Genomic DNA, 112,409 nt, shown 5'->3' with positions numbered 1-112,409 from the left:
ATTAGAATTTTAATTTGATTTGTTTTCATTGCAATTAGAACTTTAATTTTAATTTAATGTAATTAGAATTTTAATGATTTCAATGCAATTACAACTTTAATTTAATTTTTATTTAACATAATTAGAATTTTAATTTGATTTGATTTCAATGCAATTAAACTTTAATTTTAGTTTAATTAGAATTTTAATTTGATTTCAATGCCATTAGAAATTTAATTTAATTTTAACTTAACGTAATTAGAATTCTAGTTTCCATGTAATTCGATTTTAATCTAATTAAACGTCGTGAAACCTTTGTATTTATTTCATTTTGGCCTCAACGTGAATTTAAAAATTAAAAAAAAACCGTTTTAATCTGCGTTCGGCGAGATGAATTTATTTAAATTTAATTAGAAGTTAAAATGGATTTGACGTAATAATTCAATTAAAATGAGTTTTTTAATTTCAAAAAAAGGCACTGATTTTAATTTAGTCGAATTTAATTAAATTATTAAAAATTAAAATGGATTTAACATAATTCAATTAAAATGAGTCTCTTTTAATTTTAACAAAAGGCACTGATTTTAATTTAGTTGAATTTGTTAAATTCGTTTAAGTCATTAAATTCAATTTATTAAATTCATTTAGATTAATTTTAATATAATCATAATTAAATCGTTAAATTTGATTTATTAAATTCATTTAGATTAATTTTAATATAATCATAATTAAATCATTAAATCTAATTTATTAAATTCATTTAAATCATTTTAATATAATCATAGTTAAACCATTTAATTTATTAAATTCATTTAGATTACTTTAATTTTAATATATTCATAATTAAATCATTTAATTTAATTTATTAAATTCATTTAAATCATTTTAATTTTAATATAATCGAATCTTCATTTTATTTCTTTTCAGGGAAAATTAATTAAAATTTCGATTTCATTAAGTTTTGATCAACACGAATGAAGATTTTAATTTAATTTAGATTTTAATTTAATTTCATTTGGTTAAAATAAATTTAGAATTAAGGTTTTAATTTAATAATTTAGATTTTAAATTAATTTGGTTCAAATAAATTTAGAATGAAGATTTTAATTTAATTTAGATTTTAATTTAATTTGGTTCAAATAAATTTAGAATAAAGATTTTAATTTAATTTAGATTTTAATTTAATTTAATTTGGTTCAAATAAATTTAGAATGAAGATTTTAATATTTAATTTAGATTTTAATTTAATTTAATTTGGTTCAAATATTTTACTTTCTATTATTCATTTTATTATTTTTTTTTCTTGGCTGGGTGCTGGGTGACCTCGGTGCTGCGCTCAGTGCTTCTCAGCCTGGGCTACGGGAGACTCGGTGCTCGGTGCTTGGTGCTTGGTGCTCAGTACCCTGGGTGCTTGGTGCTCAGTGCTCAGTGCTTGGTGCTCGGTGCTCAGTGCTCAGTGCTCAGTGCTCAGTGCTCAATGCTCGGTGCTCGGTGCCCCAGGTAATCATGGGAGATGTAGTCCTGTGGGGCAGCCGGCCGGCAGGCAACATGGCAGCCCCGGGGAATCATGGGAGATGTAGTCCCGCCACCCCAGGGAATCATGGGAGACGTAGTCCCGCGTTGCAGTGCAGTTGCTCCCCACACCCCGCCCCAACCCCAGCCACGCCCATTCCTAGCCCCGCCCACCCTAGCAATGCCGCGCCCCTGGCCCCGCCCCCAACCCTAGCCACGCCCACTCCTAGCGCCGCTTATAATTATTAAAGAATTATGAGAATTATAAGAATTAAAAGAATTAAAATAATTATAAGAGTTATAAAAATTAAAATAATTACAAGAGTTAAAAGAATTATAAAAATTATAAGAATTAAAAGAATTATAAGAATTATTAGAATTATAAGAATCAAAAGAATTATAAGAATTTTCAAAATTATAAGAATTATAGGATTATAACAATTAAAATAATTATAAGAATTAAAACAATTCCAAGAATTAAAGGAATTATAAGAATTAAAAGAATTACAAGTATTATAAGAATTACAAAAATTATAAGGCTTCTTTACTTAATCCGCGGTGCCAAAATCATGTAAGAATTCAGTATATAAGCTTAATCGGTGACACCAAAATAATCAATAATAATAATAATAATAATAATAATAATAATAAGGAATTAAGGTTATGCATTCCCTCTATGACTAAATCTGCATGCACTTTGTTCTTTTTTTAATATAATAATAATAATAGTGATAATAATGATAATAATAATAATAATTATAATGATGATAAAGAATTAATTTAAAAAAAGATGTCAGTATTCGTATTTATTCCAACACGGACCCGCGTATATTGAATTCTTTCTTCTTTTTTTTTCTTTGCAAAATTCAGTCAAAAATTTCCCAAAATCAACGGCCGAAGCGTTCATGTTCATTCCCGAGATTCGTTTTTAAATCGGAATTCTTCATTAAAACCCATTTTTTTCGTCGACTTAAATTTCCCAAATTGCCAGGTTTTTCTGTCTCATGGATTCATCGCCTTTTTTAAAATTTGTTTTTATTCAATTTATTTCAGCCATGCTTTTGTATTGTTTTTATTCAATGTATTTATTTTTTATTCAATTTATTTCAGCCCTGCGTTTGTATTGTTTTTATTCAATTTATTTATTTTTTTATTCAATTTATTTCAGCCCTGCATTTGTATTATTTTCTGCTTTTCGGCTCTTTTTCGGGTCCCATCTGATTTTTTTTGGTCGAATTTTTGTAAGTTTTTAATTTATTGATAGTAAATAAAATAATATTTATTTTCTTACCTATGTGCGTGCAGTTGTGTTATGGGCAGAGATGACAAGGAGGTCTCACCTAGAAAGATGGCACTGGATTAATATATATCATATATATTATAATATGATAATTATATTTAATTATAATATATAATAATACAATTATTATAATCATAATTATAATTATATTAAGATATAATATATTTAATATATATAATATATTTGGGCACTGGTATAATATATATATATATAATATATATTATAATATAATTATATTTAATGATAATATTATAGTTATCTTTAACATATAATATATTTAATATATATAATATATTTGGGTCCCTTTCCATATTTTTCCTCGCAGGTGATAATTTCGGGAATTGGAGGGAGAGGTTGGCATACTTTTGTTGGTTCTTTTTCCTTTTAGGAAGGCTGGGTAATGTGAGACGTGGTTTTAAGGTTTTTTTTGTGATTTTTGTGTGATATATATTTTTTTGATATATTTTTTGTGATAAATTATTTTGTGAGGTTAGGGATAGGGTTAGGGTTAGGGTTAGGGTTAGGGGTTAGGGTTAGGGATAGGGTTAGGGTTAGGGTTAGGGGTTAGGGTTAGGGTTAGTGGTTAGGGGTTAGGGTTAGGGTTAGGGGTTAGGGTTAGAGTTAAGGGTTAGGGTTAGGGTTAGGGGTTAGGGTTAGGGTTAGGGTTAGGGTTAGGTGTTAGGGTTAGGGTTAGGGTTAGAGTTATGGTTATGGTTAGGGTTAGGGTTAGGGTTAGGGTTAGGGGTTAGGGGTTAGGGTTAGGGGTTAGGGGTTAGGGTTAGGGGTTAGGGTTAGAGTTAAGGGTTAGGGTTAGTGTTAGGGGTTAGGGTTAGGGTTAGGGTTAAGGGTTAGGGTTAGGGGTTAGGGTTAGGGTTAGGGGTTAGGGTTAGGGTTAGGGTTGGGTTAGGGTTATGGTTAGGGTTAGTGTTAGGGTTGGGTTAGGGTTAGGGTTAGTGGTTAGGCTTAGGGTTAGGGTTAGGGGTTAGGGTTAGGGTTAGGGTTAGGGTCCCAGGGTTAGGGTTAGGGTTAGGGGTTAGGGTTAGGGTTAGGGGTTAGGGGTTAGGGTTAGTGTTAGTGTTAGGGTTAGGGGTTAGGGTTAGGGGTTAGCGTTAGGGTTAGGGTTGGGTTAGGGTTAGGGTTAGGGGTTAGGGGTTAGGGGTTAGGGTTAGGCTTAGGGTTAGGGGTTAGGGTTAGAGTTAGGGTTAGGGTCCCAGGGTTCCATGGCAGCCAATGCTCTTAACCACTTAGCTATCTCTCCAGCTCTTCTTTCTGTAGGGTTAAGGTTAGGGTTAGGGTTAGGGTTAGGGGTTAGGGTTAGGGGTTAGGGTTAGGGTTAGGTGTTAGCGTTAGGGTTAGGGTTAGGGTTAGAGTTAAGTGTTAGGGTTAGGATTAGGGTTAGGGGTTAGGGTTAGAGTTAGGGTTAGGGTCCCAGGGTTCCAGGGTCCCAGGGCAGCCAATGCTCTTAACCACTTAGCTATCTCTCCAGCTCTTCTTTCTGTAGCCAAAAGAGGTTGCCTTGGCCTTGAGGATCAGAGGATAAGGTTTTCACCTGTTGGCCCACTTGACTGTTGGGTGCTAAGCCTCCAGGGTGCTATTGTATAAAGGGCTTCTTACCAGTGAGTAGAGGTGCATATCTCTGTCTCTCTGTCTGTGTGTTTGTGTATTTTAACCTCTAGCCTCTTGCTCCTAGCTCACAAACTGTATGGTAGCACATAGAGTGCAGGCAGGCATTATGTGCTGCTCACCTGGTCTTGATTTAATTTGGGTATTTGGATTTTATCTAAAAACAAGTCCATCTCTTTTACATTTTCCAACTTTGTCACATATAGGCTTTTTAACAAGACCCGATGATTCTCTGAATTTCCTCAGTGTCTGTTGTTATGGCTCCGTTTTCATTTCTGATCTCATTATTTTGTGTGTTCTCTCTCTTCCTTTTAACTAGTTTGGATAGGGGTTTGTCAATTTTGTTGATTTTACTCAAAGAACTAGCACTGTTTCCTTCATTGATTCTTTGGATTGTTTTCCATGTTTCTATTTTGTTGATTTCAACCCTCAATTTGATTTTTCCAGTCTTCTCCTCCTAGGTGAGTCAGCTTCTTCTTCTTCTTCTTCTTCTTCTTCTTCTTCTTCTTCTTCTTCTTCTTCTTCTTCTTCTTCTTTTAGAGCTTTTACCTGTGCTGTTAAGTCTCTAATGTGAGTTTTCTCCATCTTTTTTTAATTTGTGAATTTAGCGCTATGAACTTTTTTCTTAGCACTGCTTTCATAGTGTCCTATAGGATTGGGTATTTTGTATCTTTATTTTCATTGAATTTAAGGAAGACTTTAATTTCTTTCTTTATTTCTTCCCTGACCCAGGGGTGGTTCAGTAGTTGACTGTTCAGTTTCCATGAGTTTGTAGGTTTTCTGGGGGTTGAATTGTTGTTATATTCTAACTTTATTCCATGGTGATTCGATAAGACACAGGTGGTTACTAAACTTTTTTTTTTTTATATCTGTGGAAGTTTGCTTTGTTACCAAGTATGTGATCAATTTTCGAGAAGGTTACGTGAGATACCGAGGAGGTATATTCTTTTCTATTTGGGTGAAATTTTCTATAGATGCCTGCTAAGTCCATTTGATTCATTACCTATGTTAGTGGGGCAATCAGGCAGGAAATAGAAGCAGGGCAACAGGAACATGAGAATTGTGGGAAGAGGAAAAACGGTCTGCATTGTCACAGAGGAAATCAGACATAGAGGAAGCAAAACGAGAATGCCTCACTAATAACAGTACCAAGCCACATGGCTAACATAGACCCTGGGACCCTGGGACTCTGGGACCCTCTCCCTTTAAAAAAGCTGCCACTTCCCTCTCCTCTCTCTCTTCACTTCCTGCTCTGCCGGTGACTAGACTCCCTCCCTGCTTGCGCAGAGGGCTGACGGTGATCTGTAAGGTTTTTCCCCTTTAAATAAATACCACCCTATTAATCATAATTCCAAACTGGTGTGGCATTGTTTATGACTTACGCCTTCAAAACCTAGGGATTTCTTTGACTGCAATTGGTCTCAATGGCACTTATTCAGGATTAAAAATTATTTATGTGTGTAGGAGTGTGCATATGCTACCTCCCAAGTTTAGAAATAAAAGAAAAAACTAGTAGGAGCAATATGGATCACCCAGAGATAGAACACAGGTCATCAGGCTTATCAGCAACCAATTTTAATGAATGAGACAATTAATTGGAATTCAATTATGGTTCTTGAGAAAGTGTTATAAACAAACGTTTAGTCCCCAGAATAAACAAGTTAAAAAGATGTTTGTGCCACGGACTGGCTCAGGGGAGCCACTCAGACCATGGGAGAAGCAGGGTCCTGGTAACAGGAAGGCACAAGTTCGGCAAATGACAGACAGACACAACACACAAGAGAGTGGTTGGAATCTGCTGCAATTTTACTGAATTTATGTTTTCATTATATAGTATTCAAACAAAGAACAAATCAGAAGGTCATGTGTCATTGGTTGGCACAGTATGAAAGCTTCTTTTAGTCACAGCAATATTTAAGAAAAGTACATTATCAGGAACAGGTGTTAGACATAAAGCATCCTTAGAAGAGGAAATCTTGTCCTTGGGACTGTAGACCTCAGACAAGTGGCTTCATCTTATGAATAGAAAGTTTCTGTCTCAATATTGCTATCATGGCCCTTCCTCTTCCTAACCCTTTATTTCATCTAGTGACCAAATATACCTAATCAGTTCTCTGCACCTGTTGAACTATACTTTTTAGTACCTTCTTATGCAGCAGACATCATGGGGGTTGGGATCTAGCAAGCCTATCCATAAAGTTCAAAGTATAATATAACAGTCTTTTTTCCATCAACATTAACCCATTTATTCCCTTGCTCACCATACACCCTGTGTATGACAAAGGTTCTGCTGTAGTCTTATACATTCCCATACTGTGCTTCTTTATCCCAGAGCTGTTTCTGAACAGAATTATCCTTGTCTTGTATATATAAAGACTATCGTTATTATGAAAGGATTCGTGCAAAGTTCATATCCCGCACAGCCAGCTAATCGAGAAACCCGTCTATGCCTCAGCAGTGGCTAATACCAGGCTGTCTTCCATTGACCTCCAGGAAGCCTAGTCCCATAGGATACGTAGCTCCTGTCCGGTATAATGACATATGTCATGTCACACAGACGACTCAGGAGTTGGTGTGGCAGTTTGATCATATAAATATTTTCCTATGCAAAGATGATTTTTTATTCAAATTATACAGTGTTCATCTGTCCTTGTTTACAATCTGAAAAGAGGACAATAGTTTACTATTATAATATTCCTCATAATCTTATTTGAGGACCAGGGAAATGGCTCCAAGGGAAAGGTCTGTGGTGTGCAAGGATGGAAAACTGACCTTGATCATCATATTAAGAGGACCAAAAGTAGAAACTGCAAAGTGGTATTCTGGTCTCCACATATCTGCATTGGTCCTAAAAACCCATAATCACATTGCACACACACCATAAATCTTTGTTACAAAATAAATCTTAGTGCCCTTACATTACCTGACATCTCTGGATAATTTCCTTAGAAGGCAATTCTTCAAGATAAAATGGTTAACTAATCGGGACCAGGGAAGCATGGAACATCAGTATTATGTATATATATTCTAATATATATTTATAACACACATATAAAACATCAAGCTATGGTATGAGATACACAGTTGAATGTTCATTATCCTACTTTATTACATCTCTACCAGATAAATGAAAATACTGTCTTGAATACACACACGAGATCATTAATGTTTCTTATATTCTCTTCTATTAAGCATTTTTAACATTAACATTGTTAAATTGTGTTGACCAAAGAGCAAATGTTGTGAGTACATCATCTACCCTTAGACTTGTACTAAGGAGGTAGACACTTGAGGATCATGAGTTCAAATGTATCCCTGAATCATTACTAACATCTAGGCAAAACTGAATAACAAACAAGAAAATCTCAAGGGAATCTGAGAATTTGTGGAAATACGAAAAACAAAACCAGGAGCAACAACCCATCACCATTTCATAGATACTCTTACTTAAAAAGTATGATCACACACTGCCTGATATTTAGATAAAAAAAAATGAATCAATTAGATGATGGGGTTACCATTCTACACATTATAGTAGAAAAATACCTATCACTAAGTAAAAACACAACAGATTAACAAAAGTCACAGAAGAAATATAAGGACCACAAAATAAACTCCACTAAATGGATCTGTCACACATGGAGCACACTTTAGTATCTACCTCAAATGTTTCAAAGTAGAAACCACAATGCAGTGCTCTCTACCATCAGTCTTCAGTGAGCATGGTAAATAATTTACTTCCTTCAAGGCTATGATGAAAAATAAATGGATCATTATTTTTTTCTTGAAGCTGAAGACAACTGTAATGTCTAAAGCCTTTACAAAATCATTTTCAGAAAGCGTTTTCTTTTATGTGAGTTTATTCCTATTTCTGTCTTTTAATAGATACAAATAGGCTTTAAAATAGTTAGAGCACTAGAAACATGGCTGGGCAGTTAAGAAATGTTTGCTACCTGGACCAAGGTCTGATTTTTTTGACACCCTCCTGTAATTTCTGCAATAAAATCCTAGGATCTAATATATCAGAAACCAGCATGCACATTCACATACCCACACCATAATCACAATCAAAACAACTCTTTAAACATGTTTTCACTCATGAAAATTTTTCTCATGTAAGAATTCATTCCTATAATATAGGTGTTAAGGCACCTAATGGCTTACAGAGTTTTTCTTCACCATGAAGCAATCAGGCAGGCTTGAAGTCTGAGAAATCAATCCTTCTAAGTTGATGGAATCATTTGGGAAGACTTATGAAATGCTGACCTGCTGGAGGAAATAAGTCACTGGGGGTAGGCTTTTCTAGTTTATACTCTCTGATTCATGCTGTAGATCAAGGATTTGAGTTCTCAGCTTCCTGTTTTAGCTGTCATGTTAGACAGTTGTAGCCATAACACTTTCTTTCTTTCTTTTTTGAGAAAGTGTTTCTCTGTAGTTTTGAAGTCTGTCCTAGAACTAGCTTTGTAGACCATGCTGGCCTCAAACTCACAGAGACCCACCTGCCTCTGCCTCCTGAGTGTGGGATCAAAAGTATGCACCACCACTGTCCAGCTGTCATGTCACTTTCATGGTGATGCTGTATCCCGCTGGAGCCAAAGGCCAAATTAATTTTTATAAGTTGACCTAGACATTATATCACAACAACAGAAAAGGAACAAATATAAATCAATAAAGTTTTACACCTGAATCAGTGATTCCATTCAATTGAGGAGAAATATAAAATCTAAAAGGGTTACATTACTGTTAAAATTCATAGTGCAAGTGTAACAGCTCTGGGTGGAAGGAGTTATCCTGACTGTCAGAAGTCAGACTATACCTACAGCTATGAAAGGAAGGTAGTCTGGATATTTACAGCTGTGTGGAGAAAGATACGATGATCTGATGTGGGATTCCCCTCTGTGTGATGTGATTACCATTAATGAATAACGAAATGCCTTTGCTTGTTGATAGGGCAGAACTTAGTTCGACAGGGATAACTGAACTGAATGCTGGGAGAAAGAAGGGCAGAGTAAGTGAGATGCCATGGAGATGCTGAAGACAGATGCTGGGAATTTTACCCAGTAAGTCACAGCCACAAGACCATACACAGATTAATAGAAATGGGTTAAATTTATATGTAAGACTTAGCCAATAAGAAGCCAGAGCTAATGGGCCAAGCAATTGTTTAATTTATACAGTGTTTGTGTGATTATTTCAGATCTAAGCTAGCCAGGTGCCTGGGAACCAAACAAGCAACCTCCCTACAACACTGACTGTCAGAAGTCAGGCTATACCTACAGTTGTGAAGAGAAGGTATCTTGGGATGTGGGATTCCCCTCTGTATGCTGTGAACATGATTTATTACCATTGGTAAATAAAAAAAGTTGCTTTGGCCTACAGCAGAGCAGAATATAGTCAGGCTGGAAGAGAGAGAGAGAGAGAGAGAGAGAGAGAGAGAGAATAGGTGGAGTAAAAGAGATGTAGTTGTTCAAGCAGAAAGATGCCAGAACAGAACATTACTGATAAGCCACAGCCTGTGGTGAGATTAATAGAAATGGGTTAATTTAAGATGTAAGAATTAGTCAATAAGAATCTTGAGCTAACAGACCAAACAGTGTTGTAACTAATATATTTTCTGTGTGACTATTTGGGTCTAGATGGCTCCAGAAACTTCCTGAACAGTCTCAAATTACAATCCTGGATATCTACAGCTGATAGGAAAGCTACCCTGACTGTTATTAAGTCAGGCTATGCCTGAAACTGTGGAGAAAAGGTATTCTGAATAGTTATAGCTCTAAAGAGAAAAGTACCCTCACTGTCCTGTCAGGACATACCTACAGCTGTGAAGGGAAAGTATACTGGATACCTACAGCTATAAGGAGAAAGGAATCCTGACTGTTGAGAAGTCTGGCTATAACTGAAGCTGTGGAGGGAAGGTAGCCTGATACCTAGGGCTCTGAAGAAAATGGTAGCCTGATTGTTAGAAGTCAGGCCATACCTACAGCTGTGAAAGGAAAGTGTACTGGATACCTACAGCTATGACAAGAAAAGGTATCCTTGTAGAGGCCCCAAACCATGAGCCTATTTCCATCTTGTCTGAAGGTCAGAGTTTCAGGGTGGCAAAGTTGTTAACAGGTGTGGCTACACACCCTGACCTAAGGTGTGGTTGTTTTGTGTTTTGGATTTTAAGAGGGCCCAGGCAGATAAATCCACTCCCCCTTGAGCAAAGGTGAGAGAATTCAAACATACTTCTGCCCCTTCTTTTGAATTAAGATGTTTGGCCTAAGGAATGACTGCCTTTAGGATCCTTGGTCTAGGGTCGGTTCACTGCCTGAATAACAGAATGTTTTTCTCAATAATCAAGGACTTGATGGATCAAAGTATTGAAGCAAGTAACTGTTCTAGTTGTCCTCTGCATTGTGTTAAAGCAGTCTTTTGTCTTCTTCCCCCCGTTGTATTGGGGTATAAACATAATGGGAAATTAAATGCAGGCAGATTTACAGTATTCACTGAAACTCCCTGCCAGTACTATCCTATGCTTTTGCTTTATTATTTTCACTTGTGTCTTCATTCTCCTTACTTATTTATCTAATCCCCATACCCCTACCCTGGTAACGGGTATACTTGTCAAAGATGGTCCCTGACAAATACTGGCTATTGGGAAGTCCGGCTATATGTGAGGCTGTGTTCCAGTGGGAGATGTTCTCCATGCAGGATGTAGCAAAACTGCTCCTCTCCAAATGAGCCATCACAGCTGGGCCCTGCTTCATTCTGCTAAGAGAGCTTCAAAGCAGACATGTCCATGGCTGTTCTGTTCCAATTCCCTAAGGGAGTTTCCCAGCAGAGGTGCCCAATGCTTCTCTGTTCCACTCCACTAGGGAGTTTCCTAACAGAGATGCCAATTTTTTTCTCAGCTTCAGCCCAAATTGTTACTTCTCTGCTTCACTGGAGTTCATGGGAAACTTGCAGAAATGTTGCAGTCTCTGGTGAAGAGTTGCTACTTCTGCCCTGCTCCTTTAAGGGAGTTTGCCAGCAGAGGTGACCAAAGCTTCTCTGTTCCAATCCACTACAAAGTTTCTTACCACTACAGTGAAGGTCTTCACCCAAAACTCATTCAAGAAATTTATTTGGAAGGGAAGAATCCAGGAGAGGGGCTGTCTCTGCCAGGGCAGAAGCCAACTGAACAAGTACAGAACTTATATAGGACTTCTTAGTCACAGAGTATTCCCAGGGAGAAGGTTCTCAGGGTGGGAACTGGTTAGATGTCAATCCCTGATCTTGAACAATGCAGAAATTGGCTGGATTTCATGTTCAGGGGTTGGTAGATCTTGAGCTTAAGGATTAGCTGGTTTTGTGCTCAGTTGGTCAAGGGTAAAGTGTGTTTCTTTGGCTTTTGTTTTAGGGTCAAAGTATGTTCTGTCACTTGCCTTTCATAGTCTTTTAAGTCTGGTTTCAGGGTCAGGTGTTTCTTTCATTGGCTCTGGATTCAGAAACAAAGTGTATTTCCTTATCTTGCTTTTAGAGTCAGCATATATTTCTTTGTCTCCAGTTTCAGAGTCAAAATTATGTATTTCACTGGCTCTGATTTCAGAGTCAGGATGTGTTTTTTTGGCTGGCCCATTTACCCTACACATAGGACTTCATAAATTCATTTTACCATGAGTTTGTAAGTACAAACAGTATAAAAATGACATCATAATGCTTGAAAAGATTGTTAACACTGTCAAATTTATTTCTACAGAAGAAATAGCTCTGTGTTGTAGGCAGAAGATCCTTGTTCATTCCTGGCTGCCAAGACCCAAAATAATCACACAGAAACTATATTAATTAAAACACTGCTTGGCCTATTAGCTTAGAATTCTTTTTTGTTGTTGTTGTTGTTGTTGAGATAGGGTTTCTCTGTGGCTTTGGAGCCTATCCTGGAACTAGCTCTTGTAGACCAGGCTGACCTCAAACTCACAGAGATCCGCCTGTCTCTGTCTCCCTAGTGCTGGGATTAAAGGCATGCACCACCACCGCCCAGCTACCTTAGAATTCTTATTAACTACCTCTGACATCTTAAATTAACTCATTCCTATTATTTTCTATTTTACCACAAGACTTGTGATTTACCAGTAAGATTCCAGGGCATCTGTCTCCTTCAGCAGATACATGGAGTCTGACTCCACTTTCTTTTCTCCTTTATCTCTGCTTGGAATTCCTGCCTTGCTCTATTCTGTCCTGCCATAGACCCAAAGCAGCTTTTTTTTTATTAAACAAAGACAACAAAATATATTCACAGTATACAGAGGGGAATAACAAATCACTGTGTAGCTGATTATAAATGTTTTGGCTAAAGATCTGACCAAATACTGTATAATAAGAAGTCCTCTTTTTTATTTCAGGTAGTCAATGTCTACTGTAATATGCAAAGATTTTAAAAGATTGCTGCAAACAAAAATTTTACTCCTATATAAAGCACAAATTTTACCACACTGAATACATTTATAGGGTTTCTCTGCAGTATGATTTTTTCTCATGATTTACATTATTCATACATGCAAATGCTTTATCACACTGATTACATTCATAGAGTTTATCCCCAGTGTGTGATCTTTTATGCATTTGAAGAGTACTGTGACGTACAAAGGCTTTACCACACTCATTACATTCATAGGGTTTGTCTCCAGTATGTGTTAGTTCATGTCTTTGAAGATGACTATGATAAACAAAGCCTTTACCACACTAATTACATACACAATGTTTCTCTCCAATATGGGTTCTTTCATACCTTTGTAGATTACTGTGACATGCAAAGGCTTTACCACACTGGTTACATTCATAGGGTTTCTCTCCAATATGTGTTCTTTTATGCTTTCGAAGGTTACTGTGACATGCAAAGGCTTTACCACACTGGTTACATTCATAGGGTTTCTCTCCAATATGGCTTCTTTCATGTGTTTGAAGAGTACTGTGATGTGCAAAGGTTTTAAAACATTGATTACATTCATAGGGTTTCTCTCCAGTATGAGTTCTTTTATGCTTTCGGAGGTAACTGTGACATGAAAAGGCTTTACCACACTGATTACATTCATGGGGTTTCTCTCCAGTATGGGTTCTTTCATGGCTTTGAAGATCACTATGATGTGCGAAGGCTTTACCACACTGATTACATTCATAGGGCCTCTCTCCAGTATGGCTTCTTTCATGATTTTGTAGATTACTGTGACGTGCAAAAGCTTTACCACACTGGTTACATTCATAGGGTTTCCCTCCAGTATGGGTTCTTTTATGCTTTCTGAGGTAACTGTGACATGCAAAGGCTTTACCACACTGGTTACATTCATAGGGTTTCTCTCCAGTATGGGTTCTTTCATGCCTTTGAAGATCACTGTGACGTGCGAAGGCTTTACCACACTGATTACATTCATAGGGCCTCTCTCCAGTATGGCTTCTTTCATGCCTTTGTAGATGACTGTGACGTGCAAAGGCTTTACCACACTGGTTACATTCATAGGGTTTCTCTCTAGTATGGCTTCTTTCATGTGTTTGAAGAGTACTGTGATGTGCAAAGGTTTTAAAACATTGATTACATTCATAGGGTTTCTCTCCAGTATGAGTTCTTTTATGCTTTCGGAGGTAACTGTGACATGCAAAGGCTTTACCACACTGGTTACATTCATAGGGTTTCTCTTCAGGATGGGTTCTTTCATGCCTTTGAAGATCACTGTGACATGCAAAGGCTTTATCACACTGATTACATTCATAGGGTTTCTCTCCAGTATGGGTTCTCTCATGCCTTTGAAGATCACTGTGACATGTAAAAGCTTTACCACACTGATTACATTCATAGGGTTTCTCTCCAGTATGGGTTCTTTGATGCCTTTGAAGATCACTGTGACATGCAAAGGCTTTACCACACTGATTACATCCATAGAGTTTCTTTCCAGTGTATGTCTTTTTATGCTTTTGAAGATGACTGTGATGTGAAAAGGCTTGACCACACTCATTTCCTTCATAGGGTTTTAATCTAGTATGTGTTTTTTCAGGCATGTGAAGATGACCGTCACATGTAATGGCTTTAATACATTGAGTATATGCAGAAGTTTTCTCTCTAGTTTGACTTTTTTCATGCCTACAATGATAATGATACATATGAAAGTATTACTACATTTAGTACATTGTTGAATTTTTTATCTGTATGAATTAATTTTACAATTTAGTTCTATTTTAAAGAGGAATTATATGTTAACGTTTTATTACCATGTTTACAATTTTGTTTTTCCCCATAATTAAGGCTTGCTTTTCATCTTTAAAGATACATGATTCACATTTACAGAATCTATTTTCTACATGAGAATTTTCGTGTATTTGAAGAGAACTGAAAAAACTCAGAGCTTTACCACTCTTATTGCATTCATAATGTTTCCTCTACTGTGAGTGATACTACATTTGCTAAGTAAACTAGGACAAAGAGAAATATTTATACAGTCCTAGTACTCATGGTGCTTTTTTGAAATGTGAGATTGTTGATATATTAACAATGAGGCTATAAAACTAATTATTTGTATACTTTTACATCAAATTCAACAAGTATACTCAACATGGAGACTGCTACATATCTTCTGTTTGTTCTGAGAGAGATATGCTATATCTTTTCACATCCCTATGCTCATGTGGCTTCTATCCAGAGTAACATATGATATACCTAGTAAAGGAAGAATAACAAATACAAGATTTCCACACTGAGTTCACACTTTATGTCCTCATAGACTTGTGGCATCTGGATTAAGGCCTCTCTACAACAGCTGCCCCTTGATTCATGACTCTAACGGCCCCCTCACTAAACTTAACACAGTCACAAGTATATGGGTTAAACTACCTTTTCTATGGACTATTAGTGTAATAGAGAGTTTTAGAGATATACTTATCATCTTTTCAACATGTATATCTTTTATAATGTGAATGATATGAAATAAACAGACAATTTTACAGTATAGTTCTCATTGTATTATGATTCAAATGGTAATATAAATTAAGACATTGTTTCCTTGACTTCTTTCTTAAAAGAATGACTTGCAAATGCAGTTCACCTATCTGAAATTAAGGTATATGATTTTGTGAGAATTTAACAATTATCAATGCATGTTCTTATATACACTGCTGCTTTTTTTAAACATATAGGATGTATTACAATTCTTCAGAGGTATTACCTTTCATGTCTTCTAGAACTTTGACAATGTTCTTCAACCTCATGGTCTTCCCAACTGTATCCTAAAATACAGTGCCAGACATTTTATATTAAAAATTGTAAAAAAAAAATTTAGCTACCATTTGTAGCAAACCCTACAACCATGACTGATTTATTTACCCCATTCTTCTTTCTCAATCATATTACAAAAGTGCACCATTAACCAATGAACAGTTGTCCCCTTATTTGAAACATGAAAGATAATTCAGCCCTACCTATAGTAGTGAGGTTTCTGTAGGTCTCCACCATCACATCTTTGTAGAGATTCTTCTGGGAAGGATCCAGCAAAGTCCATTCTTCCCAAATGAAGTCGACATGCACATCATCATAGGTCACTGTATTCTAAAATATTCCATACATGTGTACAACCAAAAGCATGATTTTGACAACACTGTAAATGTATACTTCTTTGACAATATAGTCATATAATTCTGGTGCTCCCCATACTTATTCCATGACACAGACATCATAATTTAATCACCAAGTCACTTTAGAAGCAAAATGAATAGGAGGCTCACCTCTGTCATTTCTGAACCCTTTGAATGGAATATCGCCATACAAGAGAAATGCCTACTAACCAACAATGAAAGATATGTAAACAGATCAAGAGTACAGAGTACAGATAAGAGAAACTGTATGAAAGATTAATTCCTACCTACAAAAAGAAAAATAAGATGAAAAAGCCAGATGTATTGAATCATACCTCTAATCCTTGTACTCAGAAGGCAGAGGCATGTTATATCTATCTTCCTCTGAGTTGAATACCAGCCTAGTCTATGCAATCACTTCTAGGACAACAAGAAATACAGATCAAATATCTGTTTCACATGAAAAAAAATCAAAGAAATATAAAAGAAATAACTCATAGGTTTTTGCTGAAGTTTCTACAAAGAGTTATGCATTCACTTGAACTCTTTATTCATCTACTAGAAACCTGAAGTGTCCCAATTTTAACTGCAACATAAATAACATTTTACTAAAAGCACTGTGTGTTTAAAGTTACAAATTGACAAATGAAAACAATAGCAATTAATATGCTGATTATAAATAATCAACACAGAGCAGGAAAGATAGATCAACAGTAAAGAGTCCTCCTGGTCTTGCATACAGGTGGGCTCAAGGACTTACATGGGGGATCATAACTATCCGTTGTTCCCAGCTTAGGGTTTCTAATACCATCTTTTGATCAATGTAAAGACCAGGTACTCAAATGGTGCATATCCATGCATACTTAAATAATTAGAAGTAAGATACTTAGAGGTAGGCAGAGTAGACAGAATTGAATTCTGGAAGGAAGAAGGCAGAGTCATAGAGAACCACCATGGAGGTGCCAATATCAGACATGCTGCATATTTCCCGGTAAGCCACAACCTCATGGTTATATCCAGATTACTAGAAATGGGTTAAATCAATATGTGAGAGTTAGCCAATAAGAGGCTACAGATAACGAACCAGGTAGTGTTTAAATTAATACAGCTTCTGTGTGATTATTTTGGGTGTAAGCTAGCCAGGACGACAAGCAATTCCATGTTCGTCACCAAGAAGGGAACAAAAAGCCACCCTCCTCCTACTACAAAAATATTCTTTTTAAAATAAAAATTCAAAACAAACAAAACAAGAAGGAAGAAGCTTATGCACCTGCAATCCAATGACTCAAAAGTACAGGCAGTATTAATGTCATGAATACATGCCATTCTGGGAAACATAATGAAACCCTCTCACAAATTTTAAAATTCAAGATATGGGTGAAGCTCAGTACAATAGCAGATGCTTAATAGGAAAAAAAACCATCATACAACAATATTAAAACAAAAGCCAGGAATGCTGGCGCACTTTTAATCCCAGCACTTGGGAGTCAGAGTCAAAAGATCTCTGAGTTTGAAGCCAGCCTGGTATAGAGAGCTACTTTCAGGACAGCTAGGGCTACAAAGACAAACCTTGTCTCCAAAAATAAACTAACAAAAATGAAAACAGTGGGCTATTAAACCACCTAGGCACCAAATAGCAACTAATTCTACTGAATCTTGTGTGATTTAATGTTAGAATTTATGATGGTGGGGAAGTTATGACAGCAAAAGAAGAAAGCTGACTGATTAGCTTCAACCACAACATGGTAGGCATAAAGAACAGGAAATGGGTTGAGGCTACAGAAACTCATATTGTGGGATTCCCTTCTGTATGCTGTGATTATCATTGGTTAATACAGGAACTGCTTTGGGCTTAAAGCAGAGCTATGGGAAAGAACTTAGGTAGGTGGGGAAAACTAAACTGAATGCTGGGAGAAAGAAGGCGGAGTCATAGAGAAGTCATGGAGCCCCGCCAGAGACAGATGCTGAGAACTTTACCTGGTTAGCCACAGCCACATAGCAATACACAGATTAATAGAAATTGGTTAAATTAATATGTAAGTGTTACCAGTAAGAAGCTAGAGCTAATGGGCAAAGCAGTGATTTATTAATACAGTTTCCGTGTGATTATTTCAGGGCTGAGCAGCTGGGAACTAACAAGTGGCTTTCCCACAAAAAACTGGTGCTTCTGTGGCCAACTAAAATCCACTTAAAATCTTAGAGAGCTTGGAAAAGAATTCTAGACACTAAAAAAATGACGTTTAGCCACATTTATTTTCCCAAATGGGCTTTGCTTACTGGTGACATGCTGCGGCTCCTCTAAGAGAGTTTTTCTGATTTAGAGATAGCAGGAAAAAAAGCTGCACCATTTTGAAATGCCGGCTTTCTGGGCCATGCTGCCACTGTGAACTCTGACTTTCTGGAGGACTGGCTATGGGATCTGTGAGCAGATTGCTACTGTCAACTTTCATCCCCTATATGCCTGAAAATGGGGCAATGTACATGGCTCTCAGAGGCAGCAAGCATGCCTCTGCCATGTTGGACTGGGTGGAGTGAGCAGGCAGGCCGTATTTGCTCTACCAATGGCACAGCTTAAGTTCCAAAGTGCTTAGCACTTTAAGAAGCGCTCCTAAACAGTAAAGAATTACAGACACACAATAGGACAGATTCATACATAAAAGACCTCTAAATGAGACATAGTGTGTTTAAAAAATGTACATAGGCTTGGGAGAGAGAAGAAAAATATAGAAAGTTATAAAAAGAAGTAAATGGTTTATAAAAATGAAACAAAATCTTTAAGGAGACAGAGTGTAGACAATCATAAATTAAAGGAGTAAAGATAATAAAATATTAAAAAGTAATAGAATAAAAAAATAAGCCACATAAACATGGACTATTTACAGAGTCTCTGGATTATGTATATTATTGTGTTTTCTTTAATTTTTTTTTTTTGGCTGTAAAGGAGCTAAGTAACCAACATATATATTTTAAAGGTATCATGTCTTCAGGAACATGGTCTAAGGATTTGTTGCTTTGCAAAAGAGGTTCTCCTTTTTTTTCCACAGAGGATGAGAACCTGTGGAATCCCTCCAGACTAATGTGGTTTGATGAATCAAGACCACCCAAAAGGTCACTATGAACACACCCAAAAATTACTTCACCAAATAAAGAGCAGGAAGCAGTTTGGAGAGAACTATGCCCATATTCCCAAATACTGTTCATAAATGTTTGTTTACATTTAAAAGGGAATATGCTATAGAGATTTGCATTGGTATGGATCTTGGGTTATTGATACTAATTTAAGGTCAATTTTATTATATGCATTTCTGCTCTTGATTAAGGCATTGTATTTGTCTAGCTCATTTAAAAATGTAATGTATAATTAAAATATAGGTAAATAGAGAGTCATCAATAATAGTAATAGTCAAGTTAGTAGCATGTTAGTTAGATTTTCTAGATGTACAGAAATGTATTTCAGATAGATAAAGATTCTTCGAATATTTCAGAGACTTTCAGAATATGACCTTTAAAATGTTTTAAGAGCTTAAGACTTTTCATGACAATGAGACACATCTGCTCCTGGCAGCACCAATCTACTTCAAGAGGATAATCAGCATCGAAGAGGCTCCTTATGGAGTTTGTTAGCCATTTGGGCAAGAAACTGCTCTAGGCGGGACTGCTTGATGAACTAGACATGCAGGACTCACAGGGTTCCTGATTCATGAAAGAGTCTGCCAGATATTCTGCAGGACACAGAAAAAGGCAACTGATGGACTTTTCCATTGCAAGGCAGAACAGGTCTTCAAATTTCCTACTTTATGGAAAAGTCTACTTGATAGTATGGACCTGTGGGCTGAAGATTGGATGCCCTAACAACACAGAACTTTGGGTGACTGTCCAGACAACAAGATGTCTTTGTCATTTCTAGAGTTTTGGAAGTTGCTTACAATATACTTCCTATTTACCTAGGTAATATTATATCCTTCTGGAGTCTCTGATGGAGTTGAAGAATTGGGAGGTGATACGGAATTCCTCTCTCTATGCTGTGATTATCATTGTTTAATAAGGGAACTGTTTTGGACCTATAGCAGAGCTATAGGGCAGAACTTAGGTGGGGGGGGGGTAACTAAACTGAATGCTGGGAGGAAGAATGTGGAGTCAGAGAGAAGTTATGTAGCCTTGCCAGAGACAGATGCTGGGAACTTTAGCTGGTAAGCCACAGCCACATAGTGCTATACAGATTAATAGAAATGGGTTAAATTAAAATGTAAGAGTTAGCATTAAATAAGAAGCTAGAGCTAAAAGGTCAAGCAGTGATTTATTAATACAGTTTCTGTGTGATTATTTCAGGGCTGAGCAGCTGGGAACAAACAAGTAGCCCTCTTTACTACATCATATCACAGCCCCAATGAGAGATTTCATCCAGAGAGGCTCCTCCTACTAATGATTTCACAAGCAATCAAATGAAAGTTACCAAGAAGAGGCACATGTTAAAATACATCTTCTTATCTGTGAGGTTTTCATTCAATCAATTAAATTCTGACCTGGGTCACTAGAGGTTATGGTCATCCAAGAAGAAAATTAATTTGGTCATTTCAATGATACTCATAGTCTGCAATAGCCCCTACAATTTTCAAATGTTAAAAGTCTCTTCTGAGGCTCAAAACAATCACTTGACAGTGACTTGTGGACAGAGGTTTCTGTCCCACCTGGTCTCAGTCATTCAATCCCAAAGAAACACACAGAGGTCTACATTAATTATAAACTGGTTGGCCTATTAGCTCAGGCTTTTTATTAACTAATTCTCACATCTTACATTAGTACATAATTTTTGTCTGTGTTAGCCACATAGTTTGGTACCTTTTATCAGTGAGGCATTCTCATCTTGTTTCCTCTATGTCTGGGTGATGACTGGAGACTTAGCCTTTCCTCTTCCCAGAGTTGTTGTAATAAGAGTGGCGGGGCTGCGTCCCCAGCACCCTGGCCGCCTGGCTAGCTTATGCTCTGAAATAACAACACACAAACTGTATTCTTTTAAACACTGCTTGGCCCATTTCTATCTAGCCTCTTCTAGGCTAATTCTCGCACCTGGACTAGTTCATTTCTAATTATCTGTGTAGCCCATGAGGTGGCTTACCAGGGAGATTCTAGCCTACGTCCATCCTGGGTTGGAGATTCATCACGTGTGTCTGCCCAGGAGAGAGGAGCATGGCATCTCTGCTCCAGAGAATTCTCCTGTTCTGGTCACCCCACATATCCTTCCTGCCTGGTTACTGGTAATCAGCATTTTATTAAACTAATACAAGTGACAAATCTTTGCAAGGTACAAGACCAGTGTCCCACAGCAAAGAACATCTTGTAAAAATCAGAAAATAAGTTACATCTTTCCAACATACAATGGTATAGAATATAGAATACCATTTACACTCCAAAATAGAGAAATGGAGACATAGTGAGAGAAGATTGAACCAACGCAAGACTGAAGCAGAGCAGGACAAATATCAAATCCTGTAGCTCTGTCTCAGATACACAAGGCTTCAGTTTCAAAGGGCTTAGATGGCCCTATCCCTGCATCTTTCTTTTGGGGGGGCAGGGTTTTCCTGTAGCTTTAGAGCCTGTCCTGGAACTAGCTCTTGTAGACCAGGCTGGCCTCGAACTCGTAGAGATCCGCCTGCCTCTGCCTCCCGAGTGCTGGGATTAAAGGCATGAACCACTACCACCCAGCCCTGCATCTTTTCATATATCTCTGTGGTTAATTTCACTCCCTATATTCAGCTAGTTCTCCACAGAAGATGTTTTATAGTTTAGGCATCTCAATATCTTGTGGTATCAAAATGCAACCTAGGCTGTATCAAAATACAACCCTGGCTGTTGTGGAATATTATTGTAAGATGTGTTATATTTGTTTATGTTGTGAAACAATTGTTTCAATGATACAAATATGTGTTGCATTCTTTTATGTTGCATGTGTATAATTCTGTGAAGCTATGATACTGGGCTGGTCTAAAATACCTATTTGGTCTAATGAACAGTCAGTAGCTTGGTAGGAATGTATAAGAAGGGCTGGCAGGCAGAAAGAATAAACAGGAGGAGAAATCTTGGAGGAAAAAAAGGAAGGATGACCAAGAAAAGGAGAGAAAAGCATGGGCCAGTGACTCAGATGCACAGCAAGCCACAGAATAAGAAGTAAAAAAAAAATCATACAGAATAGAGAAAGATAAAAGCCCAGAGGCAAAAGGTAGATGGGACAATTAGTTTAGAAATGCTGGCTAGAAATAAGACAACCTAAGACCAGAAATTAATAATAATAATAATAATAATAATAATAATAAGCCTCAGTGTATGTCACTTTTTGAGAGCTGGGTGGCAGACCTCCAAAAGAGTAAAAACAACAACAACAGGTTTTATCCTCACAGCTTCATGGCATGAACTCTCACAATCTCTTCACTGGGTTCTGTCTCTGCCAAACATGGATGCCAGTAACAATGCTGAATTGTAACCACAAACTAAAAACCCAGTACCTTAAATTTTGATTCTTGTTTCCAGGACCAGCACATGATGAGTGGTCCTGAAAAGCTTAACTTCTTAATTGACAGACCCTAACACGCTTGGACCACAGGTGTAGCAGATTTTGTATGAAATTGCTTCCTAGGATTAGGAATCACTTTGCTTACTCCTTACATAAATTGAAGGTTTATGTGGATGGATTATTACTCCTGGAGCACCTTGCTAGACTTCCATTCCATGGCAAGCGCCTTGTCTATAATAGTAATAAACTCCTTGAACATCCCTGCTTCTTTCAGTAATTGGTGGCCACCTGAAACTACCTTTTCATTTTCATTTATTTCAGCCCCACTTGTTTTCTTTTTACTGTAGACCTGAATGAATCATCAGTAATAACCATCCAATAGATCCAATATTTCATTTAAGGAATCAGCACATTTCTTTAATTGTGCTTTACTAAATTTCCAGGTAATAGACAGAAAGACGTCGGAGCCAAAATATCACACAAATAACCTCTAACTTAATCTGTTATGGAGTCTATCATTTCCATCTGAAATGCTATGATCTCAATCTCTACTTTCTGACATTCCTCTTAACATTTCCATATTCCTGGTCCTATAAGAACAGCCAATTTAGTTCTGTGTACTACTTTCTATATTTTTTCACCACCTAAAATCTAGATAACTTCTACACTTTTTCAAGAAACATCATTCCCAGGTTCTACCTAGCAACAATATTACTTTTGGTTTTCCATTTTTTTGTCCTAATTTGCATTTATGTTGCTCTGATTAAATCCTCTAACCAAAACCAGTTCAGACAATGAGTGGGGTAATCTGACTTCATCATTTTCAGAGCTTAGGATAGAAAATCAAGTTAATAGTTGAATGCAAAAATCCATGGACAAAGATTTTTTTCCTGACTTTCTCTCTTGCCTAGTCACTCTTTCATTCATGCTAAGATAGCTCCCTTTTGTAGCCCAAGCCCACTTTCTTAGGGATATTGCCATCCTCATTGGAGGAGCCTTCCCACATCAATCATCAACACAATCTCTCCCAGATACAGCAGTCTGTCTTTTATGAACCACGCCACTCTGAACACAGTTGAGCAAATGTCCTTGTGGTAGGATCTTTTGGATATATGTCCAAGAGTGGTATAGCTGGGTCTTGAGGTGAATTGACTTACAACTTCCTGAGAACTGCATGTTGATTTCCACATTGGCTGTACAGGTTTGCACTTGTACAATGAATCCCCTTGCTACATGTCCTTGCCAGCATTAGCTGCCCCTTGATTTATGGAGCTTAACAAATCTAACAGGTGTAAGATAAAATCTCTAAGTAGTTGTGATGTTCATTTTCCTGATGGCTAAAGATGTTAAACATGTCTTCAAGTGTATCTCAGTCACTTTAGATTCTTTTACTGAGAATTCTGTTTAGAGGTGTTCCCCATTATAGTTGGATTATTTGCTTTGTTCTTGTCTAGTTTCCTGAATTCTTTAATGTCCTAGGTGAGGAAGCCGATAATCACATGGAAAAATATGATATTTACTCACTTATAGGTGGATATTAGCAGTTAAGTAAAGTATAATCACAGTAATCACAGTTAATCACAGAACAATCCACAGACACAGACAGGCTAAGTAACAACAGCTCTAGGGGAGATGCATGGATCTCCCTGGTAGGCAGAAATAGAATAGATCTTGTAGGTATACTGGAGGCAGGGGGGAAGAGGAAGGATCAGGTGAGCAAGGAAGGGACAGATGGGGAAAAGACAGGGAAAGATGATGGGAATAGAGGAGCTTTTAACAGGGGATGTGGAAACTGTAGTGAAAACATTCTGGAAACTATAAAGGTGACCCTAGTGACTGTTCCTAGTAATCAAGAATATGGAGGTTGAACTAGCCATCTTCTGTAACCACATAAAGCTCCCAGTGGGACTGGGACACCAAGCCAGCCACAAAATATTCAACCCACTTGTACCACCTGCAAGATATGCTGGGGCACTGGTGACTCTGAGATTTCTTAATGGCCAATAAATGACTGGTCTAACTTGAAGCTCATACTGTGAGAGGAAAGCCATAACTGACACTGCCTAGATGGCCAGGAACCAGAACTTGAATGGCTCAGAGAACAGGGGTAGAACCAAATAACAGCTGACCAAGAAAAGATATCAATAAAATGATTCTTAACTATTTCTTGCTATAATCATAGGTTGATATCTGGCCTACTTGTTATTAAACAGGCTTCTTCCAGGGGCTGATGGAAGCCCATCAGAGATCCTTACCCAAACATAAGCTTGAGCTGTATTGATCTTGTAGAAGGAGGGAGTGAGGATTGTAGCATTCAGTGGTTGAGGAAATCAGGAGAACATGGCCCACACAATCAACTACGTAGGGCATATAGTGACTCAAAGAAAACTGATGTTGCAATCACAGAGTCTTCATGGCTCTGTGCCAGGTCCTCTGCATACATGCTATAGTTTAGCTTGGGGTGTTTGTGAAACTCCTAACTGTAGGAGTCATGGCATCTCTGACTCTTTTGTCTGTTCTTAGGACCCTTTTCCGTCTATTGAATTGGCCTTGTCTAGCCTTGAAATAAGAGTCTGTGCCTAGTCTTATTGCACCTTGGTATGATTTATTTTGTTGATTTCCCTGGGAGGTCTGCTCTTTTTTTTTGAAGGGAAAAGGAAGCAGTGGAGCTGGGACAATGGGATTTGGTGGGGGAGGAACTGGAATGAGTAGAGGAGGGTGAGAACTGAATCAGGATATATAGAATGAGAGAAGAATAAATACAAATAAAAATAAAATGCATTTAATGTAAGTTCAATGATCCCTATAATCTGTAGCAGCCCAAACTTCACAAATGTCCAAAGTCTCTTCTGACATTTTAGACAATCTCTTGACTGTCACATGTTGTAAAATAAAAAAAAATAAAGATTTACAACATATAATGGCACAGGGCATATTCCCATTCATAAAAACAGGAATATGACTGTGTTACACCTCCCATCTTAGGCAGACTCATGTGTATGTCACACCAGTGAGAACAGATAGGCAGACCACAAACCCATGAAATTTCCACACTCCCTACATTCCCACAGACATGATCTTTCAGCAACCCTACAGCTGCTACCCCCAAAACCATGTACCCACCCCTATATCAGATGCATAGCCTCTGCTGAAGTGCAGGCCACATCAGCCAAAAAAACAGGTAGGAAAACAGAGGTAAAGACTCTCTGCTGGACCAGAACCTATGGAAGTCACAAGAAATTCACATGGGTTTATCTGTGCACCTCCTCCATTCTTTTAATAATCCCACAACACTATCCCCAATCCCACTTCCCTCCTCTTCTCTGTGTTGTAGCCTTCAACTTCAACTATCTGCAGGAAGTCTATGTAGGCCACCTTCCAACTGACCTTCCTCAGTCTCTCAGTCCCCATAAACACTATCTCCAAATTCTCTACCCTCTCCTCCTCTTTCATGCCCAAACATTGGGTGAACACCATTTGTAAGATTTCCAGCTCTAACTTGGGATGAGAGCACCTGCTCAACCACAGGCCACAAAAAGCAGAAAATTAGAAAGCAAATGGAAACCAAGCAAAAAAAACACCCATGCAGCAAAGATAAACTGAGAGATGAGTACCTAGATCCACAAATTCCTAAAACCCAGATACTTGGACACCAACATAAAAACACAATCAACAACAGCCAGAGCAATAAGTCACTACCAGATTCCAGGTATCCTACTGCTGCAAGCTCTGAATATTCCAATAGAGTTGAAGCACAATTAAGTTAAGACCAACTTTATGAAGATGACAGAAGTCCTTAAAGAAGTAAATGAATCCCTTTTTTAAAAAAGTAGAGAAAGGATAAATGAAGTATTGGAGAAAATTAATATATTCCTTAAAAAAAAAAACCAAAAAGCAAACGAAGAAACAGTTGACAGAAATGAAGCTGTTCAAGACCTTAAAATAGAAATAGGAGCAACTAAAAAAATATGAACTGAAATAAATATGAAAATGAAAATCTTTCTTTTCTTTCTTTTTTTTTTTTTCGAGACAGGGTTTCTCCGTAGCTTTTTGGTTCCTGTCCTGGAACTAGCTCTGTATACCAGACTGGCCTCGAACTCACAGAGATCCGCCTGCCTCTGCCTCCCGAGTGCTGGGATTAAAGGCGTGCGCCACCACCGCCCGGCGAAAATGAAAATCTAAGTAATCAAATAAGACATACAGAGGCATGCTTCACTAAAAGAATACAAGACATTGAACAGAGAATTTCAGACTTTAAAGGCATGATCAAACAAATGGACATATTGATCAAAGAAAATGTTAAACCAAAAATTTCCTGAAACATAACATCCAGGAAATCTGAAACACTAGAAAAATACCAACCCTAATAATAACAGGAAATGGAGAAGTATCTCACCCCAAAGGCACAGAAAAAAATTTCAAAAAAATTCATAGTAAAAATCTTTTCTAACTAAAATGATCAGGAGAACGCAGGCCACAGAATCAACTAAGTAGGGCTCTTAGGAGCTCACAGAGGCTGAAATAGCAATCATGGAGCCTGTAGGAGTTTGCCCCAATTCCTCTATATGTATGTTATCATTTGTAGCTTGCTATTTTTGTGCAACTCCTAACAGTGGGAGTGGGGAATGTCTCTGACTCTTTTTCCTGCTCTTGGAACCCTTTTTCTCCTACTAGATTGACCCATGCAGTCTTTGATATGTGCCTAGTCTTATTTCAATTTGCTATATATGGCTTTATTGATATCTGTTGTGTGTCTGCTCTATTCTGAAGGGAAATGAAGATTGAGTGGATCTGGTGGAGAACAGAGTAGTGGAGAGGACTGAGAGAAATGGAGAACAGAAAAACTGCAGTTGGGATATATTATAAGAAAAGTGATGTGTGATGTCCTTCTATATAAGTGTTGCTTTTATTGGTTAATGAATAAAGCTGCTTTGGGAAGGCAGAATATAGCCAGGTTGGAAGAGATATATAGAGAGAGTAGGCTGAATGTAAGAGAGGCCATGTAGCTGCCAAAGCAGAAAGATGCCCCAGAACCTTATCAGTAGGCCACAGCCTCGTGGTGACACAGAGATTAATAGACATGGGTTAAGATGAAAGAGCAAGTTAATAAGAAGCCTGAGCTAGTAGGACAAAAAGTGCTGTAATTAATATAGTTTCTGTGTGATTATTCAGGTCTGGGTGCCTGGGAAATGAATAAGCAACCTGTGTTTACAAGAAGAATAAATTTTGAAAAGAGAGAGAGAGAAATCTGGACACAGTGAGGGAAGATTGGTTCATGGTAACACTAAAACTCAGTAGGGCAAACAACAAATCCTTTAGCTGTGCCTCAGAGAGGTAGGGATCCGTTTTCAAAGAGCTTAGATAGTACTATTCATGAAAAATTATATATATATATATAATATATATAATATGAGGATATATATAATATATATATATATATATATATATATCCTCATATATGTACATATCTACCTCCTATATGTAGTTCTCCATGGCAGATATCTCATAGCTTGGGTATCACAACATCCTATCATCTAAAAATACAACTCTGTCTTCATCTTCACAACTTCATGCGATAAAGTTTCACAGTCTCCTCAGTGGGTTTCTGACTCTGCCAAACACAGATGGACAAAACCATGTTCAACTGAAACTAAAGAGGAAGAATTTATGACCTGTAAATTTTGCTTCTTTCTTTTTTCCAGAAACAATACAACATGGGTCCCTCCACAACACACACAATTTGGCTTCTAAGTTGTTATGGATGCTACTATGCTTGGTTCAGGGTTCCAGCAGCTTCTGCATGAAGTTGCTTTATCAGATTAGGAATCAGGTTGCCTATTCCTTTGAGAAATTGAAGACTTAGATAGATGAAATCTTTCCCTAAGTTACCTTCCTAGGCTTCAAATAATAATAATAAGAAGGGCCTTCTCTTTAATGGTTCTAAACTTCTTGAAATTCTGTCCTCTTTTTCACGACAGGACTGCCATTTGAATCTTCCTAGTGTTGTTTTTCTCCACAAAACTGATTTTTTGTTTCTATCCACATCATTCATTTTTTTCCACTGTAGACCTAAATAAATCATCAGTAATAAATACCCAACAGAATCAATGCTTTGTCTAAGAAATCACCCAATTACTTTTTAAGTTTGCCTTACTCAACTTCTCAGGGAATGGAGAAAATTGTAATGATTTTGAAAGAAAATATTATACAAATGACCCATAGGTAAATTTTTCATGAAGTCTATTTCCCACTGAAATCCAATGAACTCAAGCTCCACTGTGTGCATTACTTTCATCACCCCCATGTTCCTAGTCCTACAGGAATAGTTAATTAAACTCTGTATAGTTTTCTATGCCTTTTGCCACCTAAAGTCCTAATATCCTCCACATTCCTCCAAAAGACAACGTTCCCACATTCTACCCAGCAACAAAATCACTTTTGGTGTACCACATTTTGACCTAATTTATTCATTTCTTGCTGTGATTAAATTCTCTATATAAAAGCATGTGAGGTAATAAACAGGTTTCTTTGACAGATATTTCCAGATCACAACCCACAACTGTGGAAGCTTAGGATAGAAATTCAAGTTACAAAATGAAGGCAAGAGACACGAAGGAAAAATGTTTACTAGTTTTCACTCTTGCTTAGTCACTCTCTCTTGTTCAGCTAGCCTTCTTATCCCTCTCAGTCCCACTTTCTTAGGGTATTGAAACCATGAGTGGAAGAGAAGAGCCTTCCCACATGAATCATCAATCAACACAATTTTCCCATAGTTAGTAGCAATTTTGATCTGGGAAAAACCTCAACTGATGTTCTCTCAAGATGACTGTAATCTACATCATGTTGACAGCTGAAGCTAATTAAGGTAGAGATGATAATATAGGAGAAGAAGATTTTTTAAACACAAAATCAATATATTAACCATATCAAACATGAAGAACTGAAAAACACAGACAGGTCAAGAAATGAGAAAAAGTAAGCCTCTAAGATCAAGAGGAGAAAACTAAAACTGTTTCTCCACAGAAACTTACTAAACCAAGAAATGCTGAGGGACCAATGAACACCTGATTTTCAATAAAGGAGTTAAATGTATACAATGGAAAAAAGAAAGCATCTTCAACAAATGGTGCTGGCATAACTGGATGTCAACCTGTAGAAGAATGAAAATAGATCCATATCTATCACTATGCACAAAACTCAAGTGCAAAAGGATCAAAGACCTCAATATCAGGCTGAACACACTGAACCTGATAGAAGAGAAAGTGGGAAGTACTCTACAATATATGGGCATAGGAGACCACTTCCTACATACAACCCCAGCCTCACAGACATTAAGGGCAACATTGAATAAATGGGACCTCCCGAAACTGAGAAGCTTCTGTAAAGCAAAGGACACTGTCAACCCACTGACTGGGAGAAGATCTTCACCAACCCTGCAACAGACAAAGGTCTGATCTCCAAAATATATAAAGAACTCAAGAAACTAGATGTTAAAATGCTACTTAACCCAATTAAAAAATGGGGCACTGAACTGAATAGAGAATTCTCAACAGAAGAAGTTCAAATGGCCAAAAGACACCTAAGGTAGTGCTCAACTACCTTAGCAATCAGGGAAATGCAAATCAAAACAACTTTGAGATATCATCTTACACCTGTCAGAATGGCTAAAGTCAAAAACACCAAGGATAACCTTTGCTGGAGAGGCTGGGAGGAACGGGTACCCTCATCCATTGCTGGTGGGAATGCAATCTTGTGCAACCACTGTGGAAGTCAGTGTTTCGGTTTCTCAGGAAATTCGGGATCAACCTACCCCTGGACCCAGCAATACCACTCCTGGGAATATACCCAAGAGATGCCACCATCGCCCGGCCTACTAAATTCCTTTTATGAAGCTACAGTTACCCTGACACCAAAACGACACAAAGACTCAACCAAGAAATAGAATTACAGGCCAATCTCATGCATGAACATCGATGCGAAAATTCTCAATAAAATACTGGCAAACCGAATCCAAGAACACATTAGAAAAATTATCCATTATGATCAAGTAGGCTTCATCCCAAGGATGCAGGGCTGGTTCAACATATGAAAATCTATCAATGTAATCCATCATATAAATAAAATGAAAGAAAAAACCATATGATCATTTCATTAGACGCTGAAAAAGCATTTGACAAAATTCAACATCCCTTTATTATAAAGGTCTTAGAGAGATTGGGAATAAAAGGGTCATACCTAACTATAATAAAAGCTATTTATAGCAAGCCGACAGCTAACATCAAATTAAATGGAGAGAAACTCAAAGCCATCCCACTAAAATCAGGAACATGACAAGGCTGTCCACTCTCTCCATACCTTTTCAATATAGTGCTTGAAGTTCTAGCAATAGCAATAAGACAACATAAGGGGATCAAAGGGATTCGAATTAGAAAGGAAGAAGTTAAACTTTCATTATTTACAGATGATATGATAGTGTACATGAGCGACCCTAAAAACTCCAGCAAAGAACTCCTACAGCTGATAAACACCTTTAGTAGCATGGCAGGATACAAGATCAATTCCAAAAAAATCAGTTTCCCTCCTATACACAAAGGATAAGGAAGCAGAAAGGGAAATCAGAGTAGCATCACCTTCCAAGATAGCCACAAATAGCATAAAATATCTTGGGGAAACTCTAACCAAGGATGTGAAGGATCTATTTGACAAGAACTTTAAATCCTTGAAGAAAGAAATTGAAGAGGATACCAGAAAGTGGAAAGATCTCCCTTGCTCTTGGATTGGGAGGATCAACATAGTAAAAATGGCAATTCTACCAAGGGCAATTTATAGATTCAATGCAATCTCCATTAAAATCCCATCGAAATTCTTCACAGATCTTGAGAGGACATTAATCAACTTTATATGGAAAAACAAAACACCCAGAATAGCCAAAACAATCTTATACAATAAAGGAACTTCTGGAGGCATCACCATCCCTGACTTCAAACTCTATTACAGAGCTTCAGTATTGAAAACAGCTTGGTATTGGCATAAAAACAGAGAAGTCGATCAATGGAATAGAGAAGAAGACCCAGATTTTATCCCACAAACCTATGAACGCCTGATTTTTGATAAAGGAGCAAAAAGTATTCAATGGAAGAAAGATAACATCTTCAACAAATGGTGCTGGCATAACTGGTTGTCAACCTGTATAAGAATGAAAATAGATCCATATCTATCGCGATGCACAAAAATCAAGTCCAAATGGATTAAAGACCTCAATATCAGGCTGAACACACGGAACCTGATAGAAGAGAAAGTGGGAAGTACTCTACAACATATGGGCACAGGAGATCACTTCCTACACATATCCCCAGCAGCACAGACATTAAGGACAACATTGAATAAATGGGACCTCCCGAAACTGAGAAGCTTCTGTAAAGCAAAGGACACTGTCAACTCACTGACTGGGAGAAGATCTTCACCAACCCTGCAACAGACAAAAGTCTGATCTCCAAAATATATAAAGAACTCAAGAAACTAGACTTTAAAATGCTAATTAACCCAATTAAAAAATGGAGCACTGAACTGAACAGAGAATTCTCAACAGAAGAAGTTCAAATGGCCAAAAGACACTTAAGGTCATGCTTATCCTCCTTGGTGATCAGGGAAATGCAAATCAAAACAACTTTGAGATACCATCTTACACCTGTCAAAAATGGCTAAAATCAAAAACACCAATGACAGCCTTTGCTGGAGAGGTTGTGGAGTAAGGGGCACACTCATCCATTGCTGGTGAGAATGCAATTTTGTGCAACCACTTTGGAAATCAGCGTGGCAATTTCTCAGGAAATTCGGGATCAACCTACCCTAAGATCCAGCAATACCACTCTTGGGAATGTACCCAAGAGATGCCCTATCATATGACAAGAGCATTTGTTCAACTATGTTCATAGCAGCATTGTTTGTAATAGCCAAAACCTGCAAACAACCTAGATGCCTTTCAATGGAAGAATGGATGAAGAAAGTGTGGAATATATACATATTAGAGTACTACTCAGCGGTAAAAAACAATGACTTCGCAAATTTTGCATGGAAATGGATGGAAATAGAAAACATTATCCTGAGTGAGGTATCCCAGACCCAAAAAGATGAACATGGGATGTACTCACTCCTAATTGGTTTCTAGCCATAAATAAAGGACATTGAGCATATAATTTCTGATCCTAGAGAAGTTAAATAATAAGGTGAACCCAAAGAAAACATATAGTCATCCGTCTGGATATGGGAAGTAGACAAGATTGCAGGGAAAAACCTGGGAACTTGGGAGTGAGGTAGAATGGGGCTAAGGGGAAATGGAGTGAGAAACGTGAGAAGGGGAGAATGGGGGAAGCTTGGGGGAATGGGATGGTTGGGATGAAGGAAAAGTGGACATGGGAGCAGAGAATTATATATCCTAATTAAGGGAGCCATCTTAGGGTTGGCAAGAGACTTGACTCTAGAGGGGCTTGCAGGTGTCCAGGGAGATGTCCCCAGCTAGTACCTTGAGCAACTGAGGAGAGGGAACCTGAAATGACCCTATCCTATAGCCATACTGATGAATATCTTGCATATCACCTTAGAACCTTCATCTGGCAATGGATCGAGACAGAGACAGAGACCAAATTGGAGTACTGGACTGAGCTCTTAAGATCCAAATGAGGAGCAGAAGGAGGGAGAACATGAGCAAGGAAGTCAGGACCATGAGGGGTGCACCCACCCACTGTGACAGTGGAACTGATCTATTGGGAGCTCACCAAGGCCAGCGGGACTGGGACTGAATAAACATGAGATGAAACCGGACTTTCTGAACGTGGCGGACAATGAAGGCTGATGAGAAGCCAAGGACAATGGCACTAGGTTTCGATCCTAATACATGAACTGGCTTTGTGGGAGCCTAGTCTGTTTGGATGCTCACCTTCCTGGTCCTGGATAGAAGTGGGAGGACCTTGGACTTCCTGCAGGGCAGGGAATCTGGACTGCTCTTCATTCTCGAGAGGGAGGGGGAATGGAGTGGGGGGCAGGGGGAGAGGGGTAGGGAAGTAGGGGGAGGGGGCGATGTGTGCGAGGAGGGGGAGGGAAATGGGAAACGTGGAGGAGGCGGAAATTTTTTTTGCAACAACTAAAAAAAAATAAAATAAGCAAAAAAATAGTTGCTATATCAAAAGAAAAATATACTTTCTGTAAAAAAACAGCTAATACAACAATTAAAAATTTATGAAATTCAAATACTAATATTAATGATAAACACATTTTCATTTTCAAGTATTTTACCTATCTTTTGAGCATACTGTTTGCTTTTGCTTTTATTTAGATTTTGCTTTGCTTTGAATAATTTCTTATGAACCTTTAGATTTATTCCCTTGTTAGATAGGTGTTTGGTGACATAGTCAGCTATTCTCTCAGTTTTCTTTTCATGTTTAACAAGTTACTTTGTTATGCGGAGTGCTTTTAATTATATGTGGTCTTATTTGTCTATTTTTTCATTCTATTCATTCTACTTCTGAGATTGTAGCTATCAACAATAAAAAGGACATATTCTCAAACCAAGATCATTTGAGATTTGCCCTACATTTTCTTCTAAAAATATAGTTTTGTAATTTCAGGTTTTACATTAAAGTTTTTCATCCATTTTGACCCAACTTTCATGCATACTTTAAAGGAAGAGCCCCAATTCATTATTTACAAATGGATAACCTCTTTCACAATAGTATTTCTGGAAGAGAACATATTTTCCCTATTGAACTTTTGATAGAATGATAAATTACACTTGACTGTAAGTGTTTGGATATAGTTTGGGAGATTTCTCCATTATTCTACTAACCTTTTAGTCTTTTTTTATTCTCTCCTGTGCTGATAATAGATAATGGATTGGGTGAGGAAAGCTGATCTACCGTAATTGGAGAAATTTGCATAAAGCTTTCTGATGTTTTAACTTTATAAAGAGTTTTGATTACTAAAAGGATCCCATTCTCTTATAAAAAGAAAATTATATTGATTAACATCACTTAGGCACCATTTTGTTTCCTATGACTGAAGATTTCCTGTAAGTCTGCATCAGAGTGGGGAAATAAAAACTTTTTCAAACCAAATGCAAGATAACAATTTTTTAAAGAAACAGTGTATAATTTGTACTATATACCTAAAGCAACTTGTTTTGCTCTAATTGTTTTATGAGTCACAAAAATTTTTGAAAAAGAAGTGTATCCCCACATTTTATATATGTTTACTTGTGAGAAAGAATGTATATACAAGTGACATATAAGAAAAGAGGGTGTCAGATCTTCTGAATCTAGAGTAGCAGGTGGTTCTGAGACTCCCAACTCAGATATTGGGATATGAACAGGCCTAATAATTTCAAGTCACCAAAAACTCTTAAAATATAAACTGGTATGAGCTGAGTAGCACTTTAGCTATAACATTCTGGTTATCTATGGGGAAAAAACCTTTACAAACTTATATAGCTACTATGGAAATCACAATGGCAGTTCCTCAAAAAATTTGGAATAGATCTACCTCAGGATTCTGTTGTACCAGTCTTGGGCATATACCCACAGATGATTAATCCTGTAGTTAGTTTTTTACTGTTTGGCTCTTTTGGGAGCCCACCATCCAGCTCCAAATAAATTACATGAAGGATTATTCTTACCTGTGAATGCCCAGCCTTAGCTTGGTTCTAGCCAGCTTTTCTTATTGTAAATTATTCTATCTATCTTTGCCTTTGGGATTTTACCTTTATTCTATATACCTTTCTTTACTTCCTACTCTGTGGTTAACTGTGAAGCTGGGTGGCTGGTCCCTGACATTCTCTTCCTTCTCTTCTTGGTCCTCAATCCTTCTCGCTTTCTCCTTTTATTTATTCTCTGTCTGCCATCCCAACCTACACCTCTCCTGCCTAGCTATTGGCCATTCAGATCTTTGTTAGACCAATCAGTTGTTTTAGGCAGGCAAAGTAACACAGCCTCAAAGTTAAAAAATGTAACATAAAAGAATGCAACACACTCTTGCATCATTAAACAAATATTCCACAGCATAAATAAATGTAACACACCTTCAATTAATGTTGTACAACATTTCCCCTTTTGTCTAAATAAAAAATGAAAGGTTACAACTTTTAACTTTCTCCACAGCTGCCATTTCCTTTTCATTAGCATTAAAAAATTGAAGTTAAAAAACTACTCTGCAATCTATATCTAGGTGTCTTAATTACCCCTTTCTGTTTATTAAGCATATTTTAGTGGGTCAGATGAAACATTAACTAATTAATCTTTATCAATAAAAATTGGGAGTCAGATATCAGGGGTAAAATCCTGAAAGATCAGAGAAATAGTGGAAGTCTATTGATATAAATTTAAGGTCGATTTTGTTAAATGAATCTCTGCTCTTGTTTAAGGTATTATATTTGTTCAGTTCATTTATGATAATGTATAGTTAAGAAATACAAATTAATAGATAGTCATTTATAATAGTTAAACTTGTAGTCATGTTAGTTAGGTTTTCTAGATGTACAGAGATATATTTCATATGGATAGGTATTCTTCAAATCTTTCAAAGACATATAGAATATGGCATTTTAAATGTTTTTAAAATGTATGCCTCTTCATGACAGTGAGACATGTCTCCTTCTGGTAGCACCAATTATTTCAGAGGGGTTGATGGGCATTGAAGGAACTTATTATGGAATTTGCCTTCAATGTGACTAGGCTAGCCATTTGGGCAAGAAACTGCTCTTGACTGGATTGCTTGACGGTATGTTGTATAAACTGAACATACAGGACCTACAAAAAATGACTGATAAAGTTGCCTAAAAAAGGTGAGACAATTCCTGCTTCATGAAAGAGTCTGCTAGACATTCTGCAAGACATAGAAAAAAGGTGACTGAGAAAGTGCCAATATAAGTGGAACTGTGTTTGAAATTTTCTGCTTCATGGAAAAGTCTACCAGACACTATGGGCCTCTAGACTGAAGATGTTACAGAAGAACTTTGGGTGACTGTCCAAGCAGCAAGATGTCTTTGTCAATTCTAGAGTTTTGGAAGTGCTTATAATTAGTTAAGTAATATATATCCTTCTAGAATCTTTGATGGAGTTGAAGAAAGACCATTTCATTATTATAAATGATAGATTAGATATAAAACTTTAGACTCACAAAGATAGAATACAACATAGAGTATGTTTCTTAATTTGCCAAATGTAAATGGACTAAATATTGTAACTATAATTCTTGCTTGATATGGTTTTGTTATATGTAATCTTGCTATATCAAAGTTAAAACCTTCCTTTTTATGTAGACAAAATTCCCCTCTGTTTGCTGTGAATATGTTTTATTCCCATTTGTTAATAAAAAAAACCACTTTGTGCCTATGGTAGCACAGAATAAAAAGAGGTGAGAATTCCAAGCAGAGATAGAGAAGAAAAGAAGGCAGAGTCAGGGAGATGCCATGTAGTCACTGAAGGAGGCAGATGCTGGATGGAACCTTACTGGTAGGCCACAGCTATGTGGCGATACACAGATGAATTGGGTTAATTTAAGATGTAAAAGTTATTTAATAAGAAGCCTAAGCTATTGGATATGCAGTCTTATAATTAATATAAGTTCTGTATAATTATTATGGCTCTGGATAGTGAGGAAATGACTAAACAACCTCTGTCTATACCAGGATATAATGAAGTTTGCACGCTATACAGCATACACACAATTAATGTCTAAGTTCAAATGTCCTGTTCCTTGACTTCTAAGGAATTGTACAAAGAAGCACAAATCAGCCTGAATGCTTCACTGCCTGAGGGAATGCAACAGTCTGTCAGGAACTGGGAGGTATATTGTGACCCAGGAACCATGGGCTTTAACCTGAAAATCCTATGACACATGTCTCTCAAGGCAGTTAGGTCAGGCCAACTCCATGGTTCCCTGAAAAGTCTATTGCCCACTAAAATCCTATGACCTTGACCTCCACTGTCTGCCATTACTCTCAACATTCCCTTCTTCTATGTCCTACAGAAACAGCTGATTAAGCTCTTTGTCCAGTTTTCTGATCTCTTCAGCATTCTTATGAGAGTCAACATTTCCAGGTCCTTTGTAGCAACAAAATTCCCTTTGAATCCCATTTTTGTTCAAATTTCTTCTGTTGCTGTTATTGAATTATGCAATCAAAAGCAACTCAGGTAATGAACATGTTTATTTGGTTGTTAACCCTATTTCACAGTTCCTCCTTATGAGAGCTTAGGATAGATACCCAAGCTGATAACTAAAGGCAAAACATGTGGAATCATTGTTTTCTGACTTTCCCTCTTGTTTTGTCACTGTCTTGTGCTCAGAGCTTTGTCTTCAGAGATATTGCCAACTCAGTGTAAGAGCCTACCTATATCAATCAAAACCAACACAATCTCTCTCAGATACCTCAATCAGACATTCTTATCTAGGCATACTCTTCAATTGGTACTTTCTGAGATCACTCTAAGCAATACCATTCTGATAGCTGAGGCTAATATGCAAGAAGATTTTAAGATCCAAAGGCAATGTACTAATTATATCAATAACTTAAGCAGCAAAAACTCAAACAAAGATAGATATGCCAGGAAATAGAAAGAAGAAAACATTTACGATAAAGAATATAAACCTAAAACTGTCTCTCCACAGAAACTTTCCAAACAAACAAAAACTCAAGGAACTCATAACATGAGAAATCTGAATAAGAAATTGGTGAGACCATTTTTTCCAGAAAATAAACAATATACTTAGATAACAATGAATAAAATCAACAACATAACACTGACAAACAAAGACACAAAGACATATTATGCTCCTTTAAATAAAAACTACAAGATTCTAATCAAAATCAAACTCTAAGAAATCAGTGACTAGCACTCATCCTATACACTTCTGTTATTTATCCTTTACAAAAAATAGAAAATGGCTTGGGTGAGGAGAGCTGTTCCACCAAAACTGGAGAGATTCACTTGACATCTTCTCATGTTTTTCATAGAAAATAGTTTTGACTACTTAAAAAAACTCATTATCTTATAGTAAAGAAAAGGATGTCTGTTAGGATCACTTAGACACCATTTTGCTCCCCCTGATTGATGATTGCCTGTAGGTCTGCAATCAAAGTGAGGAAATGAAAACATTTTAAAACAAAATGCAAGATAACAGATTTTTAAAGAATCAGTGGACACCTAGAGCAACTTGTTTTACTCTAATTGCTTTATAAGTCACAAGCACTTTTGAAAGCAACTTTATTGCTATTTTTTGCATATGTTTAGCAATGAGTGAGAATATCTTTCAAATATATAACTAACATACAAGAAAGGGGTTCAGATGCCCTGGATCTAAAATGCTAGAGTTATGAGCCTCACAACTTGAGTGTAGGTATCTGAACTCAGGTCACCTCCAAAATGAGTATGTGCTGAGCCACCTGCCAACATCCATAATACCTTTTATCCAATAAACCAAAAGTCTCTCACAGATTAAGAACAAGAGCAACAAAACCTAAATAAATAAAGAAGTAAATAAATGATATTTGAAAACATGATGCATCAATATTAAGATGATGTGTATGGTAAGTTTGCACCATAAATGAATATAGTGCAATGACAATTCCCAACGATTTATAACAGGAAAGCTATTACAAAGCTACATTCATATTGGAAGCACAGAGTAATCAATGTGATTATCAAAAAATAGTACACAGATTGACATAATATGACTTCTTTCTGGAAGGAGGTGATACATACCTTTAATCTTAGCGCTCAGGAGGCAGAAACAGCAGGATCTCTGTGAGTTTGAAGCCAGTCTTGTCTACAGCGTGAGTTCCAGGACAGGCTCCAAAGCTACAGAGAATCCCTGTCTCAGGGAAAAAATTACCACAAAGCTGATCAATCAAGAATGTGTATGATATTTGGGAAAGAATAAAGAGGATGGAGAGAAAAAGCCAAGAGCAAAGGCAGGAAAATATAGTCAGCTATTAATCAAAAGACCAAAGGAAACAGTCAGGAAACGTGTAATCCTGACCAATGTTACCCAGCTACCTACGATTCTACGTGTATGAAAATTAAATAAAGTCTTCACAATTTTCACAAAATTACTTCAATGTGACCCTTAAACTGTTGTTTCTGACCTTCCAGCTACTGTTATTTCTTCCAGAGAGGCCTCATGCTCTAGAGCCCTCTGCAAAAAGAGATGATCTACTGCTAGGGTTATGCAGCCCCTTAGACCTCCTTGTGTTTTCAGGTAAACCCAGACACACTGATGCCCAATCCCAAAACAATATAGAATAACTTCTGCTTCCTGTCAAATGGATTATAGCACAAGATATAGATTCTGCTCTATCTACCTGCCCAACACCATAAAAACCTAAGAAACCTCTGTAGCGCAGAAACTCCCTTTGTCCCATGGAACTAAACATCACTGAATTACACCACTGCAGCTGGTGGTAGCAGAAAGTTAGAAGCATTTTAATCATGTATTGCTAAAAGACAATCAACATCACCATAGTTCTACCAGCTTTTAAACCATTTGAGACATTTATCAGACAAACTTGAAAGTAGACTGCAATATTCAGAACTTCTAGAAACCAGATTATCAGTTTTCAAATTTTTCTTTCCACTGTACACCAAAAGCATGGCTCTGTATGTACACTGGACAGTGATATTACAAGCACAATATCCTACCATGCCAGGGCTGCAGAGTCTCCCTCTCCCTGGGAAATCCATACACGGGGAGGCTCAGAAGACAAGGGGCACTGCACAGGTCATTACATAGAGCAACAGAACCACAGCATGGCTCATGGTCCATTCAAATCCCAGCAGAAATTACAGCTCAACAGACCTTCTCTGAACACCCTACATGCACCATGGCATAGCTTGTGGTCCCCCTTACAACTCATAACAACAAAAGTAGAAAAGAATCCTGGAAAGAACCTGCAACCTACCTGCCATTATTATTCCTGCTTGCTAAGATTTCCAGGGTCCCTCATTGGCTAAGGCCACCCTGCTGGGCCCCAGAATATTTTCAGCTCCCCTAATGGGTGATCAGAGATCACCAGACAGCACATTACTTCCTATTCTGCTGTTCCAGCCCAGTAGACAGGGTTCTAGACCAGAAAGTTTGTATTTTAGTAGACATTCATCCACTTTCCTAGCATATATCCTGTTCCTCATCCAAAGCACAGGGTCCTTTGTATACACCTATTACACACTCAATGTGCAGTGCAGACAACCTATCACCTCATACCTGTGAAATCCTGCAACCAAACATGGGTCACATTTACAACTGTTGTTAAAGAAAAATAGGCCATGAATTAGAAGATAAAAAGGGGTCAGGGTAAAGCTTGGGGACAGGAAAGAGAATGCAGATATGATATAGTTATAATCTCAAAAAATATTTTGAAAAGTTGAAACAGGATTCATGGCCATGTGCTTCAGAAACTAAAGATTTATATTAGAGCACATCAAAGATTTCTCAAACCTTTTATGTCAGGATGTATATTTAAAACCAGTAAAATTACAGTCATGTTAGGCAGGCTACATTTTACTCAGATCTATTTTGGTTGAACTACTATAACTATAGCAATTTGGTTTTATGAAAAGGTCAGTTCTTTATTTAGATTCTTGATTGTCCTGGCCTGTGGACAACAAGAAATGGCCACCAGGACATTTATGGAGCATCTAAAAATTGAATACTGAATTCCTAATTAGGTAATTAGTAAATAGCTAAGCATTGCTAATCTCAACTACCGTTGAAGTAGGAAAGTTCTCAACCACTGTCCTGTCTCTCACTTTCTGCACTGTGAATATACCAGCTTCAAGCTTGACCTATGTACTCAGTTCTTGCACAGATCCCTCTTCATTTATAAGCAAGCACTAAAAGACTGAGATACTGGAGGTCACTCACTAGCTGGTCTATTTTTCCTTCTCACAAACCAGTCAAGGCCCTGTCCTGAAGGAGTTTCAGGACTATCTACCCTGCACTGGGAAGCAGAAGCAGGATTGGGTGTTTAAAGAAATTATCAGTTACACAGCATGAGGCAACAATATTATAAGCTCATAGTCTCCCACACCAGTATGGCACAGCCTCCCCCTCCCCCAGGGAATCCACACTCAACAAAGCTCAGAGGCCAAGGGCCACTACCCAGATCACCACACAAACTAACATAACCTGTCTGGATCATGGTCTATTCCTTTCCAAGCAGCTAATAGGTCAGCCAACCTGCTCTTCCTGGTATGGGGAAAGTGGCCCCTACATTTACCATTGCATGGCTTTGTGTTCCTCCTTACAGCTCCATTCAGCAGAAAAAGAGAATCCTGGAAAGAACTTGTAAGCTACCTCCTAAAGTGATACTGACTGTCAAGTAGAGTCCTTCATTAGCTAGAACCACCCAGCTGGGCTTCAAGACATTAGCAGTTAGCCTACTGGGTGAACAGAGATCAAATGTCTCAGAGAGCAAAACCCCCCCAGGTTTCCTTCCACATTATGGTGAGACAAGACCCTAATTTATAGTTTAGTAAAATCTTCCATTTTCCCAGAGCAATTCCTGTTCCTCCTCCAAGGCACATGGTCCTATGTGTACATATTCTATTACACACTCAATGTCCAGTGTAGTCAACCCTTTACTTCATAGCTGGGAGGTCTTGTGGCCAAACCCAGGTCACATCCAAGCAGTAATTGTTAAACAAAAAGAGGCCATGGATTAGAACACAATAAAGGGTACATGAGAACAGTTGGAAGCTAGAGACAGATAGTGAAAATGTAATTACAATATCAAAAGAATACGGTTAAAAAGTTCAAACAAGCTTCATGGTCATGTGCTCCAGAGACTAGGGATCTGTATTAGAGCACACCAAGTACAACTCACATCATTTCTCTCAGGGTATACAGTCATGTTAGGCAGGACCACACCCTTTTACCCAGTTCTTCTAGTTTGCTTGAACTACTGCAACTACAGTGATTTGGTTTAATTATGTTTTTATATAGATTCTTGAATGCATGGTCTGTGGTGTGTCACTACTCATTGCTAATGACAACTACTGCCCCAGAAGGAAATCTTTCACACTCTTTCTTGCCCATCCCTTTTTCCATTGTAACTATGCTTGCTTTACAGTTGGTCAGTGAACTAAATTCTTACACTGGTCCTACTTCACTTGTAAATTCACAATAAAATCTAGAGAAGTTGGAGGGTACTCATTCACTGATCTATTTCTCCTTTCCACAGACCAGTCAAGGTCCATCCTGGTTGGAGTTGCAGGACTGTCTTTCTAGCACTGGGTAGCAGAGGCAGGATTAGGTGTTCAAAGCAATTCTCAATTACATAGTGTGAGGTAAGCCTGAGCTACAGGAGCCACTGATATAAACCAGTTGTTCTCAATCTTCCTAATGTTGTGACCATTTAAAACAGTTCCTCCTGATGTGTTGAACCCCCAACTATAAAATTATTTTCACTGCTACTTCATAAATATATTTTTGCTACTGGTATGAATTATAATATAAAATATCCGTGCTTTCTGATGGTCTTAGGCCAGTCCTGTGATAGGATCATTTAATCCCCCAAAGGAAGCTGTGACCAACAAGGTTAAGAAACACTGCTCTAAACTAATATAAATAAATAAACAGCACTTAAGAAAGAATGGAATGAAATTCTTAAACTAGGAAACATTGAAAATATAGGAGTAATTCATCTAAAGAAAATGAATGTTAAAAATGATACCAATAATTGATGCTTTAAAATGATAAAAAATAGAACATTTATCTATACTAAATTTGAAATGGAGTAGTCCCTTCCCTGAGAGAAAGAGTGCCATTAATAAGAGACTGTATGACTTTGTTCCATGTAAAATGTTAGCCACTGAGTGTTGTGATGTGATGGTGTTACAGTCAAATGCATGTTTCTCAAACCTTTCAGCTAACTTAACAATGTCAACTAAGATTGTACATATCTGCATAGGAGAGTTATCTAATGGGAAACTGAATACTTAGTAGTTCAAACTATCCTCCCTAAATTGTACACCCACCAATTCTGTCTGTCTTCATTCACATGGAAGGAATTCATACCTGCAGAGAAATTACAGAGAAAGTCACTCACCAGGCCCCATCAGTCCTTCTTTATAATGGAGACCCCTGCAGAGCAGCCTGTGACCTAGCCATTATCTAGTCTGTTTCCCCTACAGTGAACACAGAACAATGTTCCTCCTCTGCTGCTCTGAAGGGAGAAGCCATGCTCCACACACAAATCCTTTCCCTATTCTGCAATGGACAGTCCACTATGTGACTCAAACACAATTTTAGAACTGTGTGGTAATTTTAGAGCTGTGTAGTTCAGCAGACATGTAATGCAAGGTTTAGAGTGTTTAGTCAAGAGGAAAACAAGGACAATGCCTTGTGGGGCTACAGACAGGGTTCTAGCACATCTCAATCAAATTAGGAGACCTTGACTCAAAAACACTTTTCAAAAAGACTGGAAATTAATTACAGAATTAATATACGTTTATGGCACAACAGGACTTAATGTTAGTTGTGACCCTGTAATGGTCCCTTGAACAGCATTTAGAAGCCAGTTTTTTAATGGATGGATGGGCATTTGTGCTGGTTGTAAATCAGGCTTGTCTCCTTTGTGATGGGAATGTAGCTGGTTAATCCTGGGGAACAAACTTTTATATTTTATCATACTAATCTCTAACAGGTTAGAATACCATTGCCTTTGGGGCATTTGGGATGCAGCTCTCCCTTACCGAAATTCTATTTTGTGACTTAATGTCTCCTAAGAACTGGTAATTCTATTACCATCAATTCTACTCTTCTACAGTTTAGCAGTGGAGTGCTACTCTATACAAGAAATACTGTTTACAAGCTCCACACAATTAACTCCAGATGGATCCTAAACCTAAATATTAAATGTTCCAAGTGAAGAACTTCTGGAAGATACTAGAGGAAACAGAGCTATCTGTCTTTGGCAAATCTGTGTCCATTGCGACAATACAAGCACTAAGGGAGCCCACATTTCACAGTAAAGTCAACAACAAGGGTATTTCAAAGCACAGTCCCACTCCCAAATCTCTGAGCAGACGCAGTAAGGATAGTAAGTTACTCAGAGGCTTCCAGCCAGCTCAGGAATTTCAAAGATCATGCAGAATCACACAGGATCACACAGACCCTGCTGGGGCACGCAGGACCAGCAGGCCCAGGCAGAAACATGATGAACTCTGCATCTGGTCACCGGCTCTCACCCAGCTGAGAGGAGGATGCACCACACTGTCTCCCATGGCTCAACTAGCCACTTCTCCCGGTCTGAGGATAACCCCAAGCTCACCATGTCATGATTTTCCAGCTTGTCCATGCTCCCTGCTCAGCTCCCTGCACTCACAGTAGAACACACAAAACCACTGACTCCGAATTCTCTTCAAAGTCAAGCTTGAAAGTGGACACCGCCGGAAGGATCCTGTACAACTTCTGACTGGCAGGTCACCTGGAGGGCCTGATTGGCTAGTGAGTCCTGAGTGACAAGAGCACCTCCCATAGAGTTATTCTGTGCTTAAAGACACAGCTCAGCTGGGTGGTCATGGTGGCGGAGCATGCCTTTAATCCCAGCCCTTAGGAAGCAGAGGTACGCGAATCTCCTTGAGTTCTAAACCAGCCTGCCCTTTTTCAGGACAGGCTCCAAAGGTGCAGAGAAACCCTGCCTCGAAAAACTAAAACTAAATTAAAAAAGAAAGAAAGAAAGAGGGAAGGAAGGAAGGAAGAAATCTGCAAAAGCTAGAAAGAAAGAAAGAAAGAATGAATGAAAGAAAGAAAGAAATCTGCAAAAGCTAGTTCCAGGAAAGGCTCCAAAGCTACAGAGGAATCCTATCTCGAAAAACAATAAATTAATTAATTAACTAACGAGATAAAAATTTAAAAAATAAAAATTAAAGACACAGCTCAGTGGTTCCTGTCCCTGCCTTTCATCCCAAAGACCTTTTCTAGATCAGCAGAAATGTGTTTCCATAGCACGGGCCCTTGGCTCCAATAGCAGACCCTGCTATCTTCCAGCTCTCCACAGGCACTGCCCGTTCTTCTCCTTGACACAATGTGGCTAGCTAGCTTGTGCAGGCCATTGTAATATACTATGTTCCTGTCCCACAGGTGGAAGGATGCCCAGAATATTAACAGCTAAAGGGAGATTTAAAGATACAAAAGGAGATATTTGTTATGTGACACTGAGGTTATGTGAACTGAAGATAATTTTTACCTGGATGTCACAGGGACTTCAGATAACCAGAAAAGAAAAGTAAGAACTAGATCACAGATTAAAAACAAATAAGTCTTTCTCCCACCAGACAGCTGCATGATGGTTCCATTCCTTTGGAGTTTCATTCGTGAAATTCAGAACAAACTGTTGGCAAATGGATTAGTCTCCAGGGAAAGTTGAATACTTAGAGCATAATAAGTCAGGAAAAAAGTGTTCATGAGCACTAACGCCATCACATCTTCCTCAATGGGCAGGTGAAAAAACCCACAGCAGCATTATTCAAAGTTGTCTACATGAATAGCACTGGTAGAATGAATCTCTCCATGTATATAGAAAGTAGATTTATTAGAATGTCTTACAAGCTGTGGTCTCGGTAATCCAAAAAATGTCTGCCAAACATAGAAATTTGAAGATTCTAGTAGTTGTTAAGTTCATGAGGCTGGATATCTCAGCTGGTCTTCAGTATATACCAGAATTTCAAGGAAGTAGGCTCTGATGCTGGTAAAGAAATGAGCTTGGTAGCCAGAGCTAGGGCAAGTAGACAAAGAAAGAGCTTCCTTCTTCAGTAATAAAAAGTAAAGGAATAAGTTATAGAAATTAAGGGTCCAGTCCAGAAATGCAGAAACATAAAGTTGTAAGCTAAAACACATTTTGGAAAGAGAGAGAGAGAGAGAGAGAGAGAGACTGAGAAAGAGAGAGAGAGCTGCCAGTCACTGTTAACCTCTAACAAACACTTTCTGCCTTAAGAGCAGACATCCTGGCAGCCACTGTGTACAGAGGTAAACTTTTAACAGTCATTTCCTGCCTCCCAGCTTTCCCGCTAGGCAGGTACAGGCGAAAAAAGTTAGCTTCTAGCTATTGCCTCTATGGGACACTCTGCTTATATTCTAATTTTTAACTATGCCTTATGTAACTCTACTCTCTGCTTACATTCTCTCAGGCACAGTGAAAAGTGGCTGTGCCAGCCACTTACTTTCACAAACACTCTAAGTTAGCATTCTTATGTTCCATAAACAAAAGTTGTAAAACTAACAATGTAAAGTGACTTTAAGCCTGACCTCAAGGTTGTAAAAGCCCTTTGACACACACCTGGTGCTAGATTTTACTGTAGGAAGAGGCTCCAAACCAGCCCTCAGGGCCACAGTTTCAGAAGCCAGCCTCTGGCTGTGATCACAGGTATAGGTGACAAACTTTGTGTGCCCTGTGGTGGGTTTTTTTTTTCTTTTTCTGGAATAAAGCTTACTTCTGGTTTAATAGATTTTGGAGGTCTATCCCACCATTATTGTGTGACCACCAAACACAACAAATATTCCTTATACATGTAGGTGACACCAGAAAGTGTGATCCAGATTTAAGGCAGATCTTATTCTTTGTTTGATTGGGTTTTTTTTCTTTATTCTTTTTTGGTGTTTTTGAGGCAGGGTTTTTCTCTGTAGCCCTGGAATTCATTCTGTAGATAAGGCTGGTCTAAAACCTAGAAAAATCTGACTCCTTTAGCCTCCTGAGTTCTGGGGTTAGAGGTGTGCACAGCAACCAAGCATCTGAACATGGATATCACTTCAAATGATCCAGATTAAAGACAGGCCTTTAATTTTAAAACCTTTAGAAAAATCCCTCATTGGTATACCCATTGGGTTTTAGTTAATTCCAGATGTAGTCAATTTGACTTCCAAGATTAGCATCACAACAGTCAAGACAGAAGAAATAAGAAAAATTGTTACCTCCAGGAGACAGGGAAAGCATGGGAGTTATTTCCAAAACAGTGCTTTTCCAAAACAAAGGAAGCATGTGGATTTTACTAAGGGAGTCTACACATTTATGTAGAGTTCTGTCTATTCCTAAGCAGGTTCGGTTAACAAATTCATTTCTGAATATGATGACAATATAAAAGTGGAGATGTTTAGGGAATTCTCACTTCAAAGTCATGTAGAAACATATAAATTATAATAATGATGGAAAGATATGCCTCTGACATGTTTATCTTGTATCACAAGTGTTAGTATTCAGGCATCTGTACTGGTCTGCCCTTGGGGTTGTGACAAGATATGTCCTCAGCTTCAGTCACTAAGATCACCTCCTGTGCACATTAAAGGTGGGCCTTGCCCACTTCCTCTCTTTCCCTCTCCCTCCATTTCTACCTTTCTCCCCTTTTCTCTTTCTCTTTCTACTTCTTTGCATGTCTCTGTCTTTTACCCCCATCTCTCTGCCTCTATCTTCTCTTCTGCTGCTCCTTTACCTAAAGACTGGTCTCCCCATTTTTTTCACATTCCCTTTACCCTAATAAAAAAATCCCTCCTTGTGAGCTCTCTTTTTGTGACACTTTTTAAATTTACAACAACAAGGTCTTAGCTGAAAATCAGGTAAACCACACAGTGAAAGAAGATTGCTTTGGAACCTATGTGACCTGTCAATCTTGATGTTTAATCTAAAAGATAACTGTACCAATGCCACAATTCTCACAGATACAAAAGATAGAGAACATAAATAGAAAATACTTCAAGAAAAGGCCACTTAACAGCATTGTGTACTCTGCTCTTAGTTGGACGGTTATGATGAACTCTATTAACCTCAGAATAAAGCTGCTTTCACCTCTGAGCAGGCTGCCTCAGCAGAAAACCACAACTGTTTCCATGCAAGATCAGGAGTTCATTTTAACTAGCCCTGGCTGCTGTCTCAGGACTGTGACATCACTGTAGAGAATTCTATTCTTTCCTTTTCTAACTTTAAAAAGTAAATAGTTATATGGGTGTTTTGCCAGCATACCTCTGTGCACAGTACCTACAGAGGCCAGAAGAAGGCAGGAGATGCCTAGGACTGGAGTTACAGCAAATGGTTAGCTACCATGTAGGTTCTGGGAATGAAACCTTGGGATCTGTAACAACACCCAGTGCTCTTAATTGCTGAGTCATCTCTCTAGTCCCTCTTTTTATTTAAAACTTATTTCCATAATGGTGAGGGAGGTTCCTTCTGTCTATGTGTTGATTTTATTGGTTAATGAATGAAGAAAACTGGCTTGGTCTATAGCATGGGAGAAGGAAGGCAGAGTTAGGAGAAGCCATGGAGCTGCCAGAGACAGATACTGGTTGGAATCTAGCTGGTAAGCCACAGTCACGTGGCAATACACAGATTAATAGAAATGGGTTAAATTAACATGTAAGAGCTAGCCAATAAAAAGCTAGAGCTAATGAGTCAAGCAGTGATTTAATTAATACAGTTTTGTGTAATTATTTTTGGTCTAAGCTAACCGGGTGGCCAGGAACCAAGTAGCAGACTCCATACAATACCATAAAATAATAATTAAAGATATTGTATCACTTTCCCCTTTTATCTCTTCATTCCCTCCTTTCCCAATCCCTTCCAGTTTCTTCCTTGTTAAGTTTGAGTGAATAAGAATGCTGAAACACATGAATACAAACTGAAGAATCCATTTTTGTTGATTGTGCATATATGAATAATTGGCCGATTATGTTGTATTGGATAAACAGGGAGCTCATCCCTGCCTGAGACTTATTTTCCCAAGTAAAGGAGAATTCTTACTTTTTAATCAGCATCAGGTATCTGAGCCTGACTAGGCTGCCTTAGACAGTAAAATCAAGAATAGAAAACTTAGGATAGAAAATATCTTACCAGTTAAGAGCACTGAAGATTCTGTCAGAGCATCCAGATTCTATTCCTGGTATATATAGAAGTTCATTTCTATCTGTAACTCTAGTACCAGGGGCTCTGACACCATCTTCTGGCTTCCTTGGCCATGATAAGAACAGGAGATGTAAACGATAAAAATTATTTTCAAGCTCTCTGTGGTAGTGCATTCTTTTAGTACCTACATCTGGACTCCAGAGGCAGGAAGATCACTGTGAGTTTTAAAGCAGTACTACATAGTCTACACACACACACACATACACACATGCACGCATGTACACATACACACACACATGCACGCATGTACACATGCACACACACAAGCACAAATATGGCCAATAATATGAGCACATACCATTTACCCCAGGCACTGGAAGAATCTGAACATTTGACAGTGTGCCACCAACTTAACATGGGACCTGAACTGCCCATCATGAGTTGTGTGTTACTGGGCCCACCAAGTCATAAAGTAGGACAGGCACAGCATGTTTCTTTGTGATTATAATGGGAGTCCGGGCAGCCAGGAAACAAACAAGTGGCCTTCCTACAACAGTTAACCATAGAGGGCAGGCAGTGGTGGCACACACATTTAATCCCTCTACCACTGACACTACTGAGTGACAGCCCACTTGTTTTTCCCTTGAAAAAGTTTTAATATAGATTCAAATACAAGAATGGGAAGAGAAGTGTGGGGAAGGTTTGGACATATTCTAGTGTGAGCATAAAATTCTTAATGAAGAGTACAATTTGCTTTTTGTTTTTTTCAAGACAGGGTTTCTCTGTAGCTTTGGAGCCTGTCCTGGAACTAGCTCTTGTAGATCAGGCTGGCCCCAAACTCACAAAGATTCGCCTGCCACTGCCTCCTGGGTGCTGGGATTAAAGGTGTGCGCCAACACCACCTGGCTACTCTTAAACATTTTTATTGGTTATGTGGATGCTGAGAATTAAACCTGGATTCTCTGGGAGAGTAGCAGTCCTTTAATGAAGAACCATCTCTCTAGCCCTGAAATGAAAACAAATAAATCTTTTCTTTTCTTTGAGCCATAGCCAGGTGGTGGTGGTGCACGCCTTTAATCCCAGCACTCGGGAGGCAGAGGCAGGTGGATCTCTGTGAGTTTGAGACCAGCAGTTTGGTCTACAAAGCAAGTTCCAGGACAGCTAGGGCTACACAGAGAAACCCTGTCTTGAAGAAACGAAAAAAGAAAAAAAAAGAAAAGAAAAGAAAAAAGGAAAGAAAGAAAAGAATCACATTCCATTGTTCTCACAATGGCTTTATGTATGATTTTGAAGTTACACTAGCCAAAGTGTTTACAATTAAGAACATTTCCACTGACTTTTTTTTTTTGTTTTTTGTTTTGTTTTGTTTTTCAGACAGGGTTTCTCTGTAGCTTTGGAGCCTGTCCTGGAACTCGCTCTGTAGACCAGGCTGGTCTCGAACTCACAGAGATCCGCCTGCCTCTGCCTCCCGAGTGCTGGGATTAAAGGCTTCCACTGACTTTTATCTAAGAAAGTTCACCAAGTGAGATCGTCAGTGGTGTGTGAGACGCATCTTACAGGTGATACTGGGAGATAAGATTGAAAACAGCTCGGGAAAGCACAAAGGGAAAAACCTTCAAGACTTCTTTTGATAGCAAACGTGTTCAAACTCTCACTCGTGAGATTCTCAGAAAGGTACCAGTTGGTAGATGAGAAAGGAGTCTCTTAAACTCAGAGTTCACAGACATTCCGACCTTTAGCACAAGTCATTGCCCTTTTAACGTTTTTCAAAAAACGGTTTATTTATTTTATGTGTATGAGTGGTTAGCCTGCCTGTATGTTCGTGTGCCACGTGAGTGCCTGGTACCTTCGGAGGTCAGAAGGGGGTGTCCGATCCCTGGAACTGGGGTTACAGACGGAGGGTCAGCGCTACCATATGGGTGCCAGGAACTGAACCCGAGGTCTGTGAGAGCAAATAGTTCTCTTAACCATCTAGTCATCTTCCTTAACATTTTTTTTTTTTTTTTTTGGTTTTTCGAGACAGGGTTTCACTGTGGTTTTGGAGCCTGTCCTGGAACTAGCTCTTGTAGACCAGGCTGGTCTCGAACTCACAGAGATCCGCCTGCCTCTGCCTCCCGAGTGCTGGGATTAAAGGTGTGTGCCACCACCGCCCGGCTTAATTTAACATTTTTATTTGAAACATCTTTCAAGAAAAGAGTACAGTCCCTGTGGGTAGTCATCACTGTGATTTTTGTTAGCTGTGTTAACATTTTTGACTCTTAGGCAGTGGCGGCACATGCCTTTGGTTCCCGCACTCGAGAGGCAGAGGCAGAGGCCGGCGGATCTACAGAGCGAGTTCCAGGACAGCCAGGGAAACCCTGTCTCGAAAAAACAAAACAAACAATTCTTGACTCTCAGTGCGTGGGACGCCTAACCCTGGTCAAGAGCTCCCTTCCTTTCTCCTTGTCCTCTGAGGTTTCTGTCACTCCGGCTCCGCTGGGCTGGCTCAGGGTTGATGGGAGGCTGAGCTGAGGCTCACCAGTGCCCCTTGGAGTTAAATGGAGGTGACTAGAATGGTTGGCTGTGTGTAATCCACCAAAGTTGTAACAGTCTTGGGAAAGGCTTAGTATGCATCCACACCTTTTACACACACACACACACACACACACACACACTTTCACTTACCCATGATGCAGCTGCCTGTCAGATCTGTAACCACGTTGTTCTGTTTTACTATTTTGAGAAACTCTCAGGAATCATTTTCCAGAATCCCTGTGTGTGTGTTGTGAACAACACCCACGTCTGGAAATCCCCAGTAGGTTGCTCTTATCTGGGTACCCTAGACACATCTCTATTGAATCAGCATGTAGACTCCATAACTTTACTCTAGAAAAGGACTCCGTGGAAATGTGGTCACCTGAAGAGGCAGAGAGAAGGCTGTGACGTCATCCAGCAAACAATAGTTATGAGCAGCCAGGCGTGGTGGTATATGTCTCTAATCCTAGCACTCAAGAGGCAACGTAGGCAGGAGAATCTCTATGAGTTTAAGGCCACAGCTGATCTACATAGTTGGTTCCAGGACAATTAGAATTATATAGAGAAACCCTGTTTCAAAAAAAAAAAGTTATAAGTAAATAGTTTGTTTTAGAGAATTGCTAGTTCCTGGGTATTTTCCTCCTGGCAATTTTTTTTTGAGAGTATTTTTGCAGCTAGCTGAGGTTAAAGGATTGCATGCTGGGCTATGGTGGTGCATGCTTTTAATCCCGGGACTGGTGAGTCAGAGGCAGGTGGATCTCTGTGAGTTCGAAGCCAGCCTGATCTATAGAGCGAGTCCTGGCATAGCCAGAGCCACACAAAGAAGCCCTGTCTCAAAAAACAAACAAACGAAAGGACTGCATTACGATTAATTTCCTACCATGTAAAAGTTTAAATTCTGTATCAAGAATATATGAAAATGAACTTGCTGTGGGTCCTTACCCAGTCTGAGTGGCGATACATACACCATCAATGACAGCTATGCTTTTCTTTACAACCACAGTTTCACTAGGAGATGCGGATGTGCAGAGGTAACAAAGTTATTTTTTTTCGTAGTCTAGGTTTTAGTTTTGAAAGTTTATAAATTAAAAATTATTCATAAAAATTTAAAAATTTTCCTTGTTCTTTTCTCTAAAATTTCACAATTTATCTTTCCTTTAAATTATGAGAAATAGACATAAGGTCCTGAATTGCTTATATATTCTTTAAAACATTAACCTTTTAGGACTTTTTTGTATTGAAAAATTTAGAATGGGAAGATGGCCCAGTGGTTAAGATCAAATACGGCTCTTGCAAAGGACCCGAGTTTGATTTCCAGCACGCATGTCAGACAGCGCACAACCACCTCTAACTCCAGATCTAGTTACGCTGGGGGCTTTAACAAGCATGGACATTCATGTGCCTTTCCCCACACACATATGTAATCCTAAAAACTAATAAACTTTTTCTAAAAAACTGGGCTGGGATTGGGTCTGACACGCTGGCACATGCCCTCAATCCCTGTACTCAGGAGGCAGAGGCAGGAGGATCTCTGTGAGTTCAAGTCTATCCTGGTCTACACAGCAAGTTCCAGGACAGCTAGGCTACGCAGAGAGAGCCTCTCTCAAAACCAAAAAAACAAGAACATAGGACTGGGGAGATAGTTCAGTCGGCAAAGTATTTGAATCGCAAGCATGAGGACTTGAGTTTTGTCCCCAGAACTCACATCAAAATCCAGGCATGGTGGCAGACGTCTAGAGTTCACTGGGCAGCTAGCCTAACCTAACCAGCAAGACTCAGGCTACTGAGAGACCTTGCTTCAAAAACTAAGGGAGCCAGTGCCTGAGGAGCAATACTTGGTGCTCACCTCTGATCTCCATATATACGGGCACACACATGACTCTGCATACATACAAACATTCACACAAACATACACATTATAATTTCCTTTCCAATCTAAACAAGTAGCCCAGGCTATCTTAAACTCATGATATAGATGCCGATGACTTTGAACTCCCCGATTCCCCTGCCTCTACCTCACCGAGATGGCGCAGTTTTACATCTGTGGTTTGGTGTTTATTTTCTGGGTGTACTTTCTCTCAACCTCCATCAACTGAGTCATTCCAGATCCATGGGGACCCAAGAAGCCCTTTGGGTTGTTCTTGTTACCATTAGCCTGAAGGTGAGCCTCTCCAGAGCTGGCCAACCCGGCATGAGCCTGGTGTCTAGACCTTGGGCATTTGCTGAGTGGGAGACTAAATACGAGCATGATAAGATGTGGTTATCTCTGGTTGTAGGATTAAGAATAATTTTCACCAGGTTTTGGTGGTGCGTGCTTGCAATCTCAACACTTGAGAGACAAACAAGAAGATTAATGTGAGTTCAAGGGCAGCCTGGCTCAAAATACTTGCACGAACAAAATATTTTTATTCTCTCCTTTATATGTTACAATGAATGTGCAGCTAATATTACTCCCCAAAGCAAAAAACGCTTTTAAAAATGTTTTATATTTTATATATTTTAAGGATTTACTTTAATGTACTTTAATGGGTCTGTGTATCGCCCCTCCCTCCTCCCCACACACCCCAGTCCAGAAGAGGCCATCAGATCCTCTGGAAATGGAGTTTCAGGCAGTTGTGCGCTGCCCAGCATGGGTCCTGGGAGCCAACTCAGGTTCTCTAGAAGAGCAGCCAGTGTTCTTAGCTGCTAGGCCTTCTCGCTCCCTTTTAATGACCTTGCATTTACTGAGTATGCTTGCGAGTGTGTGTGTGTGTGTGTGTGTGTGTGTAGGTATGCTTATGTCACAGTGTATGCATGGAGGTTCGGAGGAGAGCTTATGAAGTCTGTTCCCTCCTTCCACCATTCAGACTATCAGGCTTGGTGACAAGTGTTTTTACCCACTGAGCCAGCTCTCGCCAGCCCTTTCCACATCCTCCATTGTCTGTCTTTCCTTCCTTCCTTCCTTCTCTCCCTCCCTCTCTCTCTCCTTCCCTCCCTCCCTCCCTCCCTCCCTCCCTCTCTCCCTTCCTCCCCCTCTCTCTCTTTCTTTCGTTGTACTATGGGTTGAGCCAAGGGCCTTGGGCACACATCCTAGGCAAGTTCTATCACTAAGCTACATTCTCAGCCCCCAGTCTCACAGAGTTGCCAGACTGGCCTGTAGGCCAAGTTAGTCTTGAACTTCTGATTCTCCTGCCTCAGCCTTCTGGATATCTGGAAGGACAGGTCTGATTCACCCATTATGGCTTGCCCTCCTTTTTAAATGCCCTGATGGTCTTCTCTCTGACTTTCTGGGGTTTCTGCACAGATCTCTGGGCCGTCCACAGCAGCTACCCCTTTAAGACCATGGACTGCTGGGAAAGCTATGAAAGGAACAAGAGATGGGCTCACACAGAGAGGCACACTCTAGGGTCCTCTATCCTGAGCTGGGCACGAACCTGCAGCCCAGGTGGGAGAATGGGTGGTCAAGGGTTTGAGTCCTTTCCTGGGGGAAGGGGCAGATCTAGGTTTTGGCACAGGGTCCTCAGGTTGGGTCCAGACAGAGGCCAGGCTGAACTTCAAAGATAATGTACCGGCCTGGGGCCCCCTCAGATGTGAGGACCAGGGTTATCACCTACCTGCCTTATCACAACCACCCTCCTGTTTTGTGGTATCTTGTTGTTTCCCTTGCAAGAAAACTGAGATACTCATTCTTGACTCTGAGTTGAAATGCTCTTTCCTTTTGTCTGCTTACAGCAAAACACGCGCTGACATTTTCTGCAAGTTCATGAGCTGCACGGAGGGCCCTGGGCTCATAGACCTCATCCTGTTTCTCGCTGAGCAGGGCCTGTTGACACAAGCTAGAATTAAATATGGTTAGCCGGGCGGTGGTGGCGCACGCCTTTAATCCCAGCACTTGGGAGGCAGAGGCAGGCGGATCTCTGTGAGTTCGAGACCAGCCTGGTCTACAGAGCTAGTTCCAGGACAGGCTCCAAAACCACAGAGAAACCCTGTCTCGAAACCAAAAAAAAAAAAAAAATATGGTTTCACACACTGTGGTGGTAGCGTCTGAATGAGTGTGAAATCCCTGTTGACTGGGTCTGTGAACTGGATCTGCAGGGGGCTCAGAATTTCCCCCCAAACACAAGCATGGTGGTATACACTTATGGCCCTAACACTTGGGACGCTGAGGTCAGGAGTTCAAGGTCATCCTTGGTTGTCTACTGAAGGAAGTCTGGGCTGCGTGGGACTCTCCCTGTCTTCTTCTCCTCACCCTACCCTGTGAAATTTCTGCTTAAACTATTGATTTATCTATTTATGTCTGTGGTTACAACATCCTCAGCTGCACAAATTTTACATCTTCAGAACATATGTTTTCTTTTTTTAAATTGTTTTTATTGAGCTATATATATTTTCTATGCTTCCCTCCCTTCCTCTCCCCTCCCCTCTGCTTCTACCCTCTCCCATGGTCCTCATGCTCCCAATTTACTCAGGAGATCTTGTCTTTTTCTACTTCCCATGTAGATTAGATCCATGTATGTCTCTCTTAGGGTCCTCTTTGTTGTCTAGGTTCTCTGGGATTGTGATTTGTAGGCTGGTTTTTCTTTGCTTTATATCTAAAAGCCACTTATGAGTGAGTAATATGATATTTGTCTTTCTGGGTCTGGGTTACGTCATTCAATGTGATGTTTTCTAGATCCATCCATTTGCCCACAAATTTCAAGATGTCATTAATTTTTTTTTTGCTATGTAGTACTCCATTGTGTAAATGTACCACATTTTCCTTACCCATTCTTCGGTCAAGGGGCATTTAGGTTGTTTCCAAGTTCTGGCTATGACAAATAATGCTGCTTTGAACATAGTTGAGCACATGTCCTTGTAGTATGATTGAGGATTCTTTGGACATATACCTAAAAGTGGTATTGCTGGGTCTTGAGGGAAATTGTTTCCTAATTTTCTGAGAAAATTATCCAGTTATGTCAGCACCATTTGTTAAATATGCTTTCTTTTTCCATTTTATATTTTTTCCTTCTTTGTCAAAAATCAGGTGTTCGTAGGTGTGTGTATTGGTATCCGGGTCTTTGATTCGGTTCCATTGGTCCTCCTGTCCATTCTCATGCCAATACCAGGCTGTTTTTAGTACTGTAGCTCTGTAGTAGAGTTTGAAGTCAGGGATTGTGATGCCTCCAGAAGTTCCTTTATTGTAAAGGATTGTTTTGGCTATCTTGGGTTTTTTTTTTTTTTTTTTTGCTTTTCTATATGAAGTTGAGTACTGTTCTTTTGAGTTCTGTGAAGGATTTTGGTGGGATCTTGATGGGCATTGCACTGAATCTGTAGATTGCTTTGGGTAAGATTGCCATTTTACCATGTTAATTCTACCTATCCAAATGCATGGGAGATCTTTCCACTTTCTGGTGTCTTCTTCAATTTCTTTCTTCAAGATTTAAAGTTCTTGTCAAAGGTCTTCCACTTGTTTGGTTAGAGTTACTCTAAGATATTTTATGTTATTTGTGACTATTGTGAAAGGTGATGTTTCTCTGATTTCTCTCTCAGCCTGTTTATCATCTGTGTACAGGAGGGCTACTGATTTTATTGAGTTAATCTTGTATCCTGCTACATTACTGAAAGTGTTTTTTTTTAAAGATTTATTTATTCATTAAGTTTACAGGGGTCTGCCTGCATGTTTGCCTGCAGGCCAGAAGAGAGCACCAGATCTCATTACAGATGGTTGTGAGCCATCATGTGGTTGCTGGGAATTGAACTCAGGAACTTTGGAAGAGCAGGCAGTGCTCTTAACCACTGAGCCATCTCTCCAGCCCATTATTAAAGTGTGTATGAGTTGTAGAAGTTCCTTGGTAGAATTTTTAGGGTCGTTTATGTAAACTATCTTATCACCTACAAATAGTGAGAGTTTGACTTCTGCTTTTCCAATTTGTATTCCTTTTGATCTCCTCTTGTTGTCTTATTGCTCTAGCTAGGACCTCAAGAACTATATTGAATAGATATGAAGAGAGTGGACAATCTGTCTTGTTATTGATTTCAGTGTGATTGCTTTGAGTTTCTCTCCATTTAGTTTGATGTTGGCTTGCTGCATATTGCCTTTATGTTTAGGTATGTTCCTTGTACCCCTGCTCTCTCCAAAACTTTTGTCATGAAGGGATGCTGTGTTTTGTTGAAGGCGTTTTGAGCTTCCAATGAGATGATCATGTGCTTTTTAAAATTCTGTTTATACGGTGGATTACATTGACATATGTTTGTATGTTAAACCATCCCTGCATCTCTGGAATGAAGCAGACTTGGTCATGGTGAATGATTTTTCTGATGTGTTCTTGGATTTGGTTTGCCAGTATTTTATTGAGTATTTTTGCATCAATGTTCATGAGGGAGATTGGACTGTAAATCTATTTCTTAGTAATGTTTTGTGTAAATGTGGTTTGGATATCAGGGTAATTGTAGCTTCATAAAAGAGTTTGACAATGTTCCTTCTGTTTCTATTGTGTGGAACAATTTGAGGAGTATTGGTTATTAGTTCTTCAATAAAAATCTTGAAGAATTCTGAGCTGAAACCATCTGGCCCTGGGCTCTGTTTTTGCTTAGGAGACTTTTGATGACTCTTTCTATTTCTTTAGCAGTTATAGGTCTATTTAATTTGCTTATCTGGTCTTAATATAATTTTGGTAAGTGATATTTATCCAGAAAATTGTTTGTTTTCTTTAAGTTTTTCAGTTTTATGGAGTACAGGTTTTTGAAATATGACCTAATGATTCTCTGGATTTCCTTCATGTCTGTTGTTATGGCTCCCTTTTTTTTTTTTTTTTTTTAGTTTTTCGAGACAGGGTTTCACTGTGGCTTTGGAGCCTGTCCTGGAACTAGCTCTGTAGACCAGGCTGGTCTCGAACTCACAGAGATCCGCCTGCCTCTGCCTCCCGAGTGCTAGGATTAAAGGCGTGCGCCACCACCGCCCGGCTTATGGCTCCCCTTTTCATTTCTGTTTTTGTCAATTTGGATATTCTTTCTCTGCCTTTTGGTTAGTTTGGATAAATACTTATTTATTTTGTTGATTTTCTCAAAGAACCAACTCTTTGTCTCATTGATTCTTTGTATTGTATTCTTTGTTTCTATTTTGTTGAATTCGGCTCTCAATTTGATTATTTCTTACCATTTAGTTCTCCTGAGTGAGTTTGCTTCTTTTTGTTCTAAAGTTTTCAAATATTCTGTTAACTCACTAGTGTGGGATTTTTCCAGCTTCTTTATGTAGGCATTTAATGCTATGAACTTTCCTCTTAATATTGCTTTCATTGTGTCCCATAAATTTGGGTATGCTGTGTGGTCATTTTCATTGAATTTTAGGAAGTCTTTAATTTCTTCCTTGACCCATTGATGATTCAGGTGTGCATTGTTTAATTTCCACGTGTTTGTGGGCTTTCTGAAATTAGTATTGCTGTTGAATTCTAATTTTAATCCATGATGATCGGATAAGATACATGGGGTTATTCCAATTTTTTTTTGTATCTGTTGAGGTTTGCTTTGTTATTGAGTATGTGGTCAGTTTTTGAGAAGATTCCATGAGGTGCTGAGAAAAAGGCATATTCTTTTATGTTTGGATGGAATAGTCTATAGATGTCTGTTAAGTCCATTTGATTCATAATGTCTGTTAGTTCCCTTATTTCTCTGTTAATTTTCTGTCTGACAGACCTGTCCAGTGGTGAGAGTGGAGTGTTGAAGTCTCCCACTATTAGTGTGTGGGGTTTAATGCATGATTTAAGCTTTAGAAGTGTTTCTTTTACATAGGAGGGTGCCCTTGTATTTGGGGCATAGACTTCAGTATTGGCATTTCCTCTTGATGGATTTTCTCTGTGACTAATATGAAATGTCCTTCTTTGTCTCTTTTGATTCATTTTAGTTTGAAGTCTATTTTGTTAGATATTAAGATAGCTATACCAGCTTGTTTCTTAGGTCCATTTGATTGGAATATTTTTTCCCAACCCTTTACACTGAGGTGATGTCTGTCTTTGATGTTGAGGGATGAATTCTGTTTTTGTATCCAATTTGTTAGCCTGTGTGTCTTCTTAAAGATGAGTTGAGTCCATTTATATTAAGGGATATTAATGACCAGTGATTGCTAGTTCTTTATATTAGGTTTTGTTGTTGGTGATGTTATTGTGTGTGTTCTTCCTTTCTTTGGAATTTGCTGCTGTGAGATTATCTATTGTCTGTGTTTTTGTGAATGTAGCTAACTTCCTTGGGTTGGAATTTTCCTTTCAATATTTTGTGTAGGGCTGGGTTTGTGGCAGGCTATTAGTTAAATCTGGTTCTATCATGGAATATCTTGTTTTGTCCGTGTATGGCAATTGAAAGTTTTGCTGGGTATAGTAGTCTGGGCTGGCATCTGTGGTCTCTTAGTATCTGCATAATTCTTGACCAGGACCTTCTGGCTTTCATTGTCTCCAATGAGAAGTCCCATGTAATTCTGATAGGTCTGCCTTTATATGTTACTTGGCCTTTTTCCTTTGCAGCTCTTAATATTCTTTCCTTATCCTCTATATTTAGTGTTTTGATTATTATATGGTGAGGGGAATTTTTTTGATCCAGTCTTTTTGGTGTTCTGTAAGCTTGTATCTTCATATTTATATCTTTCTTTAGGTTGGGAAAGATTTCTTCTATAATTTTGCTGAATATATTTTCTGTGCTTTTGAGTTGGACTTCTTTTCCTTCTTCTATCCCTATTATTCTTAAATTTGGTCTTTTCATAATGTCCTATATTTCATGGATATTTTGTGTTAAGCTTTTTTAGATTTAATTTTTTCTTTGACCAATGAGTCTATTTCCTCTATTGTATCTTCAGCGCTTGAGATTCTCTTTTCCATCTCTTGTATTCTTCTGTTTATGCTTTTGTTTGTGGTTCCTGATCGTTTTCTCATGATTTCTGTGTCCCGAATTGTTTACACGGGCTCTGTTAGAAAATATTCTTAATACCAGAGCCCAGAAGACATTGGGTCTGTTGGGACTGGAGTTACAGATGGTTGGGAACCTTCATGTGGCTGCTAGGAATTGAACCCTGGTCCCTGGAAGAGCAGCCAGTGCTCTTCACCTCTGACCTCTACAGACCCAGTCTCTGATTTCTTATATTTTTGGTAATGACTCCTACACTTGTTTGTACCCTGGCTTGAGTACTGCCCCTAAGAGTGACTGCAAAGTTGACTTTTGATGGTGTGTTTTAAGAGCTTAGATGTCTGGGTATCTATTCTGTCCTGAAGTTGTATAATTTTGTTGAATATGATTGTCCAGGGATCAAGTTCTTGACCCCCAGTATTTAATTACTCAGTTGTCCTCATCATGAGGAGCTTGGCACCATCTGGGTCTGGAATCTCCTCGCCATTTGGCTGTTCTCATAGGCTGAACCCAAGCAACGCTCACCCTCCCCTTTCACCTGGCGCCCCACAGGATCTCTCTGCTTGCTTCTAACCCTTCCCTTCCCTTCCTCCCCATTGGCTGCTACCTCTTGGCCAGGTTCTTGTATCAAAGTATAACATTAACAAAGAGGCTTGGAGGAAGGGAGGAAGAGGAGGGGAAGGTGTGTGGTGGTGTGTGGTTGGTGGCTTCCCTTCATCCTGGGATGCCTTAGGCTGAGGTTGACGTCTGTTCGTGAAATTCTCAAAAGGAAGGGGTTGTGGGGGGAAAGTTCTCCCCTGTGGGTGAGGCTTCCCCTGAGGTTTTTTTTCCCCCATGTAATCTATTCCCTTGTCTGTCCAAACCTGGGTGGCTGAGGGCATATTGCTCTGTAGTGAGCCGGACGGGATCGCCATTACAAGATGGCGCCGACATCCTGTCTTGTTGGTTATAAACAACTCCATATTTGGCTATGGCTTTGAGAGCTGTGCGTCCCCGCTTCCCGCATGCGCGGTGGATGAGGATCCTTGAGCCTATCCCGATGCGGTCTGGTGTCAGCTGTTGGTGGCAGCCAATCACAGGGCGACCCGTGTGCCAATTCCCTATTTAAGCAGCTGCCTAAGAGCCCTTCACCCCCTTCCCTTCATGCTGTCTCTCCCCTTAGCTCCCTGCCCCTTCGCTCCCTGCCCCTTCGCTTCATGCTCTCCCTGCCCCTCCCTTACTGCCCCTTGTTTTCTTGCCCCCCTCTTGTTTCCTGCTCCCCATCAATCAAGGGCACTCCAGTAAAGTGTGTTCTGAGTAGAATCCTGATGTGGTGGTTGTTCTTTCTCGGTCGAGAGGTCCGCCACATTGCTCTATGGTGGTGTTGCATGCAGCATCTTGGTTAATCTTTATGGCATCCAATCACTGCATTGTCCCATGTTACATATGAAGGACCCACATCCTTGAGAGAGCCTCCCCAAAGCCCCAAGGGCCAAAAATAAGGCTTATGTGTGGAGTAGCCAAGATCTAGAACCAGAAGTCAGCAAGCCCCTGGTGGCACTGCCCTTGGCTGAGTCCCAAGCCATAGATGTCTCCACTTCCTGCAGGGAAGTGGGAGGCACAGAATTTAACACAGTGGGGCTGGAACTCAGACCTAGCACACGCTATTGTCACTGGAGTCACCAGAATATTACCCAACATGCAAAGCTCATAGTGGTGCTCACTAAGTGGGTGCTTCTGAGCCTGGGTGGGGACGGGGACGTAATTGAAAGACTCATTCCCATGTACCACACACCATCCAGGCCTCAATGAAGACAAAGAGGAGGATTGTGGGGAGCTCAGCACATGAGAGCAGGGTCACGGGAAGGATCATGGGGTCCTGAACATGGAGGGGTCAGGAGGACGACCATGAAGTGAAAGCCCTGAGCAAACATGGCTAGGAGGAGGGAGAGGAGCCTGGGGGTTCAGTTCTGTGGACACACGGCCTGTTGTTGCCGGGTGGAGTCTGGCAAGCCATGTTTCATATCACAAGGCCTCTGAGGTGGGCTTGTGGGCAGTCTGCTTATCTTTCAGGAAGTTGCTTCTGAATTGAAAGGAGGAACCAGAGTAGAGTAGCTTCTCTCTGGAACAGCTTAGCTGATGTCAGCGAGCCTTGGCAACCAAACCAGCACTTGAAGAGAAGCAGACCCCCACCTCTCTAAGTCATTCATTCACAATAATCAGGCCCCTTTGTCGAATCAGCAAGACCCTGGTGGCATCCGCTGTATGTGTGGATGTGCCCTTGGCTGAGCCCCAAGCCATAGATGTCTCAACTTGCTTTAGGGAAGTGGAGAGCACGGAAATCAGCCTCCTGGGCTCTGTCCCCTTGCTGATCCTTTGCTCTCTGTGTGGAAGGCTGTGCCAGAAGGAGACTTCTGTTACTGCACAGGGCACAGCTGCCAACATGGTCGCTTTGCAATGCGAGAGGAGCATTTGTATATACGACATCTTCACGGTGAAGGGTGTTGACCAGGCTTGAGGATCTCAGGATGTCAGCTGTGCCCAGCCTGTTCCCCAGGACCCCACACCTGTTTTCTTTTGCCTTTCCTGGTCACTGCTGGCTGGTGGGGCTAAGTGAAAAGGACTCAGCTACAGCCATCCAGGCCCACAGATGCTGCCTGGGGTCAAGCTCTTCTAGACTTAGACTTTACGTTATTGCCCAGATCTGCAGAGGGTTGGTGGCCTCCAGATGCTGAGGAGCAGACCTGATGCAGAGAGAGCATTAAATGATGGCAGACATCACTGTGAAAAATGGGATATTTGGGTATTTTATAGGGAAGAGCAAAAAGCAAGTTTACAGAAGCAAAAGCGTGGTTATCAATCGACCGGAATGAGGCGGGGGCATGAATGGTTTCCCCTCTCAGCATGGGTGTCAGCAAGAAGCAAGTTTACAGAAGCAAAAGCGTGGTTATCGGAATGCGGCGGGGGGGGGGGGGGGCATGAAAGGTTTCCTCTCTCAGCATGGATGCCTGGCAACAATCATCCTGTTCCTATCTTATAGCTAACCTGCTTTGTTGACATCCTATCTTATTGACATCTTGCCTTGCAGTCTTCCTATCTCTATCTCCTGCTCTCTCAGGCACATGGGATGTTCTTACGGGAGCAGGCTGGCTGCTGATCCGGAGAGTTTTTTTTTTTTAAAGCAAACAGGACGTTCCCCCGGGAGCATGCTAGCTGCGGGTTTTGAGGAGGGGGTCTGTAGTGTCTTTCAGAAATGTCTTCCTATAGTCTAGGTCCTTTGAATATTTGGTTGACCTGGACCAGCAGGCTCATCTTCAATGATAGGTCCCTAAGGGGAAGGATGGTGATGAGAAAAATAATGAAACCAGGAAAGTAGGGTATAAGCTGATGGCTTATGCCAAAGCAAATTTGTTATGAAGTAATATGTATTATAGACAGTTTGCAGCAGGGGTGGGGCAGAGTCTGTAGAAAGCTATCATACAATGGGATGGAGCTAATCAAGCAATATTACGCAGAAGAAACACAGTATAGCCCAAGGATGTCATAGGTCAAGCATACAGAGGCCTGGAGACTAATAATTCCAATTTCTTCAGGGGAGAAGCCAGGGTCCCAGGAACCAAAACCTTAAGTCCTTTGAGGCCCTGGGCCCAGGCCCAGACTAGGCCTTGTCATGCACACACCTGAGCAAGGACACAGAACTAACATCCTTCCTGTCCTTTCTTCAGGGCCTCTAAGAAAGCCTTGGATCAGCCTGGCTCCCAGTGGCACTGTTTGGGTAGGGTTAGGAGGTGTGACTGGTTGGAGGAGTATGAAAGTGTGGGCAGGCTCTGAGGTCTCAAAAGCCACATGATTTTCCCTGCCTACAGTTTGAGACATGAGCTCTCCGCTCACTGCTCCTGTCTTATGTCTGCAGCCTGCTGTCCCCACCAGCAGGATCCTAACCCTTTGCACACTCTATTCTGTAAGCTGCCTCAGCCATGCTGTTTTATCACAGCAACTGAAGGGTAACTAGCACAACAAGATTTCATGTGCATCAGTGTCTCCAGCTGAAGTCTGTGATCCTCCCATAGTGGTATAGTTTACACTCAGGAGACCATTTATAAAGGAAAATATGCTTAATATGGGTATGACAGTTTCCACTTATTTCAAAAGGGGCAAATTTAATTAAAAACAAACAAACAAATATTAAGTTGGGAGAGAAGTGTAGAAATTGGCGGGAAAGGCTCCTTTCCAAAATCAAGGAAACAGGAGTGAGCAGGCACCTGCGGGAGTATTTGCTAATTAGACTCATTCTAAGGGGATTCCTGGCTCACCAGCTAACTGAGGATGAGGTATTTCAGGGCTTGTGGATCTGGGGGTAAAGCTCCTAGCAACTTTGAGAAAGACAGATTCTGATTAGGGTGGTCTGGATTGGGGCCCTGAACTGCATTTTCTAAGGAGCTTCTGGGTTGATTGACAGCCAGTCTGCTAGTCTGCAAATAGGGCAAACAGCTTTCTCAAGTTTTCAATGCAGGTTTGAATGGACATTTTTAGTTCTAGGTTTCAGAGTTTTGCATCCAGGCCACACTTTGAAAGAGAAGGCTGGCTTGTGCACTGTTTATGTTGAGTTTCACAACTGCTCACACTGGAGTCTATGGACCAATCCTCTTGACATGATTTGTTTTCTGTAATTAGTGATCCTGAGAGCTGGGATCTAGTACAGTGGCAAAGCACTTGCCTAGTATATGTGAGGCCCTGAGCTTCATCCCCAACCATAATAGTAAGATAAATAAACAGAATTTTTAAATAAAAAAAAGAAATTGGAGGGAAGGACATAGGTGGCTGAATTAGATTAAAACACAGATGTATGTGTGAACTACTCAGATAATGATAATAATGAAAGACGAGAAGTGGGCCTGCTCAGAAGCATCAAGAAGACAAGCCCAGGGAAGAACTTCCCAGAGTGGCTCACTAGGTAGTGTTTTGGGTCTGAGAGGATCTAGGAACCAATGACAAGGGACACACACACTATATCTGGTCATTCCATTTCTCAGAAGAGGGTGCTGTCACATAGGGGCAACATATGCTCTCTTACTCAGCTAGCAGGGGCAGCAGGACTCTATGAGCAGGAAGAAGATGCATCTCGTCTCCCTGGAAAATATGTGCTGCTTGAACCTAGGTCCTTTTTATGTGAGACTTTAGACCAGAGCCAGAAGGCACAGGAAGTTTCTTGCTGACAGAAAATGCATGATGTTTACTTCCTTACTCTGAGGAGGATGCCCACAAAGGAAAGAGTTTCACTTCTGACCACATGCTGGCCAGTCAGGGTCCTTAGCAGGAGACTGAACACTGCTTCCACCTGAGACAGGTTTGCTCCCATGGGACATGTGACATCACTTAGGGACACTCTTGGAGAGAGTGCTCTTAGCATCTAGAGGGTAGAGGCCAGGGATATTGTAAACATCCTTCCATGTACACAGCAGTCCATAAAATCCAAGTATTCCAGTCCAAAGTGTCAACAGTACTAACTAGTGCAGCAAAACCCTGGTTTAGAGAAACCTGTATATATAACTTAGAATTTCTGAAAAAGATTGTTCCAACTGAGGCTTAAGGAGGCAGGTGAGGAAGAAATTCCTTCCTGGTTGCAAGAGAAACCTTAGGTGACCAGTGTATGAAGAGGGAGAAGTTTATGGAATTGGAACAGCCTGCTGAAGTGTGAGAGGATGGGATCACTTACTTCAAAGGAAGCAAAAGAGCTGAAGATGAGGAGCATCAGGAGGGTCTCTGAAGATATCCCATGAGGTCTCACTTCTTTAGGGGCAATTTCAAGACAGGGTTTCTCTGTGTAGCTCTGGCTGTCCTGGAACTCACTCTGTAGATCAGGCTGGCCTCAAACATAGAGCTCTTCCTTCTTCTGCCTCTTGAGTGCTGGGACTATTAGCATTCACCATCACCTCCTGGCTGAGGTCTAAGGCCTCACCTCTTAAATTGAATGCAGCCATGGATGGGCTTTGGAGGATGTTGAAGATCCAAACTAAAGCTGCTGAATCAAAATACTATCACATACAAGGCTGATTCTTGGGAGGGTTTTGTAGCATGTAATTATTATCATTGTGCCAAGCTTAAAAACAAACGAAAACAACACATATTATTTTTTTTACCACATTTCTAGGGGATGCAACTAAGTGTTGGCTGACTTCAGCGGTGGACAGGTCCACCAGTCCCTAGGTAACACACTAAAGAGTTTCCCAACAGTCATTGTTCTGGGTAATTGCCAAGCATGAAAACATGTAGAGAATAAAGAATCTTTCTAAATCTAGTCAGAAGATTTCAACAGAGCTCAAACACACCCTGCTTTCCCCTTCAGAGACCAGTGAGAAACTCAGGCTGCCTACAAGCCTGCCAGCACTCATGAGATCATCTCTGGGATTTCTTTTTCCTTCTTGTAGCGTCCTGACCACAACAGTATCTTCCTCTCCAAGTTTGTGTGTTTGTGAAGTGGCACTCTGTATCTGTAAGATTCTGTGGGGAAAACCAGGTAAGAATCTTGTGTGAGATTTTAATATTCAAATCAAGCAACAGATAAAAATGCTGTTTGTGTCCTGTAGTCATTCAGTTAATGGAAACACCCAAACAAAGGCTTCAAGCTCATCTGGAGCTTCATGTGACGTGAGTAGGATTGCACAGAATGCCTGTTTTCAAGTGACATTCCACAATGCCATGAGGACTAAGGTAAAATAGGCCTAGCCACCATAAAGTGGAAAGACTACCACGAGAAATGTTAGGATGGAGAGGATTCACTGATAATGGACAAAAGAGTGCCTATCTCCAGTAGAGTAAGAAAAAGTTTGTATGGTTAGATTACATTGACACTGAACATCAAGCTGAGGAAGTCACTGGATTTGGGATAAGCATTTTATTCTTGTTTACATATAAGCCTGGCTGGCCTGGAATTCACTATATAGATAAACCAAGATGGCCTGGAGCTCACAGAGACCTACTTGCCTCTGTCTCCCAAGGGCAGGTACTAAAGACCATAACTGCACCACCATAGCTGGCGCTGGGAGATGCACTTTGAAACAAGGATGGCATTGCTCATCTCAGTCTTCACACTGGATAGAAGAAAGGAAAGGGAAAAGTGTAGGTCAGGCAAAAAGCCCAAGCAGGAGCTCGAATAAAAAGCAGAGGGCTAGGCCTTGAACCGGAGTCATGGCAGCATTAAAGTCACTCTAAAGACAACAAAGAATTAGGAGACTGATTTTACATGAGTCATTTTTGTTTTTAATTTATAGATACCATCACAGGCACGTTAGACTGCGCAGACAGGCCTGTTCTTCAGGCCATTTTTCTTAACAGTGATTGCTTTAAACATCTCATACGACTTCTACAGAATTGCAAGGTACTTTATTATAAACATTTTATATTTATGAACATTTGTTTGCCTATTTACTTATTTGTGTGTGGGGATGTGTGCCACAGCATGAATGTGGAGGTCAGAGGACAACTTGTGGGAGTTGGTTCTGTTTTAGCATGTAGGAGTTAGGGATTAAACTCAGGTTGTCAGGCTTGGCAGCAGTGCCTCATCCTCCTGAGCCATCTTGTTGGCATTGTTTATGACTTTTTAAAATGTTATTGTTTTAGTTGGGCATGCCTTTGATCTCAGTGCTTAGGAGACAGAGGCAGGTGGATCTCTGGGAGTTTGAGGCCAGACTTGTCTATGTAGTGAGTTCTAGGACAGCCAGGGCTACATAATGAGACCCTGTCTCAATAAATCAAAAAATAAAAACACTAACAACGGTTTGTTTTGATTCAGATTTGAGCATACCATTGCAAAAAATTTTATTGTCAATTTGTGTTTGCATTTCATTATATTGCCAAGTTTTATCTTTTTTTGCCAGATAAACTGATTTAATTATAATTATAAAACTAGACTATATTAGCATATGTACATATATACTCACCCCATCTTAGAGGTGAGAAAAGCGAGGCACAAAGATTTATACCTTGTCCAGGATCACAGACCCAGTGAGAGACAGAAGTCGGACTCCAGCCGACTATTTATATTTATATTTAGGACCAATTAAAGTCATGGACTACTGAGTTCTTGATTCACTATTTCTCTAGAACATACCAGGGACAACGTGTCTAGAGGTCAGCCAGAGTTACTAGCAACACCCTAAGGGAAAACATACTGGTAGGAACTTCTCCCCAAACCATAGCTCACATGTGAAGTGTGAAGAGAATCAACAGAACGCTGTAATGTAGAACACAGCCATGTAGGTGTGTCCCCAGAATTGTGCAATGGATCTTAGGATCTGGGGGGGGAATTGGTGCAAGACCCCCTTGGATAGTAGTCTATGCTGCTTAAGCCCTCATAACGTGACTTAGTGTGTGATCAGACTCTACACATATTCACACACGCTTTGATTCAGTCAGTCTAAGGCAGCATCTCCAGAAAGTGGCACTCGATGGTACTGTGGTCTTTAGAACATACATTAATTTTCCCTAGCAATTCTACATCTTCGTGTCTATCCTGAAAAAAAAAATCGGAGACTACCAAAGATTTGACTTGAACCTTTACGATGATGAAGCTGGTTTGTCTTGCCCTTTGACCTAAGCAGTGAACAGTAGATGCTTCAGAACATAAGCAGCAGCCTTCTTCTGCTGTAGATACCACATTTTCAAACAGTATTTAATGACAGAAACCCCATCTCAACATCAAAGTGTTCAAAAGTCTCTATAGATGTAGCGATATTTCATTTGTATTTTAATAAATAAAACTTGCCTGAAGTTCAGAGAGTAAAACAGTCGTACTGACTAGCCTCACAGCAGGCAGTGGCCACACACACATTTAATCCCAGTAGCTGCACTAGTTTGCCATAGAAGCCAAGCGATAGTGGTGCACACCTTTAATCACAGCACTAGAGAGGAATTTAAGACAGGAGGAGACAACTCTCATACATAGTCTCATTCTGAGATTCCTGAGGGCAGGATCGCCATTTCAGACTGAGGTAGAGATAAAAGCCATTGACTGGCTGTTTTGCTTTTCATTTCTTTTTTTTTTTTATTATCAAAGATTTATTTATTTATTTATACAGTATCTTACCTGTAGGCCAGAAGAGGGCACTAGATCTCATTACAGATGGTTGTGAGCCACCATGTGGTTGCTGGGAACTGGACTCAGGCCCTCTGGAAGAGCAGTCAGTGCTCTTAACCACTGAGCCATCTCTCCAGCCCCCCTGTTTTGCTTTTCTGACCTTCAGGTTGTACCCCAGTTTCTGTTTCTGGGTTCTTTATTAATTGTGCTACGTATAGAAGGTATGAGTAGGACTGGGGAGGTAACTTGGGTTAAGAGTACCTGCTGTCTAAGAATGAGGATCTGAGCTCAGAACTCCAAAACCCACATAAAAAGCCATGGTGGTTACAGGCACCTGTATCCCAACACTGTAGGTGCAGATGGGGAAAGCTGGTCACAGTGGCTTGCTGGTTGCCAGCCTAGCTCCAGATTCAGTGAGAGATCTTGTTTCAAGGGAATGATGTAGAGTTTGGAAGAGCAGGATACCCCTTCCTCTGGCTTCCATCTTCATGTACAGGCATGCACTCAAATGCGTAAAAACAAAAGGCATTTAAAGAAGCTTAACAGAGGTAACCATGCCTGTTACCAGGATACATCTCTGAGAACAACGCAAGGTCTTTGGATGGCAAGAAGGAACCACTCTTGCATTCTGTCCTATATGCTCCATCTTGTAATTTTATTTTCAAAGGTGGCCAAGAAGCATCCTGCAGTCTGCAAGTGGTTTAACACTATTGTAGGCATTTCCTTACTGTTTGCTGCCACCAAGGTCTGGCTGAAGGGAGTGTTCTGCTTCCTTCACAGTCCTGTACTGGGAAGGTGCTCTGTCAGACTGAGCAACTTAAAGAAGCACAGGGCTTTGTGATTTCCTGTATGATTTATGTTTCCTTCTAAACTGTGGGTTTTGACGGCTCTTATTTGCCACTGATGAGCAAAGATGTCTGGTGATGCTAAGCTTGGATAAAATGGATGTTGTTCACTATATCTGGCTGGGTTTGGTTGTCCAAGGCTTCATGTGGTGCTGTGAGCATGTCCCAAGAGCTGGAATGTGTTCCCTTGTGTGAAGGTCCATCCCTGTCTCAGTCCTCAGTGTGTAGCAGAGAGGGACAGCGGGTAGAAGGGCATCGGTGCTGGTCTCTCAGAAGAGGGGCTGATGTGGGAATCACACAGGCAGGTTATCTTTGTGCTGCAGTTACACCCAGACCTCAGTTAAGGCCAGCCTCACCTTCCAGCGCACCGTCAAGGCCGGCAGGAACATGAGGCACAAGCTCTTAGCTATTTTGTGGCTGAAGTGTCGCAGTCTGTTTCTAGACTTGCAGATAAGCAGATGGGCAGCCATGTCATCTGTGGAACCCTTGTGCAGGTCCTGTTCTTGGTGTGGGGGCACGTGCAGAGAGAGTGAATGTCTGTCGAGGGCACTGTGTGTGGTGCGTGTGTGTGCGTGTGTGTGCACGCGTGCATGTGTGTGTTGCGTGTGTCTGTGTGTGTGCATGCGTGTGCGCGCGTGCAAGCATGTGTGCGTGCGTATGTGTGCATGCGTGTATGTGCATGCATGTGTGCGTGTGTGTGTGAAGAGCATGTGGACATCTGTATGTCCCCTGAGCATCTACCCTGCTCATCTCTATCACTTGACAATACTACCATCAGTACACACACAGAGAGGATTTTTTGGATCCTGGCCTTGACCTTGGACTCTCACATTGCTGCTGACTTCTCTGTTTGGGAGGGGCTGCTATGGTAGGCTTTGGCCCCTGCTCCCTCCTGCTTCCTCCCCTGGCTGGGTTTCCTGGGTTCCTCACACAGGAAGTGTTCATTTGTGATCTGAGGGATGTTGCTGATGTTTCTCTTTCCCTTGGGACTCCAGGTGAACAGCCTGCAGACCGTCTGCATCAATGTTTACAAGATCTTCCTGCGGCAGGCCTACAGGTGAGTCATGGGTCTGTGCCACCACTAGAGGGAGCCACAGACCAGAAATGCCAGCCATGCTGTCTGTTGGGGCTTTCAAACTTAAGTTAGAGCTGGCTAGTTGTTCCCGGATTGGGTGGTATACTAACGTGGGGTCAGGAAAAAGCAGCGTTCAGCCGAGTCTCTACACAGCTCTGTATCTGTCAGATGAGAACCTCTTCTGGTCTCCCTGTACCGGAAGCCTATGTGACCTTAGGTGCTGATCAGAGCCTGTGACTGACAGGCTTGAAACAGGAGGGGAAGCTGTGGTAAAGAGCCCCTCAAGAAAGCACCCCAGAAGGCATAGGATGGGAAAGAGAAGCAGAGGGATCCAGAGCTCCAGAAACCAGAGAATCAGATCTATTGCTGAGTGTCCCCAGTCTTGCATCCAGAAGGCATGACAAGGACATAGCCTAAAGCAGCCATGGCTTGTTCTTCTGCAATAGTCTTGTCCTTGGTTGGTCCTGAGACCTGGGACTGATGGCCGATCAGTGGGATCCATTCCCAGGTTTCAAGTAGTGAAATGTCCTCACCTAAGTCAGGTTTGTTAGGCCAGACCACATGGCATCCTCTACCTGACCATAGCTTTCTTCTGAAGTCTCCAGTACAGGTGGGGTTGGTTTCCTGTGACTCATGAAAGGAGGGCTGCTGCATGGGTTGTAGCAGAGGCCAGAGTTCTGCCTGAAGTTAACAGATGGCCACACCAATCACAGGCCAGATTTATGCCACTGTGGGTCTGGCCTCCTCCTAAGTAACCTCCTGGGTCATTGGAGCTGAGTGTAGGAAAAAGCTTGTGCTGTGGAACACTGAGCACAATTTCAAAGTCAAGCAATTTGCCCTTGCTGTGATGTGAGGTGACATGCATGAGGCACCTGGGATGAGACTAGTTATATGACGGTATACCTGTATGAAGACATGTGCACACACACATGCTGAGTGTTCACATGTAGTTCATTTGTACATGGTTCTGTGCATGTGGTGCACATAAATGTGTGTGTGTAGTTCACATGTATGCACAGACAAGAGCTCATTCATGTGTACACGCATGTACATACTCACCAAGGGCCCTTCCCTGCCATTGTGGCTCCTTCCCAGGTTCCATGCATGCGTGCTTCAGCTTCCCTTTGACCAGCATGTTAGGAAGAACCCCGCATTCTTTCTGGGCATCATCGCCAGCTCAGCATCCTGCTGCTACTCTGTCCTGAAGGTCAAGAATGCAGGTGCGTGGATAGACCAGGGCCAGCATTCTTGTGCAGGGGCTGGATATCCTGCCCTCACTCTGGCGCTAGTGTTGCTGACCATCGTTCCTGGGTCTAGCAGGTCAGAAGGGTGTGGAGAGCCTGTCGGAGGGTGTGAGGGTCTGTGGCCCATGGTTCTTGACCCTCCGTCTGCTCCCCCAGGAGCAACACTAGCGGCCAAGGGAGCCTCTGGCTTATTTCCTCTTGAAGCTGCACGTTGGCTTTGATGCCAAGCCTTCCTGATCAAGCTGGCTGGTCATTCTGCTGTCTACAGGTGTCTCCTGGGACCTCTCACGGCTGGTAAGTGAGCTCCTCCAAATGACCCTCAAATCTACCCTTGAACACCGAGTGCCTAGTTGAATCCAAAGGCAGACTGTAGATGCCAAGCCCGTTTCCATTTGCCAGGGGAGGAGCCTGCTGGGGCAGCCCTGGGCGGGGGGAGAGAGTGAAGCTGGGCTTCTAGACCACATCTTCCTACTTCTGCCTGCCTGCTCCCTCTGTTCTGACTCTACCTCTTACCCCCCTAGAGGCCCATGGGATGACATGTTTCACTCTCAGGAACCTTCTGTTCCCTACCTGGTCCCCTCACCCCCTCCTCTGCTCTGCTGCTTTCTAGATGCAGGGAGGGATGCTGAAGTTTCTGTGGTGCATCTGTTTCCATACTGCCACTCTTGCAGTCCTTGTGTGCCCAGTGTAGCGGTGGTGCTGTGTTCCTGGGTGGGACACGTAGCCAGGACTTGACCCAGGTAGGCTAAGGGACTACCTCACCTCTTTGGAATGAAATTCAAACACATCCTCTGTTGCAGCCCAGAAACCACTGTGCCGGAAGCTCCCTGCAGTGACAATGGCTATCCTCAAGGCTGCAGCTGACCCAGCCCTAAGCACAGACTTTGAGACCATTTTGGACTAAGCCTGCTTCCTTCAGCTGGATGAACATGGGCACTTTAGACTCTCCTCTTATGGATTCACGTCACAAGAGGGACTGGCCTGTTGTGTAGGAGGAAAGTGTCACTTGTTGGTTCCGGGCCGCTTAGCCCCTAAATAATCACACAGAAATTGTATTAATTAAATTGCTGTTTGGTCCATTAGCTCTAGCTTCTTATTGGCTAACTCTTACATATTAATTTAACCCATTTCTATTAATTTGTGTATGGCCATGTGGCTGTGGATTACCAGCTAAAGTTCCAGCATCTGTCTCTAGCAGGGTTACATAAAGCTCTCTCTCTCACTCTGCCTTTCTTTCTCCCAGCATTCAGTTTAGTTTTCCCCACCTACCTCTATTCCCTGCACAGGCCCAAGACAGTTTTTTATTAACCAATGGTGTTCGCAGCACACAGAGGGGAGTCCCACATCACTGTTGTGAGGCTAGGTTGCCCTCCCAAAGATCTGTGTCATGATGGTAGTATGGGAGTTTGTTCTTGTTTCTCTGGTGGACTTGATTTCCTTCCTGATGCCCTCCAGGAAGCAGATCCCACCCTTTTAAGTGGCAGGGATCCCCTAGCTACCAACACCAAAAGGAGGTAGAAGGTGCATGGGTGCGCTGGGACGATGTGGACAGATGTGAGGTGCTGGACCTGATGTCTTTTTATATCTAATCATGGAGCCTTTCCCAATGGGGTCAGAGTGTCTCAGAGAGGAAGACATGACTTTGAGCCTTTAACCTAAATTGCAGCCTAAATATATTCCAAATTCAAGTGACTGCATGTATAGTTACTTTTCTATTGCTGTGATAAAACACCATGACCAAGGCAACTTATATAAGCAGGGGTTTTGTTGTTGCTGTTGTTTATAATTGGAGCAGTAGTTACATATTGATCCAAAGCATAAGGCAAAGAGAACTAACTGGGAGATGGTAGGGGTCTTTTATTTTTATTTTATTGTATGTTTTTCAAGTCATAGGTGCTGATCTAGACCTTAAAGGCCCAATTATCTTTTTGCAATCTATATTTGCATTTTTAAAAGCTAGAGATTCAAGAAGTATTCGTCTAGCTTCTGAGTCTGTTACCCCTATGTCTAGAGCCTTAATTAATCTTTGCAAAAAGTCAATAAAGTGTTCTCTCTGTCCCCGCCTAATCCTGGTACATGATTCAACCCTTTTCTCTGGATCTTGTATTCTATTTCAAGCATTTAAGGCTGCCTTGTGACATAATGACAATACTTCTTTGTCATAAAGAGCTTGGACCTGTGGGTCAGCATATGCTCCTACACCAAGAATTTGATCTTGGGAAACCTCCACACCTTTTTCTCTTCCTTGCTGTTCCATATATTTGCATTCTTCTCTGAAATAAATTCCAAACATCAAGGACGGTCCATCATCTAAAACTGCAGACACTAACTGATGGAAATCATGGGGGGTAGCTCTGACATTAGAAGCCCAAGTCCTTATCATTTCCTTAACAAATACATAATTAACAATAGCTTGCTTAATTTCTTTTAGATCATTCATTCCTATTGGCATCCATCTAGCTTCTTTGACTCCCATTGAGCCTTTAGAAGTTGATGCTTTGTCAGAATAAAGTACAGGGTATGTCGCTAAAACCCTGGGTAAGTCAGTTCTAATAGCTGGTGGTGGCATTGTATCCTGACTTGTGCCTCCTTACTTTGTTCACTAGCTCCAATAATTTCTTCAATCTTTTCAAATCTTTTCAAATCTTTTTATCATTGTCTCTCTTAAATCCTGAATCTCCTTACCTGCATAAGTTTCTAGTGATTTCACTAAGGTCCCCATTTGGTCCCCATTCTGCACCTGTGATTCCAAGGATTTAATTTTTTCCTTCAAAGATAACATGTCCTCCTTAAACTTTTCTTGTATATCATGTAGATTCCCATCTTGGAGGTACATTCTGTCTGTTACCTTATCAAAACTTTGTGATAATGTCTGAACATCAAATTCAACAGACTGAACCCTTTCAGGTAACCTCCTAGTACCCTTGGATATGGAGTCAATTTTGTCTATCATAGTATCCACTTGTTCAGATTACCTCTCATTTTCAATAATGTTAATCCTGTCAATTAGTTGTTCATTATTAGTCTGTAAAGATTGTATAATTCTTAGGAGTGCCATATTCTTCCTTAATGATAGAATATGGAAAAGAAAACTGAAACCTAGTAACCAGTAAATTAAGGTATCCCCATAGTCATATAAACCTCTCATGATATAATCTATTGTATTAGTAAACAAAGCAGTAAAATTTGCATTGGAAATGAAAACTGCCATATTACCTATTATCCAGCAGGTGGAGCTGTTGCCGAGTCGTGACTGGAACCACTGCAAAGGTGACGAAAAATAGGGTCCTGTTTCAGTGTCTGCCTTAGTAGCTGTTAAAAACTGGGAAATGCGAGTTGCTCAAAAAAGTAAATATAATTAAATCAATTGTATAGAAGGAACCAAAAACCCAGAATCCAGGGGCAGAGAAGAGCAATCTGGAAGCCGTGTATGCCTCCATGTGACAGAGTCGCCCTGAGGGGTTGCAGCTTTCAGCAACTGCTTGCATATTGGTTCGTGCCACTTAAGTGCTACGCTTGCAAGGGAGATTTAAAAACTACTCAGAAAAGAGCAAACCAGGCCGGCAGAGATGATAGGGTGTGGGGAGACTTGAAGCCAATCTGAGGTGTGTAAAGAGAAAATATAAAGAATTGCAGCAAGAAAAGCCACCACGTGATAGTTTATATTGAACTGCTGGCTCCACGCACAGGGCACAGGCCACGGCTGAGGAAGGGCTCTTGCCAAACTGAGATGGTGGCAGGCAGCCCAGTGGAGGGAAGGAAGGGTCCTAAAACCAAGTGTTCGGGTGCCAGATGAAGACGTAAGTCACAAACGATCCCACACCAGTTTGGAATTATGACTAAAAGAATGGTTATTTATTTAAAGGGGAAAACATATAGATCACTATCCCAGACAACAGCCCTCTGCACAATCAGGAAGGGCGCCTAGTCAGGGGAAGTGGAGCCGGAAGCCAGAGAATGAGCGGAGGGCAATTGCTGCTTTTTTAAAGAAAGAGAGACCACGCCCCCAATGGGCTGGTATCTCAGCAGCTATTGGCTGAAGGAGCGGAAGGAGCTCCCACAACACTTTTCTAGTGAGTTTAAAACCTAAGCCTGGAGACTATTTAATTTTACTTTTGTCTGAGCATTCCCATTCCTTTACACTTCAGTAATAAAGATATTAATATCATATATAATTTTCCTTCTAATATTGGCTTCCATTTTTGAAATTCCTATTGTGTGGTAGACATGTAAATAAACTACTGTAGGTTATATATCATTTAACCTGCAGAATTATTTGATAGGATAGTCCCATATTAGATAAATAAGCTTGTAGAAGTAGCAAAGAACTGGGGATATAATTCATTTATAGAGCACCTGCCTAAATATGCATGAGGCCCTAAGTTTGAGCTTTAGTACCACACATACACACTCTTAATGATACTAAGGATCTTTTAGAGATTTTTGCCAGGTTAGGTAGTACAAATTCAACTCAAGTACTCAAGAAGTTGAATAAAACCAAGATGCAAATCAAGGTCTCTGATTCCAAAGCCAAAATCTTTTTGGATGCTGAGTTAAGACACTAAAAGTAAAGTACCTAATGCCTTTGATTCATGTAAAAGAGAATAGTCATGGGCCAGTGGTACAGCTCATTTGGTAAAGGGATTTGTCACTCAAATGACAAGTGTTAGATCTGTGTTTGACCCATCTATCAGAGTTTGATCTGTGGAACTCATGTAAAGGTGTAAGGAGAGAATTTTTCTCTAAAGCTGTCCTTTGACAACTGTGCACTGTGGCATATGCCTACTCCCTTTTATGCCCACACATATATGCATCCACTACATTGATAACAAGTTTTTAAAAATCTTAAAGCACGTGACTGAAGAGATGGCTCAGAGGTTAAGAGCATTGTCTGCTCTTTCAGAGGTCCTGAGTTCAATGCCCAGCAATGACATGATGGCTCACAATCATCTTTAATGAGATTTACTGCCCTCTTCTGACATGCAGGGAGAGATACATGTGGGCAGAACACTGTACACATAATAAATGAAAATAAGTAAATCTTAAAAAGAAAAAAAAAACTTAAAGCATACCATGTGTGCCAGAGATTTCCCCAGTTTCCTTTAGAGACTACAAAGTAAAATATGAAGTATGTTCAGGTGAAGAATATTTTTTAACAAGATATGAGGTCAGATAAACTTAGGCAGTCAATGCTGTACACTGACTTCCTTTGTCAGGCTATATACTAGTCTCTTTGAGACTCTGAGAAGTATTTTTGGAAAGAGTTCCTTTTAATGTTAGCTAAGTAGGATTGTATAAACTTACTCAGCTAAACACATCATTATTTACTGAAGTATCTTTTCTCTAGCTCAGTAGCAGTTTACTTTTCGGAGTGTCATTCTTTCTTGTTTCTTTAATAATTTGGGAATATTAATCTATTGTTAGTTCTTACTGTGAGTTCTAAAGGAGAGTCATATCTACAGCCATTATATACTGTGTAAACTGCTATAAAATTGTTATTCAGAAAGCAGCTATTTCTGGAAGGGATGTACTTCGTATGTGGATTCTTGGATTAGTTTTCAAGAGACATGAAATTCCAGTTGGACCTCATTCTGCTTTTAGGTAACAATTTAATGTTCTTTTTCCATTATTCTTGTCTCTGTTTTTAACAGCTATTTTTAAATGCTCACAGTATGGTGGCAGACAAGAACGAGAAAGACCTTGCCAACCAATTACTGACAGAGATAAGTGAGGACCAGGTATATACAAAGCCTGCATCTTGTTTCAGCTGAAGTCCAGAATCAGTCAATGGGTTAACTATTCCTGTGCTTTTCTTCTTGTTTTTCAAAAAACCCTTCTGATTCTAGTAATTATTTATTTTTGAGGATTATTAAAATTAAAAGATAAACCTTCATTACAATTCTGTGTTAATGTGTGCTGTTTTTCAATTTGGGAAGATAAAAAGTACAGGAATGGAACCCAGTATCACTGTTGACCCACCTGGTGATGACTTTGTTCAAGGGGTTTCTTTTTCTAAGCACTGTCATGTATTGGTACGTGAAGGTGTTGTTTCTGAATATGCACAGTCATTGTCAATATCTTGATTCTTCACTTCTTATTGATATAATGATTACCATTTAATGGACAACCTGAATCTTAGAGGAAGGGAAGAAGATGATGAGCCCTTTGAATATTAATTTAGCATGCAAACTTATTTTTTTCTGTTCTAAAAATTCAACCCTGTATTTGAATATCAAAATATATTTGGTAAATTGGGAAAAGCCAAAAACTTACCTGTAAATTTGCTTTTTTCCCTCAACACAGTTTGCTAGAGTATTTATATATCTTTTGTTAAAATTATTTTAATTGGTGTAGGAGTTCTTTCTTTGTGTGTTGTTTTCATTGGTTAATGAACAAAGAAACTGCCTTGGCCTAGTTGATAGGGTGGAACTTAGGTAGGCAGAGAAGACAAAACTGAATGGTGGGGAAAGGAGGCAGAATCAGGGAGAAGCCATGGTCTTCGGACGGAGATGGATGCTGGTTAGAATCTCTGGTAAGCCACTGCCTTGTGGCAATATGCAGATTAATGGTGGTGGGTTAAACTGATATGTAAGAGTCAGCCAATAAGAAGTTAGAGCTAGCCGGGCTATGGTGGCGCACGCCTTTAATCCCAGCACTCGGGAGGCAGAGGTAGGCGGATCTCTGTGAGTTCGAGACCAGCCTGGTCTACAGAGCTAGTTCCAGGACAGGCTCCTGTCTCGAAAAAAACCAAAAAAAAAAAAAAAAAAAAGTTAGAGCTAATGGCCAAGCAGTGTTTTAAGTAATAGTTTCTGTGGGGTTAATTTGGGTGTAAGCTGGCTGGGTGGCCAGGACAAACAATTGTCCCACTCCCTACACCACTTAATGTTAGGTTTACTGAGTTATAGAAGAAGAGTGTTGTAATTTGTTGATTTCTATTTTTGGGTGTAAAATAGAGATTCACAGAGCTCTTTATTGCTTTAGATTCTTCCTATTTATACTCTCTTAAGGGCTTCTTATATATATTATAATTTCTTACAAAAGATTATGGAAATTTAAAAGCTAGCTATGATGAGGTCTTTTTAGCTTATTCTTGAACAAAGTCCACCACAGATCTTATTCATATGAATTTTGTGTATACAGAATTTAAATTTATAGTTTACTATATGTGTTTTTCTTGTGTAATAATATTTGACAACAATACCAATGAAAGTCAGTACTCTAGATTAAGTACCACACTAAAAGTAATATAACTTAGTAAACCTAAAGAGCTAAAGAGTTTTTTCAGTGTACAGATCAGTTGTTTGGAATTAGAAAAAAAGAATGTTATTATGTGAGTGGCTAGCTTAAGGTCGTAATAATATTGTGTGTTTTATTTTTAAATCATAGTCATTTTTAAGTATGTCTCTCAGTGTATGAAGTGGAATGCCCTCAGAGGCCAGGAGAGGGCATCACACCCCCAGGACTAGTGTTACAGACTGTTGTGACCTGCCATGCTGGTACTGGGAATTGAATCCAGGTCCTCTGCAAAGGCACCAATGTTCTTACCTGTTGCGTCATCTCTGCAACCCCAGCTTCCTAGTCTAAAGTCTATGCTATAAAGGTTGGTTAAGTCTTATATAGCAAGCATATTAAATTTTTAACTTCTTAATTTTTATTTTTTTAATATTATTGATGGTACTTATTGATTTATTCTCTAGGAAAATATCTCATGATATCTAATGCATATCATAATTATGATTAATCTTAAATGAAAGCCAAGTGAGTTTTTAATTCTTTCATAAACTTTTGACACAAAACGTTGCCTTCTCCAAAGCATACCACTACCTATATATACATATTTCATTTTCATTATTTGCCTCAAATTATTAATAGAAATAGATATTGCCTGTTTAAAGATGATATGTCCATATTATTTCCATTTCTGTACAGAATTTGGAAACCAAGAAAACAGTTATTTAAGCTATGTTTCATTATACATGTTAACTATTTAAGCCTAGCAAGTTCAAGTATGTTTGAAGGGAAATTAAAGCATAGTATAAATTCTAATTGCAGACCTCCCTCCTCTCTTCTTGAGATTGTCCATTATTTTTTATTTATTTATTTATTTTTGATTTTTTTCGAGACAGGGTTTCTCCGTAGCTTTTGGTTCCTGTCCTGGAACTAGCTCTTGTAGACCAGGCTGGCCTTGAACTCACAGAGATCCACCTGCCTCTGCCTCCCGAGCGCTGGGATTAAAGGCGTGCGCCACCACCGCCCGGCTTGTCCATTATTTTTTAAAGGCATGTGTAAAGTTTGTTTTTCCCCTCCCCCCTCAGAAAAGTTGATATAAGTAAATGTGCTTCATTCTTCTTGACATGTAGCTTATCTTACATTAATTAAGGAACTTTTTCTTGCAGATAATATTGTTTCAAAAACCCATCTGGTAGGAAGAGGACTACAATGCATGTTATTATTTCTTCAGGTTTTCAGAACAAAGGTTTCCATGTGAACAAAATCCTGAGAATATTTGTTAATTTCTTGTTGTTCCCTTTGCTAGGTATTTCAGGGGTGGTTAGATTGTTTGACTGTATCAACAATTCAAGCTTTGACAGCAGTGATGAAAAATTCTCCAGCTGCTAAGGTAAGAAATGGATTTTTAAGCTTTAAAATATTATTATTATATTAATTTTTGCTGTCTGAATTCCAAAGTGATATATGAAAGTGTGTTGTAGGAGGGCCCACTTGTTCGTCCCGGCTGCCCGGCTAGCTTAGCTCCAAAATAACTACACAGAAACTGTATTAATTAAATCACTGTTTGGCCAGTTAGTTCTAACTTCTTATTTGCTAACTCTTACATCTTAGTTTAATGCATTTCTATTAATCTGAGTATCGCAATGAGGCAGTGGCTTTCCAGCTAAGTTTTGGCAGCATGTCTTACTCTGGTGGAGCCATGGCTTCTCTCTGAGTCTGCCTCCTTTCTCTCAGCATTCAGTTCTCTCTTCCCTGCCTACCTAAATTCCGCCCTATCAATAGACCAAGGCATTTTCTTTATTAACCAAGAAAAGCAACACAACAGAAGGACCTCCTACACCTTACACCATTTCCCCTTTTCTGTTTAAACAAAAAGGGAGGCTTTAACTTTAACATAGCAAAACTACATATAACATAATAGGTATCAAGCAAGAATTACAGTACAATATTTATATTTACTTTATCTTTTATCATAACTAAGAAAAACTGTATTATTACTATCTACTCTTCAATTCCATCAGACTCCAGAAGGATATAGTATTACCTAAGTAAACAGGAAGTGCATTGTAAGCAACTTCCAAAACTCTAGAATTGACAGAGACATCTTGGTGCCTGGACAGTCACCCAGAGTTCTTATGTACCTTTGGGTCATCCATATTCAGCCTATAGGTCCATAGTATCCATGAAGGAGGAAATTTCAAAGACAGTTGAGTCACTTTCTTCTGTGTCTTGCAGAATGTCCAGCAGACTCTTTCATGAAGCAGGAACCCCAAAGGACCATCTCACCTTTAGGCAAGTTCAGCAATCTCTGTGGCTACTGCATGTCCATTGAAGCAGTCCAGGCAAGAGCAGTTTCTTGCCCAAATGGCTAAGGATCCTCTTTGATGCCCATCTTCCTCTCAAAGTAATTGTTGCTGCTAGGAGCAGATGTGTCTCACTGTTATGAAAAGTCTTAAGTTCTTAAAACATTTTAAATGTCATATTCTAAAGGTTTCTGAAAGATTTGAAGAAAACTAACATGACTACAATCTTGACTATTATAGATGACTATCTCTTAACCTATATTTCTTAATGATCCATTACATTTTTTAAATGAGCTACACAATCACAAATCCTTAATCAAGAGCAGAAATCTATATATAACAAAATTACCTTAAATTTATATCAATAAATCAAGATCCATACCAAAGCAAATTATTCATATCTACATCAAAAGTGTATAAAGCACATAGCATAACACCTGTCATAAAGTAGTTTAGAAAAATAGCTCACCTTTTTAAAATTTGCTGATAAATTTATAGACAAACTCCTTATGGATACTGCAGGATTTTAAAAGCTATTGATGAATTTACATGGTAGTATATATTATTAGTCCCAGGACTCAGATGGCACCCGCCTGTTATACATAGCCAGTTCCAGGCTAACCAGAGCAATGCAGTGAGATTGTCTCAAAACAAAACAAACAAAAAAACCACCAAAAAATTTACATTGATGAAGGAGCTGCACACTAATAACTATTTACAGCCTTGGTTAAAAGAGGGTAACATTGTTGGGATTAGAGGGGGTCTTACTGCTGGTGTTGAGTATATAGTATGGTTATTGAGCTTAAATAATTAAGTTTCCCAACATAGCTTTTTATTAATAAAATAATCATATTTGCTATTTAGTTAGTTTATAACTGTCTAAAACATGAGTATTTTTCACATGTTGTTACCTTGCCAATACAGAACTTGTTTTCCCAATATGTGTGGCTATAGAGTTCTGTTTTATTTCTTTTGATCATTAGCCTAGGTTTTATATTTGTTCTCTCTCTCTCTCTTTTAAAGATTTATTACTTTTTATGTGCATTGGTGTTTTGTCTGCACATATGTCTGTGTGGGGGTGTTAGATCCTCTGGACCTGAAGTTACAGACAGTTCTGAGCTGCCATGTGGGTTCTGGAAATTGAACCCTGGGTCCTCTGGAATTGCAGTTGGTGCTCATAACTGCTGAATTGTCCATCTAGCTCCTTATATCAGTTCTTACCCACTGTCCTGACTGTAGTTTCATCTGATTATGCTCATATACTGATAAGTAGCTCATTGAGTGGTTCTAAGTATTTTGAGTTATCTGTGTAACATACCAGACACATAGTTAATTATATAATGTGTGTTAGTGAAATGATCATCACCCTAACTTCTGATCTCCACCCTGAAGTACTATATTCTCCACTTTTCTGCTCTCAGGAATGTTCCTTGAAATATTATAATCCTTGTTAAGTTTATTTCAGATGTTATAGTCTGATTTCTGATTTTACTTGCCATTTGTTATGAGGGTTTTATTGTTGTTTTAAGGCAAATCATTTTAAGCACTTAGAGGTTCACTTATTAGGTAAAACAAAGTGATATTATTGTTCTGAAATTCAAATCTTTAAGGCTGTTTAAGTCATTGTAAAGGTGAGGGTTTTGCTTGTTCATTTGTTTTACTGTAATACCTTTTGTGGTTTAACATTTTAAAGATTATATAACAGGATGGGCTCTAGTTTAGTGCTAGAGTATATACTTAATATGTTTAAGGCCCATACCTTCCCTTTCCTAAGTAAGAGGCTTTATTATGACAAAGTTTCTCTTCATACTGTTGAAAGACATGGGTCAAGGAGTCCCAGGCTAACTTCCTGATATACCAATTATATTTTTCTTTATTATAAGGGACAAACTCATGAAACAGGAACAAAAAGTCTAACCTCAGCTGTGTTACATGGGAACCACATAGAGAGAGAGAGAGAGAGACAGAGATAGGGAGAGAGACAGAGACAGAGATTCCTGAGTGGGCTGGCAGTTTTCTCCAGCTACTCTAAATTTCATGCACTAACCTGCTCCAACCTTTAAAGATTCCCCATCACCTCTCCATTTTGTCTAAATAAGAGTGTTCCAAACCCAGTACAAGTTATATACACTAGGAACAGATATCAATTATAAAATTGTGCTCACAACCCACATAAAAAGTATTAAACAAGGAACACATGCTAAATGTTTTAAAGTACATTTTATCCTCAAGAGTCTAAGTCTTGCATTGGAAATGGTTTGGCTAAATCATAAGAGGAAGATAACTACGACTATCTAATCTTCAACCCCCTTGAAGGCCTGAGAAGGGAGATAATATTACTTGAGTAGGCAGGAAGTGAAATCAAGCAGCTTCCAAAATGTGCAGTATATGATAGAAGCAACTGGCTACCTGGGCAATCACTCAAAGTCTCATTTGCAATGTTGAAGCAACCAACTTTGACCAAGGTCTAGTGTAACTGACAGACCATTTTCAGAGGCAGGAAAATTTTTAGAACCATCTTACCCTATTTTGGCAAGGTTTGGCAGTCTTTTTTTCTTGTGTCATGCTATACACCATGTACTTTGTCAGTGGTCAATGAATGGGCAATTCCTTGACCAAAGGCCAATTGTGCCAAGAAGAAAACAAGCTCCAAGTGGCATATCTTTGCTGTTTAACATTCTCTTGGGAGTAGATCAGTGCTGTCAGGAGCAATTGTATTGTGTCTCACATCAATGGAACCCTAAGTTATTTAAATGCCATGTTCTATAGATCCTTGAAGTGGTTGAAAATTACCTATTTATGCACACATATTTCTATGTATCTAAAAAACCTCGCCGGGCGGTGGTGGCACACGCCTTTAATCCCAGCACTCGGGAGGCAGAGGCAGGCGGATTTCTGTGAGTTCGAGACCAGCCTGGTCTACAAGAGCTAGTTCCAGGACAGGCTCCAAAACCACAGAGAAACCCTGTCTCGAAAAACAAAAACAAAAAAAAAACCCTAATTAATCTGACTATATGTATAACAAACTTGAATAACTATTCTCCTATTATACTTAATACCTGCATAACTTAAAGACTAAGACTTTATATCAGAATATTAAACATTTAAACAACTTTGCAGTAAAAAGGAACAATGACCTCAAAATTTAAGCAATGTATAAATATCTTGATCAGAGGTAGGAATATATATTGTAATATGATAAATATATACTAAAATTGTATCAGTATACAAAATGTCTTAAAAAGGTAGAAACATGTATGCATACAATCTGATGAAATAACTTTTCATGGGTGTACAAATATTGTAAACAGAAATAACAAATATAATTTGAACTTTGATGTGGGAGTGTCATATATCAATCTGTTGATTTCATTGGTTAAGCAATAAAGAAACTGCTTGGCCCTCATAGGTTAAAACATAGGTGGGAGGAGTAAACAGAACAGAATGCTGGGAGGAAGAGGAAGTGAGCTAAGACTCGACAGCTCTCCTCTCAGGGGCAGACACCTCAGAGAGACGCCATGCTCCCCACTCCCAGGCAGACACACGCAATGAAGTTCCAACCCAGGATAGACGTAGGCTAGAAGCTCCCTGGTAAGCCACCTCGTGGGCTACAGCAGATTATTAGAAATGGGCTAGTCCAGGTGCGAGAGTTAGCCTAGAAGAGGCTAGATAGAAATGGGACAAGCAGTGTTTAAATGAATACAGTTTGTGTGTTGTTATTTCGGGCATAAGCTAGCAGGCGGCCGGGGTGCTGGGGATGCAGCCCCACCACTCTTATTACAACAGAACTTGTATTAATATGTAACAAACTATACAAATGTAAATTGTCCATAAATAATAGCTCAAAAATTTTTACTTTATTACTCATTATGATTATTATTAGTATGAATTAGATCACACAAAATTACCTGTTACCCTATTCAAATTTTTCTCTTTGTTTTCTCTTTAGATTATTGTCTAGTATAATTGCAAATGATTTCTGAGTAGTCGATAGGGTTTTCAAAGTTTTTCTTTGAAGTTCTGACCAGAATGTTGTGAGAATGTGCACCATTTTAGCAGCTAATACCCAAAAAACTGAACTTTATTTTAGTGCTGTCAGCATCATGATTTAATCTTGACCAGGTGGAGTCATTGCTGTGGGGCCACGTCTTCCTGGAAACTTTAAAGATTATTGGAGGAAAGGGATCTGTAGAAAAATCTAATGTTTATTGTGGAAAACTAAACATCATTTATAAAGATATATATTCAATAAAAATACAATATAGACAAAATAGGCATGGAGAAAGAAAAATTTTCTATTTTGTAACCTAAGTAATTGACAGAATCTCCTCTTTGAATCTTTCTAGGAACAATTTGTAATACCCATTTAGGCATTTTTTTTTTACTTTTTGAAACATTCTTTTTAAGGTATCTGCATTTGAATCAGATAATAAAATGTCATCCATGTAGTGGTAAATTACAGACTTATAAAATTGCTTACATATTATTTTCAATGACTGACAAAGTTTTGGCACAGGGTGGGGCTATTGAGCATTCTCTGTGGGAGGATGGTTCATTGGTATTTCCTAGTAGGCTGAGAATTATTATAAGTAGGCAATGTGAAGGCAAATTTTCCTCAGTCCTGTTTTGTAGAAACAATCCTTTAAATTAATAGCTATGACAGGCCATCCTTTTGATAACAGACAAGACAGAGGAATTTCAGATTATAAAGGGCCCATAGGTTCAATAACCTTGTTAACAGCTTCAAGATCTGTTGCCATTTTCATTTTTCATATTTCTTTTTAACAACAAATACAGGAGAATTTTAAGGACTGGTAGAATTTTTAATATGTTGAGCATCTAGTTTCTCCTGTACCAACTGCTTTAAAACTTTCTGTTAGAGACCATTGTTTAAACCATATTGCTTTCTCAGTTAACCATTTTAAAGGCAAGACCATTAGAATCTCTGAAGATTTGCTAGTTGTTTTGTGTTCTTGTACAGCCTGAATGTCTGATGACCTTTGTCTTATGTTTTTGGTACTGCAGGAATGTTAACCTCAATATTTCATTGCTGCAACAGGTCACAACCCCATAAATTTATTGCAGTATTAGCTACATAAGGCCTCAGCCTTCCTTTTATTCTTTTGGCCCAATGCTTTTACCCCATTTCATGCATTGTTTTACTTGAGATAGGGTTTTAATTCCTAGGAACTGAATATCTGCCTCTTGATGAGGCCAATTCGGATGCCAAGATTCTGGAGTAATAATATTTACATCTGCACCCATGTTTATCAAGCCCTCAATAACAATGCCATTTACATTTTTAGCTTTGGTCTTTGATCATTTTTAGAAGTCTGCCAGAATATGTTTTTTTATTTCCTACTAGAGTTTTTGATTTATCCTCCATATCTATTTTATCATTCAGACCAGTATTATTTTTTTTACAGTAGGCACTGGATTTTTAAAATTTTTTTGTGGGACATGTTTGCCACACTAACTGAGAAAGACTGGGCCATTGGACCTGTGAAAGGCCCACAAGGGAGTTCTCCAATGGTATCGGATTGTCCTGTCTCTCCTTTGTCAACCTACATTATTGGACCAATGTTAGTCTTTGCCATGCCTCCTACAGACACCCAAAGGCTGAGTCCTCCTATTCTTGCCATTTCTATAGTAGATATTATTTCTAGGAATTTCTTGTCTAAAATCCTTTCTCAGATGTTCTATTTTACCACAATTAAAACATTTAGCATTTTGCTGTTTCCTTATACCATTGGAAATCACTTCTCCTACCCAATTTATTATTATAGTCAAATGTCTCAACATTCATTGTATCCAGATCCATTCATCCATTGGTACTGATCTGACCTTTAGAGGCCCAAGGATCGTTTTCCATTCGAAGTTGTCATTTTTAAAAGCTAAATATTTAATAAGTATACATCTATCATCTGGGTCTGTTACTCCTATTTGTCCAGCCTTAGTTAATCTTTGAAAAAAAGTCACTAAAAGGTCCTCTCTGACCCTGTTTAACCCTAATATATATTTTTTCTATTTTGGTTTCTGAATCCTGTACCAAAAATTTAAGGCTGCTGTGCTGCATAAGGATAAGGTGTGTTTGTTGTAAAGAGCCTGGTCCTTAGGACAGAGTATGGACCCTCGCCAAGAATTTGATCTCGGGAAATCTCAAGTTCTTTTGCTTTTTACTTTTGTTCAAAAATTTTTGTCTTTTTTTTTTTCCAATAACCTTTTTAGAGAAGCTGCATTCCATCTTGTAGGACCCCTGAGATTAACTGAAGCCAAGCTTGTGGGTTAACCTTATTGCTTGAAGCCCATGTTTTGACCATTTACCTAACAAAGGGTGAATGTAGGCTGTAAGAAATGATTGCTTGGGGCTGGAGAGATGGCTCAGTGGTTAAGAGCATTGCCTGCTCTTCCAAAGGTCCTGAGTTCAATTTCTGGCAACCACATGGTGGCTCACAACCATCTGTAAAGAGGTCTGGTGCCCTCTTCCAGCCTGCAGGCATACACAAAGACAGAATATTGTATACATAATAAATAAATAAAATAAATATTTAAAAAAGAAAGAAATAATTGCTTACTTAATTTCTTTTAGATCACTCATACGAATGGGTTCCCATTTATATTTTTTGACTACCTTAGGGTACTTGGTGACAGATGGTCAGTTAGAACTCTGGGTAAGCCATCCAGGAGTTTGGTACATAGTAATCGGGCTAAATTTTGTCTTTGTAACTTTTGTCCCTGCTCAAATTTTTGATAAATTTTTTTAATCTTTAATTTTTTTTTTTACTCCTGCCTTTTGTAAAGTCTGGATCTCCTGTCCAGTATTTTGTTCTAATGCCCTCCTTGAAGATTTCAAAGTATGAAGTCTGTCCAGTAAGGGTAATATCTCACCCTTGTACAGAATTTTTTTACAGTTTTTTTTATTGATTTTTATTGAGCTCAACATTTTTCTTTACTCCCCTTCCTGTTTCTCCCCTCCCACTTTCCACCCTCCCCTGAAGTCCCCATGCTTCCAATTTACTCAGGAGATCTTGTCTTTTCAAACTTCCTGTGTAGATTAGATCTATGTAAGTTTCTCTTACTGTCCTCATTTTTTTTGTCTAAGTTCTCAGGAGGATAAAAAAAAAGATGGAATCTTTTTTAGATTCCTCTGTTGAGAGTTCTCTGTTTAGGTCTGTAATCCATTTTTTAAATTGGATTATGTGTTCTTTTGATGACCAATTTCTTGAGTTCTTTGTATATTTTAGAGATCAGACCTCTGTCTGATGTGGGGTTAAGTGAAGATTTTTTTCCCATTCTGTAGGTTGTCGTTTTGTCTTGTTGACCATACCCTTTGCTTTACAGAAGCTCTTCAGGTTCAGGAGATTCCATTTATTGTTTCTCTCAGTATCTATGCTGCTGGGGCTATATTTAGGAAGTGGTCTTCTGTGCCAATGTATTCAAGTGTACTTCCCACTTTCTCTTCTATACGGCTCAGTGTGGCTGGCTTTATCTTGAGGTCTTTGATCCATTTGGACTTGAGCTTTGTGCATGATAATAGATACAGATTTGTTTTCATTCTTCTACATGTTGCTATCTAGTTATACCAGTACCATTTGTTAAATATGCTATATTTTCTTCCATTGTATAACTTTAGCTTCTTTGTCAAAAATCAGGTGTTCAAAGGAGTGTGCATTAATATCTGGGTCTTCTATTGGGTTCTGTTGGTCCTTCTGTCTGTTCTTATGCCAATTCCAGGCTGTTTTCAGTACTGTGCTGTATAGTAGAGTTTGAAGTCAGGGACTGTGATGCTTCCAGAAGTTATGTTATTTTAAAGGATTATTTTGCCTATCCTGGGTTTTTTGCTTTTTCATATGAACTTGAGTACTGTTCTTTCGAGGTCTGTAAAGAATTTTGCTGGGATTTTGCTGGGCATTGCATTGAATATGTAGATTGCTTTTGGTAAGATTCTGCTTACCCAAGAGCATGGGAGATCTTTCCACTTTCTGGTGTCTTCTTCAATTTCTTTCTTCAAAAATTTAAAGTTCCTGTCATACAAGTCTTCCACTTCTTTGTTTAGAGTTACTCCAAGATATTTTATGATGTTTGTGGCTATTGTGAAGGGTGTTGTTTCTCTAATTTCTTCTCCAGCCCTTTTATCATCTGTGTCCAAGAGGTCTACTGATTATTTTGAGTTAATCCTGTATCCTGCTACATTACTGAAAGTCGTAGAAGTTCTTTGGTAGAATTTTTGGGATTGCTTATGTAAACTATCATATCATAAGCAAACAGTGAGAGTTTGACTTCTTTTTCTATTCTGATTTCTATCCCCTTGATCTTCTTTTGATGTCTTATTGCTCTAGCTAGGACCTCAAGAATTATATTGAATAGATATGGAGAGAGTGGACAACCTTGTCTTGTTCCTGATTTCAGTGGAATTGCTGGGAGTTTCTCTCCAATTAGTTTGATATTGGCTGTTGTCTTGCTGTCTATTGCCTATATTATGTTTAGGTATGTTCCTTGTATCCCTGTTCTCTCCAAGACCTTTATCATGAAGGTCTTGTCAAAAGCTTTTTCGGCATCTAATGAGATGATCATGTGGTTTTTCTTTTTTAGTTTTTTTATATGGTGGGTTAGATTGACAGATCTCTGTATGTTGAACCATTCCTGCATCTCTGGGATGAAGCCAACTTGATCATGGTGGATGATGGTTCTGATGTGTTCTTGGATTCGATTTGCCAGTATTTTACTGAGTATTTTTACATCAATGTTCATGAGTGAGATTAGCCTGTAATTCTCCTTCTTAGTAATGTCTTTGTATGGTTTGGGTATCAGGGTAATTGTAGCTTCATAAAAAGAGTTTGGCGATGTTCCTTCTGTTTCTACTGTGTGGAATAATTTGAGGAGTATTGGTATTAGCTCTTCTTTGAAAGTCTTGTAGAATTCTGAGCTGAAACTATTTGGTCCTGGGCCTCTTTTGGTTGGGAGACTTTTGATAGCTGTTTCTATTTCTTCAGCAGTTATAGGTCTGTTTAATTTGCTTATCTCTTCTTGATTTAATTTTCATAAGTGATATTTATCCAGAAAATTGTCCATTTCCTTTAAGTTTTCCAATTTTATGGAGTACAGATTTTCAAAATATGACCTGATGATTTTCTGTGTTTCCTCCATGTCTGTTGTTATGTCCTCCTTTTCATTTCTGATTTTGTTAATTTGGATATTCTTTTGCTGCCTTTGGTTAGTTTGGATAGAGGTTTTCTGTTTTGTTGATTTTCTTGAAGAACCAACTCTTTGTCGCACCGATTTTTTGCATTGTTTTCTTTGTTTCTATTTTGTTGATTTCAGCTCTCAATTTGATTATTTCCTGTCTAGTTATGTTAGCTGAGTTTTTTTCAGTTCTAAAATTTTCAAATGTTCTGTTAATTCACTAGTGTGCTTTTTCCAGCTTTGTGTAAGTGTTTAGTGCTATGAACACTTAACACTGCTTTCATTGTGTCCCATAAATTTGGGTATGTTGTGTGGTCATTTTCATTGAATTTTAGGAAGTTTTAAATTTCTCCCTTGTTCCATCAATGATTCAGGTGAGCATTGTTTAATTTCCATGTGTTTGTGGGTTTTCTGGAATTAGTATTGCTCTTGACTTCTAATTTTAAAACATGGTGATCTGGGGGCTGGAGAGATGGCTCAGTGGTTAAGAGCACTGGCTGCTCTTCCAGAGGTTCTGAGTTCAATTCCCAGCAACCACATGGTGGCTCACAACCATCTGTAATGAGATCTGGTGCCCTCTTCTGGCGTGTGGGCATACATGGAGGCAGAATGTTGTATACATAAGAAATAAATAAATCTTTAAAAAAAAAAAAAAAAACATGGTGATCTGATAAGGTACATTGGGCTATTCCAATTTTCTTTTATTTGTTGAGGTTTGTTTTGTTACCAAGTATGTGGTCAATTTTTGAGAAGGTTCCATGAGATGCTGAGAAGAAGGTGTATTCTTTTCTGTTTGCATAGAGTATTCTATATATGTCTGTTAAGTCCATTTGAATCACAACATCTGTTAGTTCTCTTATTTCTCTGTTCATTTTTTGTCTGACTGACCTGTTTTGTGGTGAGAGTGGAGTGTTACAATCTCCCACTATTAAAGTGTGGGATTTTAATATATTATTTAAACTTTAGAAGTTTTTCTTTTACATATGAGGATGTCCTTGTATCTGTGGCATAGATGTTCAGTATTGATATTTCTTCTTATTAGTCTCCTGTGACTAATATGAAAAATGACCTTCTTTATCTTTTTTGACTGATTTTAGCTTGAAGTCTATTTTGTTAGATATTAATGACCAGTGATTGCTATCTCCTGTTAGTTTACTTTTCATTCTTGGTAATGTTAATTTGTGTGTTTTTCTCTTTGGGATTTGCTGCTATGAGACCATCAATTGTCTATGTTTTTGTTGGTGTAGCCAACTTCCTTGGGTGGGACTTTTCCTTCTCGTATTTTGTGTAGGGCTGGGTTTGTAGCTAGGTATTAGTGAAATCTAGTTTTGTCATGGAATATCTTGTTTTGCCTTACTATAGTGATTTTAAGTTTTGCTGGATATAGTAGTCTGGGCTGGCATCCATGGTCTCTTAATGACAGCATAACACTTGACCATAACCTTATGGCTTTCATTGTCTCCAATGAGAAGTCAGGTGTAATTCTCATAGGTCTACCTTTATATGTTATTTGGCCTTTTTCCTTTGCAGCTCTTAATATTCTTTCTTTACTTTATATGTTTAGTGTTTTGATTATTTGGCGAGAGGACTTTTTTTTTTAATTGAGTGTATTTGGTGTACTGTAAGCTTTTTGTTTCTTCATAGGCATATCTTTTTTTTTAGGTTGGGACCATTTTGTTCTATGATTTTGTTAAATATATTTTATGTGCTTTTGAGTTGAACTTCTCCTTCTTCTATACCTATTCTTAGAATTTCTTTTCATGGTGTCAAATATTTCCTGGTTATTTTGGGTTAAGCTTTTGTTAGATTTAATGTTTTCTTTGACTGATAACTCTATTTCCTCTACTGTATCTTCAGCACTTGAGATTCTTTCTTCCATCTCTTGTATTCTGCTGTTCATGCTTGCTTTTGTGGTTCCTGATCGTTTCTCATGATTTCTGTTTCTATAATTCCCACAGCTTGTATTTTCTTTATTGTCTCTATTTCAGTTTTTAAGTCTTGAATAGTTTCTTTCATATGTTTGATTTCTTTTTCTTGGTTTTCCCTGAGGAATTTGCTGATGTCTTCCAAATTTTGTTTGTCTTTTCCTCCATTTCTTTGAGGGAATTTCTCATTTCCTCTTTAAGAGTTTTAAACATTCTTTTGAAATTATTTTTAGGTCATTTTCTTCTGCTTTATCTTTATTTGGTTGTTCAAGTCTTGTTGTTGTAGGGTCTTTAGGTTTACTGGTATTGTGTTGCTATTTGTGGTGTAGCATGTGACCTTACCTTTTCTACTCATCTTTTCCTCTAATAGATGTGGTTGGGGCTGTCTGAGATTTTGTTGATTAATCTTTTAGGTGCTAAAGAATCCAAAGCTCAGTTGGTTGTTCCTTGTGGTACAGTCAGTGCCACAGTTCTAGTTTACCCATTGGTTACTCTGTGTTCCTGAAGATAGCTCAGTGCTCCTGTGTTTTTCTCTGCTCCCTTGGAGTTTGTTGTCTCAGGCCTACTAGGTTGCTGGCTTTTACCTGTCTCTGTAAATCCTGGTCTGGATCCCCTCCTGTAGATGTCCCTTGCCTGGAGTTGGTCCTGCAAAGGTTTCTGGTCTACTGACTCAGCGTTCCCAGGCTCGGGTGCACCCAGAACAGCAGAGGAAACTAGCTCAAGCTTACTCCCTCAGAGGTCCCAGACTCATGCTTGGACCCCCAGAGGTTCCAGGTTTCTGCCTATTGCCTTTGATGTTCCAGAACAATGCCCAGGCCCACAGAGGTCCTGGCTAAGGCCTACTCCCTCTGACGTCCCAGACTCATGCCTGGCCCCAGAGAGATCACTGATTCCTGCCTACTCCTTCGGAGGTCCCAGATGCATGCCTAGACTGGCAGAGGTCCTGGCTCAGGCCTAGTCCTGGGAGGTCCTAGGATCTCATGCTCAGACCCACAGGGGTTCTGGCTTAGGTCTACTCCCTTGAAGGTCCCAGATTCACATTGGGACTCTCAGTAGTCCCTGGCTCTGGCTCACTTGCTCAGCGGTTACTCCCCAGTACCTGTTTCAGTGGAGATCGCTTACTCTGGATCTTGGACATAATTTTTATGGCATACATATTACCTTCGTGGACAGACACCCTATCCATCAATCTATCATAACTGTTTAACAGATTTTGCTTAATACATTCAACAGCATGAATTCTCTCAGACAGCGTCTCTTCACCCTCCATCATTGACTGGGTTTGGGCCATCAAATTGGTTGTATCCTTCTCCAGAGTGCCGATTTTTCCTTTCAGCTGGTCATTATCAGTCTTAAAGTGCCTCATTCATGGCTCATTAGTTATCAAACCATTTTTAAAGGAGAAAATATGAAATACAAAGCTAATCCCTGGAATGAAATATAGGGATATAGGATGGAAATCACATAAGCCTTGCATAATACCATACATGGTATAAGTTAAAAAGCTGTTGTCTTGTATTGATAAATTACTTGTTATGTTGACATTATAAATCTCACCTGTCATAAGGTATATTGAAGTATGTGCAATAACTGTTACGGGCCAGCAGGTGTCGCAGTTGTATTTGCCTGGTAGAAAAATCCTAGCCAAGGACTTTTCAAATTGATTTTAACCCATTAGATACTGAAAGATATGCTTAATTTAGGATCAGTTATTAAAGTGATCAAAGTGATTTTGAGAGTTGGTGACCAGGATAAAGAGAAAATCCAGAGCCTTCCATCAGTACAAATCACTGCACTCCACAAAGATCCCTCTGTGGCCGCAGCATGGGTACTGGAGGGACAGGAAGGCAGCAATGCCAACAGAGACATCCAGGGAACCCCACACCCCACCTGTGCCTTTGCAACGTGCCCGGGAAGCCAGACCCAGAGCGGCTCTGGGATGCCACTGAGGCCAGAGATTGCTATAGAGCCATGCACAAGGAGGATCAGTGCCCACATACCTACATGTGACCCAGTGGTGGCTGGGCAGAGTTGCGTGGGTCCTAAAAAGTGGATGTAATGGTCCCCAAGCCAATTGTTGAAGGACATGGGTCAAAGAATCCCAGGCTAACTCCAAGATATACCAATTATATTCTTCTTTATTATAAGGGGCAAACTCACAAAACAGGAACGAGAAGTCCAGCCTCATCTGTGTAACATGGGAACCAGAGAGAAAACCCTGAGAGGACCAGTGGTTTTCTCCAGGCACCCAAAAGGTCACGCCCTAACCTGGTCCAGCCTCTTAAAGATCATTGGCTAACAGAGATTCCCCATCAAAACAACATTATTCTTACCCTTGGCATGCAATCTATTCTTATAGGTAACTGTTTTTTTGTTTAAACATTTTTGTGGTTGGTGTATCTATTTTTGCCTAATTTAATGGACTGATTTTGTATTTTCTATGTTTTTGGTAGTCTTTATATTTTATTTTTAATCTTTGAGTTTAAAAAATGTGCATGATTTTAGGAACACTATGTGAAATTGATGCTCTAGATCATTTAGACACAGAGAACAGAGAGAAAATTCTTTGTACTCTTACTTTGGCCACTAAGATTTGAGCATTGTTATAGACCTAACTCAGGTCCTCCAGTCTGCTACTGAGCTACATCTCTAATCCTTGTTATTTAAGTTGGGCCTTAGTATATAGCCTGGGATGGCCTTGAACACTCATTCCTTCTGTCTGTACCTTCCTAGTTCTGGGCCACCACACTAATCAGGAATCTGTCTAATCTAGACCTTTCTTGATGTTTTTCCCTTCTTCCCCCCGCCCCCAAGATAGAGCTCCAGGCTAGCCAAAGCTATATATAGTTAAACCCTGTTTTGGGGTGGGGGAGAAAGAAGGAGAGGGAGAGAGATGAGGGTAAAGAAAGTGTCATATAAGTTAATATACAGAAAAGAGTTCTGTAACACAGTTGTTTCTAATTTAGTCTATTTTTCATTTTACTGGACTTTTGTACCTTTATTATTATTACAGAAATAATATAGCATCTATTCTAAGATTAATACAGTCAGGTTCAAGGGCATATGCCTATTATCCCAGTTTCTGAGATAGGTGAGACAGATAGAAGGATTGCAATTTTAAGGGCAGCTTAGGCAACATAGAAAAGACCCTAGAGTTGTGGGAGGGGATGGATATAGATGCACATAGATAGTAATCAGAGAACAAAACTGCTCTCATTGTCAATGTGGCAATTTCTCAGAAAATTAGGAAACATCCTTTCTCAAGACCCAGTAATACCACTTTTGGGTATCTATTTAAAGGATGCTCAATCATGCCACAAGGACATGTGCTCAACTATGTTCATAGCAGCATTGTTTGTCATAGCCAGAACCTAGAAACAACTGAAATGCCCCTAGACCAAAGAATGGATAAGGAAAATGTGGTACATTGACACAATGGAGTACTATAAAACAGAGAAAAATAATGGCATCTTGAATTTTGCCGGCAAATGGATGGAGCTAGAAAACATCATTTTGAGTGAGGTAACCCAGATACAGAAAGACAATTATCACATGTACTCACTCATAGGTGGGTTTTAAACATAAAGTAAAGAAAACCAGCTCACAAATCAATCTCAGAGAACCTAGACAACAATGAGGACCCTAAGAGAGACATACATAGATCTAATCTACATGGGAAGTAGAAAAAGACAAGATCTCCTGAGTAAATTGGGAGCATGGGGACCTTGGGAGAAAGTTGAAGGGGAGTGGAGAGGTATGAAGGGGAGCAGGGAAAAATGTAGAACTCAATGAAAATAGTAATAAAAAAATAATCTCATAGTCTTTTCTTGGATTTTATTAACCAAATAGTTTTTGATATTTAATATTCCAACAAATTTAATCATTGAAAATGTGCTTTGATAAGTTGTCTTCCCCTTTAGGAAGTATTTAAAGAAAGAATTGGCTATATGCACATGTTTGAGGTATTAAAATCTTTGGGTCAGCCATCACTAGAACTGCTTAAAGAACTATGAATATAGTAAGTTTTTAACCACTATGATGTGACGTTCCTTTGTTTCAACTTTAAGAATAGTAACTAACCTTTTACTTCTGTGCCACTTTTCAGGCTGTAGAAGGTGATCATACTTCAGTTGGTATTTTGGGCATTAGTAATGTCCATTTTCTCTTGGTTCTTATCCAACGGCTTCCAGAGCTAGAATCACATGACCTACAAATATTCATCTCTGATTGGCTGAAAAAAATGTTGTATTAATAAACAGAGCCGAACTATGTGTGTGAATGCAAACATGGGAATAAGAATCATTGAAACCCTTGAATCCCATTCTTCCCTACATCGAACTTGTGCTGAGAGCTTAATGACAATTCATGGTTCATTGGGGAAGAAATCCGTCAACTACTACGATTGCTGAGAGTAGATGAATCTGAGTTTATTCACCCATATGCCATTCCTGTGACTCATGCAATTCTGACAATGGCACGGAAAATTAATTTTGAGAGTGCACTGCAGTATTTTAATTTGGAATTTCTGTGCCTACCATTCAGAAATGGCCTCGTTCTCATTTTCCTTCTCTGCTTGGTTTTGCTTAGATCAGGATCAATTACCCCTTGACACTGCTAACAAAGGAGGAAAAAGAAAACAATTATATAGGTAATGGTACAAATTGTGGAATATAAATGAAGATTGTCACATTCTTAAGTAGGATAAAGTATCTATAACAGTTTACATGAAATTTTTATTTTGTGCCCTGTATATAGTTTAGAAGTGCTTTATTACTTTAAAATATTTCTGTGTTTTGTATATTTTCCTGGCTAAATGCTCAGTAACTTTAGGAAACAAAAATGAAAGTAGTATAAAAGTGGAGAAGAAATAGTAAACTGTTCCACTGAAGGAGTTGTGTTCTCATGTAAAACATTCAGGCCTCAGGTAGCTAATAATTTTTAATATGCCTTATTATTAAAACTTTTATGTGTGCTTTCTGGATGTTTGGAAGACTTTAAAAGATTTGAAATTTGTGGTTTTGTTCTAGCTCAGAGGTTCTCAACCTGTGAGTCCTTTGGGGTCATTGAAGGACCCTTTCACAAGGGTTACCTAAAACAATTAGAAAACGCAGATAATTATATTTGCTTTATAACAGTAGCAAAATTGCAGTTATGAAGTAACACTGAAATAATTTTATAACTAGGGGTCACTATAACATGAACTGTATATTAAAGGATCACGGCATCAGGAAGGTAGAAAACCACTGTTCTAGCTTGATAATGAAATCCCACTTCCAGTGTTACCTTTTATAATTTTTTAACTTTTATGCCAAAAATGGATTTAAAAAATGACTGAAACCAAGTCTGTTGTATAGCAATGGAATTAAGATTGCAGCATTGTTGATAAAGATATTTGTAATCACATTATTTGTTCACGATGATGAACTTCAATGATGAAGAGACTTGTCTATTTTATTTCAGAGATTCTGATAACATATATTTTTGTTAGTTTTTTTTTTTTTTACAGGAAATGGAATGGGTTTTGAAGCTTTTATTACTCACTTAGGTATGTTGGTTGTGGCAGTGTGCACAAAAAGAGAAAAAGCAACAGTTATGTTCCTGACCACAGTTTCTGTGTAAGACTTCAGGATGCCACCTCAAACTCTTCATTCTATCTTTCCTTTAAGATGTATAACAGTTCTCGCCTTTAATCTCAGCACTCAGGAGGCAGAGGCAGGCGACTCTCTGTGAGTTTCAAGGCCAGCCTGGTCTACAAGAGCTATTTTCAGGACAGATTCCAAAGCTACAAAGAAACCCTGTCTCAAAAAAGAAGTATAACAGTTTGATGCATTTATAGGAGAAGGTTTTGTCTGCCGATATTCATTTCTAATGAATTAATGTTAAATCAATGTATTTTTATTGCTTACTTCAAAAATATAAAATGGTTCTCCTTGAAGAAAATAATTTTAAGAATATTTAGAACCTTAGAAAATGCAAAAGAAACATAATTTTTGTAAGTCTTCTGATAAAGGGTTAATAGTTTTATAGTACATGAAAATTGTTACTTGTTTTGAGAACACCATTGAGTCAGCATTTTAGCTTTCCTTAATATTTTCTTCACACAAATTATGAAGTAATAATCTGTAAGCATATGTCATTGCAAAGACATGATGTAATTTTAGTCATTTTAATGTGTGCTTTACTTCATTAGCACAACATAACCATTGTTCACATGCCTGAGCAAAGGCCCTTTGGTCAGAGCATCATCTTTATCTATGACAATGGACAACAAAAGGTTTCTGCTCCTCTCAGATTCCCTGCCATGAATGAGGTCAGTATATGTAGCTTGTTTTTTTTTAGGACCCTAATTGATTGTAAAATCCTGATAATATTTAGAAAATACATTGTAAATATTTTCCTAAAATGCTATGATATACTTTTCTATCTCTGTGAAATATGAACTAGTGATGAAGTAGATTCAAGCTTTATTCTCCACACAGGTTAGAAAAGCTTTTTGAGATTGGCTAATTTAAGAAAGTCTTTGGATGAAGTAGAATATTTGTCAGTATGATTTTCCTAGTAAGTTTTTTATTTGTCATCATGACTATTGAAGGTAGCTTTTAATTAACATTATACTGTTACATAATACTCAATAAATTTTGTAGGGGAAAAGTAATTATCTCTATTTTAGATAATAGTAAAGCTCTTTTAACTTTTAAAATTAATACCTATTGTTGCACATTAGTAAATCCAACACTCAGGAGGCAGAGGCAGGTGGATCTTTGTGAGTTCAAGGCCAGCCTGTCTACAAGAGCTGGTTCCAGGACATGCTCCAAAACAAAAGCAAAAAAAAAAAAAAATTCGACTCAAAAAAACAAAACCAAAAACCAAACAAACAAAAATACCCATCAAAAAGACTTATTGATTCATAAAAGTAATGTCTGGTTTATCTCAGTTAAAAATTAATTTGATGTTGATGCCTTAGGTATATACTTCTCTATTTATGTTGCGATCCTGTTGAAAAATTGACTTTCACTTCTATTTTCAAAGTGTTTATTTGCTTACTTTTATATAAATGATTTCCTCTTATTTTTACTTAATTTTTAAATTTAGTTATTTATCTTTCCATCGGTTGGTATCAAACCCAAGCTTCATACATGCTAGACAAGTATGGAGCTACATGTTCAGCTCCATAGTATCTCAGTTCATTGTTTAGTTTTGTGTTTTTTAGGGTAGGGTCTTATTATCAGCTCATGATTCCTTTGCTTTGGCCTTCACCAATGCCAGGACTTAAGTATGTGCTACCAGCTTTACACTGTTTAAATGTGAAGAGAGAGATATATTTCAAATTGTATGATTTTAAATAATTTTTGTCATTTGTTGTTTAATTTTTAGAAATTTACTTCCTGTTGTATTGGTTCAGCTGAGCAAAGAACCACTACTCCTCCGCCATCATTAATAAGAAAGTGTGTCCCCTGCAGTGCACACTGTACACTGTTCCTACTCTTCTGGTCTGAAGCTCATAACCTTAAACTTCAGTCTGTGATCTAGCTATTGTCCAGTGTGTCCCCTGCAGTGTACACAGTACACTGTTCCTACTCTTCTAGTCTGAAGGGAGGAGCCATGCTCTATATGACTCAAATTGATAATTTAAAAACTCTGTGGTGCAGCATACTTGTGATCCAAAAATTTATGGTGGTTAGCCAGGAGGATAGCAAGGGCAATGTCCTGTGGGACTACAGACAGGATTCAAGTCCACCTCAATCAGTATAGGGGACATCGACTCTAAACTGCTTTTCTAAAAGCTGAAAATTGCAGTTGTTCTAGAATTACTATGTTTTCATGACACACAGGTTGTGACCCTGTAATGGCTCCCGAGAAGCAGGTTAGAGGCCTCTGATGGGAAAATGGGTCTTCTGGCTGGTTGTAAATCATGATTGTCTCATTTGTTATAGGAATGTACCTTAATGGCTGATTAATCCTGGTGTGTCACGCCCACCTCGACCAGCAAGTAAGACGCAACATTGGAGCTCTTCCTGCAAGCAGTTTATTCAGGACCTTTTGACAATTGAAGATATCTCCCTCTCTCCCCGGGCAAACCTCTCCCAGCCCTTAAAAAGGCACGGGCCACCAACCCCGGATTGCCAGGTGGGCACTGCCCATAGGTCCACACACATGCAAGCAGCTGACAATCATTGCATGATAATAGGATGAGTCAGGCCTTAGCCAATAATAGGAGTTGATTATCATAGAGAGCACTCACTTTCGGGATCACAGAGGGCAGAAGCCAGCACCATCGGGTGCGGCTCCACGCAGGTCTCTACAGTTCCCCCTTTTTGTTTTGTAAAGCAACAGGCAAGAGTAGAGGTCTTATCTCTGTTAAAAATGGAACATGTACTATTTTCTGTCCAGGTATCATTCACTCAGAGACCACTAGACCTGTCCAGTGTATTTTTACAGAGGTGGGAGTTAGACACCAACCCACAGGCAATCAGACTTGACCTCAAGTGCAGTGCACAAGCCTCGCATCCTGTGCTCAAATATAGATAACCAAGCTTGAGGGGACTGTCCTGCTTCAATGGCCGTGAAGGCCTGAATGATCATAACTGCATTGCGATGCTGTGAAACCCTTATGTGACAAATGCACCATAGGCGTACCAGGGAGGCAAGCACCATTAAGCCTGTTAGGGCTCCTATTCCGGCCCACTCCTTCAGATGATCCATGGCTGTAGTGATCCAGGAGGATAGTCCTTCGGCCAGGCTGGTATCCATGCGTGTGGAATTTGCAGTCGCAATCGCCACTCGCAGCTTTTCCAGTTGTTTTTCGAATTCACCAGACCAATTACCTAAAAGATAGCTAGACAATTCTCTAGACAAATTAGCTACATGAGTAAATTGACACGGGTCATTCTTGAATTCCCCAAGAATGCCTCTCCTACTGTGTTCAGGGGCAGACCACACAGAGATAGCCACGCCCCAGCAAAACCAACCAGAAGCCACTCTCTCGCCATCAGGAACTCCCAAAGGTCTCGTGCTCAGAGCAGCTGTGCTCCAGCTTGTCTCAGCTCCAGCACTTGTTGCGTTTGCTGATACTCTTAGCACTGCTGTGGCTTCCACCAGGCTAGGCACCGGCTGGGCTGAGGCAATGTGCCTTCCACCAGAGCCACCCAGCAAAGCTTTGCTCCAGCTGCCTTCTAGCCCCACTCCACTCGCCCTGGGTCCAGACTGGTGCATGGCGTGGAGCAGAACTCAGGAGAGCAGGCTCACTGCTCTGCAACCACTAAAGGGGCCCCACTTACACCATGTTTTAGGGAATTTGGGCATTATCAATCTGTCTGGCTACTTCCTGCTGAGCAGGGACACTGCATTCTTAGGGGTTTTTACTGCAATTTACTGCCATTTTCCAGCCACACTGGAACACGGGTCATAGCAGTGGGGGAGAGGTGGAGGCTCCACCTCCCCACCGAGCTGGAAGGTGGAGGCATGGCAGCACGGAGTGGCTGGCCACTACCCTGTCGGGTGGGGCAGATATCAGCCCAGCCGGTTGCCCCAGGCTGGGACAGAGGTCCAGGCCAACGGCCTTGTCACTGTCCTGCTGCGCTTCTGTGCCCTGAGGCCTGCGCTGAAAGTGGGCCTAACGTTTTTTGCCTCGTCTGTCCTCGAGGCAGGTCCCAGGGTTTGCACGCATCGCAGACCTTCAGCGTCCGCTGCCTGGAGCCACTTGGTCTTAGAGCCGCAGCTGCTCACACTCCACTGCAACTTCAGGAAGCCTCGGGAATTCAAACCACATGAATATAACTCCCTTCCTTAGCGTACCTTGTTCGGCGGCAAAATCCAGATCTCCACCAAGCTTGTCCCAAGATGACACATTAAGATTGCCAGAGACAGCCAGGCGGTGGTGGCGCACGCCTTTAATCCCAGCATTCAGGAGGCAGAGGCAGGCGGATCTCTGAGTTCGAGACCAGCCTGGTCTACAAGAGCTAGTTCCAGGACAGGCTCCAAAACCACAGAGAAACCCTGTCTCGAAAAACCTAAATAAATAAAGATTGCCAGAGACGGCAAACCAAGGGCCAATTGTGTCACATTCAGCAAGAAACCTCTCCAATGTGCTCCATAACAGCTCGTTAAGAGCCAGAAAAATCGGGTGTGATGTTGAAGCGCCCATTCTAAAATCCTATTCTTTCTTTTAGTTTCACTTTGACCCGTGCGCTTTAGTCGTGGCTCCCATTTTCACCCCTGCGCTTTAGTTGCGGCTCTCACTTTGACCCGTGCGCTTTAGTCGTGGCTCTCACTACCCCGCTTTGTCGCGGATCCCCAGCCTTGCCTGAGGATTTACCGGTGCACCCCCTGACTATAGCAAGTTCTGGGCTCCATGGAGAGAGGTTTGGAGGTTCCCCGTTCAGGCCACCATTTGTCACACCCACCTCGACCAGCAATACCGGAGCTCTTCCTGCAAGCAGTTTATTCAGGACCTTTTGACAATTGAATCTCTCTCTCCCCAGGCAAACCCCTCCCAGCCCTTAAAAAGGCACGGGCCACCAACCCCGGATTGCCAGGTGGGCACTGCCCATAGGTCCACGCACATGCAAGCAGCTGACAATCATTGCATGATAATAGGATGAGCCAGGCCTTAGCCAATAATAGGAGTTGATTATCATAGAGAGCACTCGCTTTCAGGATCGCGGAGAGCAGAAGCCAGCACCATCAGGTGCAGCTCCACGCAGCTCTCTACATCGCCATCAGGTGCGGCTCCATGCAGCAATCTACACTGGTGAATAAACATTTGCATCTCATCATGCTAATCTCTAACAGGCATGGTTAGCATACTACTTATCTTTGAGGTATTTGCGGTCCTCCCTTACTTAAATTCTACTTTGTGTGACTTAATGTCTCCTAAGAAGAACTGGTAAATCCTTATACCATTAATTCTATTATCAATTCTACTCTTCTACATCACAGTTTAGCACTGGAGTGAATCTCTACACAGGAGAAACCATTTACAAGCTCCATAAAATTAACTACAGATGGATCCTAAACCTAAATGTTAAAAGTGCAGAACTTCTGAAGATACTGGAGAGACTAGTCTCCAAGTTTGGCAAATCTGGTGATATCTCTCCACATGCAACAATATAAGCACTACAGGCACCACCACTTGAGGCTCCCTATGCTCTGCTCTGTGCAGACACAGCCCAGACAGTGAAGTTATTCAGAGGCTGCCAGCAGAGATCACTTAGAACTACTTAGGACGAGGCAGAAACAAACTAAACTCTGTGTCTGTCCACTGACTCCCACCCAGCCAGGGGAGGTCCCACCACACCAGCAGCGAGAGTGGCCCCTCACATACCAAGGCTGGCCACTCCTCCGCTCACCTTGGCCCACCGCTCCTCCCATCTGTGGAGAACAACCACTCACTCTCCATGGTGCAGCTGCCGAGCTGACACACTCTCTTCCCACAAGGGAGCCTAAGGTGCAGTGCATGAGAGAGACTATGATTTTTTTTCTTCAGGAAGAGCTAAACCAGAAGCCTGACTTCAGAAAGAACCCTTCCATTTGACTGGTGGGTCTGCTGGAGGCTCTGATTGGCTAGTGAGGTCTGAGTGACAGAACCAGGTGGGTTAATCTAAAGACAGACATATCCCAGCTTGACTGGAGATTTGTGCCAAATTTAACATCAATGTCTTGCTAATGCAAAACAATGGGTTCAGTTTTAAATGGAAGTATACAAATTCAGAAAGGGTAATCAGACAATGTTGCACAAAAGGAACACTGGGTAACTCAAGAACATTATAAACAAAGTCCACAGTGGTGTTGGGACTGAACTGATAACCAGTTTTCACCCTTCCATGTAAAGTCATTGGTTCTGAGGATCTGACAAAACCATTGTCCAAAGGCCTTGGCCCCATCTTTACCAGCTCTCTCAAGCATATTCCCGAGATTAGAGACACAGCTGTTATTGCTATATACATGAGGGCCTTAGAGAAACCTCCCAAAGCCAAGGCAGGTTGCCAAACTCAGAGAGGCCTAGTTTCAAGTATCTTCTAGAAGTTCTGCACTTAGCATTTGACATTTAGGTGTAAGGTCCATTTGGAGGTGATTTGTGGGAGTTGTAAATGGCATCTCATGTACTGTGTATTACACTACTAAATTGCAACACAGAAGAGTAAAATTGGTGGTAAAAAGGATTGGCCAATAATTAGTAAGTCACACAAAGTAGAATTTGGCTGAGGGAGGGCTGCCTCTGAAATACCCCCAAAGACAAGTAGTATGTTAACAAGGACTGTTAGAGATTTGAATGCTAAAATGTTAATGTTTATTTACCTTTTGTGTATACAAATCTGTAGTGAGAACAACAAATGAGAAACCCCCTGTGTAGAGGACACTCTAAATTAAGCTGGAGCATGACTAGTTTTAAGAGGGATTTCTTAGTTGTGTTGTACTGGATGTTGTAAACATCAATTCCATGATGTTTTGTTATATATTTGTTATTTCTTGGTATCAACTACACACTCACATTAAAATCCAAAAGCATGGCCGGGCGATGGTGGCACACGCCTTTAATCCCAGCACGCAGGAGGCAGAAGCAGGTGGATCTCTGTGAGTTCAAGACCAGCCTGGTCTACAGAGCTAGTTCCAGGACAGGCTTCAAAGCCACAGAGAAACCCTGTCTCAAAAAACAAAAAATCCAAAAGCATGGTTACAGTAGTGATGCCATGTATCATACAAAGAGTGTCTTGTGTTTTATCCATGGTTTAGTTGAACAGTTTGTACCTAAGAAATATTAATTTATTACATTATCTTTTAGTTTTGATTCAGCTTTCTTTCATTTAATTGTTATTATTCAGCACTATCTTAAGACAATCAGTACTTTCTGATGGAGGAAGGTCACTGGCTAATAAAGAAACTGCCTTGGCCCATTTCATAGGTTAGAACATAGGTGGGTGGGGTAAACAGAACAGAATGCTGGGAGGAAGAGGAAGTGAGGTAAGATGCCTCAGACAGACTCAATAGCTCTCCTCTCTCCCCGCCAGACACGATGAAGCAAGCCGCCAGGTCAGACATGCTGAATCTTTCCCGGTAAGCGCACCTAGTGGTGCTACACAGAATATTAGAAATGGGTTAGATCAATATGTAAGAGCTAGCCAATAAGAGGCTGGAACTAATGGGCCAAGCAGTATTTAAAAGAATACAGTTTGTGTGTTGTTATTTCGGGTAAAGCTAGCCAGTGGCAGGAGCTGGGTGGCGGAATGCTCTCCTCTCTCCTGTCCAGACACGATGCAGCCAGCCACCAGGTCAGACATGCTGAATCTTTCCTGGTAAGTGCACCTCATGTTGCTACATAGATTATTAGAAATGGGTTAAGAGGCTGAAACTAATGGGCCAGGCAGTGTTTAAAAGAATACAATTTGTGTGTCATTATTTTGGGGCATAAGCTAGTCAGGCAGCTGGGAGCCGGGTGGAACACAGCCCGCAGCTCCTACAACAACATTCCTTTGGTCAACTGTGCCTGTTTACAAAGGATGACCACCACCACATTTGCTTACTGTTGATATTCTATCATGAAAGAAGGTATCCCCTCCATCAAGTATGTAGACTCTTTTCTAGGCAACTGTATACAATGATATGTGACCTTGTGGTTCTAGGGATGAGCTAGAGTACACAGCCTGGGAAAGACTTGAGAGGATGTAGATTCTGTGTATGAACCTATGAGAAAGCCATCTTTAAAAGTGTTAACTTAATTTGAGCGCTAACAGGCTTACTTCCTACATTCACTGAGAAAAGTAATGTAATAGAGAGTATATGGACAGTGGAAGAGTAGAGAGAAGGTAAGTTCCACATATGCAGTGATGGAAGAGCCATTGTATACACTGGAGACATTCCTGTGGAGCGGCTTTTGGGAATCTTAGAGTTTCTATGGCTGTGAAGAGACACCATGACCACAGCAAGAACTTATAAAGGAAAATATTTTATTGAGGCTGGCTTACAGTTTCAGAGAGTTTAGTCCATTATCATCATGACAGAAAACATGGTGGATACAGGCAGACACAGTACTGGAGAAAGAACTGAGAGTTCTACATCCAGATCAACATATAGCAGAAAGTGACTATGACATACTTCCTCCAACAAGGCCACCTCCTAATAGTACCACTCTGTATGGGACATTGGGGTAATTTTGACTAAAATCACTGCAGTATCAAAATCCTTGTATCTTTTCACCCATGTTCAGTAAGTAAACTCAACAAAATTCTTGGTTCTTCAGGATGAACTTTGGTACTTTGCATCTTCACTGGGACTTAAGTTGGGAAAGACATTGCTTCCTCCCCTCCACAGGGGAGAAATATCTCACAACAGATCATAAACATATTTAACAATGTTTCTATTTCTCATGATACTAGAAAATAGAAGCAGTACATAAAAGAACATGTTAGAAGAACATAAAAGTGTAAATGCCCTTAGTGGAAAAAAAAAGAACTATATGAAGACAATGATGACTGAGTGGCTCTAGAATAAATGAGGGTCTGAGTAAGTTGTCTAAGGTATATAAAGGATGAGGTTTAGAGATCATATATTTATTGTAGTTGGAAAGATCAGATATCAATTATTTCAAGGACTGGCTAAACTGTATGTCAAACAAAGTTTATTAAGTTGTATCTGAATATTGAAATATTATAAAGTAGTTAAAAGTACAAAACTGGTGTAAAACTGATCTTCTAAGTGTTTAATAATCATTCTTAGAGGCCATTCTAATGTGGTCAGATGGATCAAAAGGGGGAATATTCCTCCCCTTTCCATACAAGGTCAATGAGGTCCCTAGGAACAAGGGCCGTTGATCACTTATTGTTCAGTTCATGGAGGCCATGGAGAACCCACTCAAAGAATCTGAAACATTATCAAGTCTAAAATGGAGGATCAAGGTGGGAAATATTTCCTCAAGGCTTCAAAGGAAGCCACAGTAATAAAGCAAAGCCTTTGCATTATTCTCACAATGATGGACACATGATAAAAGAGAGACTTGAAGAGTCTGAGATCCCTTCCAAGCCCAAGTGACTTCTGAGGACTAGTTGCTCAACTGGCCTTGACAACAGAGAAAGAAAGATTAATTTTGGCAACCTGCATTGTTCTTCAGTATGCAAGGAGAAAATTTAATCAAAGACTAAGAGAATTGGTAACAACACAAGGGATAGCACTCCACAGACATTAGATATAAGTCTATATGAGATGTTATTTAGATAACAAATCTCACTAACATTTTCTTCTTGACTAAAAAAGGTGTTGTCCAGATGTGAGACATCAGACCTTGGCTCCTAGAACACCTTCCCACAGCACAGAAGGAAAGGACATTTATTGTTTTAACATTCAAATTAAATGATGCTAAATACCCTTTCTCTCTCTATTCAGAAGATACATGGGAAGAGCATTATGCTGACTTTTGGCTGATAAAAGAGATATAAAAGGGTGTGAAAGTCAGTTATGTGTTCATAACTCTGGAGGCCAACTGTAGAGGTTAAAGATAGATGGGGACTATTGTGACCTCATCAAGAATGTCTTATAGACTTTGGATATTTTAGTTCTTCCCAGACAACAGTAAAGGAATTCCTTTTCTGTCTACATCTGAGAGTTTGGTCTTTACAAGAGTCTCTCTGGAAGTGTATCACAATACTGCCACCTGATACCCTAAAATCAGCTAGAAGAAACCAGATCAGTCATTGCCCCAATCCCACAATGGTAGTTAGTGTTATCTCTTCAGAGGGAGGTGAGATAAGAACTGGAGGTAGAAATTAGACAATTTAGGGTAAAAAAAACCTCGTATGGCCCCCTATTGGCTCCATCATGGCTCATAATCTACTTCTCACTGGTACTCCTGATTGCTAGGCTTGCCCAGAGTCCCTTAATAGCTAGTATTACCCAGCTGGGCTGCAAGACAGTAGCAGCTCCCCTACAGGACTAAGTCAGCACAGCCCTTCCCAACTTTGCCATTCCACCCTAGGGAAGACAGGGCCAAAATCTGGTAAGTTTGTATTTTAGTAGAAAGTCTTCCAGTCTCCTATTCCTCTTCCAAGATTTATAGAGTCACTGACCAGTGTAACCAACTTTTTCCCTCAGAGCTCAGAAGTCCTGAATCCAAAAATAGGTCACATTCAAACAGTAAGTCTTGTTTAAATCAAAATCAGGCCATGACTTAGAAAACAATGAAGTATCTATGGAAGGGCTTAGAGGCAAGAAAGAGATGATGGAAATGATGTAACTATAATCCACAAAATTACTCTAAAAATTATTCATAAAAAGGCTTTATGACTATGTGCTCCAGAACTAGGGATTTATATTAGAGAGCACAAAATATTAGTCACACATTTTATCTCAGGCTGTACATCTTAAACATGTAAAATAACAGTTCTTTTAGGCAGGGTCATGCCATTTTATTCAGTTCTATTTTGGTCAAACTAGTATAGCTATTTTAATTTGATTTCATGATAAGTTCTGTTCTTTATCCAGATTCTTGATTCCTTGCTCTGTGGACACAAGAAATGGCTAGTCAGGAGATTTAATAATCATCTAAAGTTGATTACCTCACTGCTTATTTCTAATGTAAGCTACGGTCGAAAGGGGGAAAACTTTCATGTTCCTTCTTGCCCATCCCTTTCTGTGCTGGTACTACACCTGCTTTACAGTTTGTCAGTGAACTCAATTCTTACATGGGTCCCTCTTTATTTGCAAGTTCACAATAAAATCCAGAGAAGCTGGAGGACACTCATCTACTCATCTATTACCCTTCTCACTGAGCAGTTAAGGCCCAGTCTTGAAGCAATTGCAGGACTTGCTTTCTGTGCAGCAGAAGCAGGATTAGGTGTTCAAAGCAATTCTCAAATATGTAATGTGAGATAAGCCTAAGCTACAGAAGACAGAAATAAATAATCAACAGCATTTGAGAAAAATGGAAAGAAATTCTTAATGACCTGGAAATAATAGGGAATAGAAACAAATAGATTCGAGCAGTGATGCATTTAAAGTAAATAAAATTTAAAAAGTGAAAATAGCAATTATCTTTTTAAAAAACATAAATATAATTTTTTAAAAACACAGTTATACTGACTTTTAACAAGAGAAAAACATTCCCTGGTAGAGAGACTGACATTAAAAAAGCATTACTTCACCATGCCCCTATGTGCAATGTCAGCTGCTGAGACCTGTGACCTGAAACACACAGCTACAGCTAATGGATAGAATCATGACAGGCAGGATTGAACATATAAGCATAGGAGAGTTCCCTTGTTAGAAAGTCAATATTTATTGACTCAAGCTAACCTTCCAGAATTATACAGCCCAAATCTAGCCTGCCTTCATTCTCATGACAGATTAACATATGCTGGGAAATTACAAAATCACTGATCCTGTCACAATCAGGTCCTATTTCATAATGGTGACTCCAGCAGCTGTTTGCCTACCTACTGTGTATGCAATAAACTATTCCTCCTATTCTGGTCTCAAAGTGGAAGCGATGCTCCACATACAAATCCTTTTCCTGTTACTGAAATGGACAGTTGACTACATGTCTTAAATTTTTAATTTTAGAGCTCAGTGGTTATTGTATTCTTCAATCTAAGAATTTAGTTTAATTACAAGGACAACAAGGTCATTGCTCTGGGGAGCAATGTCGTGGGATCAAGGCTACCTAATCCAAGAAAGAAAGATTTTTCTCAGAAATATTTTTCTACAATGCTTGAGGTACTGCTATTCTAGAATTAATATGTCTTCCCAGTGATAAATCATTCACACACTTAAAGTTTAATAGAAATAAATTCCGTTAATAACAGTATGCATTCATGGTGGTTAATGCTAAAAGAGGAGACAACCTGGTCCAGATTTTGCATTCCACATATGCTGTCATGTCTTTTTTTAGGTTCAGGCCTGAGGTTATACATTGAACAGTGTAAATAGGGACAGGAGAATGCAAGTCTAGACACTTAGGCAGATGGAGATTTACAGAACAAAACTATCTTTCAGATTATGCATTATGATAAAAATAAAATATATCACAATGTATGACTTAAAAGAGAAATAGATCTTAATATATGATCTAAAAGATACATTTAAGATGTATTGATGCTACAATCCTCACACATACAAAGGACAGAACACAAATTAAAACAATGTTATGGGAAAGTCTCCTATCCACACTGTGATTGTTCTTAAGTCAACAACTATTCTGAGCCATTCTAACCTCAAAATAATCCTTCTTTTGCCTCCAAGCAAGCTGGCTCAGAGAAAGGCCACAGATGCTTTTTTGATGAACAGCCCTGATTGGTGTTTATTTCAAGTCTGTGATGTACAGAATCTCATTTTTTAAGTTTTATTTTATGTATATGGGTGTTTACCCACAGGTGTCTCTGTGCAGTACCCGCAGAAGCCAGATAAGTGAATCAGATCCCTTGGAACTGGAGTTGCAGGAGATGGTTAGCAACCATGGTTTTTGGCAATGTAACCTTTGCCAACTGCAACACCACCCAGTGTTCTTAATTGCTAAACTATCTTGCAAGCTGCATTTTTATTTAAAATTTATTCCCAAAATTTTCCCTTCTAATTCCTTCCTTAAGTCTGTATGAATAAGGATGTGCAACTATATTAATAAAACCTGCTGAGTCCATTTCTGTTCGTTTTGTGTTATTGTTTCAGAACTGAACATGTTGTTTCAGATACACAAATAGGGATCTCATCCCTGCCTGAGGCTAATTCACCCAATTGTAGGAGAATTGCAATCTTTATTGAGCAACATGATTCTGACCCTTAAGTGACATAGGCTGACTTGGACAGAAAACATTATCAAGAATAAAAAACTTAG

General features: G+C 39.6%; 1 protein-coding gene and 1 pseudogene across 1 annotated transcript; one reads left to right on the top strand and one right to left on the bottom strand.

The window, feature by feature from the left end:
* Positions 1–10,136: 10,136 nt before the first annotated feature.
* On the bottom strand, positions 10,137–16,802 carry LOC121444077 (zinc finger protein 431-like). Its single transcript, XM_041645834.1, has 6 exons — positions 16,752–16,802; positions 15,839–15,965; positions 15,586–15,646; positions 13,164–14,507; positions 13,042–13,079; positions 10,137–10,153 (listed from the first exon to the last, which is right to left on the bottom strand). The coding sequence occupies exons 1-6, from the start codon at positions 16,800–16,802 to the stop codon at positions 10,137–10,139; spliced, it is 1,638 nt and encodes a 545-aa protein (XP_041501768.1).
* A 142-nt stretch (positions 16,803–16,944) lies between these two features.
* On the top strand, positions 16,945–73,858 carry LOC121444076 (annotated as a pseudogene).
* Positions 73,859–112,409: the final 38,551 nt, after the last annotated feature.

Source organism: Microtus oregoni, unplaced genomic scaffold (genome assembly GCF_018167655.1).
Source record: "Microtus oregoni isolate MIOR12 unplaced genomic scaffold, Mior012 000117F_ref0000505, whole genome shotgun sequence".
Taxonomy (NCBI): domain Eukaryota; kingdom Metazoa; phylum Chordata; class Mammalia; order Rodentia; family Cricetidae; genus Microtus; species Microtus oregoni.
The sequence above is the reverse complement of the archived record's forward strand: the minus strand, read 5'-3'. Positions and strand labels throughout refer to the sequence as shown.

Coding starts and splice junctions, on each gene's coding strand:
- LOC121444077 (XM_041645834.1), bottom strand. CDS start 16,802: ATGGTATTAGAAACCCTAAGCTGGGAACAACGGATAGTTATGATCCCC. Junction 14,508..15,585: donor AGTTCTAGAAGACATGAAAG/GTAATACCTCTG, acceptor TTATCATTGTAG/GCATGAAAAAAGTCAAACTA. Junction 13,080..13,163: donor TGTCACAGTAATCTACAAAG/GTATGAAAGAAC, acceptor TCATCTTCAAAG/ACATGAACTAACACATACTG.